This window comes from Peromyscus eremicus, chromosome 2 (genome assembly GCF_949786415.1).
Source record: "Peromyscus eremicus chromosome 2, PerEre_H2_v1, whole genome shotgun sequence".
NCBI classification, from domain to species: domain Eukaryota; kingdom Metazoa; phylum Chordata; class Mammalia; order Rodentia; family Cricetidae; genus Peromyscus; species Peromyscus eremicus.
This window is the reverse complement of record NC_081417.1, coordinates 67,550,683-67,694,861: the sequence shown is the minus strand read 5'-3', so window position 1 is coordinate 67,694,861 and position 144,179 is coordinate 67,550,683. Positions and strand designations below refer to the sequence as shown.

Here is a 144,179-nt window from a genome sequence, read left to right as displayed (position 1 = left end):
TGAGAAAGCAGGGAACAGCCGAAGCAGGAAGGACAGAGTTGGATCCAGGTCCAGAGAGATGAACCACACCACTGAGTGAACAGGCAGGCAGTAGAGTTGGCCGTGTCCACACTAGGGGACCGAGCTGAAGTTAAAGTCCCATGGACATCAGGCATCAGATGATAGGTTGGTGGAGGAACACGCTGTAGTGGTGTGAGGTGACCGTCACTTTATAGGATCTTGGTGAGGAAATTACACCCTTTGCTCTGTTTGGTGTGTCTGACAAATTCTTGTCTAGTTTCTCTGATCTGATTTTCAACACATTAACGTGCCTCTACGTCTCAAGTCCCCCAATAAATGTATAGGATGACTCCTTTCTACTCCCAAGAATAAGTCAGTCATCAGTCTATGCTGGGGAGGTAGAGCTTATATTCAAATTAGCAGGAGAATTAAAGTACAACATTTTAAAGTGTTTTACCTCAACTTCGTTGAACAATAAATTTATGCTTTTGAGTTAAAAAGTTCATTGCTTTAATGAAAATAAAAACAGTTAAGGCTAGAATACAAAAAAGACAAAAGATAACCATTCAAACTTTACCCAAATCAGAATCTTAAAACTGTAAGACTAGGGGCTAGAAAGACGGCTTGGTAGTTAAGAACGGATCACTATTGCAGAGGACCGGGGTTCAGTCCTCATCCCCCTACGGAAGCTCACAACCATCTGTAGCTCCAGTTCCGGGAGATCCAACAACCGCTTGTAGCCTCCTCAGGCATTCAGATAAAACATTCATTCCTGCACGTTGTTGTAGTTAGGGTTACTATTGCTGGGATGAAACACCAGGACCAAACCAGCCTCAGGAGGAAAGGGTTTAGTTGGCTTCCACTTCCATATCACTGTTAATCATCCAAGGAAGTCGGGGCAGGATGAGTAGGGAGCCCCGGCTGCTGGACGCTGGCTGCTGGACGCCCCCCACAGTCTCGGGGCTCCGAGGCCGCCTCCTGGAGCCGCCTCCTCCTCCTCCTCTTGGAGGTGCACCCGCACCTCCGCGTGGCGCCCCTCGTGGCGCCCCGAGCCCAGCGAGCCGGTTTGCGAGCACGTCCCGAGACCGCCCCCCACCTGCTCTCCCCCACCTCCCCCGCCTCCTTCGACGCTGCTGCCTATCCTTCCTTGATTCTTTCCCTCGGAAAAATGGTTCCGCTGCGGGCCAGGGTTATTTTCACGGCTGGGGGGATGAGTGAGTGAGGGAGTGAAGTGTTTGACATACAAGGACAGGAGTTCGGATCTCCGGCACCCACTGAATGCCAGATGTATGCATCTCAGGATTGAGGGGAAGAAACAAGTCATGGGCCGGCGGTCAGGATACTTCTCTGGGAATTGTTGCTGCTGCTACTACTTCACAGAGTCATACAATGAGTGTTTGGTTTAAGGAAGATTTTCATATTTAAAAGATTTTCATCTTGGGAATATAGCAAGTGAAAATTTCATTCTCTTGGGAAACATTTTCCTCCTAATAAATTATACTTGTAATGGGCGACATAGCAGACAACTCAGTTTCATATAGTGGTGTGAAAAACTCTTTGAAGGAAGCTAATCATGATGGAGACTTTGGAATTACACTCGCAGAGCTGCGGGCTCTCATGGAGCTCAGGTCCACAGATGCATTACAGAAGATACAGGAAAGCTATGGAGATGTCTATGGAATTTGCACCAAGTTGAAAACATCTCCCAATGAAGGTTTAAGTGGAAATCCTGCAGATTTGGAAAGAAGAGAAGCAGTGTTTGGAAAGAACTTCATACCTCCTAAGAAGTCAAAAACCTTCCTTCAATTAGTATGGGAAGCATTACAAGATGTCACTTTAATTATACTAGAAATTGCAGCCATAGTCTCATTGGGCCTTTCTTTTTATCATCCTCCAGAAGGGGATGCTGAACTTTGTGGAGAAGTTTCTGTCAGGGAAGAAGAAGGTGAAGGTGAAACCGGATGGATTGAAGGAGCCGCGATCCTCTTGTCGGTCGTGTGTGTGGTGTTAGTGACAGCCTTCAATGACTGGAGTAAGGAGAAGCAGTTCCGAGGTTTGCAAAGTCGAATTGAACAGGAACAGAAGTTCACGGTCATCAGGGGCGGTCAAGTCATCCAGATACCTGTAGCTGACATTATGGTTGGAGACATCGCCCAAGTGAAGTATGGCGATCTCCTCCCGGCTGATGGCATACTGATTCAAGGCAATGACCTGAAAGTTGATGAAAGTTCGTTGACTGGTGAATCCGATCATGTTAAGAAGTCTCTAGATAAGGATCCCTTACTTCTGTCGGGCACTCATGTCATGGAAGGTTCTGGGAAAATGGTAGTTACAGCTGTAGGTGTGAATTCTCAAACTGGAATTATCTTTACCTTACTGGGAGCTGGAGGTGAAGAACATGAAAAGAAAGGTAAGAAGAAAAAAGAAAAGGAAAACAAGAAACAAGGTGGAGCTATTGAGAATCGCAACAAAGCAAAAGCCCAGGACGGTGCAGCCAAGGAAATGCAGCCTTTGAAGAGCGAAGAAGGTGCAGCCAAGGAAATGCAGCCTTTGAAGAGTGAAGAAGGTGCAGCCAAGGAAATGCAGCCTTTGAAGAGTGAAGAAGGTGCAGCCAAGGAAATGCAGCCTTTGAAGAGCGAAGAAGGGGATGAAAAGGACAAGAAGAAAGCAAATCTGCCAAAAAAAGAAAAGTCCGTTCTACAAGGGAAACTGACAAAACTGGCTGTTCAGATTGGCAAAGCAGGTCTACTGATGTCTACCGTCACAGTTATCATCCTGGTATTATATTTTGTGATTGATACCTTCTGGGTCCAGAGGAGACCATGGCTTGCTGAGTGCACCCCGATCTACATACAGCACCTTGTGAAGTTCTTCATTATTGGAGTCACGGTTCTGGTGGTCGCAGTGCCCGAAGGTCTGCCGCTGGCGGTCACCATCTCGTTGGCCTACTCAGTCAAGAAAATGATGAAGGATAATAACTTAGTGAGGCATCTGGATGCTTGCGAGACCATGGGGAACGCTACAGCGATCTGTTCAGATAAAACGGGAACATTGACAATGAACAGAATGACAGTTGTTCAGGCTTACATAAATGAACAGCATTACAAAAAGATTCCTGAACCAGAAGCTATTCCTCCAAATATTCTGTCCTATCTAGTAACAGGAATTTCTGTGAATTGTGCTTATACATCAAAAATATTGCCGCCAGAGAAAGAGGGTGGATTACCTCGTCGTGTGGGTAATAAAACAGACTGTGCCTTGTTGGGATTTCTCTTGGATTTAAAACAGGATTATCAAGATGTTAGAAATGAAATACCAGAAGAAGCATTGTACAAAGTCTACACCTTCAATTCTGTTAGGAAGTCCATGAGTACAGTCCTGAAAAATTCAGATGGAAGTTACCGCATCTTCAGCAAGGGCGCATCTGAGATAATGCTGAAAAAGTGTTTCAAAATCTTGAGTGCTAACGGTGAGGCAAAAGTATTCAGCCCCAGGGACCGTGATGATATTGTGAAAACTGTGATTGAGCCAATGGCATCAGAAGGCCTGAGAACCATCTGTCTGGCGTTCAGAGATTTTCCAGCGGGAGAGCCAGAACCAGAGTGGGATAACGAGAATGACGTCATCACTGGCCTTACGTGCATTGCTGTTGTGGGGATTGAAGATCCTGTGAGGCCTGAGGTACCAGAGGCGATAAAGAAGTGTCAGAGAGCTGGAATTACTGTGCGCATGGTCACTGGTGACAATATTAATACTGCTCGTGCTATTGCTACCAAATGTGGTATTTTACAGCCAGGGGAAGATTTCCTTTGCTTAGAAGGTAAAGATTTTAACCGAAGAATACGAAATGAGAAAGGAGAGATTGAACAAGAGAGGATAGACAAGATTTGGCCAAAGCTTCGAGTCCTCGCAAGGTCCTCTCCCACTGACAAACATACACTGGTTAAAGGTATAATTGACAGCACTGTCTCCGAGCAACGTCAGATTGTGGCTGTAACTGGTGATGGTACAAATGATGGGCCTGCACTAAAGAAAGCAGACGTTGGATTTGCAATGGGCATTGCTGGAACTGATGTGGCTAAAGAAGCATCTGATATTATTCTCACAGACGACAACTTTACAAGCATTGTTAAAGCAGTTATGTGGGGACGAAATGTCTATGACAGCATCTCAAAGTTCCTTCAGTTCCAGCTTACTGTTAATGTAGGAGCAGTGATTGTTGCTTTCACGGGTGCTTGTATTACTCAAGATTCACCACTTAAGGCGGTACAGATGCTGTGGGTCAACCTCATCATGGACACACTGGCTTCCTTGGCCCTGGCAACAGAACCACCTACCGAATCACTCCTGCTTCAGAAGCCTTATGGTAGAAATAAGCCTCTCATCTCACGTACAATGATGAAGAATATTTTGGGCCATGCATTCTATCAACTCGTAGTGGTTTTTACACTCTTATTTGCTGGAGAGAAGTTTTTTGATATCGACAGTGGAAGGAATGCTCCTCTGCACGCTCCCCCCTCCGAACATTACACTATTGTGTTCAATACCTTTGTGCTGATGCAGCTTTTCAATGAAATAAATGCCCGGAAAATTCATGATGAAAGAAATGTGTTTGAAGGAATCTTTAGTAATGCCATCTTCTGTACCATTGTGTTAGGCACCTTTGTGGTCCAGATACTAATTGTGCAGTTTGGTGGGAAACCTTTCAGCTGCTCAGAACTTTCAATAGAACAGTGGCTGTGGTCAATATTCCTGGGAATGGGGACCTTACTCTGGGGCCAGCTTATTTCAACAATTCCAACTAGCCGTTTAAAATTCCTAAAAGAAGCTGGTCATGGAACACGAAAGGAAAAAATACCTGAGAAGGAGTTAGCAGGGAATGTTGAAGAGATTGATCATGCCGAAAGGGAGTTGCGGCGTGGCCAGATCTTGTGGTTTAGAGGTCTGAACAGAATACGAACACAGATTCGAGTGGTGAATGCATTTCGTAGTTCTTTATATGAAAGGTTAGAAAAGCCAGAATTAAGAAGTTCAATCCACAACTTTATGACACACCCTAAGTTTAGGATAGAAGATTCAGAGCCTCCCATCCCTCTTATTGACAACACTGATGCTAAAGATGGCATTCCTACAAAACACAACTCCAGCCCTCCACCCTCTCCTAACAAAGATAACAATGCTGTTGACAGCGGAACTCACCTTACAGTAGAGACGAACAAGTCTGCTACCTCTTCATCCCCAGGAAGCCCACTACACAGTTTGGAAACACCACTCTGATTGTAAGCTGAATGTTAACACACTCGCTGCATTGTGAAGAAACAAACTGAAACTGAGTCTTTTCACATATTGTGACGGACAAGACAGTATTTCTTGTCTTTGGACTTCAACAGAAGACACACTTGTACAAATGTAGATTTATTTTTAAAAAAATGCAAAGCTTTCTGCCAGACTGAGGGTGCTTTTGGGGGGATGGGAGAAACGAACTGACAGATGAACAGCTCGGCATAAGTGACCTGTGGATCATCAGTGGTACCTAGCATGGTCCTGACAGTGTATTAGCAGAGCTGCGGTTTATCTCAGTCCTTGATGGGAGAAAGGGAGGAGTAAAGCTGGGCAAGACAGAGAACCCTGGATCATTGAATGAATACTTTAATTTCTGCTGTTGGCTGTTAATAATTTGGATTATTTATGTTTATAAATGATACAGATCTGTTTACAAGGTTTGTAGATACATTTTTTTGTTCTTCTTCATAGATGGGAAGCTTCCTTATAACTAATGCAGAGAAAAATCAGTCCTTCAAATACTGCTGTATTTTCAGGAAATAAAAAAGGGGTGTTTCTATTGAAACTGTGCTAAATTTTTGCCTACAATTTATCTTGTTAAATATTGTAGATAAATCACTAATACTAACAGCCAAAAAGATAACACTAATGCTTTGTTTAAAAAAAAAAAAAAGAAACAAGACAAAAAACAGCAACAACAATAAAAAAACATGAGCAGTGGTGTTCTAATGAAGTTATGGCATCTGTCCTAATTAGTTTCTTAAATACATTTACTACTTAATGGTTTTGAAAGAACTGTTTAATTTTTAAATTTTTTTTTGAAAACTTGCTAATAACCTTTTGTTCAGAACTTAGTAGATTGTTTATTACCAGACGTCAAATACACAATGAAAGATCCTTGAAATGCTTTTGTTATTTCAGGCAAATCAAATTAAACTATCAAAACAAAACAAACAAAAAAAAGTCGGGACAGGAACTCGAGCGGGGCAGGAACTTGGAAGCAGGAGCTGATGCAGAGGCCATGGAGGAGTGCTGCTGACTGGCTTACTCATCATGGCTTGCCCAGCCTGCTTTCTTCTAGAACCCGGGACCACCAGCCCAGGGCTGGCCCCACCTACAATGGGCTGAGCCCTCCCCCATCAATCACTAATCACAATAACGCTCTACAGGCTTGCCTAGATCCCAATCTTTCAGAGTTCTTTTCTCAGCTGGGGTTCTCTCAGATGACTCTAACCTGTGTCAAGTTGACATGAAATTAGTCAGCACACTCATAAAACAAAAATTAATGAATCTTTAGCAAACAAACCGTAAAACTGAGGCTTGGGATATAGCTTGGTGGGTAGAGTGCTTGTAAACATGCATGAAGTATTGCATAAACTAGGTGCTGTGATAAATGCCTGAGACTCTGTAACACTCTGGAGGTGGGAAGCAGAAAGATCAGAAGTTCGGAGCCAGCCTAGGATACACAAGACTCTGCTTGAAGGAAGGTGGGACAGGAGGTGGGAGGGGAAGACAGGGGAAGGGAGCAGGCAGAGGAAGAGGGAGAGGAGAGAGAGAGTGTGACACTGTAAAACTCAAATGTTTCAAGCTAGCAAGGTGAGTCAGTGGTGAAAACACTTGGCACACAGGCCTGTTGACCTGAATTTGATCCCAGGGAGAAAGGGAGAACTAACTCTTAAGCGTTGTCCTCAGACCACCACAAATCTCCTTGGCATGTGCACAACCATACTGTCATACACACACACACACAAACACACATACACACACACATGCAATAATAATAACTTTTAAAATTTGTTTAAAAATCAAATATTTCATTTCAAATAAGGTAGAGAAAAGATCGGCGATTGACAGTAACATACAAATTCAATATCTTAAAAACAAGAAACACATGTAATAGAATTTTTAAAAGGGTAGATCCAAATGGCCAGTATGTTCATAGCAAAGGGTTTAAGAAATTTATCATCATAGAACTGGAAGTTAAAATTACAAATGACTGTCCAGCTTCCCACTGGCTTATCTTTGAGGGAGCCAGCACCCAGCAAGGAGCTACCAAGCTGAGGCTGCGTGTGCGGCTCTTCTTTTTCACTCTGTGTCCTCTCACTGCTCTTTTCTTTTCATTTCCTTCTTGGGTTTGCAGTGATCTTCTTCTATTTCCTCTTATTCTGACTCCCTTCTTCACTGGCCCTCAAGGAGGCATCTGGCATTCCGTCTTCTTACCCAGGAAAGTCTTGCTGTAACCTTGTCTAGTAGAATGTCTTCAAGATTACCCTGCTTGTCCTGAGGCCTCATGGTCATTTTAGAAGCAGCTTGTTAACTTACACACACATACAAATCTGCTAATCTTCTGATCAAGTTTTTAATAATCTATGAATTACTTTGAGGGGGAGAAAAAGATAACGCTGAGACCATGAATATGGAATAGGCCTAGATTTCTTGCTTCCTTTTACTGTAGCAAATGCATCAAGAAAAAAAGCAATGCAGAATGGGAGGCTCACCCGGTGAGGAGCGGGAGGCTCACCCTGGTGAGGAGCGGGAGGCTCACCCCAATAAAATTTTTTTCTTTAAAGGATCTTTGCCTTGTGGGTCCCAAGTCCCAGCTGCCCACTCCTCCCTCGGTGCCTTCAAATGCGGTTTCCCTTAGTTTTTCTTTTTTCTTTTTTAGTTTTAACTTGCGAGTGTGCATGTGTGCATGCGTGTGTGCAGGTGTGTAGGTCAGAGCACAGTTTTTGGGTCAGAGCATGGTTTTCGGGAATTGGTTCTCTCCTCCCACCATGTGGGTTCCAGGTATTGAACTGAGGTCTACTGACTTGCCAGCAAGCGCCTTTACCCATCAAGCCATCTTCTGGACCCCATTCCCTGTTTTTTTCTTGGAGAATCCTGTTTTTCTCTGAGACAAGTTGGACCATCAACGTTGAAAAGAATGCAAGATGAAGGTGGGACTCTGAGGTCCTAGCTGGGGCTTGTGTCTTAGTAAAGACACAAAGATGGGAAGTGATGGGATGTATTTGGGAATTCATACTCTGAAAAGAAAAGATGTCTGTGAAGGACGATGAGAAATGCAGGAAAATGTCCATATGGTACCAACAGATCCTGTGCTCACCAAGCACGAGGCTTGGGGCTTTATCCTCAGTTCTCGGGTAGGAACCAAGAATTAAAGAGTAACTTGTCCCAGATCTCACAACAACCCAATTAAACAGTGGAGTCTGGATTTCAATCCAGATAGCCAGAGCTGGAGGATCTGTTTCTCACTGGACACTTATCAGTGGATCCTGAGTTGAAATCTTATTCTCCATCCACTGCCAGCTCTCAGATTTCCTTCAGGTTAACATGGCATGCCATTTAGGTCACTATGGCCACATGTGGTAGATGAGTATGTCTTTCAGTAAACTTTATATTTAGATTTTTATGTCCTTGACCAGCTTTGTTTAAATAAATAATAGTTTTTAAAAATCTCTTTTATGCTCCTGCAATTTATTGCCAAAGCATCTAAAATTCCCACTGCCCAGCTTGCTATAAATGTCATTTGTTTTCTTGAGTTTATCTTTTTGTCTTGAGTTTCTGGGCTCATACCCCCCCCCCAAAAAAAAGATCTATACTTAAGAAAACAGATACGTGACTTTTATAGCTTCTCTATGTATTTGTGCTTTTTCTGGCCTATTTCTACATGCTTGAAGTTGCTCATAAGCTATCTAGTTTTCACATCTATTATTATTACTTTTTAACTGTGGAAAAAATCTTTTCGATTGCATAATCTTGTCAGTATTTCTGTGCATGTCTTCTGCTGGCATGGGGGATTCTAGGTGCTATAGATATTTTTAATAAATTATTTTAATTTCTCTGCTTGTGAGAATAGTGTGCATTTTACCTTTTTTTTATGCGAACGCCATCTTTGTGTGATGAATTCCTAACCTATTATTAGCTTTCCATCTCCCCTTGTTGTCTTCTCCCATTTGTTCTTTTCATTAACCTCGCCGCCGCCGTCTGCCTTTTGGCAGAGACACTTTAGTTTTGCATATTCTAAGTAGGTGATATTATCTGGTGTTATTTCTTCCTCACTTAAACGCTGCATACATTTACCACCTCTGAGCAACTGGGCCAATATTCTTAACTTGAAGACCCTATTGTCTTGGGCTCAGTGTTGAAGCCGTCTGTTGACTCCCGATGATTTCACTAAGCACTATTTAATTTGTTCTGTTCTCGGGGTATCTGCCCTGCCTGTGGATTTAACAGATTAGCTGCCCTTTGGATCCATTATTAAAGTGATTTTTTAAAGTAAGTGGACAGTGAGAACTTTCACGTGTCCTAAAATAATGATAATGACAGTAACAGCAACAAAGAGAAACTTAGCATTTATGGTGTGCCCAACCCTGTGCCAAGTGCTCAGCATCCGTCATCTCTGTCAATCCTCCCAACAGAAGTGTCCTGACAATATTAAACTAGCCTCCAATTGGCAGAGACTATTTAAACCCAGGATTTCGTGATTCCCAGGCTTATGTTCTAGCTAATTGGACACTGGCATCTTGTAGTGGGGGCATTAGGGAGTTTAACTTATTTAACTATGTTCTCACATCAACCCATGTGGATCTAGTTTCAGATTCCTCAACGAACTTTTATGAAGTGTTTTGTAAATCTGAACTTGTGGTGATATATTGTGTACCCCAATAAACTTGCCTGAGGATCAAAAGATAGAGCCAGCCACTAGATTAGACATAGAGGCCAGACAGTGGTGGCACACACACCCTTAATCCTGTCACTCAAGAAGCAGAGATCCGTCCAGATCTCTGTGAGTTCAAGGCTACACTGGAAAGAGAGCCAGGCAGTGGTGGCACACACCTTTAATCCCAGTACTGGGAAGCACACACCTTTAATCCCAGGAAGTGATGTCTGGGCAGAGAAAGGTATATAAGGCATGAGGAAACAGGAACTCACTCTCCTTAGGCTGAGGATTTCAGAGAGGTAAGAACTAGTGGCTAGCTGTTCTGCTTCTCTGATCTTTCAGCTTTCACCCTGATATCTGGCTCTGGGTTCTTTTTATTAAAAGACCATGTAAGATTCAAATAACATGAACTTCCACAATAGACAGACCAATGTGGAAGGGGAAAAGACTTTGAGGCTTTAACCCTACACAAAGAAGTACAGACGACTAAGGAATGCTGAGATTGGGAGAAGTAGTCTTCCCCAGGAAAGAACACAGCAATTGGTTTTCCAATACCAAATGGTCAGCCCTGAAAACATACACACAGGTAACATTACAGACTGAGCAGGATATGTTTAGGAATATATATGTATATACATATATATATACAGATACATATACATATGTATATAACAGCAATTAATGAAAAAAAGAGGCCATGAATTTGAAAAAGAACAAGAATGTGTAGTGGAAGGGTTTGGAGGGAGGAAGGGAAGGGGAAAACGATGTCATTATATTACAATTCAAAAATAAAAGAAATATCTTCTTTTAAAAAAGAAAAGAAAATGAAAAAAAAAAAACCACCTAAATGTCCTTCTCCAAACTGTAGAGTTCCCATGCACTGAATAGTATAACTCAACAGATGTGCAGACCCTGAAACCACCCTATCACTTTGTCTTCATATTTCACTTTTACAACTTCCTCTTTATTATTGGAACTCACTGTGGTACTGTACATGATTTTTTTGTGCATGTACTCCTTCAAGGAGATTTTTTTTAACTCCTGAACATCTCAGGATCACCAGCCTCTCCACCCTGGATTTTCCTCTCAGCAGCCTTATTGCCTGTAGGTCTTCATCTGTACTTCCAGCTTTTTACCTGAGGTGAAACTTACTTAACATGAAATTAGCCATTTATTTTTAAAGTGATATTTTATTTCTATTAATGTACCAGGCTTTTTCTTTTGGGCCACCAACCAGCTCCTAAATCATGACACAGAGACTTATTACTTTTGAATGTTTGGCCTAGCTTAGGCAGGATTCTGGCCAGCTCTTTTATCTTAAATTAACCTGTTTCTCTTTATCTATGTTTTGCCTCGAGGCTTTCTACCTTTTCTTACTTTCTTGCTGTGTCTGACTGGCTGGCTGGAATCTGCCTGGCTTCTAGCTCCTGAGTGTGTCCCTCATTTTCTCTTCCTTCTTCTCTCCTTTTGCTTGCTTCTCGAGCCTAGATTTCTCCTATTTATTCTCTCTGTCCGACAGCCCCACCTATCCTTTCTCCTGCCTAGCTATTGGACATTCAGCTCTTTATTAGACCAATTAGGCGCCTTAGGCAGGCAAAATGAAACAGATGCAACATATCTTTATATAATTAAACATACGTCCCTACATCATTAAACTAATGTAGCATAAACAAAAGTAACACACCTTTACACAGTTAAAGTAATATTCTGCAGCAAAAACAAATATAACACATCTTTGCCCAGTTAAAATAATATTCCACAACATATTAATGTACATCAATTAACAGATAATAACTATACATATTTATAGGGCACACTGTGGGATTTCAGGACATGTATACAATATACAGTGACCATTTCAGAGTCATGTGTTGGCCATCTCAGCTGTTGAGAAACTGACCTTTCTTTTTTTTTCTTTTGGTTTTTCCAGACAAGTTTCTCTATGTAACAGCCTTGAATATCCTAGAACTCACTCTGTAGACCAGGCTGGTCTCGAACTCACAGAGATCCGCCTGCCTCTGCCTCCCGAGTGCTGGGATTAAAGGCATGCACTACCACTGCCTGCCTAAACGACCCATTTTTAAGTAAACTAAAAGTTCAGTGGCATTTCACCCCTTCAGAGCATTGCAAACACCACCTCTGCCTAGATCCAAATATTTCTGTCATCCCCAAAATAATTGTATGCTCATGAGCCACAAGGTTAATCTCTCTCTTTCCAGGCTTGAGCCACTGACTCAACAGGAAGGCTATATGCTAAAATTTGAGTAAGTTGATTAATAAGCCGCAAAAAACTCATCCTTGTAAGGCTGTGGCTCACTTCATTTGTGCACGATTCCTGGTGGGAGCACCTAGGTCTTCTACAACAGGAAGGAGATCTGGCTCCATGGTGTTTCTTTCTCTGTGCACACATATACGGAGAGAGGCATGTAGAAAAAGGGGAGTGTATCATCCTCATCCTCATCCTCATCTCTTTCCAACTAGTTTCCTTGGACCACTGTCATCAGCACCATAGCTGGTCTCCCTGGCTCTTGCAGCTGAAGGGCAACGCCTTTTCTTTTTCTCCTAATTCAGGTGAAAGGTTCACCTTTTCTCAGCTACTTTAAGTCAACAAGGTCTTTCCTGCCCCCAAGGACTTTGTACACACCATCTGTCTGTCTGGAACACTTGTCCTTCATCTCTGTTCCCGACACCATTTTTCTACTGCAGCCCTGACTCTTCACAGAGCCCTTCTCTCTGCTCACCCTCCAACCCTCAGCGTTCACATCACTTCACCAGAGGGGCTTTTCCAACCAGACCTTCTCCTCAACCCAATCTAGCCCTCTATATCATTCATGATTACATTGCCCACATCACTTCACCAGAGGGGCTTTTCCAACCAGACCTTCTCCTCAACCCAATCTAGCCCTCTATATCATTCATGATTACATTGCCCACATCACTTCACCAGAGGGCCTTTTCCAACCAGACCTTCTCCTCAACCCAATCTAGCCCTCTATGTCATCCATGATTACATTGCCCCGTTCTTTTCCTACATTGTATCACTCACATTTCTAGTTGTAGTGTACTTTATAGACTTCACACCTTCCTCTCCCACTTGGCCATTCAGGCAGGGGGGCTGCTCTGCTCTTCTCTCCCTACCCAGCCCAGAGCATACAAAAGCCTGCAATAAATACTTCATTGGCTAGAAGAACGAATGATCAAGATGAAATATTTTAGGATCATTTTCCCTAAAATTAGAAGGAAATGAACAATTGAAAATGCTGTCCTGCAGTGTGCAGAATAACAATTCTCAGCCTACCTACACCACCAGCTGACCTAATTATGGCAACAGTGTTGCCACATCGGGGAACTAGACACAAAGTCACCAGCCTTCTGGGTTTGCCTGGGGCTGTCCCAGAACCAGCTGTCACCCACCCAGCACTGCCACTGGCTTGTCCCTCTTGGGAGGAGAGCACAGCACAGTCTAACCCATAGACGTCTCTTTCAGCATGGAGACTATTTGTTATGGCCCTCTCTTCATGTAAAAATCTCTTCTTGTATGCACAGGCATATTTTGGCTAAAGAACAAACCTAAGACTGAACTCACATTTCAATTGGTATGTTAATCCCAGGAGCCATCAACTTCCCTCTCTTTATCCCTGGAGTAGCTGTCGCTAAACATTGTACTATGTTTTTAAATTCTTCTCTCATGCATTACATCTTGACTACATTTCCCCCTCTCTCCGCTCCTCCCAATCCTCCCCACTCCAAATCCACTCCTCCTCCATTTCCCCTCAGAAAAGAGCAGGCCTCCCAGGGGTATCAATGAACATGGCACAACAAGTTACAATAAGACAAGGCACAAACCCTCATATCAAGGCTGGATGAGGCAACCCAGTGGGAGGGAAAGGGTCCTAAGAGCAGGCAAAGGACTCTCTCCTCTCTCTCTCTCTCTCTCTCTCTCTCTCTCTCTCTCTCTCTCTCTCTCTCTCTCTCTCATAAGAACACCAACCTGCACAACCATAACATCGTACTATTTTCATGACATTGAGCCATGCAGGGTAGCATGACTTTCCTGTGTTAAGATTGTCTGTTTACACACAGCTCACCAGAAAGTCAGCTGTCTGGGAACACCTTTACTTGGGTTTCTCCTTGCAAGTGATCACATATTGCTTCTATGATCACTCCTTACAAAGCTTCCGGTGAGAATTCTGCTCCCTGCAGCCCTTCCCACTTCCTCCAAGTTAACCTGTTTCTTGGAGAACATTCTTCCTTGGTTCTTTCTCATTTTGAAGTCCACTTACTGGAATTTCCTACCTCTGTCCTCACAGTCCCCCACACACACCACCATTTGCAAACCTTTTTTTTTCTATTTCTTCCCATTGTCTGGCATTGATTGCCCATTTGCCGTTATGGGGAGGGGGTGTCTTTTTTTTTTTTTAATAATTCTTTGGTGCTTGTGATTATTTTTAAAAGAGGGTTGACTCCAAATCTTTCTGATTCTGGATTCCTGTGACATGCTTTGTGGAGCATTTCTTTTCCTCTTCCTTCCTGTCTGCTCCCATTTTATTCCATTTTATAATAGTAATTACTAATTTGAGGTGTCTTCTCTCAGGTAGTCTCCCTGTTCTTCCCTTTCCGAATCAATGCATTAGCAAGGCTGCTGTTTTCCTTCTTTGGGGTTTGTCTGCCTTGTAACTCAGGAGTCCTCATGACTTCTCTTCTGCTTCAGGTTTTTAATAGAGTTCTATTTTTATAAGGAAAAAATCCACAAATTGCAGTGTAAAGAATTATAAATCATTCTAGCCATCCTTTTCCTACTTTCTCACTTAGAGATAAGGATTGAGGCACAGTCCAGCACATCTGCATCCTGCAGGTGGTGGTATCTGCCCTGCATTTTAGACAGATGTTGCTATGGTTTAAATGTAACTGTTGGGAGTGATAAATTTTAGGTATTGGGGCAGATAGGGGATAAGATGGCTCAGGAGATAAAGTGTTTGCTGCCTACCTAAGTTCGGATCTCTAGCACTCACATAAAAAGCTATGGAGAAAGAGAACCAATGTCAACCACATAGGTGGACATGTGCAAACACATGTACCACACCTACATACACACCGAGAACAAAATCTTAAAGGTCTCCAAAAATTCGTGTGTTGAAGGGTTTGGTCCCTGTATTGACAGCAGTGTTCATAAGGGAAGTGAGTTAGGGGTGACTGGTTCATGACACCTTGTCCTTATCTATGGATGCATACATTAATGGGTTCCTAACTTATATAGGAGCATGATGAAGACTTCAGGAGGGGAGACCAAATTGGATGGCTAGGTCACTAGGGCATGTTCTAGGGAGTAGTTGTCCCTATCCCTCTCTCTCCTTCTTGGCTTTTGTGAGATGACAGCTTTGCACTCCCTACCATGATGCTCAGCCTCTCTAGAGTGCAGAATCAGTGGTGCTACCTGAATATGACTAGCACCTGCTCTCCCCACCATGATGCTCAGCCTCTCTAGAGTGCAGAATCAGTGGTGCTACCTGACCGTGACTAACACCTCTGAGACTGTGAGCCAAAAGAAATCTTTTCTTCTTTAAGGTTTTTTTTTTTTTTTTCAGCCATCCTCAGAGCAATGGGAAGCTTACTAACCCAGGAAACTAAGAGAATCCTCATGCTCCTGAGCCCAGACCAATAATTATCAAGGACTAGCATGTGCTACAGTGGCTAGCCAGGACAAGGGGGAAAAATCAATTCTATGGGCAATCTGTTCATGGGAGCTGTGAGTGATAAGATGTGAAAGAGAAACGTGGCTACCAGGACTGTTTTCAGCTCATGAATGAATGGAATCAGTACAAGAATTGCAATCATCAAAATGACCTACAGACACAGCAGAGTCAAGGGTTTGATGAGGGAGACTTCATGACTATTCCTTTAAACACACTGACGTGGTTTCCAGTGATCCAAGGATGCATGTCACACTCAGGAAGCCATCAGTGACAAGATCAACTTCTTGGGAAGATGCAGCAGCCAACTCTGGTGCTTATGCTTGCCTAGTGTGCACCCCACTCCTGCGTTGTCTTGGCCTCTCTTCTTCCATAGCACTAAGTACAGTCCAGTATGGCCAGTGATCAGCACCCAATAGGAGTCTCTCTGGGAAGCAGCCTTTGTTCCAGCTCACCAATCTGTACTGCTCCAAGCACAAGGCCTTGTCTGTCACAGTCAACTCTTCTTAGGTATGGCACTTTGGATGTTGTATTAGGAATGAAAGGCAAATATAAACTACTGGAAAACCAGACAAATTCCGGCTTACAAGGAGGTGAAAAGAGGCATCTTGGATTGTTCTTGACACTGGTGACTTTTGCCTCCATGCCTTTTGCTTTGATACATAAATCTGAATGTTAAAAATCAGTATTTGATTTTTTTTTCTTTACAAAAATGGCAATTTCACCAGTTTGGACCTAACAGTTACTATCTGAAATGCCATCCATCGGCTTCCTCTGCCTTCTTTGTGCTTTCAAAGCCTAGTTAATTTTAAAGGCCCAGTCCAAATGTCATTTCATCACGAGACCTACCTTGGATGTTCCAGCTAGACAAAGCTGTTTTTCCCTCCCAAGTCTTCACGAATACCATGCATTGGTTTAATGTAACCTACCGACTGTCGGCATGGTAGACAGGTGTTCTATGCAGATCTCAGCTTCTGTGAATTTCATGTCTGTACCCTCTTCTCTCTTTCCAGCATGTCCTAGCAGTACACACAGCACCAAGAGGGGTCTGTGTAGGTTAGTAGACAGAACAGTAGTGAATATGCTGCCTTATATGGTAAAGAGGAATTAATATTTCAGATTCAATTAAGGTCACTTGACCTTGAACTAAGGAGATTGTCCTCGTGGCCTCAATAAAATCATACCAGTCCTTAAAAGTGGAGTAAAAATCAGAGAGAGGGACACAGTAATGCAATGTGGGAAGGATTGCTGGGTTTGATAATGAAGGCAGGGGCTAGGATCCAAGAAATGCAGGTTGCTCCTAGAAACTGGAAAAGAAAAGAAATAAATTCTCTCCTACAGGGTACAAAAACAGCCCTGCTGATACCATGATCTCAGACCAGTGGGACCAAGTCTGAATTCTGACATAAGAATGACAATAAATCTCTGTTGTCTTAAGCTGTTCTGTTTGCAGCCACTGCTACAGCAGCGATAGAAAACAAGCAGGAGCCTAGGAAAGATTTCTCGGTTAATCTGTAGCAGCAAAGTTTAATCCTTTTTATTTCAAAACCGAGACATCAACTCAAATTTCACAGCATTTTACCTTTGAGGGTTAAGAATGTCTGTAGATGTTTGTGTGCCTCAGTCATTTGGGCCTAAGCTTGTAGTATTACTGCTTTCCTATGGATGCCTTCTAGACCATTAAGCACTGTGACTCCTGTATCACTCAAGTGGAATTCGCTGTCATTCATTGTTCTGTCAAACTGTATTTTTGATCACACAGCATCCATAATTAGGAATGCTAAGTGTTGGGTGGAAATCATTCTGATTGGTTCAAAAAAAAGTATATTTTCATTTTTGCATGTTGTTGTTTTGTTTTGTCTCGAGACAAGATCTCACTATGTAGATCAGAAACTCACTATGTAGACCATGCTGGCGTCAAACTCACAGAAATCCACCTGCCTCTGTCTCCTGTGTACAGGAACTAAAGGTAAGTGTTACCATGTTCAGTTAGTATTCTTATCTTTAGGTATGGACATGAATAGAAGCAGAAGTCCTCCCTTTTTATCTTTTCTTCCTTGGTCACAAGTGCATGATTTCATTCAAAGCAGCATATAATTGCCTATTATTTCATGCTAAAATGTGTCCCGTTCTATATGGTTCTCATAATGGCTGCTGCAGTCTCTGAGTTTTATTCCATTAAGTAGACATTCCAGAGTTTACATCCACTCCAACTAGTCTGAGGGTCATGACAGGCTTATCAACTCCTTTTTCCTTCTTTTCATGAGGAAAATTCTGGAGGTTTTGTCTTCATGTGGGCATTTGTTTCTCTTGAGTACTCTGAACAGAGTGTTTCTGCAGTTGATAGAACAGGTGGAAGGTTTAATGATGGCCACGGCCTTTGATGGGAGTCATGGGGTAATGTCGGGGAGACTGAAGGGGGCAACTGGCTCTGCAGATGCTTTGCCAGTACCTGGAGGCTGCCATCATTTACATCACATCACTTTAATTATGGTTATAGTCAAGACCAGCAGTTGTCTACTTGCTACTTTATTCTTTATATTTTCAGCAAAATACAATTATAGCTTTTACTTATTCACTTACTAGGGACTTGATCATTTTCTTAGAAATAATACCTTCAGAATGGGAGAAATAGTCCTCTCCAGGGATGAACCCCAATTGGTTTTCCAGTACCAAATTGTCAGCCCTAAAATCATGCAAGTAACACTAAGTGGACTGAGAAGGTTGCATTTATATAGTTTGATGTGTATGCGTGTGTGTGTGTGAGTGTGCATGTGTATGTGTGTGTGTGTGTGTGTGTGTGTGTGTGTGTAAAACAATAACAACGAAAGAAAAAGAGGCCAAGTATTCAGCAGCAAGCAGTTAAGGAGCTGGAGGGAGGAAAAGAAAAGAAGGAGATGAAATAATTATATTTTTATTAAAAAAATAAAAGCCGGAAACAATTGTCTAAGAATAAAAATACTCCTTATACAATGTGAATTTTACCCTTCTCTCAGGCATGTGTATATCTATATTTGTTATCATCTTGTTTGCTTTGAAATCTTTGCTGGGGAGGTTTGGGTTTGTTTATTGGTTAGTTGGTTTATTTATTTAATTTACTTGGGAAAATTGAACTAAAACAAACCATTTCCCACAGCATGAAAACACTTGCACACAGTGTCTCACTCTGTGCTGTAGCCTGGATAACTCAGAATAGTTCTAGAAAAGTTTGGAGTGAAGTCTTCAGAGTGCCTTGCTGCGGCAGCTTTAAACTTCCAGTCTGGTAGCATAGGATACAGTTTGCACATTAATAGCAATTTATTATTTGCGTCTCTATAGCTCATTTAGTTTTCTTTTTTATCTCCTGACAAAACTATAATTTGGAAATGGACAAAATCAACCTTAATATTAAATCGATTCAAGGAAAACTAACCTGTATTTCATTTGAAGCATTTTTTCCTGATTACCAAATCAGGCATGTTTATTTCACACACAAAAATAGATGATAGAAAATAATTTAAAAATAAATCAAATTCAACCCTGATCTTGCCATCCAGAAGCCTCCTCCATACACCACTGTGGGCTTTCCTTCCCAGTCTCCCACAGATGGGGACGTGACTGCACAGAAATTCTAATCAAACTTTAATTACATTATTTTTACACTACATTGTCTCACTGACTGTTGGTTTTAGTGAACATTTTTCCATTTTATCAAATATTTTGGAATCAGTTGTACCATTGAATAGTGTATAATTATACAGATCTATATGAGCTAATTAGACTCTGTCTTCTTAGAAGTTCAAAGACTTGAAGGAAGTCTTCTCATCCTGCAGTGGAAAGAGAAGTTTGGGTCAAGTTCATGGAGCCTCCCAAGATCATCCACATACCTGACCAGATCCATATACCTCCTAAAAGTCCACCCACATCAGATTGGGAGGTGTTATTCATTTAAGGGTGATATTTACTTGCTGTTTCTGAAGCTGCTTACAATCACAGGCTTTGGCCGCTACACCCCAAGATATTCTGACCAAGTAGGGAGAGGAGGGGATAAGGCACTTGTCAGAACCACCTCAGATGTTGAACTGATAGATGGAGATTTATACACAGAGACCTTCACAATGATTGCACTGTGGAGCGTGGGAACAGCAGGTAAGAGAATGGGAAACATTCATTCAAGCCTACACTCTTTCTCTTAACTGCCAAATTGGGGAGATCTTGGAAAAGTCACTTCACTGACTTTCAATCTTCTCCTTTGCACAACAGTGTGTCCCTAAGTTACCCAACTCAATGGTCATGTGAAACTTGTTTATAAAATGTAATGATCATTCCTGTATATTGAAGAGGGGAGAGAAGTCACTTCTGGGTAACCATCTTACGTCCCCATCCCTTACCAGCTGCATTTTCAAAAATTCATCAATAAAATGTTCTAGCATGTGTATCTGCATCTCTATAAATACTAGATAATCCAAAACTAATTCAAAATGAGTAGTTAAAGTAATGCTAACAGCTTTACCAAATCCTCAAATTTTGATGGCTTAGTACAATAGTTTTGTGGCTCATGCAAACATCCAGCAAATGGATTGACAATTAACAGACAGTTTTGCAGAAACCCAGGTTCCTTCCACACTGTGGCTCTGTCTTTGTCTTCTAGGGCTCCTCTCCATTCAGTCAGCAGATGAGGAAAATGAAAGAAGGCCCATGCCACATGCTTGTTTCTTGGCACCATAGCCAGGCAGTGGCATTAGATTTCATTGACATTCCATTGCAGCCTTCAGTTCATAGTATACCTTACATAGAAAGAAGCTGAGAAACAGTAAAGTTTTGGTGAATAGCTAGCTAACCACACATGTTACTTTAATAGATTAAAAAATAAGCCAAGAAGAAAACAAGCCAGTACCTACAGTTTCGAGCTAAAAATGAATCCAGTGATGCTTTTTGTGATATTTCCAGTATACTCTTGTAATCTTGTTTACAGAGATCTTCAGTGGGCTATGAATTTATTCACTGATTATTTATTCTTGCAAAAAGCATTTGTCAAGCACATATATCAATAAAATAACCTAGCCTCACCTCAAGTGTCATGCTTGGGACCCAGAGCACTCTCTGCCCTAATGAAGGCTAACATGCTTGTGTGCTCTCTTGGGCATGCTTCAGTCTTCTGTGCTGAAATGTCTAAGGCCCTTGTATGTGAGTTGGTAGTTCAGTGGCAGAATTCTCATCTGCCGATGCCTTTGCCCCATTCTAACAGGGAACACAGAGATCTGGAGGCTGGTTCAGTTCCTGCCTCTGCCACTGCCTCTGATTAGCTGCCTGGCTAAGCTTGTCTTGGGCAAGTTAACCAGCCTCTCTGGACAGCTGATTTGTTCTCTGTGAGATAAGGATGAATGAGAAACTCTAAAGCTCCTGACATGGTGACTAGCACCCAGGAGGTGTCCCACACATTAGTTCTGTGACCCCATCATCCATCTTCACCCTCAGAACTCTAACCCTCACTCCCCCCTTCAGTGATCCGCCCTATTCTAGCTCTATAAAGCCCCTTTGAAATGTGGAGGTTGGGGAGTTGGGCAAAGAATTTGTTAGTCAAATAAATAACTTTCCCTGAATCCACTAGCTGTGAAATCTGCCAGGGAAGATGTGCGAAGTGTGAGTATTCTGATGATGGAAAATTGGAAAGAGGCTGTTCTGCATCGGGGCTTGCCAACCCTTTTCATAGGCAAATATAATATTAATAGATATTTATTACATGATAATAAACCCTTCCTGGTAAAAGATGTCAAGCTGGGCTTTTCAGTGGTCCCCTTCTGGTTAATCCCTACAGTAGTCCTGCAAAGTGGGCACTTTCATCTTTTATTTTACAGAATGAACAGCAATAACCAAATTGAAGACCAAAGGGGCTTAGAGTTTGCCCAGCTACCCAACTGATAGAGAACTGTCAGGATATGAGCCAAAGGGTATCAGGTCACAGCCTTTTGCTCGGCCCATCAAGCACACCACTCCCTTCAGTGAAGGCCTTTCTCTGACGCAGCAGAGAACAGTCCGTGTTAACATACCTCCCCATGTCATTTTTAAATGTCTTCTTATTTCCTCTTCATGTCACATGGTGGAGTAGTACAGAGAGTCCTGCCTGCATGTGATTGTGGAGAGAACCTGAGATTCAGGGAGGCCCACCTGAGATTGTAAGGGGAGTCACAGCAACAACAGCTAAAAGCATTTACTGATGAGCACCAGCTAACCACACACCCTGTACAGTGACGAGCACGTCTTGTACATGTCTTTTGGTGCCATGAAAGCCCTCCTAAGGCCAGTGTCTTTATCAACCCAATTTTATGCATGCAGAGATGGATCTTAAATACTAGAATCTTATGCCGTCCAAACTAGCAGGCAGTAAAGAATACAAAACTGAAACCTGTTTTTGCACATCTGAAAATGCAGAGAAAAGGTATGTCCCATGTACTTCGTCTAGGAACAAACAAGCATTCATTCAGTTAATACTCCCTTACCATCTAATTTGTGATACATTTGTGACCCAGACAATGCCCAGGCAAAAGCCACAGTATGTGTGTTGACTCTGAGGTGTGACAAAGGTTGACATGTTTGAAGAGTAAGATGACTAAGGTGACCATCTATTGTCATTAACAACAGAGATAAGAGCAAGAAGAATGGGAGTCCTCGGGAAGCATGGCCAACAACACTCGAGGACACAGCTTCAGGCACCTAATTCACAAAGGTTAACAAGTCAAAATCAAGAACATATCAACGATTACACTTTGTCCAAGGAGAGCTTTGTGAAGGGACAGAAAACAACTCCATATTGGGCCAATTAAGTTTTAACTCACCCCAGAAGTTAAGAAGAGAATCTATAATTTGTTAATAACCCAGTAACCAACAATTCTTAGTTATCTCTATAAATATACCTCCAAAAAGCATTCATTAAGGTACAACATTTGGGGGCTGGAAGACAACTCACCAGTAAAGAGGACCTGGGTTTGACTCCCTGAACCCACAAACCCTCTACAGTAACTAGAGTTCCAGGAGATCCAGCTCCCTCTTCTAGACTCTGCCTGCACTGCACACACATGGTGCACAGACACATATGCAGGCAAAACACCCATCAACACAACATAAAAGCAAAGGTTAGAAAAAAAAATGTTTTTCAAAGTCTCAATAAAATTTTCATGGAAATTGACAAACTGATTTTTTAAATTTTAATAGTGTTTCATTTATAAATCAATAAGCACCAAGTGTTATAGCAATCTACAATCAAATAAAAATGAGTTATTTGCATCCTTTTGTTGAACTACATCTTCTAAATCTAGTGCATGTTTTATACTTAACAGCACATCTTAATTTGGACTTGGCTGCATTTCAAGTACTCAGTAGCCATACATCACTAGTGCTTCAAATACTGAAAGGAACAGCCCTGTTTAATAACTACTGAGAGAGATTCTCACAGCCTATGAATCCGCTCAAATTACCCTTTGAAAGAAATTTTATTGACATGGTTTGTCCCATATTTTCCTGACTGTCTCTTGAATCCCAAGCTAAGATCAAGAGAACAAAGAATTGGCCACCTGCTTTTCACTGGTCCATTGAGACTCTGAGAATTGGTGGCTAACTCCAGTACAAAGTATGTAAATAAACATCTCATATTTAGTTTTTCTTTTGATTGAGATGGAAAACTCCAGTCTTCTAGCATTTAGCTCTGATTCAGCCAGTTGCTCTTGGATCTACTTTTTTATACACTGTTTTATCAATTCTTCGTGAATTTCTACAGTGTATTTTGATCATATTCACCCTCCTCCCCCAACTCCTCCCAGATGCTCTCTTACTTCCCTAACCATCCAACCTCATGTTTTCTCTCCTTCTCTCTCCCTCCCTCCCTCCCTATCTCTATCTCTATCTCTATCTCTGTCTCTGTCTCTGTCTCCGTCTGTCTCCATCTCCGTCTCCATCTCCATCTCTGACTATCTCCATCTCCAGTTTGTGTTGACCTACTACTCCTTGGAGTAGGCCCTGCATTAGCGTGCGGTGATCTATCAGGTGTCACACCATTAAAGAAAACTGGCTTTCCTTCCTCCTTCAACTATGAAATGTCAACAGCTCCTCAGCTAGGATGAAACCTGTGTGACCCTCCCCACTTCCATACTGGGACTTTGTCAGATTTGACCTTATGCGGGTCTATGCAGGCTGGCACAACTGCTATGATTTACATGTGACTGTCCCCCATTGTGTCTGGGAAACACTGTTTCCTACAAGTCGTCCACCGCCTCTGGCTCTTAGAATATTTCTGCAGATACCTGAGCCTTGAGAGAAGGGGTATGATATAGACATGCCATTTAAGGCTGTAGCCACTGGTTTTTTGTGACATGAGCTAGAGTTATCAGAGGAAGGAGCCTCAGTTGAGGAAATGTCTCCATGAGACCAGCTGTAAGGTGTTTTCCCAATTAGTGATCAATGGGGGAGGTCCCAGCCCATTGTGAGTGGTGCCATCCCTGGGCTGGTGGTCCTGGGTTCTATAAGAAAGCAGGCTGATCAAGCCAGTAAGCAGCACCCCTCCATGGCCTCTGCATCAGCTCCTGCCTCCAGGTTTCTGCCCTGTTTGAGTTCCTGTCCTGACTTCCTTCAGTGATGAACAGTGATATGAAACTGTAAGCTGAATAAACCCTTTCCACCCCAACTTGCTTTTTGGTCATGGTGTTTCATTGCAGCAATAGAAACCCTAACTAAGACAAAGGCTGAGCACTCCAAAGACATCGTAATAAAAAGTAACTTAGTTACTTTTTTTAAATTGGAGATGAAATGAGTATGTTACAACCAATGAAATTCAGAGGATAATTAAGAACTACTGTAAAAAAAAATCTATTCCAGTAAATTGGAAAGTTCTGCAAAGAGGATAGAAACAAAAAGATCTATAAGGAGAATTATATTAAAGCAGTAAGAAAGACTCCCAACTGAAACAGCCCAGGACTGGATGAATTCACTACTGGATTCTACAGACCTTTAAAGAAGAGCAAATGTCAGTGGTCCTCAGATCATTCCATAAAATACAAAGGGACAATTGCTTCCAAACTCACATTATATATCCAGTATCATCCAATGCCAAAACCAGATAAGGAAACAGAAAAGCAGGAAAGAGAAAACTATGTTATAAGCCAATTTTCTTGCTGAATATGAACACAACAATGCTCAATGGAATACTTGCAACAGAAATTCAATAGCACATTAAAACGTCATTCACCATGACCCATAGAGGGCAAATCTATACCCAACATTGTACTAAATGGAGAAAACTTGAAAGCATTTCCTTGAAAATCAGGGCTGAGGAAAGAACACCCCCTCCCTCCATTCTTACTCTATAATGTACTTGAAATCTCACCAAAGCAATAAGACAAGAGAAAGAAATAAAAGGGATACAAATGGGAAGGGGGGAAAAATCAAATTATCCCTATTTTCAGATAATAGGATCCTATACTTAAAACATCCTGAAAACTTCACCAAAAAGCTCTTAGATCTGATAAACTCTTGCAGCATAGTACAAAATCAACACAGTACCACTGGCATTTCTGCACACCAACAGTGAACATGCTGAGGAAAAAAAGTGGGAAAGCAATCTCATCCATAATAAGCCTCAAAAATAAACAAACAGAGAATAAATCTAACCAAAGAGGTGAACAGACTTTACAATGAAAGCTTAAAACACTGAAGAAATAAATCAAAGAAGACACTTGAAGATGGAAAGATTCCCCCCATGCTCATGCATGGACGAAATTAATATTGTGAAGGCAGCTGTATACCAAAAGCAATCTAGAGATTGAAATCTCCATCCAAACTCCAAAAACATTCTTCACAGCAAGAGAAATACAACTCTAAAATTCATATTGGCTCATAAAGACCTGAAGTAGCCAACGTGATTGCAACAAGAGCAATGTTAAGACAAAGCCAGGTTTCAAGGTATACTGCAGCGTCCTTGGAGCAATGACAGCACCCATGGGACCAGAGCAGAGGCGGATGCAAAACACAGTGGAGTGGACCCAGAAACGAGCCCACACAGCTGGAGAAAGCTGATTCTTGACAGATGTGCCCCAAACATGCATTGGTTCACTTTAACTAAGAGTGCTGGAAAAACTGGATATCTGTGCATAGATAAGTGAAACCAAATCCCTATCTCTCACCTAATTCCAAAGGCCTTAATGTAAGGTGTGGAACTGTGAAAGTGCTACAGGAAAACACAGGGAGAGCACTTCAAGACATAGGCATAGGCAAGGACTTTCTGAAAAGGGTCAAGAGCTGAGGAAGTAAAAGCAAGAACTGACCAGTGAGAGTACATGGAATTAAAAAACTTCTACAGGCTAGACTTGGGGAGGATCTCTGTGAGTTCAAGGCCAGCCTGATCTATACAGTGAGCTCCAGGTCAACCAAGGCTACATAGTGAGACTCTGTCTCAAAAAAACAAATAAAATAAATGGCTTCTACACAGCAAATAGCCAATAAAGTTAAGAGACAGCCTATGGAGTTGGAGGGAAGTGCTTGTCAGTTGTACATCCAAAAAGGCGTAATATCTCAAATCTAAAAATAATTCAAAAATTAAACACTAAAAATATTCAATCAAAGCTGGGCGGTGGTGGTGCACATCTTTAATCACAGCACTTAAGAGGCAGAGGCAGGCGGATCTCTGTGAGTTCGAGGCCAGCCTGGTCTACAGAGTGAGTTCCAGGACAGGCTCCAAAAGCTACACAAAGAAACCCTGTCTTGAAAAATCAAAAAAAAAAAAAAAATTCAATCGATAAACAGGTAAATGGAATGAACAGACCATTCTCAAAAGATGAAGTATAAATGACTCATAAATGCATGAAAAAAATGTTCAATATCCTTAACCAACAGGCAAACACAATCAAAACTATATTTTTGATCCTATCTCACGTCAGTCAAAGTGGATATCGTTAAGAAAACAAACAACATATACAGGGGTGAGGGGGAGGGGAGCCTTTATACACTGCTGATGGGGGATAAGTTAATCAGTGAGGAAGCTCCTGAAAAAACGGTTACCACATGGTCCTGCCTTGCAGCTCCTGTGAACACACCCAAAGGAGCCTAAGTCAGCAAGCACAGAGGTGCCTGCATACCCATGTTTGCTACTGTGCACAGTTGCTGGAGTTATGGAATAACCCTAAGAGCCCGAGAACAGATGAATAGATAAAATATGATCTATACACACAATAGAGCTTTACCTAGCCACAAAAAGGCTGAAATTACGTCATTTGCAGCAAAGTGACTAGAACTGAAAGTAAGCCAGACTCAGACAACACTACGGATTTTCTCTCCTATGTGGAATCTAGATTATATAAATATAGATACACGATACATATATTCATACAAACATACTCAGCATGGAAATAGAAGGGGTCTATCTGGGAGGAAAAAGGGGACTAGTCAGAATGACAGGGACAGAAGAGGGAAATAGTTACTGTACATCACATGATTGAGAATTTCATTATGAAAGCCCTCACTTCCTGTAATGAATATATACTAATGATGTTTTTAACATTCAAATAAAATACAAATGAAAAGAAATGATAAGTTCATTCTAACAAAAATTTGGAAGGTCTTCCTAAGAAAGAGAAAAAAAAATTGAGAATCTACAGAAGAAAAGACCTAATCTCATTAAAATACTCCGTAAACCAGATTATGAAGATTAGTAAAAATTATTTCCAAAATACTTAGCAGGTAAAATATTAACATTCAGAACATCAATGAGCTTCTAACAGAAGAAAGGAAAGATGACTCAGAAAAGCATATAAAGGAAATAAACAAGCAACCAAAAATAGAAACACAACCAATAAATATGACAGTATATCTGGTTCTCAGTGAGGGACAGAATTTATATATACATATATATATATATATATATGTATACATATATATATACTATCAGGGCTCAATGGCTGCCATTCCTTTTAGTATTCCGTGGGAAGCATTCTGGGTTCTTGTATAAAACAAAGACTTAACAGAGACATGTGCCTAGTATCCAGCCACATGATAGACTTCTTTAAGGAAAACACCCCTATAAAGCAGACAGCAGGCTAGAGCGGGGTGAAAACTGAGCAGGTCAAAGGTGGTGGGTGGTGCACAGCGCAGGGTTTTCATGTCCCATAGCCCAGGCTTTCGGCATCTCCTGCATGGTGTAGGCTCTCGCAGTCATTTGCAGAGAGCAAACATTTCCACAAATGCCCTGTTCCATGTAGTTCAGTACACAGCTTCACGCATCTCTAGTCTCCGGTCTCTGCAGTTTTACTCTCCACCCGGATGTGTATATTCCAGGGTTCTAATGAACCTCAGGTCACTTCTGGACATCAGAACACCTCTGCACCAGCGGCTGGCTTTCCTGCCGTCTTCACCAACTTTTTTCTTTATGTTCATCGTGTAAGGCTTTGCACAAGGCCTTCTGAACCTCACTCCCCATCTTACTCTCCTACCTCAGTGCGGCAAAAAGTACAAAAGTGAGGTGATAACAGACCGTGGCAAATGCAGTGTATGAAAACTGATGGGGTAAATTAGGGAAGGTCGTTTGAAAGCATCCCCCAAGAGTTAAAGAGCATACAGCAATTGACTAAACTATTCCAAAAGAAATGCTCATTTATATGCCCACACTACTCACCATACAAGCTTACACACAGGAATTCACGAATGCTCATCAAAACATCGTGTGGATTCCTAAAAGCAAAATATCAATGACCTTCCAGCTTACTATCAGCAAGGAGAGGATAGTTACCTTCATCCCAACCCAAACAGCTGATTCATGGTTCTTCAAGATGACTTCAGCTTTTGTCCTTGGCTCACATTCCTCATCAACTATAGTCAACTACTTAAACAAAAGCCCAGGTTTGATCAGATTTTCTCAAGACAGGTGTCTTCCTTTTATGTATTGTCTGGCTTACCATCTTCTACCAGTAATCACAGCTGACCAGCCTAGATAGAAGGGTTTAACTTACAACACAACCTCAGTGCATGGCAGCCTACACAATGCAGAACGGTCAGCCTGGAGGACTCAATACTTGGACTCTGAGTAAAATTCAGAATTATGCTGTCTTTCCTTCTGTTACTAATCATCAATTACCATGCATATTTTTCAGTCCCCAAGTATTGGCAATCTGGTATTTAATTTACAATAACTCTGAGTTGTACAAGATGAGTGCTACTATCACATTTCATTAAGGAAACAGGTGTAGGAGATTGTGGGTTGCCCCAATATTGGCCTGTGGCTTTGAAAAATGCAGAGCTGAAACTGGGTATGTGGTTGCGTGTGCGTGCGTGCGTGCGTGCGTGCGTGTGTGTGTGTGTGTGTGTGTATGTATATGTGCATTGTGTGTGCTTGTGATTACTGAGGGGCATGGAGGCAAAGAGCAACATCAAATATTATTCCTTAGTCACTTCTCCATCTTATTTTTTATTTTTGAGAATTTCATTCATTATCCCCCCTCCAGCTTCTCCCATATCTCCTTCAATACATCTCCTGTCAACTTCATGTCCTTTTTTTTCTTAGGCCACACTAAGTCCAGTTACTGTTTGCCATACAAGTATGGCAGTGGGCCATCCACTAAAGCACCAGAAACTCACCAGTAGCCACACCCTCAAAAGGTAGGTTCTCCCTACCCCAGCAGCTGCCACCTCTCAATAGCTCCTCAGTAAGGGGGTGGGGCCTGGAGATCACCTCCCCATGCATGCTGGGGTTTTAGGGGCTTATGACCTTCTGTAGGGTCAGGTAACCATGGCTGCTGTGAGTTTATGAGTGTGAAAGCCATGGGATGTCCCGTCACGTCCTGAGGACAGCATCTCTCAGCACTCCTCCCCATCCTCCGGCTCTTACATTCTTTCTGCCTCCTTTCCCAAAATGTTCCCTGAGCCTTGGTGGCGATGAGGTAATTAATACAGGTGTCCCACTCAGGGGAGAGCTCTCTCTCTCTCTCTCTCTCTCTCTCTCTCTCTCTCTCTCTCTCTCTCTCTCTCTCTCTCAGCACTTTGACACGTTACACATCTCTCCACTGATTGCCGCCCACTGCATAAAAGAAACTTCTCTGACCAAGGCTGAAATCAGCCCAGGTCTATCAACGTGGATATTTAGAAGACAGCAAAGTGCTTGACATCTTTAGTCATCAGCGAAACCCAAATGAAGACTACTTCAGGACTCTCACCCCAGGCAGAGTGGCCATCTTCAAGTGTACAAATGACACCTTGTTGTTTGAGGCAGGGTCTCTCCCGAACCTGGAGCTGACCGATTCAGCTGAACTGGCTGGCCAGCAGCCCAGGATCCTCCTGTGTGCCTGCCTCCTCCGTGCTGGGATCACAAGCACACGCTTCCCTGCCCAGCTTTATGTGGGAGCTGGGGATCAAACACAGGCCATTATGCTGGTACAGCAAGCGCTTTACTGACTGAGCCGTGTCCCCAGCCCTAAGCACCGGCTTTATGCTGTGACTGACGTGCTCTTTGCACATACGTGCGGCTCAGAACAAAGTAACTAGTGAAGTCCTGTTTATCCAGACCAGTGGTTCTCAACCTTCCTCATGCTGCCACCCTTTAATAAAGTTATGTTGCGGTGACCCCAAACCATAAAATTATTTTTGTTGCTATTTTATAACTGCAATGTAGCTACTGTTATGAATCGTAATGTAAGTATCTGTGTTTTCTAATGGTTTTAAACAATGCTGCAAAGCGGTCGAGACCCACAAGTTGAGAATCACTAACTCAGACTCCAACCTGGCGAATTTGACGCTCGTGAATGAGGAAGCCCAACACCTCAGCCCCAGCCCCCAACCCCACAGCTCCCTGAGCTAGGGCCAGCATCCTCATGCAGGGGTCTTTGCTCAGACTCTGGCCTCTCATTCATTAAATCGCTCTTCACCAGAGGGGTGGGCTTCCCTGCCCCCGGAAGCTTAGAAATAGAGACTTGGAGTGGGTGGGAGTGGGAGCTGGAGGGACCTTTGAGAAGCAAGCTGTGCTATTTTCATTGTTTTTACTCAAACATGAATCTTTGTTCTCCGATGCAAATTTTGAGAAATCGGTGCCAGTCCGCTCTGAACAAAAGAATTTTGGTCTAACAAACAAAATTTGAGATAAAAGTCTGGCTTTCTTAGCTGCATCTTGAATATCTGCCTCCCCTCCCCCTCCCATGCCGGCTCACTCCCGAAGGTGGAGGGAAACAACTTTGTGGGTCGCTTCCCAGTTACTGAATACAGAGAGTCCAGGGTGCCCTACGTCAAGATTATGAAAATAAACTTCCTTACGCTGCTTAGGAGACTGATCTGGTGACCCACCCTCTCTCAACAGCCCGAAGACCGACTGTAGCGTTCCATGAGCCAGGGCTCAGTTTCAATGAGTTTTTATGAAAGGCCTGATCCGCTACTTATTCTAAATGGAATTTTCCATTGGCTTTGATGTCCACAAGGACACTAGTTCATTATCTATATTTACTAAGCAAATAGTTGTTTAACAAAAGCCTGTTTTTCCTTGTTCTTCTCTTTTAGACATATAACAAGAGATTATAAATGAGTCAAATTTTTTCTGATCAGCTACATTAAATGTCATATTTGTATATGTTGAAATATGGATCTTTTTGATCATCTTAATAGCTGCATTCTATGGCCATGCCTCAACTTAATTAGCTTCTTAATCTTGAATATTGAAATTTTTTATAATTTTACTGAAATTATAAATAATGTCTTGATGAGGATTTCTATGGATAAGGCTCATTTATCGTCTATGGGGTGGTTTATTTTAAAATTCTAGGAGAAAAAGTGTTAGGTTAAAATATGTGAGCTTTTTTGTCATTTATGGTTTTGACAAATATTGAAATAAAAAAAATCCCAATGTACTATCCTCAATATCGGATATTGACTTCAATTTTTCTACCATTAATCAGCTATACTTGTGGGTTATTTTTGCATTTTATTTTCTTTCTCAACCCCATGCTTCACAAATGTGTGTGTGTGTGTGTGTGTGTGTGTGTGTGTGTGTGCACGCACCATGCGCCACAGGGAGCTTTACCTCCACTTACCTGAGAGAATTTCCTGGCAGTCCAGCCTGTTGCATGAGGACCTGAGGCTTGGACTCCCTGAGAGGAAACACATTCTTATCCAGGAAGTACTTGTTTAGGGTCCAGATAACAGCCACCTGTTAGAAGATACAGCCCATTTGAATTTGGGATCATCTTCCCACAGCTCCCAGGCTCTACAAAGGTAGAACCCAAGGCCTACGGACTCCAGTCCACCTTCCCTGTGCTTGACTCTGCTACTGTGAATAACAGCGAGTTCCCAGATGTAGATTCAGTGTGTTCCTGTTTGCTCAAGGAGACATGATGTGGACTTTGAATTTGTCATAGAACTGAGAAGGGAAACTAGCTGAGATTCAGAAGAATCGCAATGCTCTGAGTTACTTAATCACCTTCCCCTCAGATGCTCAAATCCCCCTAAGTAACCTTAAGATGCCAACTTCTAGCTTCCAAGAAAACTCAAATGCTTAATTCCTCTAAGTCTATGACACGTGAGACTGGAAATCAGTATCTTCATAAACAACATGTATAGATTTTGTACATACAGATTTTATGTGTGGGCCCCTTTGTCAATATTTGTGAAAAGGAAAGTCACAGGCACACTGGGACCTAACACATAGCCTTATGATACCTCCTAAATCCTTCTATGTGACTTCACAGTGCTACATCTGCTTGGGGAGCAAAGGAACTTGACTTTGTTCTCTAAAGAAGGGATCCCCAAAACTCTGTGCTTAGCCCAGATCCATGTGTAGACTCCCAACCTTCTTAGGAGTCATTACTAGAAATGCAGGGTCCCAGGCCCCAATCTGGACCTGCCCAGTCAGCAGCAGTTGTAACGAGACCTCAGGTGACCCAAAAGCACAAGGAAGTGACATCTGAAAAGCCTTCATCTGGATTGCTCATAAATTGCAATTTTCTGATTATAAAAGTAAAAAAGAAAAAAAGTGAGGAGTTTGAAAAGTGTCCCCCACCCTCCACTTCATCCTGGAAGGAGGAGGAGGGTGGCTTGACCTTGTATATAATAGGCTTTCGCACAAGGCGACTACCAAGCTGTGTGCAGGTGTGTCACGAAGACAGCAACCTATTGAGTGCGGTAGGACTGAGTCAAGGTAGGTGGCAGAGTGGATCGAGGGACAGAAAGAACCACTAGACAGCTGATTGATAATGTAAAATACTCACAACTTTGTGGGCAGAGGTTTGGTGAACTCCAGGATGTGTAGGAAGATGTTGCTCTTCTTGCCCAAGATTGTTATCTCAGTTGATTGTAAGGACAGGAAGAGAAACGTTGGGTGAATGTTCTTGAGAGCCATTCTTCCCAGACAACCCAGTTCCAGTCAAGGACAGCTGAAGGCAGGCCGGTAAGGACAAGAGAAGCCCTGGAGGAATCCAGTTAACATGGAAATGTTAATGTTCTCTCACACTTTCAAGATCCTTTGAAAACACTGTTCTTTAAAGACACTGTCATTACCATATTTAAATAGTTCCCATTTTAGAGTGTGAGATTATTCCTATTTTTTACTGTAATATATGATGCTGCAATAAATATCTTTTTCACACATCATTATCCATATACTCAATTATTTGCTTTTTAAAATCAAAGTGAACTATATAGAGAGAAATGTGTAAAAATCAAAAGTAGACAGTTTAATGACTGATCACAAAAAGAACATACCCAGAGATGCACCACCTAGGTCAAGAGGCAGAGTACGATCACAAGCCCAAGTCCTTTGGGCCACCATCTAGTGACTGTACCTTCCTTCGGGGTATACTATCTATACCAGGCGGCTTCTTATCATCATATCAAAATAGTCAGGGTGGTAAACACAAGAAAAGCCTGTTTGGGCTCTGTCTAGGACGAGGTCCTAGTCCATGATTATTTGGCTCTGTGGCTTTGGGCCTTTGGAGAGACAGCAGACAATGACAAAAAGCGTGTGGTGGAGTTACACATCCATCCCTTAGAGGCCAAGAAGCAAAGAGGAAGGAAGGGGAGGGGCTGGGATCTCAATATCCCTCAAGGACATTACACCAACAACCTAACTTCCTTCCAGTAGGCCCCATTTCCTGAGGGTTCCATGACCTCCCAACAATACCATGGACTGAGGACCAAGCCTGTAATGTGTGCCCTTTTGAGGAACATTTCAGATTCAAACCAAATTTTTAATACCAATTGAATGAATTTTACATAAATACAAATATATATTTACATAGTTGAATATGTTGCATAAATATAAACTATATGCTTACTCATACATTTCACACATATCATATGCATTTATGCTTTTATGTATTTTAGTTATCAACTGTATATAAATGCATCTCTAAATTTCATGCATAGCCAAATACAAAGTCATACAGATTTTGCATGTGGGCCTCTTTGTCAATATTTGTGAGATTCATCCAAGGTTTGTTTAGAGGGAAGATCCATTTCTATTTGAATATCTACAATGTTCCTTTTCTGTTTCTTCAGCAGGGCATCAGGCTGCAGCCAGCCACTCCATCCCAGGCAGAAGCAGAAGTCTGCTGGTTGCCTTGCTGCTGTTGCTAAACTCTAAGTGGATTCCTGGGCAAACAAAACAATGATTTTTTTTTGTTTGTTTGTGTTTGTGTGCCATTGATTTATACTGTTAATTGCTTTCCATAAAAGCTGTGACAATTTGTGCTAAAGAAAAAAAAAAGCAGGGTTTTCCTGAGGCATGAGTTTCAGGAATTCCTAATAATAACCAAAAATATAAAACCTTTGTGATAATATCTTAAGTATTATAACTGTCTAAGAGAAATTATAATTATGAAGGTGTTGGTATTACCTCTGTCAAAGTCTTTTATGATACTGTATTGCTAAATTCTCACAAAACTGAGTGATAAGTTTTATGCCTATCCCATTTTAAAGATGAGGAAACTAAAAGTCAAAATGGGAGGGGACCTGGCTGAGTCACCAAACAGCATCCTGATACACGTCTTGCCTAGATGGTGGCTGAAGAAATACATCATGGACACTGCAGGATACAAAGAGAAATACAAGAATGCCACCCTTTGGTGTGGAAATGGGCATCCATTCAAAAGCACCTTATTCCCGCCCCCCCAGAAAATCTCTCCTCTGCCCACTTCGGGGAAGTAATACCTTATGTGCCCATCCTCTCTATAGAAATGAGCTCCTACAGAAAGACCCTGGAATGTCATTGCTGAGGTCACTCGATCAGGGAATGCAATAGCAGATAGAACTAACTAATCACCATGGAGCCACAGTCTGCCCTGCAGAGCCATCTCTACCTTACCTGCCACATGGCCTGGTCTCTCACCCTTAAATGTGCTAAGTTTCACACCTTCTTCTGGCCTGGTCGCAGCCAATCTCCTCGAGGCTGAATACTGTTTCTACTTTTTGTCCTTTGGGTCTCAGCTCAAATGTCACTTTCTCCCAGCTCCTCCTGAATCCCAGTCTCAAGGAGCACCCTCTCCCCTCCCCCTACTATGGTCTTGCTGCCATTTTTAAGTTTAATTTTGTCAGTCATCTGTTCCTGTGGTTAGTGTTGCAGCTGTCTCCTAACTTGTTCACCTACCCAGTGTCCTAGTGTAGTATGAAGAGTCCCTAGGACAAAGCAGTTGGTCAATTAGTGGTTGCAAAAATATGCCAGTGCCTTGAAATGGCTTTTTCTTGTGAGTCCAGGTATGCCATTTAAAGGGTTCCCACCACAATGTTACAGCCATTTGCTACCAGGACCAGAACTGAAACACAGCCTAAAATCTTTCTGCAGTGACTATCTCTTTATCCTCCCTTTACAAATGGGGAAACTGAGGCCTGGAATAAGCAGCCACACACATATAGTAAAGCCACTACTGGACGAGTGAGAGTAGAATGTGGGATGACATAGGCCGTTCCAACAGCCCACCCTCGCCCAGCCCACCCTCGCCCAGCCCACCACATGGAAATGAGAAGATCAGAAGGGTAATCCCATGCACAGGAGCAGTGCAATTCTGCCCTGAATGCTTTCCTGAATCACCAGCTGCCTTTCATCCCCATTCTGGGGCTTAAAATCGGTATAAGATTCTCCTGTGTCTCTGTGACTACAAAGCAAACTCAAGCTCAAGCTCCCTTGAAAATATCAAAGGAGTGAACTTAATTTAAAAAAAAAAAAAGGAAAATCACGTGTGTGTGCTTAATAAAATCTAAGTTGGGCAATTTGGAGCTCATAAAGTAGAACCTGTATGTAAAAAGCAACAATTAGCTTTAGGAAACAATACATTGAACCCTTGGCATTAGGAAAGTCAGCAGCTAGACTTTCCAAAGATAAGAAGATAGTGGCATGAAGCAGTGAAGCAAGGGAATCAGGGAGAATGCTTCCTAAGAGTCACGGGTATGAATTTGCTTCCCCAAGCACACGCTTCTGAGATCTGTGACCTTGGACCAATAACTCTCCTATCCAGACCTTTATGTTAGACCCAGCATCCTTATTTTGACACAAGGCTGATGGCATCTACTTTCCTAGTAGAGTGCTTGTGCAGACAGAGAAGGAGGAAAATAGAGAAAAGCTTCAAGGTAGTGCCCATTGACTACCCTGTCATTATTTCACCCATCCCTAGTCTTCCAGCAGAAAGGATGGAGTCCTGCAGACCACATAGTCTAGGCCAGGGGCATGAGAGAAAAGTAGAGAGGGAGGAAGGGTATGCAGTCCTTCACAGCCACCTTGCATTAAGTTGCTGGGGACCTATGACAGGCTGCGAGAGGTTATGTTCAGGAACCAGAAGCAAATTTCCAAGTCATACTGGATTGCGGGGAGGGGAACACCTGAGTCTCCTGGTCAGCAATCACCAGGGCTCCACTGGAATTCCATGCAGATCTGGGAGCTCCTTTATAAAGATTTTTTGCCTTTTGTTCTGTCTTGTTTCCTCAGACAGTCTCAGGTAACCTGGGCCAGCTTTGAACCCCCTGTGTAGCTGAGGACAACCTTGAGCTTCTGATACTCCTGAGTGCTGGGACTGCAGATACCCGGGTCTGTTCATTATTGAGTGCTGGAGAGTGAACTCAGGGAGTCATCCAGTCTGCTAAAAGCTGAGCTATATCCTCAGTCCCACAAAGAGCTTCATACACAGACTGTGTTATTCCCACTCAACGAAGACCATGAACCATGGGGAGGTAAGGCCACTATTAGATCACACATCCAGGTGACCCTGTCAAAACTCAGGACAGCTTTCCTGATTCCATCTGCCAGTCTACTTCACAGGTGCTCCCAGGGTTGCAAAAAGCCACTCACTGTGAAGCTGAGAAGTCAGCACCGGCTTGTCCCCTTTTGCCCTGTGCCACTGAAGTTTCTGTCTGAGCCACAGGGAGCCACAGCCACAAGTGTGGTCTTCATGAGGCTCCTGCACACAGTGCCTTCTCCCTGTCCCTCTGCCAAGCAGCAACTACCACTCCAGGCAGAAGCAATTTTTCCTAGTGCCTTCCCAGAAGCAAAGTGGGTAATTAATTGCACTGAATAACACATTAAATGTACTAATAATTGGGTAGTCACAGCAAAATGATTACTTTGAAGAAATATTACCAATTCCCTGTTGTACTTAACATTTCTCCTTATTTATCATTACCGTTTTAATCAATAATAGTCACAATGCTAATAAATCCGTCTTAATTTTAATTGTGTTCAATTGGATGTACCCGTACTGAAGTATTCTGAGCATACTTCATTATTTGTATTAATTTAAGATCACTTAAAGGCAAATTACATAGTTTGTACTTTCAAATAGGTAGTTAATTATGACAAAGTTTCCCTGGATTCAGCGTTTTCCAGCTCTGAGCTGTATACAGTGCAAAAAGAACTTCCCTGTTCTGCCAGGCATGAGGGCCAGAGATGGAGAGGAGAGGGGTGTGCTCTCGGAACCCCCTTGGATTAGCATATCCTAGCCTCTTAGAAAGGGCTTGGTTCTCTTAAGTATGATTGACAGCTCGGTGACTTCACCCTCACTTCTGCAGAGTCATGAATGCAGTCCTCATTCATTTGCTCACCAAGATGGAGGGCAAACCCCACACCAGGACCAAGAGACATGGAGGTCGACTGTGAGAGTTTGAAAGTGTCCAGAAGGCTTTTGGGAGTCAGCTCAGTGGCCAGAGTGTTTGCTACACAGGTATGATCCAGATCCCCAGCACCCACCTACATGCCAAGTGAGTGTGGCAGCTCACCTGTAATCCCAGCACTTAAAAGGTCAAGACAAGGGCTCTCCAGAGCAAGCTGGATAATAGATTAACCATATTGGAGAGCCCTGGCATCAACCAAGAGACTCTGCCTCAATGAATAGCATGAAGAACCATTCAGAAAGACTCCCAAGGTCAGCCTCAGGTCTCTATGTTCAAGTGCATGCACACACACGTATATCTACATATACACAAATGTGCATGCATGCATACCATATGCACAGATACCTATCAAAAATAGAAAAGGAAGTATCTGGAGGCACTCACAGAGGTTCTGAGAAAGGCCAGCAGTTGTCAACAGTCAAAAGAAGCAAATTTCGTGCAAAGAAACGAACAGGGAATACAGACAAAAGCAGAGACACACTCTGTAGGTCTTCCGGGCAGGTACGATCAGCGGGAAGCAGGGAAGCAGGTCCAGTTTTGACAGAGAGCCGGTTAGATGGCTTTGGTACCCTATGGGCTCTTAGCAGTAACAACGGAAGTGATGGAAGGGAAGGTCCAGAGGGAGAACCAGGCTGAAGGAAGCACTGACCTCAGACAGAGCTTTGAGTGGGCACTTGGCGGTTAGTGACACCAGGATGGAGGAAGAGGAGAGGCCAGGATAGGAAGCCAGGTTTAGGAGGAAGGAAGATAGGTTCAGTTTGAGAGACTAAGAAGCAGCCAGCTAGAGAACTGGCACATAAGGCAGGAGTGCTGGCAAAAGCCCAGAGGAGTCAGCACGGGAGGTGGGTGGGGACCCAATGAGTGATTCATGAGAGGAAAGGAAGCCATCACTAGGTAGGTCTCACTCACTTCGCTGGTGTCTACACAGCCTAGGAAGCTTCTGGAATTTCTTCTCCTTGTCTCTGCCTAGACCTGGTCCACAAGGAAGATCTTATGGATCAAATTATATCGGATGCAAATCACACAGTTGTGTTTCAATATGAGGCCATCTTGTCATCCTTGGGGCTTGCTCAGGACCTATGGTTCCAGAGTAGGGGCCCTGGGAGCTGTGGCTAGTGACAGTGGTAGATGGAGCTGTGTCTCTGTGGCCACTCTGCACAGTTAGGGGATGGAGGTTCTGGCATCAGCAGTAATTTAGTAGGATGGCTGTCACTGTGCTCATGACTGCCAGAAACCTAGAGTTGTAGGAAAGGGATTTCATGGGAAAGGGGCTCCATCTCCTGGTAACAGTCAAAACCAACATTTCCACAGCACTTTACAGTTTATGAATTTAGGGTTATAGCTGTCATTTAGTCCATATCTTGACCAGATGGGATGATAATGCAATACATGAAAAACCATGGAGCTTACATTTCAGTTTTATGCCATCTAATACTAGCAATAAAACAATAAAAGAGTAAATACTATCTTATCCCTTCCAGTTAGGGACCTCATCATCTGGAACCCAATGAACCCGGTCTGAGCCATTCACTCTGATCCAGTGCTCACAAGTAAAGAGACAACAAAGCCAAAATGGCCTGGTGTGGGTTCCTGGGTCTGACACGGACTTTAAAGTTTGGAATAACAGAGAATAATCTTGGGGCCAAAGTAGGAATATATAGCAGAAAGTGACCAACGCTTTGTAAGGAGTCCAAACAACTTTCCGTACAAAGTCGTGAGCTGAGCCACACTTTTAAAGATGGATGGAAGTTTGATGAGCAGCAAAGAGCCGTGCATGTTCTGGGCACCAGGGACAGCACAAGCCACTGCCAAGAAGAGAAGAGTACCAGACAAAGGGGAGAGTGGGACAACAGAAGAGGCAAGAGAGGGGCGGGAGCTGGGCGTGGTGGCACCCACTGTGGGGCCAGCAGAGACGGGGGCTCTCAGATTCTAGTACATCCCGGGCTACTGACTCAAAACGTGGGGGGAAGGGCACTGAAAGACAGCTCAGCTGGTAAAGCGCTTGGCCTAGAAGCACAGGGACATCAGTTTAATCCCCAGAACTCGTGCTTTTTAATAAATAAGTATTTAAATCAAAAAAACAAACAGAGACGGCGTACACGTTCGTAATCCCAGTCCTGGGGAAGTAGAGACAGGTCCCTGGGACTCAGTAGCCAAACATCCTAAGCTACCTGACAGATGTTGTCCTCTGGCCTCCATAGGAATGCACACAGAGAGACTTGTACATACATCCCAACACAAAGACAGAGACATGCACACTCACACACAGAGAGACATACACACACACACACACACACACACACACACACACACACACACACCCCGCTCAGAAATCTAGTCTTCTCTCTACATACAGTGACTTTACTCAGGGTGTCCTTGTGCCTCATAGACTGGGACTCAAGCAGTGAGCCTCAAAAAAAAGTTTGCAAGCCAGCTACGACATACTTCTACTCTTGTCCTCATGTCCAAGGACACCGCAGTACTCAGAAATTCTTGAATTCAACCCAGAAGTCATCAGCAATTTCTGGTGTTCTTCGCTCTCTGGGTCTGCAGCCTCCTCTACTGTTCTGCTCAGCAAAGATTCATACTTAGGATCATGGCCTCCTAGGGGCCCCAAGCCTAGCCTCCACTTAGGAAAAAAAAAAAAAAAAGGCAAAGCTTTTGAATGTTTTATTTCCCTGACCCAAACAGCACAGTGAGTCCATGAAGGGTCTTCTAGCCTGGTGCTCTGGAATCCAGAGCTGGGAATGACAGGCTGGGATTTGCCTGGGGAGGGAAGCCATGAAAGAGGTGCCACTTGTGGTTTACCTTGTGGCCTTTACTTGGCAACTTTTCTGTCCCGGTGCCTGAGAAAATGAGGCCCTCTGTTTTTCTGTAGTTTGCAGCATCGAAGTGGAACTGGATCTGTCGGGTGTCCGTTTTCTGCGTGATGAATGGACTCTTGATTGCTGTGCCCACGTCTGGAAGATCCAGATCCCCAACTGGGGTGGCAGATTCACCTGGAGACGTGGCATTGAATGGACGGAGAGAGACCGGCCTACGGCTTCCTGGGGCCGCTGGGAATTGGGTTACAAACAGAGCTGGGGACAAGTGAAAAAATAAAATAGCAGTATCTTTTGTCTCAATCTAGATGTTCCTTGAAACAACAGTCTGTGAGCTCTATAGCCTGGAGATGTGTTGAGATTACCAGCCACTGCCTAGAATAAGCCACATTCATGGCTCCCTTCCCTCCTCCTCCAGCTCAGACTACTCCTTCCTTAACATGATCCACTCCCGGTAGAGCAGAGAGAGGACAAGACCTGCGGTGTGAAGCTCAGAGCCCAAGTCTCCTCTCTGCCAGGTTTATTATGAGGCCTCAGGCAAACCCCCAAAGCCCTGTTTACTCACCTGCAAAATGGGAAGGCAGCTCCCCCAGGTATGGTTAATTCTCCGTTCATTTCCATGTAATCCGTAGACTGCCACATCTGTTTTAGAGGTTAGAAGACCTGGTGAGCATGCCCGCCCTTATTTTCTGACGCTCAGATGAGAAAGCGTGCTCCGGTTGTTTTTGCAAATGACACCAGGCCTTGCATCCTAATTGCCAAACCTATGAGAGACAGACCATCAGTATGGCTGTGGCCTCAAGCCTCAGTGGTGAAGCCAAGTGAAGGATTTACAGTCAGCCACAGGTTGCTTACAAGTCACGTGGCCAGCATGAAATACCAAAGTTCTCTCTCTTTGGTGTGTTCATCTACAACATGGGGACATGGAGAGTTCTCCAGAGGACTGTTCGAAGGAATCCATGGCACATTGCATTTAAAGTAGCTTCCGGAACTGGTTGGCTCCTAATAAGTGCCCAAAGGTGTTCTATTTGCACGACGATGGTGACAAGCATTCTCGGGGCAGAGGTTCTAGCATGTCACCTAAAACCAGGGTCCTTGCCTCCAGAAGGGGACTAGAAGCCGCAGGGCCCGCTTCAGGCGCTGCATGGTGACATGCGCTTCTCGTGTTTATCCCTCAAGGCTTCCTTTGGGCGGCTTCTTCCCCAGCTCCCCAGCAGCTGCTCTGTCAGCGGTCCATATGCCGCCTCGCTGCTGCGGAGCAGCTTTGAAGACGTGCCTGCCAGCCCCACAGGAGAACTGTACAGCTGAGTTCGCGGCTCAGGGGGCACCGGCCTCCATCACAGCCAGCCTGCACCTCCTTGCTGCTCCAGCCGCCATGAGCTCCAGCCCCAGCTCGCACTGAGCACCTATTCCTGACCTCACCCCACGCAGAGCTCCACCCAGCACCACAACGGTCCATTTCCTCATCCGAGCCCCACCCCCGCTCCCCAAGCCCAGCCTCATAAGCTCCAGCCCTGGCACCCCATCCTCCACAGTACAAGTGGGCAGGGGGCAGGAGGCCAGGCCTGGTTCCGGGAGGGGGTGCATATGGCAAGGAGGCCAGCTGGAGGAACAGGAGGGGACAGATGCCATGGGGGCCCGGATTTGTTTTTGCAGGAAGAATTCAGGGAGCTAATTGTCTCATTACCCGAGAGCGAATTCTCCATGGCCCTACCACGCAGTGTGAAAGCTGTGTGTGTGTGTGTGTGTGCAGCAGTGGGTGGGTGGGAAGGAAGGGGAAGCTGGCCGCAGTTTCTTCCAGGCCTGTGCAGTAGAGCAACTTCTAGCTTCCAAGCCACGGAAGAAACTGCTTTAAAGAATTCAACCTCAACTGTAGCAGAGCATTCCTTCCACCCAGTGCCTCCAAGTTCCCAACATCACCTTCGGGGCAACAGACACACGCATGCGCACACATACCCAGCCATTGCCTTTTACCAAGTCTGATCTAGTTTCCAACTCATTCTTTAAAATGCAAAAGTCCTTAGGTTCTGGCTCGTTCTTAGGTCCCCCTTGCTTTTGTGCAGTGCTTCTCAGCCCATTTCTGCTTGCCCTGTGGGCCCTTCCTGCTAGGTACCCTTTGTGCCTGCTTGAATCTACCGATCTCCTTCAGCACAGTTTTCAGAGACCAGTTCAATAACTCACCTTTTGCTTCAGCTTTGGTTGTGTGGTTCCTGCCCTTCTACCTCTAATTTCAGACTTCTTGATGTAAAAACAAAGGTAAGTGACCTCTATGCATCACCTTGACTCTTCCAGTGGCTTCCCACCCACGCTCTGGCTTCTCTGCCTCCTAAGTGACAGCTCTGGAAAGTGGGTAGGATAACCCCTGGCCTCCCTCCTGCAATGCAATCAGCGGGTAGATGGAGAGACTGTTTACAGGCTACACCTCACAGTCTTCCCTGGGAGAGCTCTGGAGACACGGGACACCAGACTGTACTTATCGGGCCAGCATTTATGGAGGTAATCTTGGAGAACCTCCAGTTTCCACTGCTGGGTTGAGCCTTTCTAGCCTCCTACCAGCTCTTCTCTCTTGAGCTGGTACCCTCATATCCAGTCTACACGGCAATAAGAACTGCACGTTCATCTGTGAGAGAGGTGTAAGCTCTGATGTGCTTAACCAAACAGTAGATTGTTTCTTTCACCTACCAAATGTTTTTACATTTTTATTTTGTGTGTGTGTGTGTGTGTGTGTGTGTGTGTGTGTGTGTGCTTATGTGTGGGGGTATACAAGTGTCATGCTGCACATGTGGAGGTCAGGAGACAATTTGAGGGAGCCAGTTCTTTCCTTCTGCCTTGTGGGTTCTGGGGATCAAACGCAGGTTGGCAGGTGCCTTGTCACGGACCCATCCCGCCATCCCTCACTTCATGGTCTGACTGGCCATCTTATAGTTACTAGCCTCACATGCGGGAGAAGAGGAAAATGAAGAGGAGGAAGGGGTAACTCCTCCCTCAGGAAAGCAAAACTTGCCTCTAAATCCAACCAAGTTTCCACTTGCACGGGCCATACCGTACATACCCTCAGATGCAAGGGAGACTGGGGATGCAGCTGTTTCCTGGATGCAGCAGAACTTCAAACAATTTCAAGACACCATCGATAAGGAAGGAGAAAATGACACAAGTGTTCTTCAAGGTTCCCTCTCTCACAGGCTCCGGGAAGTTGAGGGCATATTTTCACAGTTATAGCCTCAGAGTCAATCCTAGTGCTTGGCACACAGTGACTGTACCCAGGATGGGTGCTAAAGAGGGGAGGAGTGGATGAAGGAGTGAATGAATGAATAAATGAACTCTAAAGCTATCACTATTAATGAGTCTGGAGCTCTAAGCAGGCATATCCTACTTTTTCATATTGCATTTCATCTTCAAAGTTCACACATGAGAAGAATGCAATTGAGTCAGATTTTTAAAAAATCGTGGGAAAAAAGTCTCATAATGACTTTAGTTTGTGATTTTGTATTGGGCCACATTCATAGCTACCTTGGCCACCTGCATAGACTCAGATGGAAGACCCCTGACATCCTCCATCCACGTTTCTACATACCTAGTATATGACTTTTCACTGTGTCCTGCCCTGGCTTCTCTGTGAAATGCTTGATAGCCCCCAACACACACTATTAGGCTAAATCAGATCCACAGCATTTAGTTCTGACTTATCTGAGACATAGCCTCCATGTTTCACTTCTTAAATGGCTAGTTATGAAACATTTAAAAATCTCCAACGTTGATAGATACATAACCTGCGTGTGTACTGACACAGGGCCGAGCATGTTCTTTGTAGCAGCTGACTGGAATGCAGATTTTAATACAGGTGTTTAGATTGCTAGATACATATCATTTTGAAGAAATATAGTTTTAAATCTTTTAGTAGAAAAAACATCTCTGCAGATTTTTTAAAAAGCCTGTCTTCACAAATACTATAAATTTGATAAACAAATAGAAGTACGAAAATTAGCCAGAAGTAGACTCTTAGTTGAATAAGTTTTTAAATAATTGAAGTGGATTTCCTTCTTAATGAAGAAACGGGGGCTCCCAGATCAAATCAAGAAATTCTGCATTTTAAGCTGTTTCTGCTTTAACTGAGTGTCCAGGAACTGCTTCCGTGGGGTTTGCTGGCCAGGACAGCTACAGGGAGGCCCACGGACTGGGGATGTTGGGTTGATGTCCTTCTCCCCTCTAGATGAGAGCGTCTCAAGACACAGAGTCAGAGCCAAGGCCTCTCTGCATATGTAATGGAACCAGCAACAGTGCTGACTCACCCCAGTCACCGCTAGAAGCACAACGTGGAGAAACGTGCAGTTTCCTTGGAAGATGCCGCTCTTCAGGAGATGCCTGTGTTTTGAGGTTTCTCTTCCTCCTCTTCTCCATCCTGCCCTCCTCTTTCCATCTCTCTCCTTCTCTTCATCTTCCTTCTGAGACAGGGCCTCAGGTAGCCCAGGATGGCCTATATTCACTACATAGCTAAGGATGACTTTGAACTTCTGATCCTCCTGCTTACACCTCCCAAGTGCTGGAATTACAGTCTTGCACCACCACACCTAGGTTATGCTGTGCTGAAGGGAACCCAGGGCCTCATATTGGCTGCACAAGCCTTCTGTCAACTGACTGCAGCCCCACCCCCTGTTTGTGCCTCTTCACAGTAAGAATAAAAATAGCCAAGCTGAACATGCCTCTAATCTCTGCCTTTCACAAGTTCAAGGCTAGCCTAGGAGATAGAGTAAGAACCTGTCTCAAAACCACAACGCAACAACAAAAATAATGAAAATAAGTATCCTATCCCTTGGTTGTGAAGGGAGGAGAATGGGAGTCGACCCAAGTCATCATCTCACAGCATCAGGCAGATTTCTGTTTCTTTCTGTTTGTTTTTATAGCCAGAGCAACTACAGTCTACTCATGTCACATGACCCCATAAGTAAAAGCAAGGTGTGGGCGTGGACATCAAGACAGTGACTATCAAGGAGTTTCAGGGTCAGTGGTGGCTTTCACGGGAACATCCTGACAGCATGGCTTCAGTAGAGGATTGTGAATTCTCAACACAAACATACATTGTCAGTGTGAAAGTGATGTGTGCAGGTTTAGACTCACTTTGGCCTAAAGAGGGAGGTCCTTTTGACATGCTAATAGAATGCTACTCCAGGCCCAGGGACTCTGGAGTATGAGCAGGATCCTGAATCTTTCACTCTCCCTTCCTGTGACTTTGTAGTAATTATCTGATACAAGTTGCAGACCTCGGTCTACTCACCTGAAAAGTGGAGTCTTGGGGGCTGTTCACACTCCAGCCTGGTGATTTAGAGGCAACCATCTAAAAGCCCACATGGTCTGGGAGAGAATGGTTCAGATGTGCACACCCCTCTCTGGCAAGGTCCTTTGCAACTACCCCTACCTGTCTCCATGTCCTGTCCTCATTGTCTTGGGTCTCTCCGGGTATAACTCCTCCAACACAGAACCTTCCCTAGCCCCTGGGAGAAACCAAGTCTCAGGACAGGGCTATCATGTCACCTATGTCTTGAATCATACAGTGGCTGTCCACAAGTCAAGGTGGTATGCCTCAGCCTCATCAGACACCTCAAAGAGCCTGCAGACAAGTGTGGGCTTGCCCAGAGAAGCATTCCTGTGGTCCCCACTTGAACCGCATTACCATTCAGGTTTTGAGGGAAGGTATAAACTCCAGCCATGCTGGTTTACATGGCCTCCAAGATTTATCCCCAGAGACAGGCCATTAAGGTCTCTTCCCTTTTACTTTTTTTCCCTCAGATTTCTTTTTCTGGCTCCATCGTTATGAACTGCAAACAGCTATGCTCTGGCCAGGGACTCAGCAATAAATCTGCATTCAATAAACCGTCAAAAGATCATCATTCTAGAGACAGTCCATGCCCCCTTTCTTGTCTCCTTCTATATGGTTCTTTGGTACTGAGATGCCACCTGTATAAAAGCGACTAGCCCCCCAAATGGTCACTTGTAATACATATGATGCCAGGAGGAAGCTGACCCTGAAACTATGTATCATTAGAGCCCAAAGGCCCTGTACAGTTGTGATAGATGAAGAGGGACCTGAACTCCAGGCTTGCCCATGACTCTGGACAAATCTTCTCCTCAGAGCTTCAGCTGCTTCATCTGCAGACAGAAAATCCTGTCCTTTGTCATGTGCATTTCTCGGGGACACTGTGAGGATGGTCGTCAGATGAGGGCAGGATGAGAACGGCCAAGCTGTGTGCTTCTGGGAAGGCTTGAGACTGCCTTGTTCGTGCTGGGCTTTCAGCATGGTAGAGGGAGGCATATTGAAAACATTCTTCCCTTTACCGAGAAAACTCTGAGCCAGTATCAAATGGTCATCTGCCTTTCCCAGTGTCCTCCGGGTAAGCCGCACTGCTCCCCCAAACCTCACCTGTTCAAACTTGGAAGAGACTTGGGAAGAAGGGCTCTCTGGCATCTCCTGGGGACCCTCATCCCACCACAGGCAGCTTGGTAAAAGAGGTTCTAAAGACTTCCTGTCTTTGATAGGAGTCCTCACGCCTTCATACCCCTCGATCCAGCTGTAAGAACCCTGAAGCCATAGGACCGGCACTTGGGAAGAATACTGAGTGTGTTCCAAATTGATAGAGGGGACGGATGCTCTGGCCTAACACCAGGCAGAGCCATGAGTGGTAGAGAGGCAGCTATCCTGCCTTGGCTTCCCTTTTAGAAGACAGTAAGACTACTCTAAAAGATGGAAGTTCGTTTCTGGAACTCACCCTGAGAGCATCAACAACTCACTCTCCAAGAGCAGAAGAGAAGTTTTAGAAAATTCGTATGTAATTTTAGAAGCCTTCTATAAACTTCTATCTCCAGTCCTCTATAAACTCCTGTCTGACTTTGTAAATAACAGTCATATAAGAACTTCCCCAGTAAATAGAGAGGCAGAGATGCACAGGCATTCTGAGAGCCTACTTCTGCCTAGTTGAGTCTTATAAAAAAAAAAGACTGTGTGCTTCGGCTCCCTCTTTACTGTTCCATAATGTTTTCCATAAAAACCAGAACGATTCTTACTTGCCAGCTTTCACGTTGCTTACTTCTGCTGTCCCCGTGATGAGATGAGAATGGGAAACTGATCAGAACCCCCACTTCCAGATCCTGATGACCCTCTTTTACCATGCCTGAGCCCTAGGCCAGCTGAGAGCTGGATGAAAAGAGGCACGATTTCTGAAAAATGCCCCAATCACAAAGTTAAGTCATAGACTGAGAGACCAGCATGAATTCCAGCCCATTCCGTGGTTCCAGCCAATCCCTGCATACTCCAGTCCTAGTCCCGACTTCCTGCCCAGATGTCTGACATGCAGACCTACGGCTGCAGCACCCAGTATGGAACTAACAACCTCACACAGGCTGACCAGTGCCCACAGTTAGATGGGGTCAACCCCATTGATAGAGCCTTTGATCATGTATCAGAGTGAATTTGCTTCTCTAACTGAACCCCAGGTGACACAAGGGGGTACAGAGGAATACGAGGCTGTGCTCTGAAAAGACTGAGTGGGGACAAACTGAATAAGGGATCATAAGGAAAGTCAAGCTGTCAGGTTCAAGACCCAGTGGAGCCCTTGACTTCCACATATGGGCTACCTGGATGCCTCAGGAAACTACTGATCCCAGAACCTAGAACCAAGATAATCAAGAAGCAAGTGGTGGGGCTGGAGAGATAGTTCTGTGGTTATGAGCACTTACTGCTCTTTCAGAGGACACAAGTTCCATTCCCAGCATACAGCTGCCTGTAATTTCAGCTCCAGAGGTATCGGATGCTCTGGCCTCTGTGATCATCTGTGCTCTTGTGCACATACTTGTGGAATATTTGCTTAACTATGCAAAGATGTATTGCATTTGTTTAACTGTGAAAGATGTGTTGCATTTGTTTATGTGGCCGAATATTTGTTTAACTATGTAAAGATGTGTTGCATTTGTTTAATTATGTAAAGATATGCTGCTGTTTTACCTTGCCTGCCTAAGTCACCTGACTGGTCTAATAAAAAGTTGAATGGACATAGCAAGGAAGGAGGTATAGGTGGGACTTCTGAGCAGAGAAAGTAAGTAGGAGGAGGAATTTAGACTCAGAAAAGAGGAAAGAAAAAAAAAGATGCCAGGAGATGCCAGGCACTAGACAGACAGACATGGAAGAAGCAAGAAAGTAGGACATACAGAATGAGAGAAAGGTAAAAAGCCCCGAGGCAAAATGTATATGAATAGAAACAGGTTAAATTAAAAGAGCTAGTGGGACAAGCCTAAGCTAGGGCCGAGCATTCATAATTAATATTAAGTCTCTATGTCTTTATTTAGGAGCTGGTTGGCAGCCCAAAGAAAATTCCAACTACACATACCCACATACAGACACACACATATTCACATAATAAAAAATAAGTCTTAAAAGAGGCAATGGCTTCTGCCTGTGGTAGGAGGGCATGAGATGTGTCGCATCAGGACTTGGGTGACTTTAATACAGGACAATGGATGCTATACACACTTACACGGACACACACTGACCACATGTGTGTTTGTCCTTAGTGAAGCAGTGCATTCACTCAGTGACATCCTCCTCTCCTTTCTCCTCCTTTCTCTCCTCCTTTACAATGACCCTGGAAATTCTAAGAATTGTTCTAAATCCAAAGAGGGGGAAAAAACTGTACTGGGGTGAGGTGTAGCGGTACACACTTCTAATCTCAGTACTCGAGAGTTCAAGAATTCAAAGCTAGCCTGATCTGTATAGTGAGTCCTAGCCCAGCCAAGCCAGGGCTACATAGTGAGACCCTGTCTCAAAATACATCATACATACATACATACACACATACATACATACACACATACATACATACATATTGAGACTGATTTTAGAATTACAACTCCTGTGGAAATTTTCCAACCCCATGTCCTTCTTAATTCCCTCTCCAGAGACAGTGAGGTGCAAGGGTATGGAGTGCCAGCGCCTACCAGCTCCCTGGGGAGACAGAGTGCACACCTGAAGGAGTCTGCTCACATGTGACCCTCGGAGGATCAGGCAGACCCTTCTGGCCACAGAGGAAGCAGGATGGCCACTCTTGGTCCCTACAGTGGGGAGGCTACCCCCGGAACCTGGACAGAAAGCTTGTCCCTCTGTTCAGAGAGCCAGGAAGGTGATTTTTGTTGACTGTTCCCCCAAGAGCAAAGCCGCCAAGGCCCAGCCAACCCTGAAGAGCTCCCAGGGTTTAGCTGGCAGTTGACCTGGGGAAATACTGAGCAGGCTAAGGAGAAGAACATCCACTTTAACTTGAGCTCAGCGATCAGAACAAAGGAGGCAGGGCAGAGAGTGACAAGCGGAGTCCCACAGGAGTGGGGCGCGGGGAGACTGGGGTGGGCATGGCAGCTATAGTGAGAGAGCTCTCACGATCCAGACTTTTAAAACCACTTTCTAGGCTCTGAACAGCACGGCATTCTCACTGAAGCTTCTGATGCATAAACTGGAAGAGAAGCTATTTTGTTTCTGAAAATAGAGTAGCTTGTACACACACGCACACAGAGAAAGAAAAAGCTAAGATATTGGGGACAAATGCAGCAGACCTAAGTTATAAGTAATAAATATTCTGGGAGCAAATAAAATCAGCACAGAATAAAAAATTAACAAATTTAAAAAATTTTTAATCTAAAGAAAGGTGTTTTGATATTAAGAGAGATATTCTACTCCTAAACAGGACTGATTAAAGATGAAACTAAAGACCTTGACCAAACCTAATCTTTAAAAAAAAAAATGTCCAACCCAATTTCTTCATTGAATAATTATGATTTTCCCCCTACCAAGCAGCAAAAAGAAATTAGCTGAAAAAATAAAAGAGAACCAAAACCCAATAGCATCTAATTTTTATTTTAAACTCTCTCATTTAAATAAATGCCAATTAAAAAACATCACACACCCAAATTAACCAGACCCAAAGACTATACAATGCAAAGAACTTCTATACACTTAAGAAAAGTCATTCTGGTATTTGCTCTCCAAATAAATTTTGGAAGCACTGCAAAAGTCACCACGTAGAGAAAGTGGCTCCTCTTGCACACATTTATTAAATAACTTTTTTGTGCTTACAGGGGCTGCATCAAATAACATTTCCACATCTGTATATTCCCAGCGCAGTGCTGTGTGTTGCAGGGAGAAACAATTCACATGAGACTCTGCTGTCCTGCAGTAAGTTTCGCTTGGGTGTTATCCACTAAGACACTCTCTAGGCATGCCTCCTCTGCATTTTGAAGTCACTGACTCTCAAGAGGATTGGCTTCTTATTTTATGATGTACATGTACCCACATGTGTTAGTATCTACGGATGTGTAATAAAAATTTAGTGACAGTTATCTTGTGCTTGGGAGTCATTTGCTCTTCTGTTTGGTGTCATAAGGATTTTATTCACCTCTACCATCTAGTCTTTAATAGAATATACCTTGGAACTGGCATATGTATTGCTATTTTTAAACAGCTTCCTCAGATTGTAGACTCAAATTATCTGTTCTGTTCCATTGTTTAAATGACATCACAGATTCCAGTTACATGTGTGTTGGTTCTCCTGGGTCTGTATGTCGCTTCAGCTACTGTCTCTCTGGCCTCTTGATCCTTTTCTAGTCTCTTTACTGTGTTGCCTTTCTTCAGCACCTCCTAACAATTTTTTTTATTTCAGTTATTCTATCTTGGTGCTTTTTATAACTTACCCTTGATAGTGTGTTCTCCTTATATTTCCTCCTAAATTAAGTCAATTCACTGACTCTTAATTCAATGATATTGTTTTATATCTTTACATCAATGTGGAACTCCTTCTGCTGTTATTTTTGTGGTAGTTTTGAGACAGGGTCTCACCACGTAGCCCAGGCTGACCTCAAGATTGCAATTCTCCTGTCTCAGCTTCCTGAATACTGGGATTTCAGGAGAGCACCACCATTTCTGGCTAATGTAGAAATATTTTTTAGGGTGATGCAGTGGTTTGGAAGAAAATGGACCCCAAAGAGAGTGGAACTATTAGGAAGTATTGCTTTGTTGATATGGTATGTTTGTAGGTATGTTCTTGTTGGAGGAAGTATGTCACTGTGGAGGCGGGCTTTGAGGGTTCATATATGTCAAGCCACGCTCAGTGAGACAGTGCACTTCCTGTTGCCTTCTGATCAAGATGTAGCCAGCACCATGTCTGCCTGCACGCCATCATGATAATGGACTGCCGTTGTGATAATGGACTAAACCTCTGAAACTGAAAGCTGGACCTCAGTTAAATGTTTTCCTTTATAAGAGTTGCTGTGGTCATGGTGTCTCTTCACAGCAATAGAATCCCTAACTAAGACAAGTTGTCTTTCTCTGTTTTCAGGTTGGCAGGAATCATCAGTCTGCCGATTTTGTGGCTGACTCTTGTCTTGCAAGACTGGTTTCCCATCTCGGGTCTTTTCCTCTTCACTACTGACCCTCCACATAGCCCCTCCTCCCTCCATCTCACTGTCTCCTCCTCTGAAGCAATTCTCTTTGCCTTCCTCAGATGACATGAATTTTCAAGTTCCTACTAGTAGCTGCAGCTCAGGGCAGATTCCTCCTCTCTGAAGTGACCTCAGCTCCATCACAAGCTTCTCACTAGCTCCCCTTCTCCCTCTCCCAACAACATTTCCTCCTTCATACCATGCACCTAGTGAGGCCGTGGACAAAACATAAAGAAAACTCATTGTAACGTGTTTATGCACCTGTTGGTAAACTTGAAATTTGGACATTCCAGTCCTTCTGGTTATACTAAATCCGTGGATTTGGTCGTTTTATTTTTCTTTCTTGTTGTCAAGTTTGGTTTTGAGATAATCAGATTTTTGTGGCCCTTATCTCATCTCTGGTTGCTCTCTGATGGAAAAGGAATGATCAATGGGCAGGAAGTTGCATTTGGATAAGAGAAATGCATTGGGTTCTGGGGTGCTGCTGCACAGTAAAGGGGCTCCCGGTAACAATGACCATGTATTTCACAAGCTAGAAGGAAAGACTGTGAATGTTCTAACCACAAAGAAATGAGGACCGTTGAGAAGACAGATTTGAACATTACAGGATGGGTACCTACATTGAAACATTATATGAAACTGTATATATTCATTTCAATGTGTTAATTATAAACTAAATAAATAATGAAAATAAAATGCTTTCTAACTATATCTTTTGGGTAACTGTAAAAATTTTACTGTCTTCCTTTATTTTTTTTAATATGGGTAATTAAACATAAGATTTCATGCTCATTAGTCAGGTAGGGCACCACTGAGCTAATTCACCCTTTTTCACTAATTTTTTTTCCTTTTTTTGGTTTTTCAAGGCAGGGTTTCTCTGTGGAGCTCTGGATCCTGTCCTAGAACTTGCTCTGTAGACCAGGCTGGCCTCAGACTCACAGAGATCTGTAGTGGGTAGCTGTTCCAGCTTTGACCTGGAAGTACTACTCCCATTGAGGCTTCCAGTAACTGTCACACCTACGAGGCGGGGCTGAGAGACATGAGCCCCGGTGTGCCAGCTCTCTTGGTTCCTGGATCCTGGATGCTGGATGTAGACTGAGTAGAATTCTCCAGAGAACACCACTGGACTGCACTACACCTTTCCCAGACCCTGTAACCTATCCCTTTACTTGTAAGTTACCCCACAAAATAAACCTCCCTTTTAACTACGTGAAGTTGCCTTAATATTTCCACCAATATCTGGTGCCCAACATGGGGCACAAACCCATGACCTTGAGATTAAGAGTCTCATGCTCTACCGACTGAGCTGCTACAGAGATCCACCTGCCTCTGCCTCCAGAATGCTGGGACTAAAGGTGTGTGCCACCACCACCTGGCTTACTCTTTATTTTTAAGTAGGCTCTTGAAAAATTGCCAGGGAAAGTTTACCAAGTTCCCCCACGCAGTACACAGAAACAAAGATGACAGAGACAGGTAGATAGTGACGATGAACCTGTCACATCAAGCCACAGATCACAGCCTCTAAGGGATGCTGAGGGACTCTGAGTAGGTGGGGGTACCCAGCCTGTATTCCCATTTGTGAGTGGGGAGAGCTCATCGGCTTCCCTAATAAGGGCATCTCCCCTCAAATGATGAAGGACGGGTGTTCTGCTTTGGAGGTTGACACAAAGAGGACAAGCCAATGCCTTTTGGATTTGTTTAGGAAGAGGGGCTTGATCTCAAGGACAGAAAAGAAAACCAAATAGAGTTTACCTTGCACTCAAATCGCCTCACAGTCTCTTCCTGCACCAGCCTTACTTCCCTGATGTGGAAGGCCGCCCTACCTAGCCCGCGTATGACCCACCATCATTGTTGAGAAATGCCTGCTGGTACCAAGCCAAAAGTAGCTCAGGAGCCTCTGCTGCTGCTTCCTTTGTTACACTGGTAGAGAGATGACCATCACCCCATCCTCCTTCTAAGAAGAACCCTTCAGAATCCCATAACAAGGTCATGTCCCACCTCACATCAGCGAGCAAAGGCTACAGCATCTCAGGTGCACTCGACAGCCTTATGAGAGAAAGGAAAGCAGGGAAGAGACTACCTCAGACTGATTTGCTCAAGTGAGAGGTGCTGGGAACTGTGTATGCCTCACAGCATGGCCTGCAATCAAGGCCCCCCCGCCGTCTGGAGGGTCCTGCTAAGCCCACAAAGGGCACAGCTCCATTGGGTGGTCATATTTTTTGTTTGCCCAAGGGGAGTTAGACTTACCCAAAGCCATGCAAGCTGCTTTTGAAAGTAATGGCTTTGGTCATGATTAAATTTTTTTTTTATTATAGTGCACATCTCTTCCCACCCAAGCATATAAATCTACCTCGCTCATTTTACAAGCTGAGTAATATTCCGTTAAGATGCTGCATATCATTTATGTGTTAAGCTGTTCTTACTGGAAAGCTGGGTTATTTCCAAACCCTTCCTACACCTTCATCAAGGTGTATGTATGTGAATATTCTAACAGATTTTCACTCTAGTGAAAACTTGCTACATAAGTCTCTATGCAGATGTGTGAACACTTCAAAGGATAAGTGACTTGAAGCAGAAGTGCTGGCCTAAAAGGAACGATGGTTTTTAAATTTTACATTCAAATTGCCCTCCAAAGATCTACCCATGAGAATAGGACAATTCTTGTTCTCGTGTGTGTGTGTGTGTGTGTGTGTGTGTGTGTGTGTGTGTGTGTTGTTATTGTTGTTGTTTATATCCACTATCATTCTGTTTCTTTTTAACTCATGAATTTTTGACAATTTTACTTTCCTAATCCCCTCTCCTTTTTTTTTTTTTTCCTAAATAGCCCAGTCTGGCCTCAAACTCATGACCCTTCGGCATCACCCTCCTGGCATCAAGCAGAAACAGGACTTTTATGAAGACCATCACTTGTGAGGCTGGGTCTCTCTTGGCCATGCTTGTTTCTCTCCTGGGGACTTGCCTAGTCACCGTCTCCCCAGTTTGAATGTTGAGTTATTTGTTATTTTCCACGGATCTGGGAAGTTCTTTACATAATTCACCTGTTTCATGCTGCAAAATGTCCACCTACACTGTCACTTCTAAATGTGCTTCTCTTTGCTCCTGTTGCTAATGACTTACTGAGATTTTCTCATTAACTTACAAAGGCTTTTTCTATCATAAGGATCTCTCTCTTAGTCACAAGTCCTTTATTTATTTGTTTTCCACTTCATTTGGGGCTTTTTTTTTTTTTTTTTTTTTTTTTTTGGTTTTTGGTTTTTCGAGACAGGGTCTCTATGTTTAGTTTTGGTGCCTGTCCTGGAACTCACTCTGTAGACCAGGCTGGCCTTGAACTCACAGAGATCCACCTGGCTCTGCCTCCCAAATGCTGGGATTAAAGGCGTGTGAAACCGCCGCCCGGCATTTAGAAGCATTTTAGGCTTATGTAGACACATAAGCCTTTGCATGTCATAAATCTTCAGGTGGCTGCACCCCTTCTCAGATGAGACCTTCACTAACATCTTCTTCCTCAGGATTTCCTAGCTATGACTTTGTAGTCCATCTGGAATTTATTTCATGGCATGCCATAGGAATCTCATTCCTTTTTTTCCAAAATAGTTGGTCAAATTTCCCAATATCTTTCATCGAATTAGTCATCCTTTCCTCCGGAGAGTGTAACCTAACTTGCTCAGACAGTTAGTTTTTATTTGGACTTAAAAGATGTAGAAAAGATTGGGATCCGCTCTCTTGACTTTGTCGGCAGGGGGGATGGAGTGTTGTTTGCTTTGGATAGGAAGGGAGTGTGGCCTGGGGTAACATGGAGGAGGCAGTTATGTGATCATGGAATTTGTTGTGAAAAAGGAAAGTTTGAGGAAGGGATTGCAAGAGAGAAATCTACTGAGTCATAAAAGGGACGTGTTATCAACAAAACAGCTTCAGAACGGCCAGAGGGCAGGACTCATAGGAGAGCCTTAAAATAGCAGAGCATGCAAACTGAATCAGGCTCCTAGCTGAAAGGAAAAAGCCCACAGGCAGTCCACCCCCAGCTAGCCTACTGGCTGTCACAGAGCCTTGCACAGAGTTCACGTCAGGCTCGGCTAGCTAATTAGAGGCTAGAGGAAGCCACAGTTGTTACTGTAATCATTTCCCTTAGAGATGAGGAGATGGCTCAGTGGGTAAAACCTTTGCCCTGCAATAATGAAGACCTGCGTTTCATCCCCAGAAGCCGTGAAAATAGCAGGGCATGGTGGCAAGCATCCGCAGTAGAGTGCTAGGGAGGCAGACACAGAAGGATCCACCCCCCATCTCCTGGGCTCGCTGGCCAGTCAGTCTAACTGAATGGGTAGCCACAGGTCCCATGAGAAGCACTATTTCAAAAAATAAGGTGGACGCTTTTGAGGAATGCATGTGAGGTTGGCCTCTGGCCTACACACACACACACACACACACACACACACACACACACACACACACCACAAAAGTAAATAATTTTTTAAAAATAGTGCTTTTGCAGGTTGGAGAGATGGCTCAGAGATTAAGAGTACTGGCTGCTCTTCCAGAGGTCCTGAGTTCAATTCCCAGCAACCACATGGTGGCTCACAACCATCTATAATGAGATTTGGTGCTCTCTTTTGGTATGTAGGAATACATGCCAGAACACTATATACATAATAAATAAATAAATATGCTTTTACACATCATTAATAACCCAAAGAAATTCACCTAATGACAAAAAAATAGTCCAACATGTGGTCAGGTCATCATTTATTCAACCATTTCAGCATTTTCATTCACTTGTCAATGATTTGTATACAGTTGTGTCCTGTGTGTGTGTGTGTGTGTGTGTGTGTGTGTGTGTGTGTGTGTGGTGTATGTCCAAGAAGTTAATACTCAGTGTCTTCCTTATTCACTCTCCATCTTCTTTTGGGGGACAGTCTCTCACTGAACCTATAGCTCACTGATTCGGCTAGATTGGTTAACTGGGTCTTCCTGACTCTGCCTCACCAGCACTGGGATTACAAGCTTTTTGACGTGGTTCTGGAAATGGAACTCAGGTTCTCCTGCTCACACAGCAAGCACTTTACCAAGCGAGCCATCTCCAGGCTCCGGCTAACGACGGTTGTAGAATAAACACTGCTATCAGAAATTCTTCACACTGGAATCTTGTGCACTGTTAGCACTCCAACAAGAAAGAAATTAGAAGTTAGCTTTGTTCAGGGTCTTTCCTCCTACTGTCAACTTTCCTTCCAGAATGTTGCTGATCTTTTTATTTGCAACTTAAGTTCACTATGGTTCAATGTGCACAAGCCAGGGATGGATTATAGTTCTGCACATCTGTAATGCTACACTCTAGAGGAGGAAGCAAAAGGATTGTGAGTTCAAGACCAGCGGTGGCTACATGGTGAGACTCTATCTCAAATAAATAAACAGCAGTTGATTAACTCCAGTGGTAAGTTCTACTGTACTCTCTTTGCAGTACTTAAGGCTCAGTCTCTTAGAGGTCAAGTATTGGGGACTCATTTGACACACCCATGCTTTTAGATAGCTATTACCAGTATTCCCACTTCACAGATGAGGCTGGAGGGTCCAAGAGGTTAAAACCTTGCACAAGGCCCCCTAACAGTAAGTGACTAAAACAAGTTTCAGAGCTGTGCAGTCCAATGCCCCCACCCTCCTCAGCAGAAGGACCAACTGCTGTGCTCACAGAAGAGCAGAAAGAATCCACGGAAGAGCGATCCCACAGCTCACGAGAGCAGATCCGAAGCGGATTAGAAATGGCGGGGCCTCTATGAGTCGGAAATGTTGCCATGCAATCCTAAACTGTACTTTTTCTTTTCTCCAGAAGTAGATGAGAATGACACGTGACAAAAGCCAGCGGATCACATGTTTTACAATTAAGCCTACAACAACCCAGCTAAGGACAAGAGATGGTCTGCCACAGAAGAAAGAAGGCAGATGCCTCCAGCTTCCTAGATCTGAAGAAATGAGGAGAAGAAAAAGTCTGAAGCTACGTTCAAGACAGGCAAGATAGGGAGAACAGAGAAATTTCTACTTTTCCGGGGCTTCTGGCTAAGGATCTCCCGCTGGTCATGAAATGAGCCATGGTCCGCCCACAGGAGCAAGTTATGAAGGAGAGAGGCTAGCTCTTTTGCTGTGTGCAGCAGCGCCACCTAGCAGAAGTGTGGTAAAAATGCATCATAACCACGGGGCAGTTCCTGGGAGCCACCAGGCCAGCATTCACATAATCGCTGTGATAAAGAAACAAGAGTTTGCCCTTGAGAAGTTCACAGCCCATCAGAAGACTATTGTAGGCTGTAGAGAAGAGATCTGCGAAAATGTGTGGGAAAGAGGAGTGAAACTGCCCTTCCCAGAGCATTCCACCAGGGAATTGCTCCATCCATCTCTTAAAGATCGGTAATGACGACTCAGACCAGGCTGGCAGAAGACGGCGGATGATGAGGTTATGTCTCAGAGATCCCGAGGTGGGGGAAAGTCTAGAACATTAAAGGGGTGGAATGCTGAACTCACGGTCTTGCTTAGCTTCCTGTTTATGGGGTCACCAAGATTTGAGCAAGGAAGGGATTTGTGTAGATTCACATCCCAAGTTGGGAGTGTCCACACTAGAACGCGTGTCTCCTGATCGTCACCGAGCCAGGGAAGAACAAGGCCAGCCCTCCGCAACCAGCTCCCTGGAAAAGGTCAGTTGGCCTGGCAGAGCCCACTCCTGAGGCTGTGTGCTCAAAGACCTAAGGGCACTACCGACCATCTCCACAAGTCTCTACAGGACCCTTGCCAAGCTACCTGACCTTTCTGCATCTCAGATTCCTTAGCTGTCAAACAGGAATAATAATAATGTTAAATGTTCAGCCCAACACTGAATTCGTGCTTAATGCTCAATAATCAGATATAAAGATGATACTTTTAATATTGAGATTTTAATATTGTAATATTACTGGTGTGCTTCTCAAATTACTCTTAATTACAGTAGCCCCATTTTCTAAAATTTTTTTTGTATTTCTCTTTCTCAGTTACCTGTAAGAAGATCACATGGAAAATTTAAGAAGTAACTCATACATTTTAAATTCTGTGACATTCTGAGTAGCATAATGACATCTTATGCTGGTTCACTCACTCCGTCCCATTGGAGATGTGGACGGTTGCTGTGTGCAGTACATCCACACAGTATATGCGCTCTGAATGGCCTTCTTGGTTATCAGATTGACCTTTGGGAATATCAGTGGCTGCAGCTCTGGTTTCAGCCTACCCTGGGAGCCTAAAAGCATATCACCCACGGATGGAGTGGGAACTACTATTAAATAATCATTCGTATTTATCAGTTCTTACTATTTCTTATGTAGGACTACAGACTTGCGAACATGATGGTTCCATCTTCACCACTGGAAGGGCCGTGCTCCAAGTGAGTGGAGATGGCGGCACACCCAGGAGGCTGCCCACTGGTAAAGAGCTGTAGGGAGCTTTCAGTTCGATGCAAAGAATGTCTTCCCTTCCAGAGGCCTAGGGAGGAAGAGTCACTTTAAGACCAGGTGATCTGTCAAGGCCACCTCCTCCTCCTACCTTGTATTGGGCAGGAAATCATTAGTCCTCTGCACCACCCAGTGCTTTGAACCTCTAACTGGGCTCTGCTTTTAAGGGGAATATGATTTGGTAGGTCATCTGGGAAGGCAGCTGTCTATGTTTATAAATCTCAAAGTCATGGTCAGTGCTCAAAGAAGTCAGGATCCCAAACACATAACCTTGTTTGTCAGTGTGATTCATTAGATTTCTATCTGGTAGCTCGAGGACGAGGCTGAGATGCCCACATCAGCCTAAACGTAGGGGAGCGAGACAGAGGAATAAAAGGCAGAGTACCACATCTGCTTCCAAATGCTGCCTAGAGGGCGTTTTCATTCCTAGAGACTCAAAGGGCTGCCCCAGACCTCACAGCACCACGGGGCACACCGCTCCCATCTAATAAGATGGTTCAGCAAGCGAAGGCTCAGAGCACAAGGGACCTGAGTTTGGTCCCCAGAACACACAGAAAAGAGGAGAGAACTAACTCCACAAGGTTGTCCGTTGTCACCTGGCCTCCACATGTGCATCACAGCACACACGTGCCTACACACACACATCATACAACACATATACATGCACTAATAATAAACAGTTAAAAGAAAAAGTTCACGGTTGAAAAGCACACCTGGGGTCTGCTTGTACAAAGCACTCAGAATAGAAGGACAAACCCAGAGGTGACCCCATGAAGTAGGAGGGTTGGAACACAGCAGGATCTTTAAGAACCTCCGTGAAACCCCGCAATCCAAGGCGGAAAGGCTCTCACCCGACAGCACAGGTGGGTGGGGTCAGGTAGCCTAACAGAACCTCAGGAGAAGTGACTGTTCCATCGGGGCCTGGTGGAAATCATAAGATGCAGGCCCAAAACAAAGAAGGAAGAGGTATTTGGGGAACAGTAGAGAATAAGTATGGAGTATTCCTCCATCAGCAGATTCTGTTAAGTAGCTAGAAAAAGGTCTGGTCCCAGCTTGATTAATTGGGCTTAGGGGTTTTATTTTAGGATGTTCATTTTATTTGGAGACACGATGCCTGGGACTCTGTTTGGGTTTTTTTCTGATTGTGTTTTTCGTTTATTGGTTGGTGTTTTGTTTTGCTTTTTTGTTTGTTTGTTTGTCTGTTGGCTATTGCTTTATTTTTAAGACAGAGTCTCATGCAGCCCAGGCTGGCCTCTAGCTTGCTATTTAGCAGAGGATGACCTTGAGCTCCTGGTCCTCCTGCTTCAGCTTTCCAAGTGCTGGGCTTACAGATGTAGACTACCACACCTGGAGAGATGGATGAGTGAGTGCTTCACAGGAAGGTTAAATGTAGCTGCATCTACTTCTACACATGTCTCCAATTCCCAGGCTTCAGACCGGGCCTATTCCCAGAGTCTCCTATTTTACTTACTTGAGTACCATTTTAAAGTAATCTCCAAAATTGATTCTATTAATCTCTAAGAGATTGCAAACTGTAGTTCAAAAAATGTCAAACATAATATAATTCTTACCCACACCTTCTTCACTCAAAAGAAGAAAAAGTATAGAGATCTAAAAGTGTGGGCTGTGTTGAAGGTAGATAGTACCCCACTGTGGCCAGAATACAAGGAGTATGTAGGAATGGACAGAAGAGCAGAGAAAGTAATTTAGGAAGGGCTTGCCTGGCCTGAATAACGCTCTGGGTTCAATCCCCAGCATCACCTAGACTGGATGCTATGGCTCACACCTGTAATCCCAGGACCCAGCAAGTGAAACCGGAGGATCAGGAGTGCAAGGCCTTTCTCTAGTACATATCTGAGCCAGCCTGGAATCCTCTGGGAAATCCACAGGTGCTAATAACGGCTTTGTTCAAGGCAGCCTAGAAGCAGTAAGAACCCAGTGTCTAGCCATGGACACATGGAGCCGGTTAGCATAGTGGATCTATGTAGAGTATGTCAGCATGAAGGAGGATGAAACTCTAGCACATGTTACAGCAGAAACCTTAGAAGCATGTTCAGGACAAAGAAGTAGATACATACAGCCACGTCAACCCAATGTGAATGACCTGAAATCTGTCTACCTAGAAACGGTCTGTAGCCCAAGGCTGGGGATGAGGCAGGAAGAACTTGGAGCTGTGGCCTGAGTACAGGGTTTCTCCAGGTGTGCTAATGGCTGGCAAACTCCATGAAATACAGAACACGATTGAGTTGCTCAACTTAAACTGTAACTTGATGACTCACGGTATGTGAATTACATCTCAATAAAGCCATAGCAATAAAACCAACAACAAAACAATGACTCTCGGAGGAAAAAAAAAAAAAATGGGGATAACATACATACAGAGACCAGCTCATCTGACTGTCCTTGTGGCCCAGAAAGAGACATTAAGTCCCAGAGGCAGAGCAGATTTATGAGAGAGGTGGCTGCCAGTGCCTATGCCAGTCATGGGCAGGGCAGACTTTATTCCAGGAAGACTCTGGCCTTGTCTCTGGCACATGAAGGTGGCCCCCTGACAGTCATGTCAGTGGCGCCAGGGTGGAGGTTCTCACCCAAGCACTGGAATCAGAGTGCACCAGCTTCCAGCCAAGCCTTTCACATGCCCGGGATGCTGTGTGGACCCCAGACAGCCAGCAAGCTCCAAACCAGCAGGTGGTGGTGGCAGGCAGGGGTGGCAGGCAGGGGTGGCAGGCGGTCAAGGAAGCCAGCCTATTGGCTGGCAGCCCCGGGATAATGGGTACTCATGCTCACATGAAGCTTCTGGAATCTCTGTGGACAATCCCGAGGCCTGAAGGAAATAAATCAAGGCTCTACTGAGAAGGTAATCCCAGCTAGGCCCAGCGCCAGGACACGCTCCTGCCTGACTTTCACCCAGGGAGACGCGCTGCCTGGAAGTCCTTCCCTCCCTTCTCCCCAAGCCACTAGCCGATTCCTCCATGGAAGAGGTGAGTGTGAAGGACCCCACTGCTAGAGTTTACAGGGTTGGGGCCGAGTGTCCTTACAGTTTCCCACACAGGGGGTCGAGTTGTGTCCTCCTTGTCCGTCTCCAAGTTGTTTTCTTCTCGGCTGTTCCTAAAGAACTGGAAGGGGAAACAGAGTTTAACTCCCAGAGGGAAGTCAAGGACCGTGCCCAAGCACTTCACACTTCTGAGGGAAACTGAGGCCTGAAGAGAGAGGAAGAATTGCTCAGGATGGGCAGAGCCAAATGTGAAAACAGGAGCTCTTTGGGCCAGTCCAAACCTCTTTCCAGAGACCCCAGGAAGTACATCATCTCAGAAAGTCAAGGACAAAGGTATCCTTTTCTTCTAGAAACTGGAAGGGGAAGATGCCCGCGCAGCCAAGCACGTGGGAGAAGGGGGAACATGGAGCCTGGGAGAAAGTCCCACGACCCACACTTCCCCCACATAGTAAAGTTGCCCTCAAAACCGAAGGGCTGAGATGTGACGTCACGGAGAGTGTTCTCTGAACACTGTCACCTTGAGCTCAGACAGGGAAGCCCAGACCCCAGAGAACAGGAGGCTGACAAGGTCAGGAGGCTGACGGAGGTCACGCGGTCAGACGAGGGTAGGATCAGAAGCGAGTGGGAGTCAAAACCAGCGCCTTCCCCTCTCCCCCCTGCCTGGCCCGCTCTGTGTCAGACTGTCAGCAATCCCTGTCTCAGGGCTCATGGCCAGCCACACACTGACTTGTCTCAGCTTTCCCTGCAGAGTCAGCTGCCCCTTCAGACCTCATGATGCCAGGCTGAGGCTGCAATCTCCCCAAGCCAGGGTTTCACTCACTGCCCGGGCCAGGAATGGGCCCTCCTTCCCACCTTCTTCCTGCCTTCTGATGTCACCCCAGCTGCCTCATTTCTGTGCTGGGGCCCTGGAGCAGCTGGCCTTGGGCTGGCAGGCAGGCTCAGCTCTGAGTCAGCCCTGGCTAGTCCATGAGGATCACCTGCCCTCCAGGAAGCTTGGGTTTTACTGCCCCCTTACCAGGTACTGCAGGAGGACATGCTGAACTCTGTGGCTTGAGGACACGGTCAGTCTGCCGGGGCAGATGGGAAGAGAACCTGAGAACCACCCTGGCAGCAACCCTCTCCTGAGGGTGACTTCAGGACACAGTAAGGACACAGGGGTCCCGGCTTCCCCCTCACACAGTCTGTCCCGGCCTCTGAACCCCCAGCTTCAGACCAGCCAGCGAGGCTCTGAAAAACCAGACCAGCTTAGCATGCACAGGCTCTGAGGGGCAGACTCCTCTCTCTCCTGCACAGCAAGCGTCAATCAGTGGTCCAGGAGGGTAACTTCCCCACCGTGGCCAGAGGCCCCTCGGCTGCTGTGGGCCAGACTACCTCCAATTATAGCCCAAGCTCCTCCCGGCACAGGGCAGAAAGTAAGGGCACAGAGAATGAGAGGGCAAGGCCACACAGCCCTCCGAGAACCAGTCTTGTATCTAGTCACTTCTCTCCCGCAGATGCTTTCGGAGCAGGGCGGGCAGCCTTGCCCAGCCCCTACAAGGGTCTCAGAACAGCCCTGCCATCACTCAGGCACCTTCTCGTGGTGAGCAGTGAGAACCGATGCCTTTTCTTAGTACTCCCAACAAGCCAGAAAGCTAAGCCACAACGCTGTGCGTGGAAATAAACCCTCCATGAACCCTCACTGGCCATTTCCTTTACTTCAAGACTGACCAGGGGACAGTAGAGCCAGCTGCCTCCAGAGGACACAGAACGGGAGAGAAGGGGGCTGCTGCCTATGCCATACTGAGCAGATGCCTCAACACCTGTCATCTCTGGTCAACAGTAACATGTACCTCAGACTCACAGGAAAATCCTCATGGCACAAAAAAGAGGCTCAACCTCACCCACAAAAGAGATCATGACCCCTGCCAGGGCGGCCACGGGAAACGGCTTACTAGGATATCGGCTATAGAGAAAAGGGCCCTGGCTGGCAGGCAGGCTCAGCTCTAGTAGCCTTAGTCCAAGGACCAGCTCTGCCTCTCCTCAACTTGACATTGAGAAAAACGTTGAGCCCACGGGTCTCAGTGCTCCCACCCATGCTGTGGAGCTATAAACTCCTGAGCACCCCTCACAGGGTGTACTGAGGATGAGACAGACTTCTGGACAGGAAGGAGAATGGTTTCCAGCTGTTGAGGAGGCATGGGGGTTGGGGAGATGAGGGAATGGGGAGCAAGAAGATGAGAAAACATCAACTTGAATGTCAATGCCACTGAATGTCCTTCAGAGCCTGGGCGTCATCGTGGATCATGGTCACAGCCCAGGCGAAGGGAGAGAATGAGAAGGCAGAGGGGAGATGCCCAAGGAGCAATACAGTCTAGGCCAGCAAGAAGGGCGGCGGCCTCCCAGACAGCCCCAGTACCCAGCCTGTGACTACCCCTGCAGTCACCACCCTGTGCTGCAGAGAGATCGGCTCAAGCCATTTGTCTCATGGAGCCACTGCTGAAGAGACGAGGGAGCCCTGAGACTCAGCTGCTAAGAGAGACTCAAAGTGAGCGCTGCACCGACTGTGTCCCCACATCACACAGCAGGTGGCCTGGCTAGCCTTGGCCTTTGTGTGGCCTTGTCTGGGGCAGGCACACCCTGAGTTTCCATCAACTGCAGGGAGCAAATCCTGCTGCTTTTGTGTGTGCTTGGCACAGGTTGTCTCTGAGTCACATACACAAGGGGACCCCAGCTGTGTGACTTACAAACAGGTGATCTTGGGCACATGTCCCTGTGTGGAGATTAGCTTCCGTGACATGAAGGCATTAGACCTTGAAATCCCTAGGTTGGTCCCCAAACCAAGAAGGGACAGAAAATGGAGACATCCATGTACTATTTAGTCATCAGATAAGCATCATAACACACACACTCTTTCTCTCTCTCTCTCTCTCTCTCTCTCTCTCTCTCTCTCTCTCTCCTCCACCCCTTATTCTCTTCTCCCCTCCCCCTCTCTCTCCACATCCCTTTAACTGAGCACAGAACCTGAGGTAACAGGATGTCACTCATCACAGTGACAAGCAATCGCTGTGTTTCACAGTGACAGCACGCTTCCTCACTGCTGGCCTTCGTTTCTCACCACAGTCCATTCGGGCAATAACGAGAAAGACAGACAGCCGCAACCTCTGCCTTCTAAGGACAGTCACAAAAGGTGACTGTGGCCTCTTCCACCTTCGGATATTGGTCATGACAACAGGTGAGAGGCAGCATCTTCTACTCCAGCTTCCTCCCTTCGAAAACCTGATGGCTTCTTGGTTTTAACAGATGAACGAGTCTCCCTCACACAAAGGCGGGTCCAGAGCTGAGTTGGGGGCAGTAGCAGACACTGCTGCTCGCCTATCCGCATAGCCTGATTGTGCTGGGAGTAAAAATGTGCCCAGTGGAATAACTAGCTATTCTAGCCTCCCTTTCAGAGAAAAGGAACTGTGTGACTTGCTTCTGGGCAATATTTGGAATAGGAGCAGGTGGGGGCTATCTAGAGCTTCAGGAAATCCTCCTTAAAGAGAACTGACTCAGTTGCCAGGACGCTTATTGGTCTTCTTTCTTCTGATGCTTGAAATATGGATATAATGACTGCTGCTTCAGCAGCCATTTTGCAATCATGAGGTAAGGTTATATAGTGCTAACTATAACATAAACAGGAAACAATCGAGCATTAGGAATCAGAGAGACTGTAACACTGCCATACTAGCTCTATATTGCTATGGTTCGAATGTGTCCCCTCCAAATTTCAGATGTTGTCAACGTGATAGTGTAAGAGGTGGGGCCCTCAAAGGGTGACTAGGTCATGAGAGCTTCCCTCCTTTTATATCAGTTACTTTATCATTGCTGTAACAAAATGCCTAACAGAGGAGCTTAGCAGAGGAAAGGTTTTTTTTTTCATTTACAGTTTCAAAGGGATTGCAGTCCATCATGGCAGGTAAGGCATGCTGGAGTGGCTCCATAGTGGGTGGCAGTGTGTGTGTGAAGACTTATTTTATTTATTTGTTTGTTTGTTTGTTTGTTTGTTTATTTTTGGGTTTTCAAGTCAGGGTTTTTCTGTGTACTTTTGGAGCCTGTTCTGGAACTCACTCTGTAAACCAGGCTGGCCTCGAACTCACAGATATCTGCTTGCCTCTGCCTCCTGAGTGCTGGGATTAAAGGCATGCACCACCGCTGCCCAGTGTATGAAGACTTCTTGTTTCTTAGAGGCCAGGAAGTAGGGAACTTGGGTAGAAAATACCAGAATCAAGTGTAAGCCTCAAAGGCCCACCCCTTGTGAATCGTTTCTGCTAGGCACTCCCTCCTAAATGAAACTGGTTTGAGGCATTGTTGATAGGTTTCTAATAGGTCTCCACAGCAGCAGACAGTTTGTGTCACAGACTTGATGAACTAAGCTAGTCTGTGACACTGAGGGAGTCCTTTTGACTAGTTCTTTGTTAAGAAGAAATGTTCAAGACCAGTTCATAGCCCTCTCCACTCCCCAAGTCCTCAATACAGCCTGTTCCACACCTGCAGAAGCCTTAAGCATAAGGAGAAGCCAAAGCAAAGGGCTGAGTCTGCTCCTCCATGTGCTAAGGGCACATGGGATACACATGCACACATACATACACATTTGTGCACACATATACAAACATGCATGCATTCATGCACAGCTCCAGGAACTCAGAACTCAGGCTCAGCACAGAGAGGAGAGAACCTTGATGCCAGGATGGGCTTTGTGTCAACACTGTCTGCATCCACCACATACACTGTCTGCATCCACCACACACACTGTCTGCATCCACCACACACACACTGCCTGCATCCACCACACACACACTGTCTGCATCCACCACACACACTGTCTGCATCCACCACACACACACTGCCTGCATCCACCACACACACACTGCCTGCATCCACCACACACACACTGTCTGCATCTACCACACACACTGTCTGCATCCACCACACACACACTGTCTGCATCCACCACACACACTGTCTGCATCCACACACACACTGTCTGCATCCACCACACACACACTGTCTGCATCCACACACACACTGTCTGCATCCACCACACACACACTGTCTGCATCCACCACACACACTGTCTGCATCCACACACACACTGTCTGTATCCACCACACACACACTGCATCCACACACACACTGTCTGCATCCACCACACACACACTGTCTGCATCTACCATACACACTGCATCCACCACACACACACTGTCTGCATCCACCACACACACACTGTCTGCATCCACCACACACATTGCATCCACCACACACTGTCTGCATCCACCACACACACACTGTCTGCATCTACCATACACACTGCATCCACCACACACACTGTCTGCATCCACCACACACACACTGTCTGCATCCACCACACACACTGTCTGCATCCACACACACACTGTCTGTATCCACCACACACACACTGCATCCACACACACACTGTCTGCATCCACCACACACACACTGTCTGCATCCACACACACACTGTCTGCATCCACCACACACACACTGCCTGCATCCACCACACACACACTGCATCCACACACACACTGCATCCACACACACTGTCTGCATCCACCACACACACACACACTGCATCCACACACACACTGCATCCACACACACTGTCTGCATCCACCACACACACACACACTGCATCCACCACACACACACTGTCTGCATCCACCACACACACACTGTCTGCATCCACCACACACATTGCATCCACCACACACTGTCTGCATCCACCACACACACACTGTCTGCATCCACCACACACACACTGTCTGCATCCACCACACACACACTGCATCCACCACACACACACTGTCTGCATCCACACACACACTGCATCCACACACACACTGCATCCACACACACACTGCATCCACACACACTGTCTGCATCCACCACACACACACTGTCTGCATCCACCACACACACTGTCTGCATCCACACACACTGTCTGCATCTACCACACACACACTGCATCCACCACACACACTGCATCCACACACACACTGTCTGCATCCACACACACACACACACTGCATCCACACACACACTGTCTGCATCCACACACACACTGCATCCACACACACACCGCATCCACCACACGGTGCTGCAGGTCATGACAGGTGGGCGGAGGAAGCCCCTTACAAACTGGGATACTGGGAGCTGCAGAGGTGAAGATACAGCTGGCTAAAGCCCATGTTCAAGTCCAAGGTCTGTCTGCTTTTTATCAAGCCACGGGCACTGTGGCTGCAAGAGGAGTGACGGGGTAACAGGAGGGAAGGCGGAAGGCGCGGCAGCCAGCTGGGCCAGGTGAGTCCCATGTCACCAGTGCGCCTATGTGAGCATGCTGCCCCTCTCCTGTGTGTTCTCTACATCAAAGCCAGCACACACAGGTATGTTTAGGGCCCTTTCTCATGGCAGAAAGAGCCTCGCATGATAAGCTTAAAATCCCAGGCTGGGTCCAGCCCTGTATGGCTGCATAGTGTCAGGAAAGAACTGGCCAGATTACGTCCTAAGGTCCAATCTTCCTGGTTCCTCCTAGACACAAGTGTTGGTGAAGGCCTGTGATTCCCAGCACTTGGGAGGCTGAGGCAGGAGGATTGTGGGTTCAAGACTAACCAGGATATACAACAAGACCTTATCTCAAAAATAAGTAAGTAAATAAATAAAACAAACAAGAGAGGCTGGAGAGCTGACTCAGTGGTTACAAGCACTGGCTGCTCTTCCAGAGGGCCTGAGTTCAATTCCCAGCACCCACATGGCAGCTCACAACTGTCTGTAGCTCCAGTTCCAAGGGATCTAATACCCTTACCCTCCTCTGGCCTCCATGGACTCCAAACATGCCTGCGGTACACATGCAGACAAAACACATGTGTGCATAAAAACATTATAAAATACTCATTTTTAAAAATGAAATCTGGCATTACCATAAAATAAAATCTATTCACCGCCAAGCGATGTAGGGAAGTAAGGAAGTCAGCAGTGTATAAACACACGGGCAGGGTGAAGAGAGTTCATTATCGCACACGCCCCGGTCTGGCTGGCCACCACGAGTGCACTGTCCAAGACTCTTGATAACTGCAGCAGCAGGGCTCTAACCCTCCACGGCCAGGTACCCAGGTACATTTACATTAGAAAATCTGCTTTCAACCTCAAACATAATTTCCTTTCATCCAAGATGAAACAGTCCCAGTAGGGATCTCAAATGCACTCTGCCCCTGCCCAGCAGGGCCTGAGCATGTGACAGGAAGCTACCCGTACTAGCCGGGCCTGGGAGGGTTTTATTAGACAAATCGGACACTTTATTAACCACCCCAGGCCTCCTCATAAATGCAGTCTATGGCCCCTGAGTGACAGGGACCGAGCCCTCGGGAACTCAAGTCGCTTTATTCTGGCATTAATGAGCATGAATAAGCAGGGCTGGATGGTGTGGTTTATGATCCTCAAGAGCCCAAGAAAAGGGAGTTTCCAGAGGCCCTCTGGTGTCTTTGAGGCTGTCTGTAAAATGTGCCTGGATTAGCCTGGCTTCTCCAGTGTCTGTACACTGTCAACTCTACCAGACTCCACAACCTGGGGCCTGGAGACGCTGGGGTTCTGAGCTCTGACCGGCACATCGCCATGCTTCCTGCCCACTGATCTCCAAATGGCTACATCGTTCCCTATGTGACTGTGGCTGCATGGGGAAGGGTTTCCTGCCACCTGCCTCCTGCCCCTAGAAAGCAGTATGACCCAACACTCATGCAAACTGAACTGCCACCCACACAACCACAATCTACAGAGTGACCCAAAGAGACAAAGGTTCTCCAGAGCAGGAGCTCCTGCCACAGGGGGAATCCAATCCAAGGTTGAAGAGAGGGTTTCCTAAAGAGGTGAGCTGGAGAGGGAAGGGTGCTCTAAGGGACTTCAGTTTCGGTCCCATGAGTCTGTGGTTCAAATTGAAATAAGACCAAATGCTTGCTATTGATATCATCACTGAAGGCTTATTATGTGGCGGGAATTGTGCTAAACACAGGGCGGGTGGTGTGACTGTCACGTAAAAGTCAGCACAGTGGTCCCTTTATTTGCAGTTATGCCAATTATCCACAAACAGGAACTGAGGCACGGCTCTCTGAGGCCCTGCACAAGGCTCAGAACCTGTGTTTTCTGCCTCACAGGATGAGGTACCTACTCAGAGGCTGGGACACGGCAATTACATCTGAAAGGGACCCAGCCTGGAATTCTGTCACCCATTTCCAAGTGGCTGTGGAAAAAAAAAAAAAAAAAAAAAAAAAAAGAGAGAGACAGGGTAATATAACCAGATGAAATGCAGAGTCTAGAGCTGGGAATTCCTAAGGTGTGGGGGGAAGGGTGACTGCAGGATGAAGAACGAGAGGAAGGGGCTGGGACCTGTTGTAAAATACTGTCCTTTGTGCGACACTGCTGTAGCCTTCTAGAACTCAGAGCAGCTACGGTTAAACTCATGGGACCCTCAGAGAACAGGAGGGGTCCACAGACTCTCAGATTCAAGGCCCCCCTTCCTCCAACCCCCATCTAGTTGCATGGGAGGTGGAAGGTTGACTGGAGAGGACACTCTAAGTAAGGCAACTTTTGGGGACCATTGTCCATGCTGGCGTGGGCTTCAAGAGTAACTCGTACTCTGACACAGAACTCCAATAAATCAATCCATCGGCTCACCAGGCTGGATTTAGGTGGAATTGTCTCTTTGGTGCCCTATCTGGGGTGAGCAGATATTTGTTCATGTTACACACAATCCAATTTCTTAAGAGGACCATTCCAGAGAAGGGAACTTCCAGCCCCGTGTCTTGTTCCTTTGAGCCACAGTCTGGGCTCCTGGGGACCTTGGGTGGGCAGGCCATGAGGCTGGGCCAGCCCTGTTCTCCTCGCCATCCAAACTAACCTGGCACAGAGCCTCACCTCTCAAGGCTGTGCTCCTAGAGCCCGGCCTGAGCGGCCCTGAGAGGCCTGTGGTTTCCCAGCTCTGCCTAGATGCTGACATTACAGTCAGTGGAAGGCGTAAGAAATACTTAAAGGCTCGGTTGGCTCCCTCTCTCCCAACAGTGTTTATCCTCAGAGAAGGTCTGGGAAGAAGGATGGTCACTCTCTTTCCTTCCAAAGATAATTGGTAAGATATAGAAAGCACCTGTGTTCGAAGGCAAAATGACCACAATTAATCTCCAAGCAAAAGGCTGGCCGCGGCGTTCTTTAAGAAGACAGCTTTAGGAGTTTAACGACAATCGAGAGGAGGAAAGCGAATTAAAAGAAATAGTAATTAAATCAGGGAAGAAGTTTTTGTAAAGGGGATGGTAAAGGAAATTAAAACCAGTAATACTGAAAAATGTGGTGGACTGGGCTGGGGGAGGGCAGCGCCTGGTGAAGGAGAGGGGAGGGCAGGGCTGAGGTGAAGCAGCTGGACTAAGAACAGGGTCTGGAGATGGAGAGATCACGTGGCTAGCAGGTCCAAACCAAACGACGCAAACAATGCCTGATTCACCATGATTGTCTAAGGAGCCTCCCAGACCACCAACTTGTTCAGTGATTTTATTTATTGATTGGTTGATTGATTGGAATAATTCAAGGGACAGTGTATAGGTTAAGGTTCATTACAATGAAAGGAGACATGAAAATCATCTGAGAAGACCCAGGTAGACCCAGGTGGAAAGGAGATCCCTGCTCAGGCCTCCTAGAGGCGACCTCTCCTAGGAAGGACCCAGCATGCTTCTTTCTCCAGTATTGGCAGATGTGATAATGTGGGTCATGTTTTAGCTCAAGAAGTTGGCTAGGCCCTTGGATCCCAGGGTTTTTTTTTATTGGTCACAGAGGCCCCTTCCACCTGGTGACTGATAAAATACCATGTTTCTGGGCTGGAGAGGTGGCTCAGCATTTAAGAGTACCTGCTGCTCTTGCAGAGGACCCAGGTTCAATTCCCAGTGCCTACATGGAAGATCACAACCATCCACAACTTCAGTTGCAGGGGATCCAAAAAGCCCTCTTCTGACTTTTGAAGGCACCAGGCATGCACATGGTGCACCTACATACATGCAAGTAAAACATTCATCCATATAAAATAAATTTTTTAAAAGCAACAAAATACTGTAATCTTAGAAAGAAATGGTATACAAGAAAATGATAGCATCCCACAGCCTTACCAGCTAAATGCTTCAAAACCGTGTTTTCAAATGCCAACCGCAGACAAACCTACAAGCAAGCCTTCCTGCAACCAGAAAATGTCAAGCCAGCCTTGTAACTTATTCCAGCATAATGGTTAAGAGGAGATCTTTCTAGAAATGTGAAAGCAGCACACAATAATGGCTTGAATCTGCCCACCCACCCCCCACCCTCTACCAGGACATTCCAGCAAGATCGCTGCAGGCCATGCCAGGACCACACTGTCCTGACCTCTGGTGGTAGGATGCCACCCATACTGCTAAGAAAACTAGTGTCTACCAAACACCCATCAAGGGTTGTCTACAGCCAAAGTGATCTGCTTTGAGTCAGAGCATGGGATCGGTCTCCATTTACCCAAAGATGAACCTCCAGACTCCACAGTCTGCATGGAAACAGCGCTTACCTCATACCTGAACAGGCAGTTGTTCACCTACCACAGGGGAGATACACTTCTAGAAACTCCAACGTGTGCTTCTGATCTGGGTGTAGCCCTTCTCCAGAGTAAGATGTCCATATGAAGAGCTGTCAGAACATCGCCTTGAGGACTGTGAATCAGAATATGCTGCATTGTTTCTCAAAGGGATAGGAATTGGGGGGGCGGGGTGGCGGGGGCGGCGGCGGCGGCGGCGGCGCATGACTTTAATCCCAGAACTCAGGAGGCAGAGTCAGGTGGGTCTCAGAGGCTTATCATGGCAGTCATGGCCAGTGTGCAAGCAGACCTGGTGCTGGAGAAGGAGCTGAGAGTTCTACATGTTGCAGGCAACAGGAAGTGAAGTGAGACACTGGGTGTGGCTTGAGCATAAATGAGACCTCAAAGCCCACTTCCACAGGGACACACTTCCTCCAACAAAGCCATCCATACCCGCTCCAACAAAGCCACGCCCCTTAATAGTGCCAGTTCTTTTGGGGGCCATTTTCTTTCAAATCACCACAGGTGGACAGGGTCTTTTTAGCAACTATGTGGGGTGTTGACGGGCTGACTCAAAAACTCAGAAATACACCATTAGGGTCCTGGAGGCCCTTGTCAAGGATTGCTTCCCTCTGAGGGCTGTGAAGAAAGGCTGCTCCTTGACTTTTGGGTGGCTGTCCTCAAGTTCAGTGACATTCTCTCCATGTCTCTGTGCTACATTCCTCTCCTGTGAGGACACTCATCATGCTGTATAAGGGCACAGCCCCATGGCCTCAGCTTAACTTGACTGTAAAGGCCTTCTCCCCAAATAAAGCTGCATTTTGAGGTACCATGGATTAAGCCCAATATAATTCAACACACAACAGCCTGGAAATACAGAGTGAATCAGGTCAGAGTTGTTAATGATTTTTATCTGCATGGCCTCTTTGCATACAGCTTTGTACCTAATAACCCTCAGAATATTTGAGTGTTCCAGTTAATCAACAAGAGTGGAGAAGAGAATAATGGAGCACAGAAGGGGGAGATGTTAAAGAAGAAGAGTAGGAAGAAACAGTGAGGGATTGAGCAGCGAGCAGGTCAGACCAACGAGCCTGACTGGACGAGGCTCGTGAAACAGACTCACTGCTCACATGTTAGCTTTTCCTCTGGTTTTGGAACAGACACCAAGGCAAGCAGCTGGAAGGATGCACAGGGCATTACTACAAATGCCTTGGCTCTGGGAGCCCTACCTTCCCTGTGTCTCATAGAGGCGGCCCCAGGTCAGGTGACCACCACAGCAGCACTCCTGAAGTAAGGCATCTGGGAGAGGAAGAGAGGACACGGACTTTGTATGGATGTGTCAGGAGAGGCCACTGTATTGTTGATAGGACCATCCAAGAAGGGAATTTCTATTTGGCATGATTATTACATGTGCCCTTTTTAAGTGTTTTTGACACGCGCTCTGTGTGTGTGTGTGTGTGTGTGTGCTTTCGTGTGTGCGTTCGTACTTACGTATGTGTGTGCGTGTGTGTGTGTGTGTGTGTGTGTGTGTGTGTGTGTGTGTGTGTGTGTGTGTGTAAAACAATAAGCACAGAGACAGACAGAGACAGAGACAGTATGCCACAGCACATATGTGGAGGTCAGAGGACAACTTTGTGGAGTTTTCACTTTCCACCTTCCATAGATTCTGGGGACAAACATGGTATGTACTTACTCATAAGTGGATACTAGATATAAAGCAAAGGACAATCAGATGGCAACCCACAGATCCAGAGAGGCTACCTAGCAGGGGGGACCCTAGGATGACTGTAGCTTATAATAATTTTTGGTTTTACCCAATCACTGGGCAAGCTTTAGTGAAACATTTCACTATTAGGATAAGAATTTGTACCATATCAAGCTGATGAAAGAAAATGCTGACTGTACTTTCAGGAGGGGAGGCTAAAATCTTTTTAGATTATGGATTAGCCTATAGAAAAATGTCTGCCATAAATCAAACAGCGAAGGGGAAGATGAATAGGAATCTCACTTACACAACTTAAGACATAGCTCTCTGAACAGGTGAAGATAGGTCTCTTCTATATCCCAGAATCTAATCAATATTTATATGTATAATTCAGCTATTATTTGGCTTAAATGGGCTTATTGGGAAATGTTATCATTTATACTATTTTCTACAGAGAAAATATTTTACTGTTTAAAATAACCCTGGACTTTTAAATTATAACCTGTTTTTATGTTCAGGCTATCTGAGTATTATTTCTCCTGCAGTTGTACATAAAATGTTTTTACATTCAAAAAAAGGACAAATACTATAGACTGTATTACATGAAATATATAGAATATACAAATTCATAGAGACAGGAAGATTAGACATTATCTCAAGACAGAGAAGAAAGGGATTTAGAGCAATGATTTCCTAAGTACAGAATCTCTGTTTTGTGTGATGGAAAAACCCCACAAATGGACAGTAGTATCAGGACATAATATCATGAATGTAATAAATCAATACAATTAATGTAATTAATGAATAAATACTGTGAATGTAATCAATGAATACCACAAATGTAATTAATATCATGAGTGTAATTAATGAATATCATGAGTGTAACTAAAAAATAAAAATAAATTTTAAAAATATCTGATCGCCAGGCTTGTGCAGCAGGAACCTTGACCTCTGAGCCCTCCCAGCAGCTCCACACTTTTGTACTCTTCAGTTCTTCCTGCAGTCGCCTGGAGCTTTCCGGACAGTGTCTACCTACCCCAGCCTGCCACAGAGCACAAAGGGGTGGGGGCCGGCCAAAGGGGAGCCTCAGGAGAGTTTGTTCAGGCCACGGGTTGTAGCTGGAGTTTTCTCCAGCTCCCGCCAAGCCCCGGCAGTCCCACAGCCCACTTATAAAATAAACACACAGACTCTTATATTATTTAAACTGTTTGGCCTAATGGCTCAGGCTTCTAGCTATCTAGTTCTTACATCTTAAATTAACCCATTTCTATAAATCTATACCTGCCACATGGCTTGTGGCTTACCAGTATCTTACATGTTGGTACTCATGGCAGCAGCTGGCAGCGTCTCCTGACTCAGCCTTCCTATTCCCAGAATTCTCTTCTCTGCTTGTCCTCCCTATACTTCCTGCCTGGCTACTAGCCAATCAGCATTTTATTTATACAGAGTGATATCCACAGCAACAGGTCCTCCTGGAAAGGAGGTACTGCCACTGAGACGGAGGGAGGGAACAGGAGACCCTGCAGGATGTGACCTCCCAGGGCCTTCCAGCTCTCTAGCTTATGGACTGTCCACACCACTGATATGCAGAGGGCATTTCTCAGATACTACCTCCTGAAGCTTCGAAGAAGCCAAGGGGACAAAACCAGAACACTTGTATGGGGATGAGCTGGGACACATTACAGATGCAGGGCCTCTGCTGCAGGCGACCCCTGGTTTGCACTCCTGTTTAGAGAGACGTGCCCTTTGGGTGCTCTAAACTCCTACTGGACATCAGTGACAGGTTCTCCTGACGTATGGAGCTGTTTGGGAACCACCTGTCTAAGATCCAAATGCCACAGCCAGTCAGTGTTAGCCACTACACTAGGCACAATGACGGGCAAACGCCTAGGTTAATGTACCTTCAAAGTGCCCTCTTCTTTATTTTCAGTTAAATCAGAGCATGCCCAGAGGCATTTCTGCCTATCATTTCAACCTTCGAAACATGTGCTCCATGACCTTGGGTTAAGCACACCAAAAATGTGTCTCTTTCCTTCTCGAATTATGACCTTAAAATGAGCACGCACAGGAACAGGCCAGCACCGATAATGGATACGCATAGGCTCCCTGGTAAATAAATCTCATTGCTTCTCCTGTTGAAAGAGGGTATTGCTTGGGAAAGAACTGCCCACTGGTCCTCACAACATCATTATTTGTAGTCATGGCAAACTGTCTGCAGTCCATTACAACCTTAGAATAGCGAGCTTGTGTTTTCTTGACAGCAAGTGTGTGTTTGAGTGGAGCAGGTGGGAACAAAGAGGTGGGCAGCTGTGCCGCCTATGGGGGCTCAACGGGGAGACAGTAGAGTATGTTAAACCCTTTCATATGCAGGTTGCTCAAGTTCTTCATTTGTTTGGGGCATAAACTTCTAGACATTTCTTTAAAATGAAGCCACCCAGACTATGTATACAACTACCCAGCATTCCTATTTAGTTCATTTGCAAGCTTTATTTTAATTTCTTTAGCTTAGGAAAGAGACCTAGTTGCCAGTGTTACCAAGAAAAGCACTTAAACAAACTTAGTTTCATTGTGTTCTAGAGTCACCTCCCATGTGCGTGCTCACAATGGGCAAACAAAATCACCTGCAGGTTCTGCGGTGGCTTCTCCCTCTTTTGTCTACCCCAAACTTCATGAACCTGCTGGTTTTCTCCCAAATGTACCAACTACTCCATTTCCCTTTTACTAATCTTGCTGTCCTCACCCTTTCCTTTCTGATAAACACCATCCACTATTCCCAGCCCACTGATTCACACACTGCCCACTATTACCACCCCCGCCAAAGTGAATCCACACTCCCAGTGCACACGCTCCCTCCCCAGAAGCCAGCTGCTGACCACAGGCTTACAAGGATCTCAGTGCAGCCCTGAGAAAGCCGTCCACGCTGGAAGCACAGAGACCCTTACTCAACACCCATGATGAAGTGGAGGAAAACACCTGATGCCAACCTCGGCCTCTGCATACACACACCTGCAAATATGTACACACATGAAAAACAACTGTTTGTGGTGATATTTTATTTGTGTAAATAAATAAAGATCAGAGGAAAGCCAAAGAGATTCCAGCCATGTGCCCCGGCCCGAGCCATGCAACCAGGCCTGAGCCAGGGGCTCTGTAAGCCCACAGCAGTCCAGCCTTGTGTAGCTCCAGCTGCTTGCAGCTCCAGCCTCATGCAGCGTTCAGCTCCGGAGGAGCTGGGGCCTGCAAGGCCATGGGCAAGTGGGGTTTTTTTTCTTTTTAATGAATTTCTGCCCCACACTGGGCACCAAATGTAGACAAATTTCCAAATGGTCTTACTAAATAAAAAACACGGAGCCAAATATAGGGGTGAAAGCCTTAGAGAGATCAGGGAAATAGAAATAGCCACCAGCCAATCTTACCTCACCAACTCTGCAGTTTCCAAATGTGAGTTACTTCCTGTCTACCCACGCCTTTATCGCCTTGCTCTTCTGCCCTCTCATTGATTATCTTAGCCCAGCTACCTCAAATGTTAATTAAAAAACAACCATATGGCTAAGCATTCGACGGTTAGCTACCCCACAAGATAATGTTAATTTCTGCCCATGAAAACTTACTAGCTGGTGAAGTTATTCTATCTGTAATCACCCATACAAAAGGAGACCCAGAGGAGGAAAGCAAAGTGCCCACATCTGTTACTATGTGGTAGTAGTGTTTCTATGCCTCAAAGATGAGGTGCAGCAAGTTTTAAGCCCCAGCAGTACACCAGAGTCACATTAGTCCTGCCCTGGACCTACCTTTCCTGGCTCTAAAGTTCCCAAGGAACATCTTTGTGGGAGTCAAGAGTGTGCTGTCAACCAACCATGGTGAAGCATGTGCTTAATCCCTAACACTTGAGAGGTAGAGGCAAGCAGATCTCTGAGAGGCTAGCCTAGTCTACATTGAGTTCCATCCAGAGCTATACAACACCCTGTCATGAACAGGAGCATGTTCTCTGCACTCATAGGCTCCACAGGCTGTACAGTCCTTCCTGGTGGATGCAGCCCAGGGTTGTAGACATCTTCAGCTATTTCAATCTGGTGACAACATTTGCATGATTTCAGAATGTCTTATTCAACTTTTCCTGTGGAGCCCTGGCACTTGGAATCTAGAATAGGATGGGCATGGAAACAGAAGAGTTTTAGCCCCCTGGGCACATACCTGTGATCATCCCAGTCTCACTGTTTGGAATCAACACTAGGACCCCAAGATGTCCCATTCCCAACTAGTTTCAGGAACTCTGACACTGTCCCTAACATGGATTCTCCAAGGACTTAGGAAGCTCAGCCTGAGCTAGTGATGGCAGTTCATTTTGCTGCTGCTGCCGCCATCAAAAGCAGTTAGAATTACAGCCCATGTCAAGGGTCCTGGAAGCTTCTCTGGGCCAAGGGCATCTTAACTCAAGAACTAATGTGTTAGGATTTTAGGAGTGCTACAAATAAAAGCCAGGCATAGTGGCACATGGCTGTTTGGGAGACTGAGGCAGAAGGATCAAGAATTCCAGGTTAGCCTACACTACAGAGGGAGCCCTGGTCTAAAATACACACACACACACACACACACACACACACACACACACATTAGTAATAGCTCATAGGAAACAATTTATTTTAAAAGAAATGATACACAAATAAGATAAAATTATTTTTCTGCCTAGAAAGAAGAGAATTCTGACAAATGATGCAGCATGTGGAAGACATTATGTCAATCAAAATAAGGTCACAAACAAGACAAATGCTGTGTGACTCTACCTGTAGGAAGAACAGTCATACCATGAAGAGGAGGGCAGTTTTGCATGAGTTTGGGAAGTGGATGGGGTGAGCATCCTACCATATGAATATACTGAATACCACTAAATAATAAGTTGAAAACAGTTAAGATGATAAATTTTATATTATGTGTGTTTTGTCACCAAAAAAAAAAATTTTTTTTTTGATAAAAAAGAACGGAACAGCTTGAACACTGTGTTTCTCAGCAACGGTATTAGCATTGTACCGCAGAGCCAAGGCAGTTACAGAATAAATGCTGCACATCTTTACGTCCAACTCCCAAGTTCCCTTCCTTTCCTTCTGCTGACTGAAGCATCCTCCATCCTGCCAGTGAGAGCTAGCACCTTATAACGCACTGGCTCAGAAAACAAGCAGCTTTCGGCTACCACTGCAGACCAGGCTAGACAGGCCAACGCGGCAACAAGAGCACCCTGTGTGGCTGCAGCATCTATCTGCCCCAGAGACAGGCAGAGAGACACACAGACACATAGACACACAGACTGATAAACAAATTTCTTTTCCAAATCAAAGTCATAACTTTTAGCTATATTTGGTACCTCTAGCTGGCTATGAGGGAGGGGGGCGAGGGGGGAGGGGGAGGGAGGGCAGGGTAGAATTCCATTATGGATATTGTTGTCTTTTTCCAAATGAATCAGACTGTTTTCTGTTTCAAAAATAAAAACACCTATTTAATGCAATCAGATATTCACAGAATCCAAGAAAACCAGTTTTTCTGTGCATTTTTTCAAGTGAAATATTTTTTTTCTTTGTTAAGACTTACAAGTACAAACTCACTGATATGACATCCTAAGAAATTTTTCATGGCGCTGGTAAGATGGCTCCATGAGTAAGGGAGCTCGCTGCCAAGCCTGATGACCAGAGTTCCATCCCCAGAACACACATGGTAGAAAGAAAGAACGACTCCAGCAAGTTGTCTCTTGATCTCCACGTGTATGCCACGTCATACAATAGCCCCCACCCCCTGCCCCCCAGAACACACACACACATAAATTAATGTGACTTTTTTAAAAGAAATCCTATGAAGAGATATACTGTGTAGCATGTCCAAGGCTCTGGGTCTGACTACTTGTAACATAAAATAAAACACTATTTGGAAAGAGGAAGGGGGCCAGCCAACAAAGATGTGGAACAAGATAAGGCACTGATGATTCAATACATCCATAGAAACAGCAGAATGGCATCCATCATTTTGTACAATACACTATGTCAGTAATTAAAAGGGGGATGTGAATACTTTGATCTCTGAAACGTGACTCTAGAGTTACAGGCTGTGTTGAGCCACCTGATGTGGATGCTGAGATCTGCACCCAAGACCTCTGCAAGAGTAGCAAGTATTCCTAACCACTGAGCCATTGCTCCAGGCCAAAGATTGTATGTAGATGTAATTGTCTTATTAAATAAGAAACACAGAGCCAAATGCTCTTTCAAACCCTTTCTTTCTTTTTTTTTTTTTTTTTTTTTTTGGTTTTTCGAGACAGGGTTTCGAGTCCTGGAACTCACTTGGTAGCCCAGGCTGGCCTCGAACTCACAGAGATCCGCCTGGCTCTGCCTCCCGAGTGCTGGGATTAAAGGCGTGCGCCACCACCGCCTGGCTTCAAACCCTTTCTTACTCCTTGCTTCCACTGCCATCCTTCCCGAGAAAGAGACCTACTTCCTGTGTGTCTTTTTATTGACTTTCTGTTCTGCCTTCTCATTGGTTGTAAACCCAACCACATGACCTCCTTGTCACTGCCTGTCTATACAGACCTCCAGGTCTCTATGGTTGGTATTAAGATTAAAGGTGTGTCTCCAAGCTGGCTATGTCCTTGAACACACAGACTCTGCCTGCCATGTGATGGGATTAAAGGCGTGTGCCACCACCGCCGCCCGGCTTCTGCTATGGCTTGCTAATAGCTCTGACCCCCAAGGCAACTTTATTAACATACAAATAAAATCACATTTCAGCACAAATAAAATATCACCATAATTGTATTTTTATTTTTTAATTATGTGTGTATGTGCATTTGGGGGCCAGAAGAGGGTGTTGGGTGCTCTTGAACCACCTGATGTAAGTGCTGGGACTGGAAACCGGTTCTTCTTCAAGAGCAGCACACACTGCTGTCATCTCTCTGGCCTCAACATTCGTTTTTTAAATGTATTTAATGTATATTTTTATTTTATTTATTTGGGGGCATGCACATGTCATGGCACATCTGGAGGTCAAAAAACAATTTGTGGGGACCAGTTCTCTCCTTCCACGAGGGTCCCAGGGACTAAACCCGGATCATCAGGTTTGGCTGCATTCACCTTTCCCCACCTGGGCCATCTGGCCAGCCCCATGACCTGCTTTATAACCCACACACCTCTTCAACACTGCAGTCTCGCTGGACAGTCAGCTGCTTCTTCCCCTCTGGCATCCCAATGTAGAGCCGTTGGCTCCTGGAATGCACTGGCTAGGGTGATTCTCAGTCACGTGGGACAGCAACCTCTGTTTGCACTTAGTGGCACAGCACAGGTGAAGTCAAACTTTAAAACTTACTTTGGGGCAGAATTATTTAGACTTGGTGTAAAAATGCTGTCTCCTAATACAAAGTCTTTAGTTTTCAAAACAAAAACGAATTTTTACCAATAAATCCAATTCCTCAAATTACTTCTTTCAAAGCAGGTTTAGAAATGAGATCTGCGGATGGAAATCCCTGATGGACTCTCAGAGAAGAGCAATTACCTACAATTTTAGACACAAAGGACTACAGGAGCCAGGCCTTGGGGGTGGGGGCACGTCTGTACTCCTGCTCAAGGGGTGGAGACAGGAGGGTGGCAAGTTCCAAGACAGTCTGGGCTACATAGCAAGACCCCATCTCAAAAAAGTAAAAAACAAAACAAAAGAACAGAATGAGCAGATAGCTCAGCCAAGATTTTGGGTTTCGGATTTCTTTGACTCTTACCCTCGGTACCAGCTGCCTTCACACACAGATCTGCCTGATGGGAGGCCAAGGCACACTTCTTGAAAACCAAGTACCCAAAATGACAATCACCAGGACAGAAATACCTTGGGAAAAACATGCCAAGGCCAATTAGAGATCTTGGATTTGAATAAGTACACGGTTGCATGAGGAACTGTCAATCCTGCAAAGATTGAGCTCTACAAGAGAGGCTGTCTACCTTCTCACTGGCAAACCTGAAGGCAGACACTGAGGGCCCTAGCAGTAGAGCAACCAATCACCATATAAATCAGTTCCAAAGTTTATTAGACATAGAAAAAAATGTTTCTCAAAGTCAATTCTTGTTAAGTTCTCTGTAAAATAATACACGTGAACAGAAAATCACTACACTTTTGGTCCAAGATACGTTGGTTTTTTTCCTTCTTCTTCAGATGACAGATGGATGTAGGCAAATCTATGAGCGCGTGTACTTGCCCCAAATGTGCAACATAAATACAGAAGCGATGAACAGAAGACTCATCACCAACACTGGAACAGGGCCACTAGAACGAGAAGAGAAGGCACGCTTACTTCAAGAACAAGGTAGCTTAATACAAGATTGCTTGAGGTTTTACAAAGTGGGGACACTGTTCATGTCACCCACAGGGATTCCCAAAACTGTTACTGTGGACAAGTGACTGTGGTGATGACACTCATTTGAAGGAGGTGTGGTCTCCGGAAACATAGCAAATTACACACAAACAAACCCGTCTGATGCCCTGGAGATCATCTCTCAGATACTCTAATTTTGTGTATGTATATGTTCTACAGTGAAAAGAAAATGTTCTCAAACTCTTATAGGCAAATGATCCATTTACAAAGCTTCTCAAATTAGCATGTATTAAGACAACTTTTTCTGTCTAACTATAATGTATGAGACATACATATGAATTATCACATTATATAATTTACAAAATGCTTTTAAATCTATGATCCCATTTAACCTGCTCAAATTCATAACAAAAGTAAGACAGTATTAATCTCATTTTCTACATAAGGAAACCTGAGGCTCAGAGGGATTCTTGCTAAAAAACATCCAGAACCGAAAAGAGAGGTCTGAACTTGGCCTCGTTGATTGCGCCCATCAGGCTCATTTGACCTCCTGTAAGATCTCTTTTTGCTTGTTTTGTTAAGAGAAGGTCACTCTATGTAGACCTGGCTGTCCCAGTACTCACACTGAAACCAGGCTGTCCTTGAACTCACAGAGATCCATCTGTCTCTGCCTCCCTAGAACTGGGATTAAAGGCGTGCGCCACCACCGCCTAGTAAATTTCTAATCTTAACACCACATTCCAGGCAGTGTACACTGTTGACTTGTATTCATGGGCTTAGTGTAGAAAGGGAATAAATTTCCCTTATTGTCCTTCCTTAAATCAAATGCTTTTCCTATAGAGAACTGGCTTACATGTTTCTTAATGGGAGGACCTCTGACTGTACACAACTGTAAATATTGCCCACACCAGGTTTGAGGAATTCAATACATCTCACTTCACCTCCCAGATAAAACTGTGGAGTAGAAGCAGAGATTTCAGAAAAGGCATCATGGCACTATCAGGACCCAGGGTGAAGGAGCAGTAGTACCAGACTGGATAATAAACAATGCAGAGATCAAGGTCTCTGCTACATCAGTCTAAAGCTTGTACAATTAAAGAGTAAGCAAATTTACAAGGCTATGCAAGGGAGCACCACCCCACTACACTTGAACTTCCTCCCTTACTGCCAGGCACCACTGGGGACATCAGCCAGAGCACAGAGCTGAGGATCCAGCCCTCGAGGGCCAGAGTGTGGATGCCTGTCACTCACAAGCTTGCCTGTGGCCCACTCCTTACCTTCAAGTCTGTCTCCCATCTGTAAGAAGGTAAGTATGGAATCCACCTTTGAGTTACAGACACAGACAGGCAGATTCACAGCTGGCTCTCAGGAAATACTATTATCAACCTGAATATCTTACTAAATCCCCAGAATGAGCCAAAAACAAGCTCAGGTGTTGGCTGATGGTAGATCTGTAGGCAGAATTCTCAACCGTGTCCTTTCATCAAAGCACATTTCTCTGCTATGATTGGGATACTGCTTATGAAACTTCAAAGAACAATTTCTGCCAGTTCTGGGAGGGCCTGAGCAGCACCACTGAAGGACTCGCAGGGAAGCATGAGCCAGACTTGCCCAAACAAGGGTTTCCCAGCTTTCTGAGAAATTTTAAATGAGTTCCACGGCCGCCAGGAAGAGGAAGGGAGTACAAGGCTCCTCCTTCAACACTAAGAAAATCACCTCTAACAATCATCAAAGGCTGTCAGAACGCCACCAGCTCACAAACCCTCAGCCGAAGAACTGCTTCCCAAATACATGCTCCCTAAATACATTCTTACAAGTTGCCAACACACTTAGGGGATGAGGGAGACAGGACCAGCTAGGCATGGTCACAGGCATCTGTAATCCCAGTGCTCAGGAGGCTAAGGCAGAAAGATGGTAAATTCCAGATTAGCCTAGCTACACAGTAGGAGCCAGCCCCAAAAAGGAAAAAAAAAAAAAAAAAAAAAAAAATGTATCAGGAAAAAATTCAACAGATGAATTAAAGCAAATCCCACAGATTGTAGGAAAATCTTCATAAGCTAAATCTATAAGCCAAGTCAATTAAACTATCTGCATTTCTGTCTCTTTTTTTACCAGACAGGCAGTAAGGGAAGGTGTGGGCCTCCTGTCATTTGTCTGAGTATCTCACTGCCTGAGATTCCTCATCTGCAAAACGGCTCAGCTCCTACCTCAGGGCTGCTGGTCAGATCAAAATAGAAAAGACACTAAGTTTTCCTCAAAACAGCAAATGCTGCACTCAGGAAACAGCAGAAAAGGGTGTTATGGTACCAGACACCCTGGCCTAAGAGGTAAGTACAGGATAGAAGTTGCCTGTACAGTCAGTTCTCATCAGCTTAGAAAGTGATGCAGTCACCCTCCTGGGTCTGCTGGCCACCCTCCCACAGCAAGGAAGCCAAGGAACTTTGGGTAACATAACATAATAGGAAATTTCCATTAGGCTGTAGTAACATCAGCTTCCACCTCAGGGCAACTTTGAAAAATCACCCAATTCCCATTCAAATGGCTCCTCCCATTTCTCAGTGTGGGGCAGGAGGGCCAAATGAAGAGAGATCTCCTCTAATTAAGCAGCTTCCCCCCTCCAGTTCTCTGCGCCCATCATTTACTCTGACACAGGCAGAGGCTCTTCTCTTCCTTTCAGTCCCTCCCAGAAGGTGTCACTCAGCGTCCTCACCTGTGTGATCAGCTGATGAACAGGAAGCCAGCCCCAGCCCAGCTGGCACAAACGCAGCTGCTGTGCACCCTGTCAGAGCAGCTCCCGCACACTCAGACACCAGGACAGACACCCCACACGTGTGCTCCACGACTTACACTTTGAGCCCTGGGGAATCCTCTGTGTAGAATCGCCACATCCCCCCAGTCCCTGCAGAGGTGGTGCGGCCTGCACTCCGAGTCCCACAGCTGGCATTTTTTCTGAAAGGGATAAAAATATCATTACTAGCCTTCTAATAACATATGCGTATAGTATACAGGCTTTTAAAAAAGCAACCTGTAAGAAGGAAAACCTTACTAGAATGAACTCAAACCCTACCTCTGACTCTCTGATCTTCCGCTCTATGGACTGAGTACTACCTGTTATGGCCAATGTGCCCAGTACTGCCTTTGCCACCGATAAGCAATGGCTAAGCTGGCATGTGAACCCAGTTCTGGCCCCAGAGCCCATCTGCTACAACATCAGCCTTCGCAATGGACGGTGCACCTCAGTTTGTCTTCATAGAACTGTCTGTGAAACTAAGTAATAAACCCTATTAATAATAAAGAATAACAAATGCTCAATCTGTAACTTCATTTTGAAAAGACTACTTTAAAAGATGGCTTAAGATAACTGTACTGGCTACAAAAAGTAAGAAAAAACAATAAACTTTAATTTTATCAAGGCCCTCCAAACGGAGAATGCACATGATAAATGAGTACTTTGAAATGTACTTGAGCTATTTTGATATACTGGCCTTCAGTCCTGGAGAAGGGCAGGATGTGAAAAGCAGAAAATACGTAACTAGACCTTGTCCTTTTCAAAAGGATGGAGCTGGTGCATGGAGCCATCAGACAGAACAGACAAAAGACATGGACTCCTAGCAACTATCCTCCTGGAAGCAGGGGGCATTGTCCAGCCCTGTGCTAGGGTGGGCAAGAATGGGCCTGGGCAGCAAGTGGCAAGAAGAGAATCCAAAAGAAATCCTTTCAGCCATTTATCATTATTCCAAAAGTGTCGGGAGTGGGAAAAGAACGGAGAATGCCCTGCCCCACCAAATCCCAATACTCTCTCTCGTAAAATCTCATTCCTGTGTGGGGGCTGCTGACTCTTGATCAGTCTGAAAGCCACCTCACCCCAACATGTCTTGGCATGACATTCTGAATGCAGAAATCCTGTCCACAGCTAAAGGAGCTCACCCTACCGCGTGAGTGGAATAGAGCCTTGGTTCCAGTCTGGCTTCAATTGTGCCCATGACAGAACTCTGAAGGCAGTCAATACCAATGATGTGGGTCTACTCTGCTAGAGAATGACATTTCAGACACATCAGTTATGGGCTACAGTAGCCTGGAAACAGACAAATCTATGTATGACTGCTTCTGTAGGAAGACTGACTGAAAATAGCAAAAAGGATGTACAGGGTTTGCAGAGTAACTCATGCTTAGAAAGCTTCTCCACGCAGGCCTGGCTCCATCTGGAGGGTGGAGACCTGGAATCTCCATCTATAACAAGGGAGTTGAGCCCAAAGATAACCCCAGTGTCCACAAGGGAAGTTCTCCCCTGAGGCACAACCACAACCCCACACTTGCCACAATCTGCACAACCCCTGAATACAGCTGTCTTCAAAGCTGGAATTTCAAGATCCCTAGAGAAATCAGTAGGGATTTGTTGTTGTTGTTGTTTTTACTTCCGCTGCTGGCAATGGGAAAGAGAAGAAGATCTGAAAACCAGGGTCCATGGAGGTAGCAAACTGCACTCACCATGCCCCTCATTACCTTACCTGGGAAGCTAGCTAAAATGCCTAACAGAGCCTGCCCTAATGTCTTCTCTTCAGTGGAGGCTACACCTTCCTGCTGCACTCAGACAAAACACTGTTCACCCCAATCGTGTGCATGCTTTGCTCTACTGCTGGCACTTGGTGGAGCAACCCCAGCTCATTGACCTATCTGCACACTGACTGCTCCTTTTGCCTAGACAGCCTGTCCTCCCTAGACCACAGTGTCACTAGCTCCCTCATGGGTCTCTACTCATGAGCCATTCACTCTGAACACCCCATCCAAACTATCCACCTTCACTCTATCCTCACCTCCCCCAGCTTCCTTCAGTTATTGCTTCACTTTCCACTGTCTTATGCAGATCAAGGACTCCAACTCCAGCTTAACCTTAAATCTTACACACTTCTTCTCTGAGGATTACTACTACTGTTACTTCATTCAGAGAGAGATACAAATTGCCCACTACATAGTTCAAAGCATCACTAACCATAAGCTTCAACTTCTTCTCAAAGAATGGACATATTCTCAGACAGCCACCAGCAATTACAATTATCTAACCAGAAACAAGTTTCTAGAATGAATTTTGTAGTCTCTCCATACATATAGCCACAGGCTGTCTAATTTCACTGGTCCCACAATACTAGATCCTAAAAGACACCATCCATGTCTATAACCTTAAAAACACTTATGCACTGATTGCCTCATTTTTACTTATCACACTTCGACAATTCTATAAATAGGTGCCTTCTGGTTCCTTAAAAATTCTCATATGGCCAAACTTCCCTATTAATTCCTCTTGAACAAAAACTTATCCCCAAGGAACTATCTATACCTACAAGACTAGCACAAAGAGTCTCTGAAACCCCAGCTAGCACCTGAGGCCCCAGGCCCATACAACCTACACCGGAAGCCAGTACACTTCCTTTGGGTATCTTAGTGAGGGAACACTTGCAGTCATTCAGAATCATCTCATCGTTTCGGACAGTTCTATCACAACTTCCTTCTCTGAGCTGCACTCTGTTGTGCGAGTGTTCAAACCAACTCGTCTAAACTGATTGCGTAGATTTAGATTTCTCTACACAGTCAACAAGAAAAGTCCTTCCTGTCTTCTTTTGTTGTAGTTTGTGCTGTGTTGTGTGTGGTACTAGAGAGCAGGTCCAGGGCCTTGCACGTGCTAGGCAAACTCTCCACTACTGAGCTATACACACTGTGTCCTCAAGCCTTCCTCTTCACATTCTTAAGGATAATTTTAAAGTACCCCTTCGAGTTTCAAGGTCTACTCCTCTCTAGAAAAAATGCTTTTCTAGGTGTTCCAAAAACACAACAATAGGGTTGACTTGACTCCTTCAGTTAACATTTACTAGGGCATGATTTAAGACAGGAACTGGGGACTTGGGCAGATTCTCTGTCAAAGCAGAGGAGACGAACATGTAAACATAAATAGTTTTATAATATTAACAACACGAGAATCCTAGCACTTGGGAGGTGAAGACAGGATGGTTATGAGTTCAAGCCTGAGCTACATGACACTGTCTAAAAAGAAACTAAGTAAACAGTTGAGAAGAGAGCAAACCTAATGAGGATATGGAGCTCAGAAAATGGTATTAAGTTCAGAACTGCTGGATGACAGGAGAGAGGAAGGAGAGCCCCGGGGTTCCTCCACGGGCTCCTTTTTTAACATGCTGGCACCAGCAATCTATAGAGAACCCAAGAGGGAGAGTAACAGCAGGCTGGAGGATGGACAGTGGTGGAAATGCAAAGTACAAGAGGTTGAGGGCTAAACTGGATCGACAGAAATAGAGGAAGAGAAGTAACGAGAAGGTCTTCCATTGAAGCCTGGCATATGACTGGACAGAGACACACACACAAAAGACTGGAGTTTCTGGTTTTCTGTAAATAAGTGTATAGCAGTGACATTTAAAAATAAGGAGACCCTGAAGCTGGAGAAATGGCTCAGAGTTAAGTGTACTTGTTGCTCCCGCAAAGGACCCCAAATCGGTCCCCAGCACTCACATGGTGGCTCAGTCATTCATAACTGCAGTTCCAGATGATCTGATGTGCTCTTCTGACCTCCGATGACACCAGGCAAGAACAAGACGTACATATATACACATGTGCATACAACACACACACACACACACACACACAGATCCAAAAAGAAAGACACAGAAACAGCTGGGGGTGAGGAACTAGGGTGACAGGCTGTTGTGTAAAGCAAATTTTGTTAAACTGAGTGGGTACTGGACCTCCTGATGTAAGTCTGAAAGGTAAAGCCCCAGAGACACAGTCTTACGCCATCGCCTTTCCCAAAGTTGTTAGCGACCCTAGTCTCATTTAATTTCCCTTTAACTAAAGTGGTGCGTGCAATTCATCAAGGAGAGGAAAACGACGCCTCCCTCCTAAAGGGCCTTGAACTACTGGACGGCCACGTCAGCTCGGGCTCACTAGCCCGTCAATCTTCCCATCCCGGAACTTTATCCCGCAGTGTGAATTCCTGGGACCCTGACCTCTGCCACCCTGCAGCGGGGCCGCCCCCGGGATCCTTACCTCTGCCGGACCGTGGATCCCGCCGCCCGCGCGGCCACCGCTTTGCTGGGAGAGCGCCCTGAGGAGCCCACGTTGGTGCCACTGGGCGTCGGACCCGGCTGCAGAGAGAAGCAGACTGTGAGGAAGCATCGCTGGCCCTCTTCAGACCCCCGACCCCGCACCCACCCGGGAAGCTGGGAAAAGCAGGGGGGGTTCCGGAAAGGGAGGGAGACCAAGGCAAGGGCCAGCGCGCTGTGAAGAAGCGGGGACCCGCTCACCATGCTGATACCGAAGAACAGCGGGCCCAGGAAGCGCGGAAGAGGAAAAGTCGGGAAGTTGCCGAGCACTCAGAGCACCAGCGGAGACCGACTCTGGCACCGCCCCCAGCCGGCTGGCAGGGTCTTCGCAGACTCTGGATGCCTGAGCTGTCCAAGGATATGCCTGTAAAAATTGTCTGAGAACAAATGGGCCGTGTGAAAAAGTCCAGACCTTAGCTTCTTTCATTTGATCTTAGCGTCTTTCACAGGGACCAACATCACCAAATGAAAAGCTTCAGACACGTTCACGCGAGAAATTTAGTCAGGCATTTTCTTAGCACCCACAAGTTTGCCGCTGATGTGTCCTAAACTGACGCACGCGTAACAGGGCTGGGTCGGCTTTCAGTGGCTCGCTGGGCCAGGGGCGGAGATTGCAGGAGCTCGCGCGAAGGGAGCAGGCGCGGCTGCTCTGCCATGGCCGAAAACCTGTGCCGAGCCCGGGCCCGGGTGTACCCCCCGTCTGTGCTGTTCCTGCACCCGGACCTGGGCGTGGGCGGTGCCGAACGGCTCGTGCTGGACGCGGCGCTGGCGCTGCAGGATTGCGGATGTGATGTGAAGATATGGACCGCGCACTACAACCCGAACCACTGCTTCTTGGAGACCCGCGAGCTCTCGGTGCACTGCGCCGGGGACTGGCTGCCCCGCAGCCTGGGCTGGGGCGGCCGCGGCGCCGCCATCTGCGCCTACGTGCGCATGGTCTTTCTGGCGCTCTACGTGCTGTTTCTCTCCGGCGAGGAATTCGACGTGGTGGTGTGCGACCAGGTGAGGCGGCCACCGAGGCTTGGCCGAGGGAGGGGCATGTTCTAGGTTCTTTGGAACTGTCCAGCAGGAGTCCCCAGGGAGAGAACGGTCTCCAGTTTTCCTATGGATCCTTTAAAGTGGCAGATCGCAGAAACGCCCCCCCCCCATCCCCTTTCGTTGAAGGTCCTTGCGATAGGGCTCATGTGCCTGCATTTTAAATGCTTCGTCCTGGGACTAAGGTAGTTGGGCCCAGGGGTTCGTTCCAAGGAACGCTGGCATTGAAAATCACCTGCTGTCACTCCGTTTGTTCTCCGTTATTCTTACCGTTTCTGCTTCCAGGTCCCATCCATCCCACCCTCTCCAGTCTTCCTAATCCCTCCACTCCAGTACTTAGCAGTGACATGGATTAAAGTTAAGCTAAACATATCATGTCCCCATTAAAACGTCAGCATTGTCCCCATTGGTCTCGGAGAAAAGTCCCGGTTTATTGTGGTCTCACAATAAAAGTCCCTGCTTAGTGGTCTCAGGCTGCCCTCCCAGGTGCTGGGTTTACAATGTAAGCCACCTTGCTGGATTGAAGTCGGAGTTTTTGGTAAATAGCACTCAATCCAGTCTGCCCTGTAGCTATACTAGACTTGTTTCGAGGGTGCTTTTTACAACTCAGGGTTTGGGGACTGGCGGGAGATGGGTGGGTGTATTTTGTGTCTATACAGGCGTCTGAGCTTGGGTGTGAAAACGATCAATGTCAGGTATCTGTCTCAGTCAGTTGCCGCCTGAACATTTAATCAGAATCTCTCATTTGAACCTGAAACTCAAAGATTTGGCTAGACTTTCGGGCAAGTATGCACTGCCATACCCTGGGTTTATATGGGCAGTTGGAATCAAACTTAGATCCCCACTTACCGCCTAGAGCCAACTCCTCGGCCCCACATTTTTTTTTAATTGAGAAGTAACATTTACTTAGGAATAAAAGTTCAAATAAGAAGTATAATGTAGAAGTCCCCTGTGCCCCTCCTTGAGGAGGGAACCACTGTCAAGTTTCTTTGCATCCTTCCAGAACCGATGTGTGGCTGCTTGTAGCATATATGTCTGTCTCTAGCTACATCTTACTTGTACATAATTGTAATTCAATTTACCTGCTATTGGACACTTTGCTTTTTGTTCTGCAAAAAATTGAGACATCCATCCTTATTGGTATTCAAGATCCACATCAGTCTCTTAAGTGGCTGGAAAGTCCCCTTTATTTAAATATACCATAAATGTTTCCATCTTCCCTAAAGGACACTAACATTACCACCAGTTTTTGTTTTGTTTTGTGTGTGTGTGTGTGTGTGACTAGATGTGGCATTCTCATACTGCACTAGATGTGATATCCTCATACTAATCTCACTTCTTACACATGTCCTCTGAGGAAACTCCTGGGGGTGGTGGGGGGAGTTGTGGGTTGTAGTAAATGTAAATATTATTGTAAATGTCAGTAGCAGTTTCCAAATTTGCCTTTCAAAGGTGTCACTTTATTCTCCCACAGTCTGTACTAGACTACCCCATGCTCTTATCCACACTTTATTCTCCCACAGTCTGTACTGTAGACTACCCCATGCTCTTATCCACACTTTATTCTCCCACAGTCTGTACTGTAGACTACCCCATGCTCTTATCCACACTTTATTCTCCCACAGTCTGTACTGTAGACTACCCCATGCTCTTATCCACACTTTATTCTCCCACAGTCTGTACTGTAGACTACCCCATGCTCTTATCCACACTTTATTCTCCCACAGTCTGTACTGTAGACTACCCCATGCTCTTATCCACACTTTATTCTCCCACAGTCTGTACTATAGACTACCCCATGCTCTTATCCACACTTTATTCTCCCACAGTCTGTACTGTAGACTACCCCATGCTCTTATCCACACTTTATTCTCCCACAGTCTGTACTGTAGACTACCCCATGCTCTTATCCACACTTTATTCTCCCACAGTCTGTACTGTAGACTACCCCATGCTCTTATCCACACTTTATTCTCCCACAGTCTGTACTGTAGACTACCCCATGCTCTTATCCACACTTTATTCTCCCACAGTCTGTACTGTAGACTACCCCATGCTCTTATCCACACTTTATTCTCCCACAGTCTGTACTGTAGACTACCCCATGCTCTTATCCACACTTTATTCTCCCACAGTCTGTACTGTAGACTACCCCATGCTCTTATCCACACTTTATTCTCCCACAGTCTGTACTGTAGACTACCCCATGCTCTTATCCACACTTTATTCTCCCACAGTCTGTACTGTAGACTACCCCATGCTCTTATCCACACTTTATTCTCCCACAGTCTGTACTGTAGACTACCCCATGCTCTTATCCACACTTTATTCTCCCACAGTCTGTACTGTAGACTACCCCATGCTCTTATCCACACTTTATTCTCCCACAGTCTGTACTGTAGACTACCCCATGCTCTTATCCACACTTTATTCTCCCACAGTCTGTACTGTAGACTACCCCATGCTCTTATCCACACTTTATTCTCCCACAGTCTGTACTGTAGACTACCCCATGCTCTTATCCACACTTTATTCTCCCACAGTCTGTACTGTAGACTACCCCATGCTCTTATCCACACTTTAGTCTCCCACAGTCTGTACTATAGACTACCCCATGCTCTTATCCACACTTTATTCTCCCACAGTCTGTACTATAGACTACCCCATGTTCTTATCCACACTTTAGTCTCCCACAGTCTGTACTGTAGACTACCCCATGCTCTTATCCACACTTTATTCTCCCACAGTCTGTACTATAGACTACCCCATGCTCTTATCCACACTTTATTCTCCCACAGTCTGTACTGTAGACTACCCCATGCTCTTATCCACACTTTATTCTCCCACAGTCTGTACTGTAGACTACCCCATGCTCTTATCCACACTTTAGTCTCCCACAGTCTGTACTATGGACTACCCCATGCTCTTATCCACACTTTATTCTCCCACAGTCTGTACTGTAGACTACCCCATGCTCTTATCCACACTTTATTCTCCCACAGTCTGTACTGTAGACTACCCCATGCTCTTATCCACAGTGGATGCTGCCAACCATTGTTCTCTAACCAGACCTACAGGTGGAGATAGCCACAGTTACTCTGGGGTTTCTTTACTTATGATCCTGAGTTGCACTGAAGCACCCTGAGGAAACTGTATCTTCATGGTTAATATAGACATTTCCCCAGCTCCTGTGAATCCGTAATACCAGGCAGCTGGGCTGTAACCAGGAAAAGACTGTGGCCATGATAGTTGATGGGGCCAGTCACTCACCTACTGTTGTTGGTTTTACCCTGGTTAGGTGTCCGCCTGTATCCCAGTGTTCAAACTGGCCAGACGGCGGAAGAAGGTCCTGTTTTACTGTCACTTCCCAGATCTGCTGCTTTCCAAGAGAAATTCAACTCTGAAGCGGTTCTACAGGGCCCCCATTGACTGGATCGAGGAATACACCACAGGCATGGCAGACCGCATCTTGGTCAACAGCCAGTACACAGCTTCTGTCTTTAAGGAAACCTTCAAGAGCCTGTCTCACATAAATCCTGATATCCTGTACCCGTCTCTGAACATCGGCAGCTATGACTTGGCTGTTCCTGAGAAGATAGATGACCTGGTTCCCAAGGGGAAACAGTTCCTGTTCCTCTCTATCAACCGATTTGAAAGGAAGAAAAATCTGCCTTTGGCTCTGAGCGCCCTAGTCCAGCTTCGTGGACGGTTGACATCTCAAGACTGGGAGAGGGTTCATCTGTTCATGGGTGGAGGTTATGACGATAGAATCCTGGAGAACGTGGAACACTATAGGGAGTTGAAGAAAATAGTCCAGCAGTCAGACCTTGAGCGCCATGTGACCTTCCTGCCCTCCTTCTCAGACAGACAGAAGATCTCACTCCTCCACGGTTGCTTGTGTGTGCTTTACACCCCCAGCAATGAGCACTTTGGCATCGTCCCTCTGGAGGCCATGTACATGCAGTGCCCAGTCATCGCCGTTAATTCAGGTGGGCCCTTGGAGACTGTCGTCCACAAGGTCACAGGGTTTCTGTGTGAGCCTGACCCAGTGCACTTCTCAGAAGCAATGGAGAAGTTCATCCACAAACCATCCTTAAAAGTTATGATGGGCCTGGCTGGAAAAGCCAGGGTGGCAGAGAAGTTTTCTGCTGACGTATTTGCGGAGCAGCTCTACCAGTATGTCACCAGACTTGTGTAGTCAGGGGAGCCTCTGTGGTGTAGGGTCTGTATGCTACATGCACTGCAGTCCTTCTCATGGGTTGTAGAAGCGCCTCTGAAACTGAAAACAGGAGCTAGAATCTAGTGCTAGTGAGATCATTTTTTTTTCTTAAGTAGACTTGAGTCTTGAATGTGAGCCACCTGCCCACCACGCCTACCTGTTGTTTTCTGAAACTATCCTTAATGCTGTAATCATTCCAAATCTCATCAATGTTGTTGAAAGAATGCTAGCAATTTGCTGCTAGCAGACTATTTTAATTCTATTTTTCTGGATTATTGTTCCTTTATATATAAAGGTTTAATCATCCAGTGCCTTAGTTGGCTTTAATAGTTGAGGTCTTACCATTGTCACAGCCAATTGATTTGACTTCAGAGTGTAATGGGAATGGGGCTATTTCGGTTCCCACACTCAGTTCACTTAGAAGAGTGTTCTCTATTAGCTGCTAGGAAGTTTTTGTTTGAATTTTGCCTGGATACATAACGAGAGCACTCAGTATTATTTATTGGGTTTTTTTTTTGGGGGGGGGTTGTTTTGTTTTGTTTTGTACTGCATCTGGACAATAAAAGATGTTTGACCTGGGAAGAGAATAAAAATTAGGTCTGGGCCTCCATGCTGTGATTTCATCTTAGTAAGTAACTAAACCCGAAATCAGAAAACTAGGGTAAACTGGACAGTTGACACGAAGAAGGAATAGCATCACACATGTGTTGGCTTACTGTGTCAGACATTACCCATGTTTGGCCTTATTTCTTTGAGCCTATGGCAAGACAGTGTGTCATGGCAGGAACTCATGGTAGAGGAAGCAACCAGGAAGCAAAGATAGGGCCTGATATCACCTTCTAGAGAATGCCCTCGATTGCCTAATTTCCTTCCACTAGCCCTACCTACTAAGACTTCTCTCACCTCTCAGTAGCAACATGGGCTAGGAAGCCTTTGGGGGACGTATTAGTCAGGGTTCTCTAGAGTAACAGCACTTACAGAATGAATTTCTCTCTGTATATATAGAAAGGGAATTTATTAGAATGATTTACAGACTGCAGTCCCGCTAATCCAAGGATGACCTGTCAGTGAACGGAAAGCCAAGAATTCAGTAGTTTCTCGGGCCATGAGGCTGGATGTCTCCGTTGGTCTTCGGTATACACTTGAATCCCAAAGAAATAGGCTCCAATGCCAATGAAGAAATGGACCTACTAGCAAGGCAAGGACAAGCAGGCAAAGAGCAAAAGCTTCCTTCTTCCAAGCCCTTATGTAGGCTTCCAGCAGAAGGCGTGGCCCAGGCTAGAGGAGTGTCTTCCTGCCTCAAGAAGGAAGATCTGCCTACTTCAAATTAAGCAAAAATCCTTCACAGGTGTGCCCTCTGTTTTTGGATTTTAGTTAATTCCAGATACAAGTTGACAACCAAGAAAGACCATCAGAGGGGACATTCAGCATCTAAACTGTACCAAGCATCATATTTCAGACGTCATAATGTCAATGAGTGTCATTTGGTGTTTGTGTCATATATTCTCTCCCGAGTTTAGCATGCCAGTGTTCCCTGTCTTTAAATGCCTTTGTGTGAAGCTTGCTTGACCTACTTGCCTCTCAACTTCCATATCCCTGTGACACTGCCCAGTCGTGATGGTTCATTGTTTACCTGTTGCTTGTAAGTACAAATATTAAAGCAGTTTTCAATTTGCCTTTAATGTTAAACTTACCTGTAAGAATATAATAAATACCAATAGTCAAGTGGTCCATTTTATGGTTGAGAGCAACAGAGCCGAACAGCCTGCCTAACCTAGAGAAAAATATATCTCTGCACACCCCTCAACTTCATCTGTGAAGGGAGGTAATTGTCCTGCTGTCTTCTCTGGAAGGGTGGTTGTGGTTGTGGACACGGTGGCTGCAGCCACTGCCTTTTGTGGAGGTTGAAAGGACAGGAGGTTTCATGTGGGCTCAGGCCACACTGTGAGACCACTTTGTTGGGGTTCCTTAGAGATTCAGTTTTAGTTTAAATCTGTATCTCAGGAGTATTTTTTTACCAAGTGGCACAGTACCAAAAAGGAGCTTCACCAAAGAAGGCAGTCACACCTGATTCGGTGGAATTTGATTTCCTTGGTGGTGTGAAAGTACCAGTAAAGCGGGTCTTCTCCATTTTGTGGTTTAGTTCATGTGTGTTTTTGAATTACAGCCTTTTAGATAAACCTGGTGGCTCTGACCGTTTGATTCAAGACTGGTGGAACTGGTCACATAGTCTGTGAATTGGTCACATAATGTGTGAATTGGTCACATGATCTGTGACAGCTACTCACTCCAAGCACAAAATCTATTGCTTCTTTGAGTGTTTATCCTTCTAAAATGAACTCTTGAGTTCCTGGGACTCGTCTTTCTTGTCCTGAGCCCCCATGGGTAACAAGACTTCACAGGCCTGGAAAGATGGCACAGTCCTGCCTGGGCTCTGGGCTTCTGGATAAACAGCAGAGAGTGGAGCTTTGCCTTCATGGTACTCAGAACTTGCAAAATTGCATCAATAGGGAAATAGCATGGAGCACTGTACTAATTTGTGGCCTCATCAATAGTAACTCTACCATGAGGAAGTCATCCCTTCTCAGCATGCTCTCAGGGATGACTCATTTAACCCTTGTATGAAGTCCAGGGTTCCTTTGCAGATCAGTGTGGGTAAACCACTCGCTTCAACAAAGCCTGGAAAGGTGGGCAGAGCCTGAAAATTCTGGTGCCCAAGCCCCACCCTACCCACTTCATCACCAAGCCCCAAGCTTATCTGCCTCTCACCTCCCTCCACAGCACTGCTACTGTGCTTGCTCAGGCCCTTGGGCTCAGAATGGCTTCACTTTTTCTTTACCACTTGATGCTTGGTGGTCTGAGGTTGGTGTAATTCTCCCATCATCTCCACAAAGCCCAGACCAGGGAAAGCCATGACCAAGTGGGCACAGTTGAAAAGTGGGCAAGCCAGGATTCAGTCCATCTTGCCTCAAGACCTCACACTGGCCAGGATTCCTCAAGTTTGCTCCTCTTGAGATGCAGATATCACATGTCCCTTATACATGCACACCCAATGGGGGTGAGGGAGAGCTTGTACACAGAATGTACCAACTTGCTCAATAACAAGCTGCATTATTGCTGTTCTTCCTGCCTGGTGATGTTCCCATGGCCCCTGAAGCTTTCCAGATGGCCTAAAAGTTCATAGATCTCACCCTGGGTTGTCCTGTGTGTCCTTCACGGCCGTCCTTCCAAGGCAGTTAGGAGGCACCTTCAGAGGTGGGAAGTCGGATACACAGCTGGGGAGCAGTGGCACAGTAAGCAAGCCTGGGTTTCGGGACAGCCCAGGACAAAGTTTCTCAGTTGTGTAAATACCTCTCCTACAGTGCTTCATCACCTCCTAACGTGCTGCAGGTGCCTGCTTGACTCTGCCTGTTCCTCATCAAACACCATTGCCTCCCTTACCTAGTCAGCCCTCTTATCCTGAGTCCCAGCTGCCGACAGCAGGTCTTCACACCTGTCACTAACTGCTCCAAGACCTCCTTTCTGTGCATTTCCAGCTCCCAGAACCTGACAGACACCTACTTTGCTTTTATGCTGCTGGGTAACAAGGCCAGAGGGAGCAAAGGACCTGTCTGAAGCCACTTAGAAGGACAGACAGCTGCAGCCCTCCTTTGTCTTCTCTGTGGACCCCTCTCCCAACATCGGCTCTATACCTGCACTCACTTAACCTCTTGCCACTCTGAACTCCTTCATTCCTAACCCCAACCCAACCCTTCAGCTCTCTGCGTCAAGGAGCGCCACCATCTAGACACCAACCCCTGCACATTTGGTAGGTGGAGGGTAAGGAGCCTCCCTGATAACACGTGACTTGTCAAGCTGTCTGATTACACATTCAATATAGGATGGGAAGAGCAGAGGGAGGCGTTTGTCAAGCCAAATGGAGCCAAAGATGCTAGAGCCAGCAGCTCCCCGGGGATCCACAAGACTGGGGTCAGGGAGGGAAGAGGGTATACAGTGAGGGGGACCAGCCAGGTATTTCTGTTCGCTTTATAGCTTTGTTGGTTGTTTTGCTTATTTAGTCTTGGTGGAAAAGCTAAGAGCCCTGATTTATTTCACAGTGTACACATGTACTGGAAACATGCTGTCCTATAAACATATGATTACCGTGGGATAACTAAAAACTTTTTAAGCTAGGTATAATGGCACATACCTTGAGTGCCAGCACTTCAAGGCTGAGAGAGAGAGAATGAGAGAGAAAATGGGCCCAAGAGATGAGTGTGGGTAAAAGTGCTTTCCACCAAGCTTGACATCCTGAGTTCTATCCCTGAGATCCCCATGGTAGAAAGAGAAGTGACTCTCACAAATTGTCCTCTGACTTCCACACCCATAAACATAAATGTTAAAAAAAGAACAAGAATTAAAATTGAAACCGTTTTTACCTGGACTTAGTGGTGTATGGCTTTACTCCCAGCACTTGGGAGAAACAATGCCAGGTGGATTGCTGAGTTCCAGGCTAGCCTGGTCTACATAGCAAGTTCCAGGTCACCCAGTGGAATACAGTGAGATCCTTACTAAAATATTTTTTAAAGGATTTTTTCCATTAAAAGGTGGGGGCTTTTTAAAAAGAAACTAAAACCAATCATGTTTATTTGCTTTTACAGCATAGTACCAGACATTAATGTGTCCAACTAATACCCTGAAATGTACATTTACTCTTCATAATCTTATTGTTATATTTTGAGATTGCTTCAACTTTTTGCTACTGTAAGCAGCTCAGTGAAATGACAGACTCAAATTCTAAAAGCAAATATTTAAAATTTTGAACAGCAAAGTTAGAAGGCAAAATCTGAAAAAAAATATATATACATAAAAAGATTACAACATCTGCCAGGCATCACACATACTTGCAAGAATGCAGTTCTCAAAAAACAAAAATTGGCCGGGTGATGGTGGCGCACGCCTTTAATCCCAGCACTTGGGAGGCAGAGCCAGGCAGATCTCTGTGAGTTCAAGGCCAGTCTAGTATACAGAGCAAGATCCAGGACAGCACTAAAACTACACAGAGAAACCCTGTCTTGAAGAAAAAAAAGAAAGAAAGAAACCAAAACAAACAAACAAACAAAAAATAGTTACCACATTAACCAGCTCACATCTAGCCAAATTGTAGGTTTCCTTTGCATTCTGAATCCAGAAATCTGAGGACATTTCAGTTCAATAGAGTAAAACAGTGTTATGTGTGAGGTCCTGGGAGCCAGCCACCCTGTGGAATGTTGAACAGTGTGATCTTAATGCTTATAAGTGGCTGGAATCTCAGCTCTAAGCCAAAGAGGGGGTTTCAGGAAGCTACTGGGATAGATCATACAGTCCAGTGAAAATTAGGCATATGCAGATGTGGTTGTTTAAATGAAAATGGCCCCATAGGGAGTGGCACTATTAGGAGGTGTGGCCTTATTAGAGTAGGTGTGGCCTTTGAGGTTTCACATGCTCAAACCAGCCCCAGTGTCACTCTGTCTTTCTGGTGCCTGCAGATCTGGATGCAGAACTCTTGGCTTCTTCTCCAGCACCATGTCTGCCTGCCTGACGCCATGCTTCCTGCCATAATGATAATGGACTAAACCTCTGAAATGTAAGCCCAATTAAAGGCTTTCCTTTATAAGAGTTTTGGTGGTCATGGTGTCACTTCAAGCAATAAAATCCTAAGTAGACAGCAGGAATGTAGCTAAGCTTGAGATTCTAAGTGGTCCAGGAATTTAATATCACAGGAGCACACTTTCTGTATTGTCTCATAGCCTTTCATGGTAGATAACCTTCATGACAGGGAACATGGTCCCTAACAGCAGACAACCATACTGGTTCACCAGAAGGGAGGCAGCCCTCTCTCGGAAAAGATGTCAGTGAAGGACTTCTGGGCCACTCTTGGTTCAGGGAACTACCTTTGCTTCAGCAAAGAAAACCCAAAGGCAAATGAGATATCCTCCAGGCTCAGCTCACCTAACCTGGAGTCCATCGGCTAGGACCAGGACCCAAGGCCACCTAAAAGCACAACTCGTCCATCTAGGAGCAGAGCAAGGGGGTAAATGGGAGGGCAAGCAAGCCGTCCCCAGGAGAGCTGCACAGACAGGGCAGGTGATCTCTCCCGTTCTCAGTGCTACAACCCTTAAAGACACCCCAAAGGGGCCCTGACAGCCATCCAGCACTTCCCACTTACACTGTACCCATTGTTCCTGCAACCAGTCTTAACAACAGGTACTTAAGACCTATCATGTGCAGGAGACTGGAGAAAAAGATATTAACAGCTTCACACTCTTGGACTTCTATAATTCTACATCATTGAAAGTTTTATTCGTAGACCACACTTTGCTCACATTTGAAATCATACTTTACCCATATCTGGATTTTTGTAAGTTTTTATACATTTATTTTGTGTGGAGGATTGCATGCACACATGCCATGGCACACATGTGGAAGTCAGAGGACAACTTGAGAGAATCGGTTCTCTCCTTCCACCGTGTGGATTCCGGGTCTTGAAGTTGGGATGTCAAGGCTGACTGATGCACCCCTCCAGCCCCACACCTTAGTTTTGGTATTTATTTTCATTTGTTTTCTTTTTATTGAAAATAAATTCTTTTCTCATACACTATATTCTGATTAGTTTCCCCTCCCTCTTCTCCTCCCAGGTCCTCTCCACATCCCCTCTCCTCCAGATTTGTTCCCTCTCTGTCTCATTAATAAAGAACAGGCATCTAAGAGATAACAACCAAACATGATAAAATAAAATATAATAAGATGAAGTAAAAACCACTGCATCAAGGCTGGATAAGGCAACCCAACAGAAGGAAAAGATCCCCAAGAGCAGGCACAAGAATCAGAGACCCACTCAAGAGTCCCATAAAAATATTAAGCCGAAAGCTGTAATATGTACACAGAGGACCTGGTTCACATCCATGTAGGCCCTGTGCTTGCTGTATCAGTCTATCAGTCTCTGTGAGCTCATGTGAGCTTTGCATAGTTGATTCAGAGGGCTTTGTCCTCCTGGTGTCCTCCATCCCTTCTGGCTCTTAACACCCTTTCTGCCTCCTCTTCTGTGGGGATCCCTGACCTTTGAGGGGAGAGATTTGATAGAGACATCCCATTTAGAGCTGAGTGGTCTAAGCTCTCTCTCTCTCTCTCTCTCTCTCTCTCTCTCTCTCTCTCTCTCTCTCTCCATGTAATGTCTGGCTGTGGGTCTCTGCATCTGTTCCCATCTGGTACAGGAAGAAAATTATCTAATGATAACTGAATAAGGCATTGATCTATGAGTATGAAAGAATATCATTAGGAGTCATTTTATTTGTACTTTTGTTTTATACCAGTAGTGTTTGGTTTTGCCCTGTCTCTGAGATATCTAGTCTCTGGTTCTTGGTCACCCAAGCAGTAGTGGGTGTGGATTCCATCTTGTGGAGTGGGCCTTAAGTCAAATCACACAATGGTTGGCTACTCCCACAAGTTCTGTTACCATTGCTCTAACATATCTTGCTGGGAGGACAGATTTTAGGTCAAAGGTTTTATGGCTTGATAGGTGTTTACATTTCTCCTTTGGTAGCCTGTAGAGTACTGTCCTGCACCAAAGACACTAGAATGTAGGAGTGAAGGCTCCATGTAGGCACCAGCTCAACTTCTCCATATTCAATGAGTTGTATGGATGTTGTCATCAGCAATGGGATCCCACTGTACATTTGCAGAGAGCAACCTTTTGTCTTAGCAACAGCCTGGATTGTTTGAGGATTTCCATAGGATTCCTTGGCCAAAATTCAATTTGAGTGCAACCCAGTCCCACTACTTTTGGTGACAAAAAATGGACAGCTGGGACTCTGTATCCCCATTATTAGAGCTCACTAGGAATGCCTTCATATATTTTAGGAAGTTTCCATTTCACTATTTTCCAGTGTGTATCATCCCTCAACTGTCTCTCAATTCCAACTGTCTCTCCCTGCGTTCCATCCATCAACCCTATCTCCCCTCTCTTTCACCACATGATCCTCCTGTTTCCATCCCCATCTGTCCCAAGTCCACCCTTAAAATGGATTGTATTTCCCCCTCTCAGGGATATCCATGTGTCCACTGAAGGGACACTAGCCCACTCGTACATGTGTCTCTGGCATGTGTCTCCCCCATTCCCTCTGTCTTGCTAAAAACTATTAGATTACGTTACTAAAGCTATCCACCAAGGTCTGTTCCCTTATTTGGCCACTTCCTCCTCCTGAGGCTGACTACCAAAGTCCAGCAATGAGAAGCCCCCTTTGGTTCACCTAATTAACATGCCCAAGTAAAATGAAACACCTCATCCTAATATGGGGTTTCCCCTTTACCTTTATAAACCATTTGCCAATGTGTCACATCTGTCTCCTCTCTACCTAGAGGTGGTCCTTTGTCCTGGGACAAATACCCATTCCCCCTTTCCCTTGTCTCCTTCCCCTTCTGCCTTTTGTCTCCTATCTCCTTTTACTACTACATCCTAGCCCATTCTAACACAGACCTCCCCTTCTTCTCTTAAAAATTCTACCTGCAAGGTCATTTGCTGCTTCATCCACCCTCTAGTCCCTTCCTCTATACCTAACCTCTCTGGGTCTACAGACTATAGGTTGATTATCAGCCATTAAATGGCTAATATCCACATATAAGTGAATACATACCATATTTACATTTCTGGGTCTGGGTTACCTCACTCGGAATGATTTTTACCATCCATTTGCCTGAAAAACAAAACAAAACAAAACAGGATGTTATTGTTTTTAACAGCCAAGTAATACTCCATTGTGTCCTACATTTTCTTTATCCATTTTTTCAGTTGAGGGACATCTAGGTTATTTCCAGTTTCTGACTATTATGAGTAGAATAGCAATGAACATGGTTGAGCAAGTGCTTTGGGTATATGCCCAAGAGTAGTATAGCTAGATCTTGAGGTAGATCTATTCCCAACTTTCTGAGGAACTGCTATTGATTTCCATAGTGACTGTACAAGTCTGCACTCCCACCAGCAATGGAGGAGTGTTCCCCTTATTTTCACATCCTCTCCAGCATGAGCTGTCACTTGTTATTGATCTTAGCCATTCTGACAGATGTAATACAGAATCTCAAAGTAGTTTTGATTTGCATTCCTCTGATGGCTAAGGATGTTGAATATTTCTTTAAGTGTTTCTCAGTCATTTGAGTTTCCTCCATTGAGAATTCTCTGTTTAGGTCTGTACCCCATTTTTAAATTGTGTTATTTGATCTTTCAATATCTAGTTTCTTGAGTTGTTTATATATTTTGAATATTAGACCTCTATCTGATGTAGCATTGGTAAACTCTTTTCCCATTCTGTAGGCAACTGCTTTGTCTGATTGATAGTGTTCTTTGCCTTATAGAAGCTTCTCAATTTCATGAGGTCCTATTTATTCATTGTAGATCTTAGTGCCTGTACTAACTATATTCTGTTCAGAAAGATGTCTCCTGTGCCAATGAGTTCAAGGCTATTCCCCACTTCCTCTTCTATGGGGTTCAGTATATCTGGTTTTATGATGAGGTCTTTGATCGATATGGACTCGAGTTTTGTACAGGGTGATAAGTATGTTTCCATTTGCATTCTTCTACATTCAGGCATCCAGCTTGACCTTCTGCTGCCTAGGGGACCAGCTTCCAGCAGCGCAGAGTTCGAAGGGAATCCACAAAGTTGGTGCATTACAACTTTTTTATCAAGGAGGTAAAGGAAAAGACACCCAAGCACTCTCTTGATGGTTTTCTTCTTTATTCTTCTTCTGTATTCTTCTCCTTTATTTTTCCTGGTGATTTCCTTTTCTCACTCTTGATTTAGATTTTCCTTCTAACACTATCTTAATCCTTCTTAATTATCTGTCTTTATTTTTCCTCTACAGCTTATGTACCCCAACAAAATCTTTCAGGCAATATATAAATTAAAATGGGGTTCCATTCTGATTTTAAGTGAATGATTATAATGACTATAGGTAAAAACATGTTTTTCATCTCCCTTACATGATTAAAAGAAAGTCATCACAAGAACTCATATACATGTGCATCTAAGTAACTTATTACGGATTAACAGAGTATGAGCAAGCAAGATATTTTTTCTCAGCCATTTCTTTTGCTGATAGGCTGCATATTGTGGTTACAAAGAAAGAATCAATCACTTTATTATCTTGAATGGTAATCTTATAAGGAATCGCAAACTCAAACTTTTTTACATGAAAACAATCAGTCCGCTCTACTTTAAATCCTTACTGTGCAAAAATAAATAAATAAATAAATAAATAAATAAATAAATAAATAAATCCTTACTGTGCATACCCACTCATCAATAACATTTTTTATCAGGAGATTGAGGGCAGAAATGGGTATAAGGAATTAATCATCACCTTTGGTCATCAACCAATCCTAGCAAGAAAGGAGGCACATCAGCCAATGGTAATTGGCCTGCTTTGTTCTTGTTCCCTGATCCTAGAGTCCCTCGCTCAACCATGTGCCTTTTTAAAACTTTAGATTGTCTTCTTGGGTTTTTCATCTCAAAGCTATTTAGCAAAAACATCTTAGTCTAACTTTAAGTTATTTTCAAAGCTATGATGCACTCCAAAATCTATGAATACATTTCCCAACATTAAGATTAGAAGAATTTAAACTATCTGGATTACTGTGACTCAATTGTTGTTCTTAATCATTAACATAAGCTATAGACTATTCGGCTTCTCAATAGAAACTCATGTGTTCTAGTTGTGTGACACTTTCTTGTTTTATTCTTTTATCCTCTGCAGTCTCTGCTTTATCAGAAGCAGGGGCAACATTTTATCCTACCTTTACCTGTATTAATTTTTCCACTAAACTAACCTCTATCATAATTCTTTATTATATTTATTAAAACCCTCAATCATCAAAATCCTATTTAAACTAACAATATTATTGTATAAAACCTTTGCTTCAGTTAAACAGCACAGCTTAGGAGGAAATCATCTTCATAATAATCCACAGGTCAAAAATGCCCAATAGACTGGGATATTTCCATGAGACAAACACACTGCATTACAGGCAGTGGGGTTCTCCCCATACCTATTCACACCACGCCAGATACCAGAGAAAGATGGAAGTGGCAAACATGTAAAAGCAGAGCAGAAGCAAAAGACATTCTGGAATCTGTAGTCTCAGGGCTTTGTCTATCTGAGAGTCACCTGTCAGGGATTTGCCTCCTGGTGGGCTGACACCTTGATTCAGTTGCCACCTGCTGCTCTGACATGACATGACCACCGGCATCAACCAGCACTGTTTGTTTAAGATGTTTTCTTTTTTCCAGTATATTTCCGGCTTCTTTATGGATTTATGTCTGGGTCTTTGACTCAGTTCCATTGATCAATGTGTTTGTTTTAATGCCAATACCATGTGGTTTTTATTACTATAGCTCTATAGTACAATTTGAAATCAGGAATAGCAAGACCTCCAGCAGTTCTTTTATTGTTCAGAATTGTTTTAGCTATCCTGGGTCTTTTACTTTTCCATATGAAGTTGAGAATTGTCTTTTCAAGGTCTGTGAAAAATTATGTTGGAATTTTTTATGGGGATTGCATTGAATCTGTAGATTGCTTTTGGTAGGATGGTCATTTTTATATGTTAACCGCACCAATCCATGAGCATGGGAGACCTTTCTGTCTTCTGATATCTTCTTCAATTTCTTTCTTCAAAGACTTGAAGTTTTTTTTATCATACAAGTCTTCTACTTGCTTGGTTAGAGTTACCCCAAGATGTTTTATATTACTTGAGGCTGTTGTGTCCCTGATTTTTTTCTCATTCTGTTTTGTCATTTATATGTATAGAAGGGCTACTGATTTTTGTGAGTTAGTTTTGTATCCAGCTACTTTGCTGAAAATGTTTATCAGCTGCAGGAACTTCCCAGTGCAATTTTTAGGATCACTATGTAAACTATCATATCATCTGCAAATAAAGATACTTTGACTTCTTCCTTTCCAATTTGTAGCCCCTGATCTTCCTCGGTTGTCTTATTGTTCAGTTAAGACTTCAAGTACAATACTGAATAGATATGGAAAAAGTGGACAATCTTGTCGTGTTCCTGGTTGTTTGTTTGTTTGTTTGTTTGTTTGTTTTGTGTGTGTGTGTGTGTGTGTGTGTGTGTGTGTGTGTGTGTGTGTGTGGAATTGCTTTGAATTTCTCTCCATTTAAGTTGGTATTGGCTATGGGCTTGCTATAAATTTCCTTTATTATGTTAGTTATATCCCTTGTATCCCAATTTCTCCAGGACTTTTAAATGAAGGGCCATTGGATTTGTCAAAGGCCTTTTCTGCCTCTAATGAGATGATCATGTGGTTTTTTTCTTTCAGTTTGTTTATATGGTGGATTACATTGACTGCATCTCTGGGACAAAGCCTACTTGATCATGGTGGATGGTCTTTTTGATTTGTTCTTGGATTCAGTTTGCTAGTATTTTATTTTTGCATATTCATAAGGGAAACTGGTCTATAATTCTCTTTTTTTCTTAAATCTTTATGTGATTTGGGTATCAGGATAACTGTGGATTCATAAAATGAATTTGGCAGCATCCCTTCTGTTTCTATTTTGTGGAATAATTTGAGGAGGATTGGCATTAACTCTTTGAAAGTCTGGTAGAATTCTGCACTAAAATGATCTGGCCCAAACTGGTCAGTGGTGGCGCATGCCTTTAATCCCAGTACTTGAGAGGCAGAGGCAGGCAGATTTTGAACTCAGTCTGGTCTACAGAGCTGATTCCAGACAGTCAAGGCTACAGAGAGAAACTCTGTCTTCACTGCCCCCCACTCCAAAAAAAATTGGTCTTGTTTTTGTTTTGTTTTGTTGTTGTTGTTTTGATTGGGAGACTTTTAATGACTTCTATTTCACAAGGGCTTGTGGGTGTATTTAAATTACTCGTCTGATCTTGGTTTAACTTTGATATGTGGTACCTATCAAGAAAATTACCCATTTCTTTTAGATTTTCCAATATGGTGGAGTACAGGTTTTTAAAGTATGTGCTTATGATTCTTTGGGTTTCTTCGGGATCTGGTGTTATGTCCCCCTTTTCATTTCTGATTTTGTTATTTTGGATATTCTCCCTCTGCCTTTTAGTTAGTTTGGATAAGGGTTTGTCTATCTTGTTGATTTTTCTCAAAGAAGCAACTCTTTGTTTCATTGATTCTTTGTATTGTTCTCTTTGTTTCTATTTTATTTATTTCAATCCTGAGTTTGATTATTTCTTGCCATCTACCCTCTTGGGTGTAGTTACTTCTTTTTGTTCCAGAGCCTTCAGGTGTGCTGTTAAGTCACTAGTGTGCAATTGCTCTAGTTTTTTGTTTTGTTTTGTTTTTGGTTTTTGTTTATGTAGGCACTTAGTACTATGAACTTTTCTCGTAGCACTGCTTTATTGTGAGCTAGGATTCTTCTCCTTCTATTCCTATTATTCTTAGGTTTGGTCTTTTCATAGTGTCCAGAATTTCCCATAACTTTGAGTATGTTGTGAATTTATCTTTCTTTGAAAGTCTTTCATTTCTCTCTTTACTTTTTCCTTGACCCAGTGGTAATTTGGTTGAGAGTTGCTCAGTTCCCATGAGTTTGTAGGCATTCTGTTATTCCTGTTGTTATATCCAGCTTTGATCCATGGCAGTCTGATAAGATGCAGGGAGATATTTCCATTTTATTGTATCTGTTGAGATTTGCTTTGTGTCTGAGTATGTGGTCAATTTTGGAGAAGGTTCCATGAGGTGCTGAGAAGAAATTATATACTTTTTTTTTTTTTTAATGTTTGGGTGAAATGTTCTGTAACTATCTGTTAGGTCCATTTGGTTTATTATGTCTGTTAGCTCCAACATTTCTCTGTTTAGTTTTTGTCTGGGTGACCTGCCCATTGGTGAGAGTGGGGTACTGAAGTCTCCCATATCAGTGTGTGTGGGTCAATATGGGATTTAAGCTGTAGTCATGTTTCTTTCACAAACATGGGTGCTGTTGTGTTTGTTGCATAGATGTTAAGAATTGAAATGTCATCTTGGTGGATTATTTTCTTTGATGAGTATGTAGTGTCCTTCCCCATTTCTTTTAATTAACTTTTTGAAGTCTGTTTTGTTATGTATTAAAATGGCTACACCAGTGTGTTTCTTGGATACATCAGAAGGATAAATCCTGTTTTCACATCCCTTCATAGTGGTCTGAAGGGGTTAGCCTGTGTTTGTTTTTGTTTTTGTTTTTTGTTTTTTTTAAATTTGGGAACGAAGTCCATTGATATTGAGAGATATCAATGAACAGTGATTGTTGATTCCTGTTAGTTTGTTGTTGTTGTTGTTTGTGGTGGTGGTGGTGGTGGTGGTGGTGATTGTGTGTGTGTGTGTGTGTGTGTTTGTGTGTTTCCCTTCTTTTGATTTTGTTGGTCTGAGATTATTTATTCTGTGTTTTCATGGATGTAGTTAACCTCCTTAGGTTGAAGTTTTCCTTCTAGCACCTTCTGTGGGAATGGATTTATAGATAGATTTTGTTTAAATATGGCTTTATTGTGGAATATCTCATTTTTTCATCCATAATAATTGAAAGTTTTGCTAGATATAGTAGTTTGGTCTGGCATCTGTGATCTCTTAGAGTCTGCAGTACATCTGTCCAGGCCTTTCTGTCATTTAGTCTCCATTGAGAAGTCGGGTGTAATTCTAATAGGTATTCCTTTATATGTTACTTGGTCTTTTCTCTTGCAGCTTTTAATGTTCTTTGTTCTGTATGTTTAGTATTTTTATTATTATGTGCCAAGGGGACTTTCTTTTCTGGTCCAGCCTATTTGGTGTTCTCTAAGATTTCTTTAGGTTAGGAAAATTTTCCTATGATTTTGTTGAAAATATTTTCTGGGCCTTTGAGCTGGATTTCTTCTCCTTCTTCTAGTCCTATTATTCTTTGTTGTTTTTTGGTTTTTGGTTTTTCGAGACAGGGTTTCTCTGTGTAGCTTTGCGCCTTTCCTGGGACTCACTTGGTAGCCCAGGCTGGCCTCGAACTCACAGATATCCGCCTGGCTCTGCCTCTCGAGTGCTGGGATTAAAGGCGTGCGCCGCCACCACCGCCCAGCTTAGTCCTACTATTCTTAGGTTTGGTCTTTTCATAGTGTTCCAAATTTCCTGGATGTTTTGTGTCAGGTGCCTTTTTTAGATTTAACATTTTCTTTGACTGATAAAACCATTTCTTCTATTGTATCTTCAACACCCGAGATCCTCTCTTCCATCTCTTGTATTCTGTTGGTGAAGCTTGCCTCTGTAGTTCCTGTTTGAATTCCTAAATTTTTCATTTCCAGACTTCCCTCGGTTTGTGTGTTCTGTAGGATTCTATGTCCATTTTCAGGTTGAACCGTTTCATTGTTTCCTTCCACTGTTGGTTTGTGTTCTCTGGGGTTTCTTCCAGGGCTTTCTTCATTTCCTCTTTAAGGACCTCTATCATCTTCAGACAACCGGTGTTAGGGTCTTTTTCTTGTGTTTCAGCTGTGTTGGAATATCCAGGCCCTGCTGGTAGGCTAGCTGGGCTCTAGTGGAGACACACTGCCCTGGCTGTTACTGATTGTATATTTATGCTGGCATCTAGTCACCTGGGATTGGGGTGACTGTAAGTCTCAGTGCTGATTTCTGCATTTGTCTTTGTTGGGTGGGTTTTTTTTTTTTTTTCCTTTGTTTCTGTTTTCTCTCTGGATTTTCAGAGAGTGTGATGACTGTGTTTTGCCTGGTAGGAAATTTTCTTTGGACCTGAAAATTATGGCCACCGGGGGTTCCAGGTACAGTATGTCTCTGGATATTGGGAGCTGACACTTAGGAATGGGGATAGCTATTGGTCTGAAGGTGTTCACAGGAGGGAAGAGAGCCAAGTGTTCAGCCAGGGTCTGCTTGTTTTGTCTCCTTAGAATAGGAGGAAACAGCGAAGAGAGGTCACCTCATAGAGTCTGCTATAGCACTGGGGATAAGGGTGGGGTTGGTCCAGAGGAACAAAGGGAGAGGAGAAGATCTACGGACAGGTTACCGGCTTCCCTGGCAGGAGCGGTCTGTGGATTAGTAGGGAGTGCTTGCTGGAGTGGGGAGCTGGGATAAAGCAACCAATGGGGGAAGGGGGAAGGCTGGAGCAGATGTTCTGTTGCAGAGCTGAAGTTGAGACTTGGGAACTGGGTTTGGAGGGGAGGAGAGAGTGGTGGATATCTTCAGTTAGCTCACCTGTGTCCCTCACGTGCTCTGTGTTCCCAGTGCTCACCTACTGGTGTTGGAGGCTGGGATACTGGGATGAGTTGGGGAAGGAAGGTTGGAGGAGAAGGTCTTTGTGATCCCTTGGTGATTGGGGTCAGAGAGCAAAGGGAGACTTCAGCAGGTTTCCTGCTACAGAGCTGGGGATGAGAGAGAGGGATTGGATCTCAGGAGCCTAGGAGAGGTGTGGATCTGCCTTTAGACTACTGGTTGCCCTGGCAGGAGCAGCTCTTAGGTTAGCAGGGGGTACCTGCTGGGGTTAGGGGCTGGGACAAACTGGGGAGGGGGGTGATTAGGAGGTTAAGGGGGGGGTGGCCTGTGGAATCCACAGGAGATGTGGGCAGGGAGAAGGAGGGCTGGAGCTAGTGTTCTGCTGCAGAGTTGGGGATGAAACTGGGGAACTGAATCTGGGGCGACAGAGGGGACCTTAGTTTGTTTTTGTTTATTTGTCTGATAAGCAGAGAAGTGTTGGGTTTAGCAGTCACTTGGTTTTAGGCTTTCAGTTTTGGAGGTTTGGTTGGTTTGGGTTTGGGTTTGCCTTTAGTCATGTTGCCTCGGATGTTTTGTTAAGGACTGCTGCGGTTTCTCTGACTGTAACTAAACAGATGCATATGAGCCTCTCTGTTTTCCTTTCCTTTTTCTTTTGAAAGACAGTTGCTTGCCTTTCCTCATTTTTTGTCTCTGTTGACGAATGAAGTTATCTCATTATTTAATAGAAACAGATGATTTCTAATGTTTTTCATGTTTTGACTACTTCATATGTATGTAGTCTGTAATTCTGTTCACCCTCTATGTGGTGGTTTGAATAGGAATGATCCCCATAGACTCACATTTTTGAAAGCTTGGCCCATAGGGGGTGGCACTATCAGGAGGTATGGCCTTGTTGGAGGAAGTGTGTCACTGTAAGGGTGGCTCAAGCCATAGCCAGTGTGGCACACAGTCTCCTTCTGCTGCCTGTGGATCAAGATGTAGAACTCTCAGCTTCTTCTCCAGCACCATGTCTGCCTGTATGCTTGCTTCTGGCCATGACAATAATGGACTAAACCTCTGAAACTGTAAACCAGCCTAGTTAAATGTTTTCCTTTATAAGAGTTGCTGTGGTCATGGTGTCTCTTCACAGCAATAGAAACTCTAACTAACACACTCTATTACCCTCTCTTATTCCCCTCCCTCTCATTCTGAATTCCATATTCTTCCCAACTAGTCCCAAGTGGTTATTGCTGGAGCATGGACAGTCTTCCAGGCACTTTACCATGAGAGAGGAGGTGGGAGGGGAGAGAAATGGCACCACCACCCTACCATCCTTAACTGCTAAGATCTCCATAGGAAGGAGTGAGGAGCAGGGCCTCTCATGGATACCCTCCCCATCCATGATGGAATGTTGAAGGGCCCCTTCTCACACAGCCCTTGTGAAGGTATCCACAGCTGTGTCTGTCCAGGATAGAAACAGCCATGTAATCTAGTTAGCAGTTTCCAAGACACTACTCTCTACTCTCTTAGGTTTTCTCTACCCTGGCTTCTTAGGTGCTCCCTGGGCCTTGGAGTGGGCAATAGAGATGTCCAACATAGACGTGTTGTTTATGGCTGAGCACTCAGTGTTCATTTATTCTCAGTACTTTGACCAGATATGTCTCCATACTAACCGTGCCCTACTGCAAAAGGGCCTCTCTGCTCAAGTCTGAGGGTGAAATTACTATTTGAGGTGTTTTTTTTTTTTTTTTTTTATGCCTATTTAGCAAAACAGCAGCTGTAGATTCTCCCCATCTAAAGAGGCTGTGCTGGCTAGTCCTATGTCAATTTGACACACAAACTAGAGTTATCTCAAAGGAGGGAACTGTAACTGAGAAAATGGCTTCCAGAAGAACCCATTATGGGGCATTTTCTTAATTAGTGATTGATGGGGGAGGGCCCAGTCCATTGTGCGTGGTTCCATTCCTGGGCAGGTGGTTCTCGTTCTATAAGAAAGCAGACTGAGTAAGCCATGAGGAGCAAGCCAGTAAGCAGCACCCCTCCATGGTCTCTGCATCAGCTCCTGCCTCCAGGATCCTGCCCTGCTTGAGTTCCTGTCCTGACTTCCTTTGATGGTCAACTGTGATGCACAAGTGTAAGCTGAATGAACCATTTCCTCCCTAGGTTGCTTTGGTCATGGTGTTTTGTCACAGCAATAGTAACCCTAAGGCAGAGGCCTATGAGATCTTTTAGCCATGTGCTTTTGACCAGGCTTAGAGAAGCAAGCATGTATTTCCTCTCATGGAGGAGCTTCAAATCTAGTCAGAAAGCAGTTGGTCACCTCCAAAACAGTTATGGGCACTACTGTCCAGTGAGCATGCCTTGTTGGGCAGGTGGAATTTGCAGCATGCAGGGCAGCTTAGTAAACCATTGATGAGCTCCCTCCTAACAGCAGCCCCCACACGCCATCATGATGGAAGCTAGCCAGCAAGGAGAAAGATTCCAATCATTTGGTTTTGAGTATGAGGATATGTTTACTGTGACTGTTTGGACTTGTTTCAATGCAGTCAGTTGATTTCATGATCTGTACTAGTTCTCATCAGACACTGAGTCCCAACCTCAGCTCTGTTACTCCCTCTCTACTGAACATTTAAGTGAGTTGTTTTTCTCACAAGAGAATGTATAATATGAGTGTGCACAGTTCTCATTGTTTTCACATTGTATATAAAATTCTTGAATCACATTCTTTCAAAGCTCTATAAATGTCATGTTATCATCCAAGTGAGGTTTTCCTATAAAATATTGGGGAACTAATCTGCAAAAATATGCTTCTGAGAAAAGGGTCTCTATGGTCATCTAAGTGTAGGAAAGAATTCATTCTCTTGGAAATAGACAAAGTAGCTTAAGTGAGGCTGGGAAAACACTGAAGCTATCAGATGGTTTGACTTTATTTCCAGTGTATCCATGACTATTTGGTTGCTAAAGGACAGCTGACTCCATTTTCTTTTTTGTTAAATAATGTTAGACTTTGATCGTGTCCTTAGCTAAACATCAACTTTTTTGACGGGTTCTTCCTCAATAATTTTGTAAATTACACATTGTAAATTGTTTCAATCCTTCTAAGAATTGGCTGACCATAAGATGTTTCATGGTATGTTAACTGTCTTATTTATGAATACCCAGCCTTAGTTTGGCTTAGTTTTTAGCCAGCTTTCCTTAATGTAACTTATCCTGTCTAACTTTTGCCTCTGGGTTTTTCCCTTTCTCTTACTTCTGTAAATCTTACTCTTACTCTGGGGCTTGCTGTGTAGCTGGGTGGCTGGCCCCTGGAGTCCTCCTCCTTCTCTGGCTACTTCATCTCCCCCTTCCCAGATTTTTCTTCCTATATACTCTCTCTGCCTGCCAGCCCTGCATACCCTTTCTCCTGCCTTGCTATTGGCCAGTTATTAGGCACAGTGACACAGCTTCACAGAGTTAAACAAATGCAACATAAACAAAAGTAACACACCTGAATATAATATTCCCCAACAATGACATGGCTATAGAAATACTGAAAGAAAACAAGCAGGGCAGTGGTGGCACACGCCTTGCATCCCAGCACTCAGGAGCCAGAGGCAGGTGGATCTCTGTGACTTTGAGGCCAACCTGGTCTACAAAGCAAGTTCCAGGACAAGCAGGGCTGTTACACAGAGAAACCCTGTCTCAAAAAACAAACAAACAACAAACAAAGAAACAAAAGAAGAAGGAAAAGAAAAAAGAAAACAAATGGGCACTAACATGAGGGTGGTAACACATGTTGAAGTCTTACTGTGTTACATGCCTGTGCAGTCAAATGCTCTACCACTGAGCTCTACCCCCAGGACTTGGCCTGCGTACAGCAACTGGCTCAGCCCTCACATCAGCCCTATGGATTTGGTAAATCAATCTGTTTTGACAGAAGAGGAAGTTGAGGTACAGGAGCCCTAAAAATAACCTAGGAAATTGTGGAGCCAAGTTCAAACCCAAACAGTTGACTCCCACACTGTTTTGTGTGTGTGTGTGTGGGGGGGGGTAGCCATAAAGAATGTCACATAAGGAAAAACAAGGTGACCTCTGTCCCTTTCCCCAAGTCAGAAAAACTTCTAATTGCACCAGAATAGAAAGGGAACTTTCCTTCACCAGAAATGTACCCTGCTAGGCAGTCACAGACTGGCTGCTGCTTTGCAGCAAAGGCCCTTTTAGAATGACCTGATTATCACCCATGTGGGTGCTCAGACTCTGTTGTTGGCCAACGTCCAGGACCCATCTCAGAATACTCATCACCTCATCAATTCATCCTCCTCAACTGACGGGCAAAACAACATCCAAATATTCATTGCACATCTGTGTGGGCAGATTATACATTAGCAATTCAAATCTGGCTGATACACCGGCCATTCCTGAAAATGCATCTGTTTGGGTGAGATGCCTTGTTGTCTAGGATGGATAATAAGGCAACTCATGCTAATCTTGAAGAACAATCAGCCCATCTTGCGAAGGTGACTGGCTGTGTGTGTTCTTGCCCTGGCAGCGTTGGAACAATGGCCCCATAATGCACTCGACTCAGCTGGCAATGAAGTCCCATCCTGATTAGTAGCCATGGCTGGTGTCAATCACCACAGGATGCACCATTGTCCTCTGGTCCTCAACACAGTTTATTTACAGGAAAACAAAGGCTTTGGAGGGCTATGGCGGCTTCCAAGAGATTGCAAAATAGATTGAGCTGTCAAGCACACAAAGTAGATGAAGATTAATGAGTTGTGTGGACAATAAATATGAAGGGATGACTATGAATATGCTAATGGGCATTATCCATATACCCCGTAATTGCTACCAAAATTAAAAAGTGGCATGAAGAAGATGGGTCACCCCGGGTGACAGGGGCATAGTCTTGGATGCTTGAGACCTCACCCAAGATAAGCCTCTCCACAGGTTTCCCTTACCGATTAAGCCATCCCTAGGCACCATTGTCCAACTGCCGCCTCTATGAGCTCCTTTCAAATGGAGCCAAGGGTGGGGTGTGGAGGGAAGCCAGGCACCAAGTTAAGTTAGGGAAAGGTGTCATTAGAATAAGAAAGGTGCTTATCAAAGGCAAGGAGCTGTCAGGCTAGCTCTGAGTCCCCAGGGACTGGGTTGATGAGGGAGGTCACTTCACACCTCACCCCAGAGCCACTGGGATAATTATGTGCACAGGAGTGTTATTTAGATCACCTTTCAGGGGGCAGTGGGTGATTTCTCAAAGCATTTTAATGCTCTATTTTGAGTTGCTTTTTAATAAATGTAATTTGAAGAACACGGTTCAAAGCAACTAAAATTTTGCTACCATGGAGAACTTGGTTTGGGGACATGTAAATTCCACACATCTATGGTGTGACTGAGCCCAGATTTGCAATATGCCCACATGGTTTTCTCTGTTCTTTTAGCCATGGATAGCTAGCTCCCTATCCTCATTCAGAACTCAGATTTTCTGTTTAGAAATAGGTCTCCCTGGCTGGCCTCAAACTTATGGTAATCCTCCTGTTTCAGCTTGCCCAGTGCTAGAATTTCAAGCATGCACTGTTGCACCTGGCTGGACTTTTATCATTCTTCAGTAACAGGTAGCATGCTCCTTAGAGAAAGGGCTGATCCTGGGCTGACACAAGAGCTCTAAGAAAGCCTCCTAATGCTAGAGCATGAGGAAGTGCTTTGAAAATCAAGTCCACATCCGTGAGGAGTGCCAAAGGGACCCAGGAGCACCACAGACAAAAGCAAGAGCATGTGACCACAGTGAGCAAAATAAATACCAGGAGTCCACACTGACACGCAGTACATGAAGGAGAAATATGTAAATAAATGGGGCAGAATAGAATAATCTCCCCTAAGAATTCCAAATAAGTTAGGTAGATGAAGGAAGCAGGGAGTAGTCCTCTGGCCTCTGATTTGGGGTTGGCATAGTTACTTCCTTGTAAAACATACAGGAAGGAAGTGGGGAGAAAAATAATTACTAACAGAGAAGCAAGAGACAGTCACCTCAGTTGGGTGACCAAGGTCAAAGCAAATGGTGAGAAGTTATGTCAACAGAATATACCCTTCAGGACATGACATGGTGTAGCATGAAGTGACATAGGAAACACACTCTACCTGTGAGGCTTCTTCCCCACAAAGCAAAAGTCCATGACAAAAACTTCAGATACATTCCAGCAGAGAGACAGCCCACATAACAGCCTCCAAACAGCCAAGATCTAAAAACAAGGCAAGTCAGCTGGGCGGTGGTAGCAGAGGCACTTGGGAGGCACAGGCAGGCGGATCTCAGTGAGTTCAAGGCCAGCCTGGTCTACAAAGCTAATTCCAGGACAGTACAGCCAGGACTGTTACACAGAGAAACCCAGTCTCGAGAACCAAAAAACAAACAAACAAACAAAACAAAACAAAACAAAAAAACAAGGAAAGCCTAAGAACTATCACAGAAACAAGGAGGCACAGTGACCATGTGGAATGTTCATCCCAAGACAGATGCTAGGACATCAAAGGGATAGTGGGGGAAATGGATAAACACTGAGGAAATCTGAATATACTAGGACATTTATTAATAATAATGGCCAGTAATGTTTCCTTAACTGTGATAGCTGTAGTACAGTCGTGTGATGTTAGCAACAAGAAAACTGTGGTGTACTCAAGAACCCACCATGCTACCTGTCCTTAGTTAGGGTTACTATTGTTGTGATGAAACATCATGACCAAAGCAGCTTGGGGAAGACAAGGTTTATTTGGCTTACACTTCCATATTACTCACTGTTCATCATCAAAGGAAGTCAGGACAGAAACTCAAACAAGGCAGGATCCTAGAGACAGGAGCTGATGCAGAGGCCATGGAGGAGTGCTGCTTACTGGCTTGCTCTCTGGTGGCTTGCTCAGCCTACTTTCTTAATAGAACCCAGGACCTCCAGTCCAGGGATGGTGTGGTGGTTTGAATAGGAATGGCCCCCATAGACATGTATTTGAATGCTTGGCCCATAGAGAATGGCATTATCAGGAGGTGTGGCCTTGTTGGAGGAAGTGTGTCACTGTGGAGGTTTGTTGTTTGAACCTTAGATGGTCTTATAATAAAAAGCCAGAGCCAGATATCAGGGTGAAGGATGAAAGATCAGAGAAGCAGAGCAAGCCACAGTCAACCTCACCTCACCAACTCCTCAGCCAATCCTGTTTCCTCAGACTGAAAGCCTCTGAGTCCTCACCAGAAAGGCTCTCAACTAAACTCCTTAATTCCTGTTTCCTCACACATTATATACCTTTCTCCACTCAGCCATGTCACTTTCTGGGATTAAAGGCGTGTGTGCTTCCCAGTACTGGGATTAAACATGTGTGCCACCACTGCCTGGCTCTGTTTCCAGTGTGGCCTTGAACTCACAGAGATCCAGATGGATCTCTGCCTCCTGAGTGATAGGATTAAGGGTGTGTACTACCACTGTCTAACCTCTGTGTCTATCTAGTAGCTGGCTCTGTCCTCTGATCCCCAGGCAAGTTTATTAGGGTACACAATATATTACCACAGAGGTGAGCTTTAAGGTCTCATATATATGCTCAACACATGCCCAGTATACCAGTTCACTTCCTGCTGCCTGAAGATCAAGATGTAGAATTCTTAGCTCCTTCTCCAGCACCATGTCTGCCTGCATGCCACCATGCTTCTGGCCATGATGATAATGGACTCAACCTCTGAAACTGTAAGCCAGCCTCAGTTAAATGTTTTCTTTTATAAGAGTTGCCATGGTCATAGTGTCTCTTCATAGAAACAGAAACCCTAACAGTACCACCCACAGTGGACTGGGCCCTCCACATTGATCATTAATTAAGAAAATGCTCTATAGGCTTGCCAATCTTATGGAGGTATTTTCTCAGTTGGGGTTCCCTTCTCTCAGGTGACTCTAGCCTGTGTCAAGTTGACATAAAATTAGCTAGCACACTATCTTTGTAAGTCTTTATATGTTGAAATGATTTATAAAATTATTGGTTTATTTAGAAAATAGAGTCAGCCATATCATTCATGTTCAGCAGAAACTGGTAGTTGCCTGCTTTTTTTTTTTTTTTTAAATAGAATTAGCCTCCCTGACTTACTCCAGGTTGGCAGGTTTTAGCCCAAATCCCCATTTGTAAGCAGTAGACATCTATTCTTTACTTATTTGTGCAGAATATTGGATATTGGATATTCATATTGCAGAATATGCAATATTGACTTATTGCAGAATATTGGCCTCCACACAGTCTATGAGGGGACCCAAAACCAGTCATGGTAGCTGTGCAGCTGGGACAATGCTGGTGCCCTGGAGACCCCACGACTGGCACTGCCAGCCCTCTGATGTCAGAGTCAGCTGCGGCCACTAGACCTGCCACCTGAGATGCTGGGGACTCCCATGGCTGCCAGCATCCCTGCCAGGATCCTTCGGTGGGCTTCTAATCAGGGTAGTGAGTTGGCTTATGGCTCTGCTGGGCCCGAGAGGGAGAGGTGAGCAGCTGCCACTCACAGCTTTCTCAGTGGAAGATGGGAGAAAGCCAGGGCTGAGCTGGCTGGATGTTCCTCCAAGTTGTGAGAAGCCAAGCTGCTTTTCACTTGCAGCCTGTGGACACAGCAAAGACAGGTGGGGAGTCCTGGCAACTTGAAGAAGAGGGAAAATGGTGCGGCTAGAGAAAAATTAGCATCTTCAGAGAAGACTGTGATCCTAGGGCTCAGGATACAGAGGCAGGAGGATCCTGAGTCTGAGGCCATTGCAATCAGTAGAGGTAACTCATTGTTTCTATAGACTGTAGCTCCATCCTCAGAGAGTTCAGCGTGGTTGAAATGACAGAAGGGAGGTGAGGGGGAGGACGTGTGAGGGAGGAAAGAGCAGAGGAGATTCAGGGCTCAGAGAAGATGAGGCGGGAAATGGAGATGGGCCGGGAACATGGGGAACGGAGTTCAGTGGAATAGAGTGAAATGGAGTGGGATGGGGTAGAGTGGGTGGACTGGGTAGAGTGGAGGATTTTGAGAGAGCGTTAGACAAAGGAAAGGAGACAGACAGAAAAGGGGAATCCCAATCTAACTGAAGCAGGTGGTAGAATAAGAAGCCAGAGATCAAACTGACAAAATAAAGAATAGCAACATTTCTTGTTCAATACTTGGGGTGCTGGACTGAGGCTCAGCCAACTGAACAGCTCTGCAGAGTTTCTGTGAGTTCCCAGTAGGCTCCTACATAGGAAAGGGCCGAGCACATGGGGAGGATCTGATAAATGTTGAGTTGAGGAGTATCCATGTGAATTTAGGGCCGCTGAAGATGCCAGAGACCCTGTCTTAGTTAAGGTTTCTATTGCTGTGATAAAATTGCAAGTTGGGGAGGAAAGGATTTATTTAATCTTACATCTTGTAGTCCATCATGAAGGGAAGTCAGGACAGGAACTCAAGATCAGAATTCAGAGGACAGAACTGATGCAGAGGCCATGGAGGAATCTGCTTATTAGCTTGCACTCCATGACTTGCTCAGCCTGCTTTCTTACAGCACCCAGGACCACCAGCCCAGGGGTGGCATGGCCTACAGTGAGCTGAACCTACCCACACTTATCATTAATAAAAAAAAAAAAATGCCTCATAGGCTTGCTCAGAGGCCAGTCTAGTGGGGGCATTGTCTCAGTTGAGGTTCCCTCTTCCCAAATGACTCTAGCTTATGTCAAGTTGATATAAAACTGTTCAGCCCAGACCCTAACCTTCTTTCTTATCCTACCAAAGAAGACCAGATGGTCCAGGAGCTGAGAGTTGAAAGGACCATGGTTTTCTCACAAAACATGGTGTGTGGCTTATTCTTAGAGCAGCCATGACAAAATGCCCACAGAAGCAACTTCAGAAAGGAGGGTTGTTTTGGCTCACTGTTTGAGCACTGTCCATTGTGGAACAGAAGGTATGGTGGTGAGACAGCGCCAGCTGTGGCAGCAGGGGGTGAAGCACTGGTCACGTGACATCTGCAGTCAGGCGAGAGAGATGAACAACAGTGCTCCGCTGCCGCCTCCAACCCCATGAGGTAGTGCCACCTGTCCGGGGAGGCCACTGTCAGCCCTCCAGCTCAGGACTGGGATCTGTGCCTTAATAAAGACGTGGGGAGGGGGAGTTTACTTTCCTCTGCCTTCCCCCTATGTGAGGACACAGAAATGCATGGCGCAGCTCTCCAGAGGCTGGTGCATTTCTGTTGCTTAGGGATTACTGCGTGGTTGGGTTTCATTGTTGTCTTCCCTGCTATTGTTTGTCAACTTGACACAAGCTGGAGTCATCTGGGAAGAGGGAGCCTCCTCACCTGAAGACTGTGTCCCTCAGGTTGGTAGACAAGTCTGTGGAGCATTTGTTTTGAATTGATGTGGGAAGGCCCAGTTCATGGTGGTGGTGCCACCCCTGGGCCGATGACCCTAGGGTGTAAAACAAAGCAGACCAAAAAAGCCACCAAGAGCAAACTGGTAAGCAGCATTCCCCTATGCCTAGACCGTAGTCTATGGTCTCTGCTTTAGTTCCTGCCTCTAGGTTCCTGCTTTGAGTTCCTGCCCTGACTTCCTATCATGATGGACTGCAACGGTAAGCTGAAATAAACCCCTTCTGCCCTAAGTTGCTTTTTGTCGTGGTGTATAATCAGAGCAATAGAAAGCAAATCAGGACAGTTACCTATTCTCAAGTATTTTGTGGAGCAGCAGGAGTGGACTAGGACCATGCTGACACCCTGGTACCTGATGGGGGCAAGAACAGATGCTACAACTGACTGAAACCGAAAAGCAAAACCAACCATGTGACTAAGGATTGGAAATCCTGTGCCCGAGGGTCTTCCGCAATGTTAGGGAGATTCTCTTTTCCCTACCATCTATAGAGGTCAGAATCACTCTACTTAATTATGAAGGCCATGTATGGCAGCAAGTGGACCAGGGGCACCAGAGTGCTGATGCTGGAGTGCCATGGGTCGGGAAGATAGGTGGGTTTAACTTCAACCTCTCCCTCTGAAAGTGAAAGGAGGGGTATGTGGGTACCCTGGAGGGTCTGAAGAGGGTAAGCCTGAGACTGAATGGAGGTGTTTGGAGGAAAGCAGTGGGTAATGGGGCTGGTTAGTTTCCAAATTAGGTGGTGTCAGGGATCACAGAAGATTGTCCTTGGGTCATGAATATGGGTTGGGGTCACCCTGAAGTGATCTTTGGGTAGAAAGGCCACAGGGTGAGCTAAAAGCTGCTTCCCATAGACATCCACATCCACTGGCTGGTACCTGTGAATATGCTGGTTCAATGGGAAAAGAGTCTTTGCCTGTGTAACTAAGATGCTGATCCTGAGAAGGGAAGAGTCTCTTGGGCTGTCTGGTGGGCCCTGGGTGGTCACAAGAGTCTCTGTAAGGAGATAAGACTAGCAGAGAGAGATGGAGTGGAGGCAGAATCATGGAATCTCACACAGGAGGGTACGGGGGCTTCTAGAGGTGGGACGAAGGAAGGAATAGATGCTTTGCTGCAGATCTGCAGAGAGGTTTATTTTAGCCCCACGAAACTCATTTTAGACATGCAACAACCACAGCCGTAGGAGACTATGTCTGTTGTTTTAAGCTACAAAGCCATGTTAACACTGTTGTAATAGAGATGGAAGACAACATATGCTAGCCCAGCACAGGGCTGAGGGCAGCATCTTGGGAGACGGGAGGTGAGGCAAGAGGCAGTGAAGAGTTGGGCTTTTGAGGTGAGGTCTAACTTTGATTCTACCCTTAGTGGTGGGGTGACTTTGCGCAAGTTGCATGTCCCTTCCAAGTCTCAGTTTCTTCAACTGTGAAATGGGGGTTCCTTCTTCATACCCTGGATTATAGGAACTTGTCTGTACCAGGGACACAGAAAACACTCATTAATAACAGCTACCATCATTTTTATTTTCATAGAAAACACTCCAAAATGACCTACAGCAATGGGACAGTCACTTCATGGTGAGCATGGCTTTATTTTTCTGTCCTCATTCTCTGAATTGTACTTTCCTTTAGTATGCGACAATGCACTCTAACAGTTGCATTCAAATCTTGAAAGATCTGAAAGTGATTAGAGATTTAAAAAAAAAATTTAGTTTGTTTATTTATATCTCATGTATTTTTCCTTCACATCTGTGTGAGGGCATCAGTCCCCTGGAAGTGCAATTACTAATGGTTGTGAGCTGTCATGTGAATTCTGGGAATTGAACCCAGGTCCCCTGGAAGAGCAGCCAGTGCTCTTAACTGCTGAGCCATCTTCCCAGCGTTTTTAATGTCTACTCCAATGTCAAGCCGGAGACTGGCGGTCTTGGTTCTGTTTTCCTTACTCCAGGTTTAAACATTAGCTGCACTAAGTGTCTTACCGTGTCAGCTCTCTTACATTGCTCTGCAAGCTCAGGACACAAGTGTCTCCGTTGAATTGCCCTTATCTGTGAGGCCTGCCCCAAGGCAGAAGCTCACAGAGTGAGCAGTCTGCAGCCAGACTGAGACAGGATGTGGAAGGTGCAAGGATCCCGGCTTCCAGAGGATGAAAGACAGGTCAGGGCATCTCAGGACAGAGGGCAGCTGGCTCTTGTTAGGTGCCCGACCCTGGGAAGAAAAGTCAAGGTTAAACTGCAATGATAAGCAAAATGTGTTTCCTTAGAACACAGTGAGTTGTGGCGCTTCTCTGCAGGTGACTGAAAATGGTGTCTTTACTTCCTTATGCAGATATTAGCAGGTGGAGAGAACTGATCCTATCTTTACCATTAGTTCAGTGGTCAAATTGTGTCTCCAGCTGTGCCGGGCATATTCCAGAAAGGATGTGGAGGGGAGTGATGCGTGAATGAAGAGAAACTCAAGAATGAGCCACACTCGCCAGTTTTAATGAGCTCATTCTCCACCCTCATGGTTCTCCACATTTGTTTCATTTGTTTACCTTTGTTTGTTGCTTTTTTCTTTCTTTCTTTCTTTTTTTTTTTTTTTTGGATACACAGTCTCATTGTAGGCTAGGCTGACCTTGAACTCGGTCCTTCAGCCCCAGCCTCCCAAGTGCAATGATTACAGGCATGCACCCTCACATCCAGCTCGGGCTGCAATCTCCATCATTCTAGAAGTTATGGATATTCTGTGATGGGCTTCAGCCCCAGGAAGAGCCTGGCCAGTTCTGGTTAGAGCTGGCAGACTGACAAGTGGGATGTTTTCATATGCAAAGATGACTCACTCCAGAAGCCTCCTCACCTCAGACTCAGACTTGTAGGGCTTAGAGTGCCAGTGTGTCCTCCAGTGTCCCCTGGCCACTGGTTCTTCATTTTAGTGGTGAAGGAAGACTGAGGGGGCCCCCTCCATGAGCCTAGAAAAGAGTACCCCGTCTCACTCAATCTAGTCACAAAGCTTGCATGACTGTAGACTGCAATGTAAATTCCTACCCTCTATCATCTTTATTTCAGTGGGTGACTACAGATATGTGAACAGAATTCAAATGGACAGTCAGAAAAGATGAGCTTCTAAACACTACCACCCAGCCCCCCAAATCACTTCTGTAAATTCAGATTGTTTCTCATTCCATCATTTGCCATCAGAATTTTCGTCACAGGCAGATTTTTACAGGTCAGCCCTAGACCTGGGATTTATTTGTGCCCATAAACAAAATCCCAATATTAATCGCCAACTATTTCTGATTCTCAGTTAACGTTCTCAAACATCTCGAGTCCCCAGGGACTCCTTGCCCTGTCATATGAAGATGATGTTTTGAGATTTATATTCCCCGAAGAAGCGAGGAGATCATAAAACCTAATGTATTCCGTGGTTTGGAATGATAATTTCACCGAGAGGTGAGGGGATATTTCACTCTAGATCATTACGACATCGAGGAAGTTGTTACTATGCTTCCTCCCTTTGAATATGTATCTGCCTCTGCATGGGCAATGGCTCCTATTGCCCCTTGGGGGCTGTAGGGGGGCCGTGCAGGGGGGGGCAGGTGGTGAGGACAAAGCTAGGGACAGCTCCCCATCTGGGGTAAGAAGGTTGTGGATGGAGGCAGAAGGCAAGATGTTGTCCCTAAGCAAAATGACTAGTCAAATCAGCACACTAAGAGTTTTGGCCTAGAGAAGGAGGCCACAGTGGGGCTCAGGATGGACACTGGGTGTATCGACAAAGATGCCTGTCCTTGAAGATTTAGCTTGAACAGGTAATGGCACACACAGGGTTGTCAACTAGCACTATAACAAGCCTGAGATAATCGACTGTGTTTTGGCTCACAGCTTAGAGGGTCTAGTCCACTCCTTTGGGCCTATGACAAGGCGGCACATCACAGAAGAAACACATGGTGGGACAAAACCACCTCCTCATGGCCAGGAAGCAAAAGGAAAGGTGTCCGGGTCGCACAACCTGCAGCCCTCTCAATAGGCACCATCCCCTAAAGGCTCCGCCATCTCCCGATAGCACCATGTGAGAAACCAAGCTTTCAACACATGGGCCTTTGCCGGTCCATTCAAAATTCAAACCACGGTACCCCAGCTGTGGAAGCTAAGTGGTGGGTGTTGGGGGAGGGGCAGGCCATGGTACAGTAAAGCTTCTAGAAGAGAGGAAGATTTGATTTAGTCAATTTTTCTCTGAGTGCTCCTGCCCCTGTTCTGTGCTTGAATCCATCCTGTTCTAGTAACAGAGGCAGAGAGACACCTGGAAGCATGGGAGAAGGAACCCTGAACTCTGCTGCTTGGGAGGAGGCTCAGGATGTCCATCAGTGTGACACTGGTCATGTCATTACATTGTACTGTGAATGGGGGCAGTCTCTGAAAGCAGCACTCAGATTGCTGTCCCTTCTGTCCCTCACTGGGTTACCGAGAGTCTAGGTCCTTCTCAGTGCCCAGTTCTATCTATGAAGTGTGGATGATGCTATGACCCCATGTCTCCAGATGGCTATGAAGCTGATCACAGCCTAGTGAGTGCACAGCACTTAGCTGAGAGCCTGGCACACACTCTGAAGCCAGTCCATGCTGCTCTAAGGGCCCCGATGCCTGCCAAGCTTTGTCCACAGGCAAAGAGTACCCGATACCTCTATGGAAGAGTGTGGTGGGAACCTGCTTCTCTTTAGAAATGGCCCTGGGGCAGGTTGCTAATGTCAGAACTGGGGGAGAGTGGAGGGGTAGAGGGGCAACTTCAGCTTGATGTGAGTGCAGCAGCAAAGGAGGGGCTTATGTGAGCCTGAGAAGGACTGTGCCTGTGGGAAGCGGGGGTGAGGGTGGGTAAGAATTCTGGACAGAGTAGGGGGGACCATAGGTCCCTGAGGGAGAGAATGGGGGTGGGCCACAGACACAAACAGAATTGGTTTCAGTCTCCAACCCTGACACTGGTTCTTGGCCTCCACACTTAACAGTGGAGACAACAGGCAGAATTGTGGATGTATAGACACGTACCTGTGTGTGTTGCATCCATGGCGTTTGCTGGCTTGGCTTGTTTTAGAGAAGAAAGACTAGGCTGGGAATGTAGCTTGGTGGCCGAGTACTTACCTAGTGTGGGCAAGGCCCTGGGTTCTATCCCTGGCATTGGAGAGACAGAGGCAGACAGATGTGTGTGTGTGTGTGTGTGTGTGTGTGTGTGTGCGCGTGCGCGCGCGCGTGTGCGTGTGCGTGTGCGTGTGCGTGTGCGTGTGTGTGTGTGTGTGTGTGTGTGTGTGAGAGAGAGAGGGGGGGGTGTTTGTTTTTGCTCTTTTGGGGGGCCCACCACTGAGCTCCCAAATAAATCACACACAGAGGCTTATTCTTAATTCTAAATGTTCATCCTTGGCTTGGCTTAGTTTCCAGCCAGCTTGACTTTACTTTAAATTATCCCAGTCTACCTTTTGCCTCTGGGCTTTTCCCACTCTCTTACTTCTGTAAATCTTACTCTTACTCTGTGGCTTGCTGTGTAGCTGGGTGGCTGGCCCCTGGAGTCCTCTTCCTTCTCTGGCTACTTCTTCTCCTTCCAGATTTCTCCCTCTATATATCCTCTCTGCCTTCCAGCCCTACCTATCCTTTCTTCTGTCTTGTTATTGGTGTTCAGTTCTTTATTAGACCATCAGGTGTTTTAGACAGGCACAGTAACACAGCTTCACAGAGTTAAACAAATGCAACATAAGCAAAAGTAACACACCTTAAAATAATATTCTACAATGAGAGACAGAGAGAGAGAAATTCTAAACAGGATTCTGTCCATCTACATTTAAATAACAGAAGGTTTAAATGTGTGGCTAGGGAGTGATCTCCCCGACACAGTAAGAGAGAATAAAAACACAAGAGCGTGTGTGCACTCTATGTTCTTCGACCACTCCTGCCAGAACATGCGAGAAATCAGGACGTGGTGTCTGCATTTGGGAGAGGGGAGAGATGCACTGTCTTCCTACATCCCCTTCGGTCCACCTCTGCCCAAACTTACTTTGCGAAGCCAAGTAGGGGCCTGGAGAGATGGCTTGGCTATTCTTCAAAGAACCCAAGTTCGTGCTCCACACCTACACTGGGTGATTCACACGTGACCGTAACGGCAGCTCAGGGGATTCAATGTCCCCTGTGGAGAAGTAGAGATGATCAGAACCCCTTGTCCTCAGTTGTCACGAAGCTTAGGTGCTCCTCATGTCCTCTGTCTCACTTTAGCCTCAAGGTCACTGGGTGGGGTTCTGAGGCAAGTAATATCATCCTACTTCCCACATGAAGGCCCTAAGGCTGAGACCATCTAACCAAGCATCTGAATTCCAGTTCTCCTGTCCTCCTAAACATTCTTGCATCAAACGAGCTATTCTTACGTGCCACATTAAAGGCTTGAAACACTCTGGAGGTCAAAGGAGGTTTTGCCATCTCTTCTTCATGGTCCTCCTCCCAATTTGCCAGCTCTCGCCAGTGTAGGCTTGCTCAGGGTCTGCAAACCGACGATGCGTGTGCAGCTTTCGCCCCCTTGTGGCTGACGTGCAAAGTGCTCTACTGTGGAAGAACAAAGGCCCTTTGGCCAGCTTCCTTCCCTCCTCCCAGGCCCAGGAATGGGGGCTGGGAACCTGGACTTGGCTCTAGCGGCCGACTGACTAATGAGCTGTACATCTGCTCCAGAGGCAGCTGTGGAGTGCCTGACGGAAGGGCCGAGCCTGAAGGAATGAAATGAAAATTTGATTGATGTCACTTGCTTTGGCAAGCTTTGGGGAAATGACCAGCCAGCAGCACCACCCCAGCACTCACGGGGGCAAAGGGTGAGAGTTGGTCTGCCTGTCGCCCCACTTCACCCTTCGGCTGTCAATGAAGTCATCAGTGGAGAACTGACTCTTCTGCTCCCTCCTCCAGGCAGCTGGCTTGTCCCACCCCCGCTGGAGATGGCCCCTGGTCCACCTCTGCTATGTCCAAATGAGTTGGGACTGCAACTTCCGTCTACTTGTTTGAGTATCCAAGGAAGTGTCCTTCTCAGCTCTGGGCACCAGCCAGCTCCACGTACTTCAAGTAGTAAGCAAAGGAGTCAAAGGTGTGTCAATGACAAAGGATGGCCACGCCCATTACGTTTCCAGCCAGCAGCCAGTCTCCAGGCTCCTTTGAGAAAGGTGGCTTTATAAGCGCCGGGTCTCCGGGCACTGTGTTGCGGGGGTGTGGATGAGGCCGCGGGTGGGCTGAACACGGACGCCAGAGCTTGCTTCTCCACCTGCCTGTCCAATCTCCGCCTCTCCCAGGAGTACGACGGTAACGCCAGTTCAGCATGTCTTTTCCACGGGAGGGCTTCCTGGAGAGTCAGCCCTGGGGAAGCTCCCCCAGACACAGGCAAAGCAGCAATCCCAAACAGCGTTCCCCAGCCTGTGACAGAGCCGCTCCCTGCCACGCTTTCCAGCGCTGGCCCCTTAGGCACCTCGCATACTTTCTTTGCATAATGCCCTATAGAAGAGGGGAAGTGGCCGCAATAATGACCCCACCCACCTTGTAGGATGAAGTGAGTGGTGCTGTCTGTTTCTGGCCGTGGTGGAGGAAAACCTGGGGAAGTGAGCTTTGGTTGTCATGTGCGTCTCAAAAGCCAGGCTACAGGCTGTGTGAAACATCTAGTGGGTGAGAGATATCTGACACAGTCTTAACACTGTGGCCTAGGCTGACTTGGAACTCACAGCAGCGGTCCTCCTGCCTCAGTCTCCCTAGTGCTGGAATTACAGGTGTGAGTGACCACACCTGGCCAAAAAGTGATTTTCTGCACACATCCTTCCAATCAACTTCTTCTCCCTGAGGTCAAGCCATTTATGAAAGGAAAAATGACATGTCTTCAGGCTATTTCTTCCTTGAGTGTTTATTGAATGAATCAACTAATTAATAAATAGGATTTCTGCATAGATTTGTGTTGCTGAAGCAACAACCCACTGTCCAGGCAGAGCTAGTGACAGGCGAGGGAGTCATACATCCCCTGAGACCCTGAAGACTTGCATGCCAAGCCAGGACCGTTTACTATTCCCATTAATGGCTTGAAGGATGGAATGGAGACCTGGCTAATTACATTTCTGCAAGCACCAAAGCTGCAAGGGATCTTTGCCACTTCGGGAGGCCCAGATTAAAATGGGATCTAAGCTTGACGAATTGCAGAGACGGCCCTAAATCAATAAACAGAGCGGCAATAAAGATAGACGCCAGCTGTGTGAACCAGGCCGGGGGAATGACCAGGGAGCAAGTGGTGGGAGAGAAATGAGTTTTGAGGGGGATGACCCGTAGGAAGAGCCTGGGTCGACACTGATAGAGCCATCATGGTATATTGGCAAGGTGGAGGCTGGGCTCTGCCACCCAGTGGACCCCAAACTTTAGAGAGATGGAGAGTAGCTCAGAGAGCTTGGCAAAATGTGGAAGTCAGAGCTTGGCTTGAGACAGTGACTCAGCCATTCTGGATCCAGGAAGAGATTCCAGGAAGAGATGGGCTGTTGTGGGATTTGCTTGAGTTGATGCTCCGAGACCACCAATGGAGTCAGACCTGGGTTTGGAGGGCGGGGTCCATATTCAGCTGGCCAGAGTGGACCATAGAGTTTTCTGGCTAACTCAGAGGAAGATAGAGGGACACACAGGAGGAATAAGGAGGGTCTAAAGAGATGTGTGGTCGATCAGGGAAGATGGAAAAGCAGGTGGGGTGATTGTTTCTTCGTTGCTCTGTGGATCTCTCGGGTTTATTCCCTAATATTTAACTCCTGAGTTTTATTTTTTAATAAAAGAAGTCCCAATATCTGGTGTCCAACCTGTGGCCTTAGTTTACACTGTTGTGGAATATTATTTTAACTAGGCAAAGATATGTTACATTTGTTTGTACTGTGGAATATTCCTTTAACTCTGTAAAGGTGTGTTACATTTGTTTATGCTGCATTTGTTTAATGATGTAAAGATACATTGCATCTGTTTCATTTTGCCTGCCTAAGGCACCTGATTGATCTAATAAAAAGCTGAATGGCCAATAGCTAGGTGGGAGAGGGATAGGTGGGGCTGGCAGGCAGAAAAAATAAGTCGTAGGAGAACTCTAGGCTGGAGAGATAAGAGAGAAAAGGAGGAGGAGAGAACAAGGGAGAAGGAGAGGGACACACCCAGGGCCAGAAGCCAGGCAGGTACCAGCTAGACATGGAGACAGCAGGAAAGATATAAAGAAAGAAAGAGCCCTGAGGCAAAGATAAAGAGAAGCAGATTAAAATAAGAGCTAAGATAAGGCCAGCATTCATAACTAATAGTAAGTCTCCGTGTCATGATTTGGGAGATGGCTGGTGGCCCCAAAGAAAAGGCCTGGTACATCAGGCCAAAGCAGTGAGAGCTGCCACTGCTGCAGCCACAGCCAGGGGTGGTCTCTTTACACTCCCTGGGTAGCTGCCCTCTGCTGCTCCCAGCAGGCCCATAGGCTGCCCCCCATGCCCCATGCCACATCCCAGCTGTGTGGGTTTCTCCTACCCGTTTCCCTACATTAGCTCTTCAGGTGGCTCACTCTCCCCCTACCCCCACTCTGCACAGCATGTGAGCAGTCATGGTGGACCACAGCCCAGGCATACAGTTAGCATGGCTGGGGCACTCTGCATACTTGCCCTCCCTGCCAGCACAGTTGAACAGCATCACTGCAGCTGATTACCCCCCAGCTCTGCCTACACTGTCAGTCATCAACAGATCTGGTGAGACATCTGGGAATTCTTAAAGGGGAAATAGCGTTTAAGAGAGAGAGAGAGAGAGAGAGAGAGAGAGAGAGAGAGAGAGAGAGAGAGAGAGGTCTTTTCCAGGTTAAGAATGGGGAATAATATCATGGTCCAGGAAGTTAGGTCTCTGTATGGTTCCATAATGAATGCTTTGAAAATGGAAAAATTAAATGAAGGGATAACCAACTTAGTTGTGATTGACATCATGTCAAACATAATTATTATCAGTTTGGTACTTCATAGTTTATCCTTAAAAAACTGGTTTGATAACTATGCCAAAGATGGAAATTTGACTGATATGAAATAAACCTTAGAAAGACTTAATATTGGTAAGATGTAAGCTTTAGAAATACATACTACTGATAAGATACAGCCTTAGAAAGACTTACTAATGAAAATAACAAAAATTTGATAACGCTGGGCAGTGGTAGCGCACACCTTTAATCCCAGCACTCGGGAGAGAGACAGGCGGATCTCTGTGAGTTCGAGGCCAGCCTGGTCTACAGAGGGAGATCCAGGACAGAGACCAAAAATACACAGAGAAACCTTGTCTCAGGAAAAAAAAATTGACTGGTAAGATAGATACAAGCCTTAGAAAGACTTACCTACTAATGAAAATAAGAAAAATATTCAGATACAGACAGAGGCATTTAGAGCAGAACCTACCACACCAGTGCATTATGAAACTGAAGAGGAGTGGCCCAAGAAAACCAACCTTAGTTTATTCAGTTACCAAACAAGAATGACCACTAGATGACAGGCATCACCAAGGCTATTCAGAAGTTGACTGGAATCTTGCAGAAGTTTTAGATTTGAAGAGATTTCATAAGCAGTCATTTCATGTGGTATGCATTCACCATATGTGAAGCAGATGTTAAATTAATGTTCAACTCAGAACAGAATTATCCCACAAGACTGAAAAGATTTAGCTACAGCAATATTGGAAGTTGGCCCTCAGTAACAATGGAAAACATGGTGGAAAGAGGAAGCTAGGGTCATAGAACAATGAGGTAGGGCTAGAGGTATGGAAATTTCCCAAGATTAGTTTCTTAGTGAAGGCCAGTATGCTGATTTGCAAAGACAGTTTAGATTTGATGATCACACCCTAGCTCTATGTCATATAGCTGTGGTGGTATTGTGTTCCTCAAAATATTGTGCACCCTAATAAACTTATATTGGGTCAGAGGACAGAACAGCCACTAGATACAGAGGACAGAAAATGGTGGCACACAAGCCTTTAATCTTATCATTTGGGAGGCAGAGATCCATCCAGATCTCTTGAGTTCAAGGCCACACTGGAAACAGCCAGGAATGGTGACTCATACCTTTAATCCCAGAAAGTGATGGCAGAAAAGTATATAAGGCATGAGGACCAGGAACTAGAGGCTGGTTAAGCTTTCAAGCTTTGAGCAGCACAGTTCAGCTGAGATCCATTTGGATGAGGACTGAGCTTCCAGTCTGAGGAAACAGGATCAGCTGAGGAATTGGTAAGGTGAGGTGGCTGTGGCTTGTTCTGCTTCTCTGATCTTCCAGCATTCACCCCAATACCTGGCTCCAGGTTTGTTCTTATTAATAAGACCATTTAAGATTCATGCTACATATAGCAGCTTTGAATGCTTGGGACAGTGTTGAAGAATCAGGAAAGAGGACTGAGTCATTTTTCTAAAATTATACAAGGTCCAAAAGAAGCTTTCATTGATTTTTTTTTTTTTACAAAGATTGACTTCAACTGTAAATAGAATGATATCAGATGCAGAAGTTAGACAAATATTAATTGAATCATTGGCTTTTGAAAATGGTGGTTCAGAATACAAAAGGGTGATTAGGCCTTTAAAGGCAAGATCATCACCAACAAATGAATGGATTAGAAGTACAGCTGATATTGGAACTCACATTTATGATGATACTTGGATAGGAGAAGTGATTTCTAAAAATTTTAAGAAAAATCAAAGTGTCAATGTTTTAACTGTGGTAAACAAGGTCATTTGAAAAGGGATTATAGGCAAGATGTTCCTAGAAACAATGTTTTTTTCTAGAGATAATCCAAAAAGAAGGCCCCAGCCTTCTGGAGTATGCAGGAGGTGTTGCAACGGCCAGCATTAGACTAATGAATGCAAATCAACAAGGGACAGGCAAGGTAATCCTTTGCCACTGGGAAATACCTTACAGTGTCTCTTGCAGGTCTCAAATTTGGCTCAATCAATCCCTGTCAGCATTGGGAAAACTCCTCCAGAGAGCAATTAAAAGACCTAATGTTTATTGTTATAAACCATACTGCTCTGGATGACAGAACAGCTTCAATAAACAAGATAAAAATTTTAGGAGAGACCATAAAACAAGTATTTTGGCAAATTTCTATAAATGATCAAAGACCAAAGCTAAAGACATGAATAAATGGCGTTGTAATTGAGGGTTTGATAGACATGGGGCAGATGTAACAATAATTGCACCAAAATCTTGGCATCCAGATTGGCCTCTTTAGGAGGTAAATGTTCAGCTTTTAAGAATTGGATCTTTAATCTCAGATAAAACAAAGTATAATATGGGTCAATTATATAGCGCCAGAAGGACAGATTGGAAAATTAAAACCATATGTGGCTAACATAGCAATGAATTTATGGGGATGTGATTTGTAATAGTAATAGAAAACACAGATTAACATTCATCCAATCTCAGAAACAAACCATAAAATAAAGAATGCTTCTCAGAGAAATATTAAAAGGTATTATCAAGAACAGTCACAGACCATTCAGGTTGCACATTAACAGGACACAACAGCTAGTGGTCTTTCAAGGGTACCCACAGCTCTACCTTTAAAATGGTTAACTGACAAACCTGTGTGGATAGAACAATGACCTTTGACATCAGAAAAATTGCAGGCACTAGAACAGCTGGTACAGGAACAGCTAGATGCTCAATATATTGAAGAATCGACTTTCCTATATTTGTCATTGAAAAGAAATCTGGAAAATAGAGAATGTTAACAGATTTAAGAGCTATAAATAAGGTGATTCAACCAATGGGCTCTTTACAACTAGAAATTCTCTTGCCTTCTTTATTACCTAAAGGATGGCCTATTATAGTAATTGATTTACTATACTTATTATAAAAGTAAGACTGCTTTTTTACTATACCCTTATAAGAACAAGATAGAGAAAAATTTGCCTTCACAGTGCCTACTTATAATAATTCTCAGCCTGTTATCAGGTATCAATGGAAAATTCTTCCATGAGGGATGTTAAACAGTCCCACTTTGTGTCAATATTTTGTACAACAGCCATTGGAAATACTTTGTAAACAGTTTCCTCAACCTATAATTAACCATTATATGGATGATATCTTACTAGCTGATTTAGGCACATATACCTTAGAAAAAATGTTTGAAGAAGTAAATTTTTGCCTTGCTGGGGATTACAAATTGCTCCTGAAAAAATACAAATTGGAGATTCTATTAATTACCTAGGATATAAGATAGATTTACAAAAAATTCAACCACAGAAAGTACAAATCAGGAGAGCTCAATTATGAACTCAATGATTTTTCAAAAATTGCTAGGAGATATTAACTGGTAATGGCCCACAATTGGATTACCATCTCAAAAACTAAGTAATTTCTTTCAAACCTTATAAGGTGATAAGGATTTAAATAGTCCAAGAAAATTATCAGCTGAGGCTGAGAGAGAATTGGCATTGGTAGAAGAGAAATTAGAGAATGCACATGTGGATCATTTGAATCCAGAGCTTGATTGTATCCTGGTCATACTACCTTCTACACATTCTCCTACAGGAATTCTTATGCAGAGAGAAGACAATATCTTGGGATAGATTTTTTTTCTTTTTGTTTGTTTTTTGTTTGTTTTCGAGACTGGGCTTCTCTATGTAGTTTTGATGCGTGTCCTGGATCTCACTCTATAGACCAGGCTGGCCTCGAACTCACAGATATCCAACTGGCTCTTCCTCCTGAGTGCTGGGATTAAAGGTGTGTACCACCACCACCCAGTGTGATGGATATTTTTACCACACAAACAGAGTAAAAAAATGAAAGATGTATGTAGAAAAGGATTCTGAACTGATTATGAAAGGAAAATTGAGACTTCATCAATTAGCAAGAATAGACCCAGCAAAAAAATTGTGACACCTTTTGCTAATGCTGAGATTGCCTCATTATGGACAGAAAATGAACAATGGCCAAGAGCTTGTAGTAATTTTTTGGGGAGATATTAGCAACAAATATCCCCAAATCAAGAGACTTCAGTTTATAAAGAGAATAACTGGATTCTTCCTCATACTGCATGGGGAACACCAATTTCTGGAGCTTCTACATTCTATACTGATGCAAATAAATCAGGAAAGGCAGGTTATAGGTCAGGAAAAATAAGAAAGTAGCTCAAAGCCCTTATGATTCAGTTCAAAAATCAGAATTATATGCTATTCTCATGGTATTATTAGTTTTTCCAGAACCTCTTAATATAGTTACTGACTCTCAATATGAAGAAAAAGTTGTTTTATATATTAAAACTGCTGGACTTAATTTCAGATGATTCAGAATTAACTTTGTTATTTATTAAATTACAAGAAATAATCAGAAATAGAAATTATATATATATATATATATATATATATATATATATATATATCACATATTAGATCTCATACAGGCCTACTAGGTCCTCTAGCACAAGGTAATGATGAAATTGATCAGCTGTCAGTATGAAATGTGCTAGAATCCTCAGAATTTCATAAGAAACACCATGTTAATAGCAAAGGTTTGAAGAAAGATTTTTCTATCACTTGGCAATAAACCAAGGAAATTATAAGGAAATATTCTACTTGTTCTTTGTATAACCAGACTCTGCTACCTGCAGGAAGTAACCCAAAAGGTACTCAAAGAAATGAAATTTGGCAAATGGATGTGTTTCATTTTGCAGAGTTTGGAAAATTAAAGTATGTGCACTATATCATAGATACTAATTCAGGATTCCAATGGGCAACTGCTTTGAGTTCTGAAAAGGCTGATTCTGAAATCACACATTTATTAGAAGTTATGCCTATCATGGGGATACCTGTACAAATTAGGACTGACAATGCTCCAACATATGTCTCTAGTAAAATGAAACAGCTTTTTGCATATTATAATATAAAGCATATTACAGGTATACCACATAAATTTACAGGGCAAGCAGTTATAGAAAGAGCCAATCACACTTTAAAAATATATGTTTAATAAACAGAAAGGGCTAATAAATATGCTCAGAGATAGATTGCACAATGCTTTATTAACTTTAAATTTTTAAATGCTAATGAGAAAGAAATGACAGCTGTGGAGAGACATTGGATAGAAGAAAAAACTGCTGAATTAAATCAACCTGTATACTTTAAATATGTGTTGACCTCAGAATGGAAATCAGGATATGTGTTAAGTTGGGGAAGAGGTTTTGCTTTTGTTTCTACAGGAGAAGAAAAGCTATGGATAACATCAAGATTGATAAAGATTGGATTCAAACAGGAGAAACATCTTGATTAGGAGAGGTGATAGTTTATTAGACTACATGATCATTCCATCTAAATTAATTTATAAGACTACAAATTATTTTCATTTGATCTGACATAACCTGCCAAAAACAGAAACTCCACAAAGTTAGGGTTGCGGCAGGGTTTTGTTTTTGTCTTTCCAGGAGAATGAAGGCATCCAACTAAGGAATACAAAGCCCACTGGACAAATAAAACATCTGAAGAGGAATCATCCAGAGAAAATGTTCCAAGAAAAAGAGTAAATTGTCTTAATGGTATAACACATTTCCAACAGGATGAAATTTCATAAATCTTCCCAAATGTTTGTTTCTGCTGTTCGCTACAGACATATAAGCCAAATGGTCTTTTGTAGTCCCAACTCAATTAAAATTTAAAGCTGGCTTTGGAGTTGGAGCATGGTTCTCTCCTTCTCTAAACCCAAGCATGCTTGTTAAAGGAAAATCCAAAGTCTCTGCCTCATGTCAGAAGAGCCACCTGGTATAGGACAGAAGAAAACCAAAATTAAGGGACTATTCTATTGTCACTAGTCTCATAATCCCTTGGATTTATTTTGAATCTTTAAAATTTTTCTCAAGGTATAAATATTATCTTATATATATAAACATACTTTCTGTCATGATATTAATGATCATATAGAGTACTAACTATTCTAGATTTAGGCTTCATCTAGCTTCCTATACATGATTTCAGGCTTGAGTCCAAAGCAGGTAATTAGGAATTAAGCTTGTGCATCCTGGATGTATTTAATAGATTGTGGTCCTTTAATCTCTCCGAGATCTACTGCATTTGACATTTAAAATGTTGGAGTTTTCTGCAGTGAACAGTGACCATTCCTAACAGTGAACTTTGAAATCTCCAAAAGGATGACAGAGCCCCACAATGATGATTCCACCTGATCATGGAAATGCTACTAAACTGACAAACACCACCCAAAGATCATCTTTGGATTACAAACTGTTCAGCACAATTTCAAGGAAGTTAGCAAAGATAGTCCAGCATCATAAACTACTCTAGCCAGAACTTCAGATAAGCCCTGCACTTTCCCATTACACTGAGACTGAACAACAGCTAGCTCTTCCAGGACTTGATCTTTATCTCATTTTTTTCAGGATCTCCTAAAGATGCCATTGTCCCCAGACAATTGGAAGTAATTTTAAGAACATGATGCCCACATTCCCACAAGGTGGGGTGGGTGGTTTTTGGTCATTTGGTGGATGTTTGTCATCATTTAAGGGGTTGGTTATAAGTTGTTATTGGTCATGGTCAGGGAGGAAACTAAGCAAAGGAGATTAGATTCAGGGATCTCATTCTGAAAAGAAAAAGGGGGGGATATAGAAATGATAGAATAAAAGGATAGATTATTGAATCTACTTACAAACTAAAAAAGCAATTGTTAGTCTCAAGTATTTTACATTGGTATGGCTTTTTGTATATTGATACAAATTTAAGATTATTTTTTATACTGAATATATGTTTCTATTCTTGTTTAAGATATTTTTGTATATTTATACAAATTTAAGATTGTTTTTGTTATACTGTATATATGTTTCTATTCTTGTTTAAGGTATTGTAACTATACAGCTCATTTAAAAAATGTAATGTAAAGTTATAGTCCTTGAAAGCTATTAAGGATAATAAAGAAAGACAGGTTAATATTTAGTCATCTAAAACAATCAAACTTATAGTCATGTTAGATATGTTTTCAAGGTCAGACAGAGATATATTTTAAATAGATAGATGGTCTTTAAACACTTCAGAGATCTACAGAATATGATATTTTAAATGTTTTAATAACATAAGGCTCTTCATGACAGTGAGACACATCTGCTCCTGGCAGCACCAATTTCCTTTAAAAAAAAAAAAGGTGAGGGAGGATGATGGGCATCAAAGAACATCCATATGGAGTTTGCTTTCATTTGTGGCAAAGTTAGACACTGAGCAAAGAAACTGTCCTTGCTGACAGTATACTGTCCAAATCGGACAAGCAGGACATGAAAGAAGGCAACTGCCAAACAAGGTAGGACAGTCTTCAAAATTCCTGCTTCATAAAAAAGTCTGTCAGATATTTTAGCCCTGTAGGCTGAAGATGGATGTCCTAGTGTTGCAGAGGAACCTTTAGTGGCTGTCCAGGCACCCAGATGTCTCTGTCATTTCTATAGTTTTGGAAGTTGCTTGTGCTGCACTTCCTGTTTACTCAGGTAATATTATACCCCTTTAGAATCTCTGATGGAGTTGAAGGTGAGATAGTTATAGTTATAATTTTCCTTAGTTATGGTAGAAAGTAAATTAGGTACAAAACTTTGGACTCACCAAGAGAAGAATAGATAATGGAGTATTTTCTCTAAATTTGCTAAATACAAATGGACTGGACATTGTGAATGTAATTCTTACTTGATAATTGTTCTTATTGTATATAGTTTCGCTATGTTAGAGTTAAAATCTTTCCTTTTTATTTAGACAAAAAGGGGGAAATGTTGTTTGTGTTGTTGCTCCGAGGCCGCCAATGGAGTAATACCTTGGTTCAGAGGGCAGAGTCCACATTCAGCTGGACAGAGTACACCATAGAGTTTTCTGGCTGACTGAGAGGAAGACAGATGGACACACAGGAGGGATAAGGCAGGGCCTAAAGAGATACACAGCCTTTTTGATCAGGGAAGGTGGAGAAGAGGGTCAGGTGATCATTTTTCTGTTGCTCTGTGGATCTCTCGGGTTTATTCCCTAATATTTAACTCCCAACTTTTACTTTTTAATAAAACAATAAAAGAAGTTGCAATAGGTGACACTATTGGGAAAGCAAGGCGGCAGACAGCTCCTGTCTCATGTTGTTTCCTCTCTGGAATGCCCATTCCTAGGAGTTCCCTGAGTTCTAACACAAGATAAGCTTGGAGATGATCCCTTTAGAGGAGAATTAATTCACAAGGCAGGCAAGCATAGTGATGAGCCCAAACTTTGCTGTGGTAGAATCAACTTCATGAGCTTGGTCCAAACCAGAGTATCCCAACTGTTTTGAGCTGGAAGCCATATGTATGTGTGTGTGTGTGTGTGTGTGTGTGTGTGTGTGTGTGTGTGTACACACACGCGCGCACTGTATGATAATGTATGGGACATCGTAGAGGCTTCTGAACCCCCTCCAGCCCTGCTACCCATCAGTCCTCTTGGTCCTGGGTCCTTTCACTTCTGTGCTGATCATCACTTAAGGTACCGCTCTTGTTTCCCACACTCCCCTGGGACTGAACTGTCCTCTAACATTCTCAAGAGCTAAGGGAAACATGTTAACCACAGTGCTGGGTCTTATCTTCAAGTATCTATTAATAAGGGCCCATGACCCTGGCCTGGAGGGAAGAGGGGTTTTCTTTCATCTGTTATCCTAGAGCTGTGTCAAGGGCTGCTGGCTGCCACCCATTGCCTGTTCAAACATAATTCCAGTGCTGTTTAGCATGACCACGTGCCCTGCTAGGAACCCATGCTTCCAACCCTCCTTTGCAGGGGGACTGACCACCCACTTCCCTTTTCCCCTTGGCTTCCAGGAGGCTTTCAAAGCACTGATGTTTAAGCTGGTGATTGCCCCTTAGCCCAGGCTTTATAGTTGATGTCTCTCCCCTCAGTTCCACCCCCTCCCTTTATTTGGTTCCTAATGTAGGAAGTTTTCTTGCAGTCTTCTTTATAGGTGGGCCTATTAAGTAGAATGTCCCAGGGCTCAGCAGGGGTGTGTCTGGGCACATCTAGCTGCCTGAGCTATGAACCCAACGCACTGAAACATTTTGTTTTGCCAAAGAGATGCTCGACAAAAATCAGCCAAGATTTTAAAGACAGGGATGTATCTCCAATCAATTCTCCACCAAATTTGGATTTCTGACATTTCTTGGAAAACAGGAAGCGGTGGGTCACCACATTGGGGAATGTGGTCTGGAGCTGTCCCTCAGGGAGGGATGGGCTCTTTGCTTCGGCAGTTCTCACCGCTCCCTGTCCTTCCTTCCAACCCACAGGCTCGATAGCTCAGCTTCTTTGACTCCCAGGAGTCCAGATTTGCATAATGCTGGCACACACAGAGCAGGGTTTCCACTCAGGGGGCACATTGGAACCCTAGTCTTTGCCTTGCATTCTACATGGGGTGGGGATTTGCCTCCTGATAATTGAATGAATGATTGATGAATGAATGAATGAATAAACAAAAACAGATAAATGTACTAAACAAATATTAAACAAATTAAATATCTATAAACATGTGCAAATTGTGCTGCTCTTGCAGGAAGTTCAAGTTGAGGGTGAAGCTGAGGGTCCCCTCAAGGCTGAGAGGACTCTCACTCCCTGATACCCAGACTATTCTTTTCAAAACATCTCCCAGATGGCCTCTCCCCTTGATAATAGAACCACTCCCCTAAGAACAGGGGCAGCTACTTTTCAATACACTCACCTGAGGCCTTGGGCCTTATCTTCCCATCCTGTGGCCAAATAAACCAGCTGGTGCTCAGTTCTGCAATTGACTGCATAGCTCAGGGACCAGGCCCTTAAATCTGATTATAGCAAAATTCATTACACTAAGACCTCCCTCGAGGGGCAGGCTCATAAAGGAAAGCTCCAGAGGCCCCAGCTTGGGGGAAGTGGCTCCTCTGCTGCACATCTACCGATTGGTAATAATTAACCTGAACTAATTATCGGCAGGCCCCAGGTCAGGACTCCCTCCCACAACTGTTCTCAGGGCTGGACCATTTGCCTCAGACCAGCACAAAACACTAGCAACATCCATAGGTTCTAATGTAAAAGAGCATGAGGAGCCAGGAGCCTGTAGGAGACGAAGCAGAGAGTGCTTCCTAGGGGAAGGCAGCTGTGCCTAGATGGTTCTCTCCCAGCCTGGAACACTGTCAGGGTTTTAAAACTGATGAGGCTGCAGGACTCGTAAAGATAACAGCAAAAGAAGAAAGGCAGATACATGTTCAATACCATTAAAAGACACCATGATTCCAGGCCAGCCAGGGCTACATCGTGAGACCCTGTCTCAAAAACTGACATGAAAAACTGAGCAAAATAATACTCTAAAAGAACAGTTTCGATGAAAAAAGTGCTGTGAGCACACCATGTCAGAAACACAAACAGGCACATTAGTGTCTTTGCATAATGTCAGAACTGATAACAATACGTTTATAAGATACAGGGGTCTCAATGGTGGCAGTTTGCCAGGTATTTCCACTTTCCTTGAGAGCCAAGGCTGAGCACAGATTCTTTTATTCTGATCGCACAGATTCCTTTATTCTGATCGTAATTACTAATCTTAACTCTCAGATCACACTTCAGTGTGTGTGTGTGTGTGTGTGTGTGTGTGTGTGTGTGTGTGTGTGTGGTGCAGCATGGCCAAAATGGGTTAAGAGGCCACTGCAGAGTTCAAGAGACTTAAGGCCTGAGCCAAGAGAGATATGATACAGTCTCTAGTGATAATAGCCAAAACTGCTGCAGTAGCTCCCGCTGCAGCCTCAGAGGGGGAGCTGCAGGGGAAAGGTGAGGGCAAGTGCAGAGCAGGGCTGGGTGAAGGGTGAAGGGATGGGCAGATGGGTGGAGGGGGGTCCAGATGGGTGAGCAGGTAGACAGGCAGAAGGCAATGAGTAGGTCATGTCAACAGTGGCGGCAGCCAAGCTGAAGCCTGTGGGACAGTCAGTATTGTGTGCCTGTTGGTCCTCCACACACTCATATAAACACACACACACACACACACACACACACACACACACACACACACACACACCCTGGGTGGCCAAGATGACAGTCTTGTGGCGACTGCTGCCATCACAGTGTAGGTGTCCACCTCATTATGGGGTCCAGGTGAGGTAGTTGCACCCTTTCTTTGATCTGGTGTGTCTGGCAAGTTCTTGGGCCTGGTTTTCCTGATGTGATTTTCATACCCATGATCCTTACTCCTAGTTCATACCAATCAACTCATATGGTGGCACCCTTCCTGCTCCGAGGAATAAGTCATTTTTCAGTCTGTGCTGTGTGGCTGGTCCCAGACAGATGGTGCCAGCCATGTGTTCATGTTCAGAGTCATCCTCCAGCCTCAAAATGGCGACCAAAGCCACTTGTGCAGAGGAGCCTCTCAGTGCCATAGACCAAAGCAGCTTTTTTTTATTAACCAATGGGAACAACATATATTCACAGTGTACAGAAAGACATCCCCCAGCATTCAGCCATCACAAGGGCTCATCAGTCAGGGCTATAGATCATGTGTGCGTCTGTTCACCCCAGAGCCACTAATGCTCCTGTGAGCACTGCACAGCAATGACTTGAGTATGGCTGTGTAAGAATAATGGACTGCAGAATCAAGTGCCTTATTCGACGTCTTTCTTTGTGTCCACATGCTGTACAAGGTGGAAGAAACTGTAAAAGGTTCCCATGGACACCACACCTTTTCGTGATTGGATGTCTTGACTTTCTTATTTTCAGGGTTTGTTACTCGGCTTCCATCTGCTTGGCTGGTGGAGCATTAAGGTCTTACCTTCAGAGGTCCAGTGGGTCATTTCCCAGCAGTACGGGGCCGAGAGAACAGTGCCAAGGAGGCTGCACGCGTGCATGGCAGCCACCAGCTGCAGCTGCTCCCTCTTTTGGTTCACCCCAATTCCTGAGAAGACATCTCACAGCAGAATGTCATGTCTCCCCTTTTTTCCTCCTGGAACTCATCCAGAGTCAACCACGTCCACGGAAGCAAGGTGGCTACCTCCCCGAGGGTGGTCTAGGAAGCGGCAGAGCAGCGTTCTCTTGCACCCCAGAGACAAAGGCCACTCCTTCAACCACAAACACCATCTTCTTGTCTCCACTGGCTTGGGAGCAATGACGGATAAATAAACTCATGGACACCGTGCACAGCATTAAAAAACCGACACGCAGTGTGCTGGAGTGTATTCATTCCATTCCCAAAGCTGAC

The 144,179-nt window shown here is 44.6% G+C and overlaps 3 protein-coding genes and 2 long non-coding RNA genes across 7 annotated transcripts; 2 read left to right on the top strand and 3 right to left on the bottom strand.

Moving 5' to 3' along the window:
- The first annotated feature begins 1,099 nt into the window (after nt 1-1,099).
- On the top strand, nt 1,100-5,848 carry LOC131903630 (plasma membrane calcium-transporting ATPase 1-like). Its single transcript, XM_059254325.1, has one exon. It carries the CDS (start codon nt 1,507-1,509, stop codon nt 5,275-5,277), a length of 3,771 nt encoding a protein of 1,256 aa, XP_059110308.1. The 5' UTR covers nt 1,100-1,506; the 3' UTR covers nt 5,278-5,848.
- A 26,990-nt stretch (nt 5,849-32,838) lies between these two features.
- On the bottom strand, nt 32,839-42,291 carry LOC131904691 (uncharacterized). Its single transcript, XR_009377797.1, has 3 exons — nt 42,229-42,291; nt 40,528-41,183; nt 32,839-33,031 (listed from the first exon to the last, which is right to left on the bottom strand). It is a non-coding gene; the product is annotated as an uncharacterized LOC131904691 (long non-coding RNA).
- Nucleotides 42,292-82,803: 40,512 nt separating this feature from the next.
- Sec61b (SEC61 translocon subunit beta) lies at nt 82,804-90,693 on the bottom strand. The gene is made up of 4 exons (XM_059254324.1): nt 90,413-90,693; nt 90,156-90,253; nt 85,953-86,054; nt 82,804-83,056 (listed from the first exon to the last, which is right to left on the bottom strand). Exons 1-4 carry the CDS (start codon nt 90,413-90,415, stop codon nt 82,969-82,971), a joined length of 291 nt encoding a protein of 96 aa, XP_059110307.1. The 5' UTR covers nt 90,416-90,693; the 3' UTR covers nt 82,804-82,968.
- A 94-nt stretch (nt 90,694-90,787) lies between these two features.
- Nucleotides 90,788-97,198, top strand: Alg2 (ALG2 alpha-1,3/1,6-mannosyltransferase). 2 transcript variants are annotated; one of them, XM_059254322.1, is made up of 2 exons: nt 90,788-91,213; nt 94,545-97,198. In XM_059254322.1, the coding sequence occupies exons 1-2, from the start codon at nt 90,866-90,868 to the stop codon at nt 95,442-95,444; spliced, it is 1,248 nt and encodes a 415-aa protein (XP_059110305.1). In that variant the 5' UTR covers nt 90,788-90,865; the 3' UTR covers nt 95,445-97,198. The 2 variants fall into 2 exon arrangements, with proteins under 2 accessions (XP_059110305.1, XP_059110306.1); XM_059254323.1 differs by having other exon boundaries at nt 91,012-91,213; nt 94,618-97,198.
- A 26,310-nt stretch (nt 97,199-123,508) lies between these two features.
- Nucleotides 123,509-129,047, bottom strand: LOC131903626 (uncharacterized). Of its 2 annotated transcripts, none has more exons than XR_009377553.1 (5): nt 128,803-129,047; nt 128,015-128,711; nt 124,841-124,952; nt 123,985-124,210; nt 123,509-123,682 (listed from the first exon to the last, which is right to left on the bottom strand). It is a non-coding gene; the product is annotated as an uncharacterized LOC131903626 (long non-coding RNA). The 2 variants fall into 2 exon arrangements; XR_009377554.1 differs by having other exon boundaries at nt 124,002-124,210.
- Between the last annotated feature and the right edge of the window lie 15,132 nt (nt 129,048-144,179).

Excerpts from the sequence above, each read along its gene's own strand:
- LOC131903630 (XM_059254325.1), top strand. The coding sequence starts at position 1,507 with ATGGGCGACATAGCAGACAACTCAGTTTCATATAGTGGTGTGAAAAAC.
- Sec61b (XM_059254324.1), bottom strand. Across the intron at positions 86,055-90,155 it reads GGATCCACGGTCCGGCAGAG|AAAAAATGCCAGCTGTGGGA; the intron begins GTAAGGATCCCG and ends TATCCCTTTCAG. Across the intron at positions 83,057-85,952 it reads GATTCCCCAGGGCTCAAAGT|TGGCCCTGTTCCAGTGTTGG; the intron begins GTAAGTCGTGGA and ends TTCTCGTTCTAG.
- Alg2 (XM_059254322.1), top strand. The coding sequence starts at position 90,866 with ATGGCCGAAAACCTGTGCCGAGCCCGGGCCCGGGTGTACCCCCCGTCT. Across the intron at positions 91,214-94,544 it reads ACGTGGTGGTGTGCGACCAG|GTGTCCGCCTGTATCCCAGT; the intron begins GTGAGGCGGCCA and ends TACCCTGGTTAG.